At 45.6% G+C, this 130,323-nt stretch overlaps 1 protein-coding gene and 2 non-coding genes across 3 annotated transcripts; 1 reads left to right on the top strand and 2 right to left on the bottom strand.

Moving 5' to 3' along the window:
- Positions 1-39,811: 39,811 nt before the first annotated feature.
- On the bottom strand, positions 39,812-39,883 carry Trnag-ucc. Its single transcript has one exon. It is a non-coding gene; the product is annotated as a tRNA-Gly (tRNA).
- A 6,073-nt stretch (positions 39,884-45,956) lies between these two features.
- Positions 45,957-129,682, top strand: Ppp1r21 (protein phosphatase 1 regulatory subunit 21). Its single transcript, XM_004660149.2, has 22 exons — positions 45,957-46,065; positions 58,067-58,135; positions 59,978-60,124; positions 64,295-64,396; positions 65,385-65,549; positions 65,650-65,708; positions 67,258-67,352; positions 72,192-72,244; positions 73,102-73,251; positions 77,591-77,692; positions 77,784-77,872; positions 83,900-84,036; positions 90,582-90,674; positions 101,954-102,081; positions 103,177-103,329; positions 107,422-107,514; positions 114,034-114,276; positions 122,527-122,559; positions 124,178-124,294; positions 126,498-126,596; positions 127,858-127,986; positions 129,013-129,682. Exons 1-22 carry the CDS (start codon positions 46,009-46,011, stop codon positions 129,040-129,042), a joined length of 2,343 nt encoding a protein of 780 aa, XP_004660206.1. The 5' UTR covers positions 45,957-46,008; the 3' UTR covers positions 129,043-129,682.
- On the bottom strand, positions 98,550-98,652 carry LOC123455935. The gene has a single exon (XR_006634232.1). It is a non-coding gene; the product is annotated as a U6 spliceosomal RNA (small nuclear RNA).
- Positions 129,683-130,323: the final 641 nt, after the last annotated feature.

Genomic DNA, 130,323 nt, shown 5'->3' with positions numbered 1-130,323 from the left:
CGCTGTGACTTTTGTTCTAAACAGACTAATTGCTATTCCAGTAGTATCTTTGAAAAAAAATTTTTTTTTTTTTAACTTCATAGCTAATGCATAGCATTCACTGGGGCCTTTTAACTCTCAAAGTACTTTACAGGCATTATTTTAGCATCTGGCTGTTTTTGTCATGGAGTAAAAATTATCCAGTGAAGGGGTATAGCCACTGTGTGTCGGGGAGGTAACATCTGCTTTGACCTACCTTTACAAAAAGAGGAACTTGCATTTGTTTTCTAAACTGAGAGTCTTGTAAGGAATGGAGAGACCTACTACCGATATCATAAGTGAAGGTAGGTCATTGAAGACATATGTTGTATGATGAATTTGATTTTCAACAATTTAATGAAACTGTAGAAATAAAATACCTTCAGGGACTTAAAAAAGGTATAAAATTAGTTCTTCTAGGAAACTTTTTGAAAAGGCAGTGTAATACCTTCATGTGCCATTAATCCATGCTAAAATATTTTGTATTACTATTCCCAAAGTGCATTGACTAAGGTATTTTAAGTATTTGAACAAAATGGCTTATATGAAATGGTTTTCATATCACTTATATAGTTTGGCTATATTATTCAAAAAGAGCAGGGATACTAATACTATGACCCATTATATATATATTTTTTACAGTGGTGGGATCAACTTTCTTAAAGTTTAATCTTATTTCATGATACACCCTGTGTCCTAGACAATGACCTTATTTTTAATTTTTCTCATAATTTATATATGTATATAAACACATACAAAAGCTCAGGTTAATTTCTTGCTTTCTGCCGTTTTCATCTTGGACTTTTTTAGAAAGACAAATGTTTTTATTTTAACTTGTAAATTTTATTTGGGCAAAGCTGTCAATTGAGAAGAAGGATATCAAAAGCATCTTTTTTAATTGACAAAACTTTGAGCTATAGACAACAGCATTAATAATCTGTCCTGTTTCCATGTTAAATATAATATAATCGAGTCACATTAATAGAATTGGTGCTGCCAAAATATATATTTTTTTCTTTTGATAATGCAGGGTGAGGTATTTAGAATTTTTCCTTATAAATGTCACGTCTCCAATAAATGGCCAAGTGGAGTGAGAGCTGTTTTACTGTGGACGGCAAGCAAAACACCAAGCCAAAACATGCTTTACCCCAGTGTAAGTAGTGAAGAGGTTTCAAAAATCAATGTAGTGACACGTTTTGTTTCTTCAGTTCCTGCACTGTGACCCCCCCCATGGACGCTAGCAAGTGCGTGTCAGTGACCTGCATGTATTGCATTTTGTTCTGCTGAAATTCTGTGCCACAAATGGTTTTCTTGGTTCTACCCCATATAAGTAAAGGAAAATGGTCTGAGATGAGAAATTATTCTCAGATCAAGTAGGGATATTCAGAATTTTTTTGTCTTGATATGTGTAACAACTCTTGATTCCTTGATCTCTCTCTTTAATGCATTCTTTCCACACATTTAATTGCATAAAGCTACATGCATTAGTAAGAACGACAAATCCTTGTGTGCTAAAGGCTAACGAGAAGTTACACAGCATGTGGCCCTTAGTTCTTTTTTTTTGTTGTTGTTGTTGTTTTTTCCAGGTAGGGTCTCACTCTAGCCCAGGCAGACCTGGGATTCACTCTGTAGTCTCAGGGTGTCCTCGAACTCACAGCAATCCTCCTACCTCTGCCTCCCGAGTACTGGGATTAAAGGCGTGCGCCACCACGCCCGGCTGGCACTTAGTTCTTTTATGACACTCAGTGAATCACCTCCATTTGCTGTCATGCCAAGGTGGTGGTTGTCAAGGGGAGGGATGAGTGCTCTGCGTAATTTCAATCCCCTGAACATGCCTTCCTTGAAGGTTACGATCTCACCCCTTAGAGGCATTGACATCAACTCGGCAACTAGCTACCCACTTCAGGAAGGCATCCCAGGTCTTCAGGACTGGAAATAGTTAACAGATTTTGCTATAACAAACAGAACTTGGAAACCCCAAGAGACTGCACACATTTCCATGTGTGTAAAACTGGCTTACGCTGACACGTAGTTGATGGTCCGTCAAAGGAATGGGGATGTTTGCTGCCCTTGATTCCAGTCTTCAGTGGATTGACTCCATTAACTTTATCTCTCATATCTCTAATAGAATCAGTGTTTGTGGAATAAATATCTAAATTTGTTTGTGCAATATATTACTAAATTTTCCTTTCAAATGCAGAGAAAGAAAACATTACCTGTGTCCGAGGGCAAACTAACTAGGGATCGATTACCCCTTTTGTCCCCCGGGGAGCCTTTTCCAGTTCTCATGGCCAGCGTGACTTCTCTTAACTTAGCTTTCTTTGTATACTGTAAAGTTTAGTTTATATGTTACATTTTTTTTTTCTTTCGCTACTTTCTGAGGCATTATATAAAGGGTTCATACTAGATGGTCACTTGAATACCCGTTAGCACAGTTCAGAGCTAGAGGAAGTGTTAAGGGAAAATGTGTCTTGGTAGACCAGGAGGCCTTTCCCAGATGTGAACACTTCACAAAGCCATGAACACTGTTGTCTTAAATACTGTAGTAACTTCACACCCATTTGTGGAGACTACATTTAATTTAAAAAACTTTGAGGCTTTCTGGTTTACAGATACTTTATATAGATTTTTTTCTTAGTTTGAAATGTGTAAACTTTTCTTTAAAGTTTACTTCAATATGTTAATGATGTAAGAATATTTATTGAAAGGCAAAACAGAATATTTTAATGTTATACCTGCCATTTTTTTCTTAGAGTACATTATTCGCATCTAACTGCCAGTGCCATTGTCAAAATATGTTTTGAAATTTTTTTTAATTAAACTAAATGTTTAATTTTAAAGTATTATGTTACCATGGATAGTGTATAAAATGTATAATTGCCAATTCATTGTAACTCTTATTTATTTTTACATGAAAGAATACTTCAAGAAATTTGTTATTAAGCTGTTTCCTCTTTTCTGATGTAGCATAAAAAAATAGTCCTGAGTTTAACTGCCAATAGACGACCAGTCACAAGTGAACCACTTCTCAGTTGCCAGTCTTTGCTCACATTAAAAACAACTTACAAATGTTTAGTTTTTGTATCTAATCTCTGAGTAAAATGTATATAAAATTTATTTTTACCAAAGAGATGCAATTCATTATGCTAAAGTATTAAAAAATAAACATTGTTTTATAAAATCTTTGTACTTTCTCTGTTATTGCTTGGGGACTATGTATGGTAGGTGGCTGGTTTATACTTAAGCATTTTCTATTATATTACAAAGTTGGAATAATATAGATTAAAAACATACTGCTGGCTGGGCATGGCGGTGCACACCTTCAATCCCAGCACTCAGGGGGCAGAGGCAGGAGGATCGCTGTGAGGTCGAGGGCACCCTGAGACTACATAGTGAATTCCAGGTCAGCCTGAGCCAGAGTGAGACCCTACCTCAAAAAACAAACCAAAAAAAAAAAAAAAAAACATTGCTATGTGGGCTGGATGATGCTTGCTACAAAGCCTAACAACCCAGGTTCGATTCCCTAATAGCCACATAAAGCCAGATCTACAAAGTGGCACATTCATCTGAAGTTCATTTGCACTGTCTAGAGGCCCATATTCATCCATTCATATTCTCTTGCTGCAAGAGAATTCAAAGGCTAAAACAGAAAGAGTAATTTAAGAACTATCAAAGTTGCCGGGCATGGTGGCGCATGCCTTTAATCCCAGCACTCGGGAGGCAGAGGTAGGAGGATCGCCGTGAGTTCGAGGCCACCCTGAGGCTACATAGTGAATTCCAGGTCAGCCTGAGCCAGAATGAGACCCTACCTCGAAAAACCAAAAAAAAAAAAAACAGTGTAATCGGTAATTTATACTGGTATCCTCTGGACCACTTTGTTTTCCATACAGCAAGCACCAAGCTAAGCAATGAAACATTATTACATTTCATCCTCATGTAAACTGTATGCATTTAGTGAAGTAAATATTCCAAAGGGAAGAAAATGACCCAAGGAGTTCAAACAATTTACAGATGCTCTGGAGTTGACCCCTCTGTGGAGGGGTGCTTACTTAGCATGGGAGGGGCCCTGGGTTCCATCCTAGCCCCGCAAAGAAAGAAGTCAGATATCAGCTGAGCTCTCGCTTCATATAAATTAAGATTTCACTTAGGCCGGGCATGGTGGCACACACCTTTAATGCCAGCACTCAGAGGCAGTAGGAGGATCGTTGAGTGTTCAAGGTCACCCTGAGACGACAGAGTGAATTCCAGGTCACCCTGGGCTAATGTGAAACCCTACCTCCAAAAAAAAAATTTTTTTTTCTTTTTCATTTAAAATAGCTTAGTGGTCAAAGGAACTTGCTTACAAAGTCTATCGGCCCTAGTTCAATTCCCCAGTACCCACATAAAGCTAGATACACAAAATGATTCATGCATCTGGAGTTTTTTATGGGAGTAAAAGGCCCTGGTATTTTCTCATATTTATTTGTTTGTTTGATTTGTTTTTTCAAGGCCGAGTCTCCCCCTAGTTTAGGCTGACCAGAGTTCACTATGTAGTCTCAGGGTGGCCTCGAGCTCATGGTGATTCTCCTACTTTTGCCTTCCAAGTACTGGGATTAAAGGCATGTGCCAACACATCTGGCTTCAATTAAATTTTTTTAAAGGTTTATTGTTTATTTATTTGAGACTGAGAGAGACTGAGAGAAAATGGGTGCACCAGGGCCTCTAGCCACTGTAAACACTAGATGCATAGATGAGACATGGAGAATCGACCCTGGATCTTTAGACTTCACAGGCAAACGCCTTAACCACTAAGCCATCTCTCGAGCCTTCAGATAAAATTTTTAAAAGATTTCATTTACAGGCTGGAGAGATGGCTTAACAGTTAAGCACTTGCCTGTGAAGCCTAAGGACCCCGGTTCGAGGCTCGGTTCCCCAGGTCCCATGTTAGCCAGATGCACAAGGGGGCGCACGCGTCTGGAGTTCGTTTGCAGAGGCTGGAAGCCCTGGCGCGTCCATTCTCTTTCTCTCCCTCTATCTGTCTTTCTGTGTCTGTCGCTCTCAAATAAATAAAAAATTAAAAAATATATTTAAAAAAAAGATTTCATTTAAGGCTGGGCAGGTAGCTCAGAGGTAGAGCACTTACGTAACTTGTAAGAGACTCCAGATTGAATCTCAGCGCAGAAATGAAAACTTCATTTGAAAGAACCCCCGCCCAACTGCATACCAATTTGATTTATAAAAGTAAAACCATATATGATATTTTCTTCATATATATTTTTTTCCTGAAAGTCCTTGATAATTGATGAGTGTGTTCTTGTAACTTGACTGTAAATAATCTTACTTTTTTTGTTGTTTGCTTGTTTTTCTAGGTAGTGTCTCACTCTAGACCAGGCTAACCTGGAATTCACTCTGTAGTCGCAGGGTGGCCTCTGAACTCACAGTGATCCTCCTGCCTCTGCCTCCTGAATGCTGGGATTAAAGGCGTGCGCCACCACGCCTGGTTGTAAATATTCTTTTTTTTTTTCCTTTTTCTTTTACACGCAGGTTCTCAGGAAATGTATGGCCAGGGTGGTTATTCACATGAGAAGTGACAATGTTGAGCTCCTTGCAGCCAGCTTTGGGAAATGGCAGTGTGTGCTCAGAGATTTCAGCTGACCCGTGCATGTCCTTACATGGCAGGTAAAAGCAGGTCTATATATAATTTATCAGTTCCCTGTCTCTAATTGCTTTCCAGAGGAAGTGAAGACAGGAACTCACTCTCTTCCATGTCCCATGGGAGCCTGCCTTTGTTACAGCTCCAGCTTTACATGGAATTGTAGCTTTCTGAAACCAAGCATTAATTGGACGCAATTATCCAATTACACCAGCTGTGATGATGCACTATGCAGAATATTTAACTGAAAAAAGAAAGCACTTAACAGACGATTTCATAAGCAGCCCAGGCATAGGGAATCTGCAGGAAACACTACATGCATAGGAATGTGTTCAATGCCTGAAATACTCAAGAGCACATGGTGAAGTCAAAAATGGAACTAAGGGGCCAGAGAGGTGGCTTAGTGGTTAAGGTGCTTGTCTGTGAAGCCTAAGGACCCAGGTTCATCTCCCCAGGACCCACGTAAGCCAGATGCACAAGGGTGGCGCGTGCATCTGGAGTTCCTTTGCAGCGGCTGGAGACCCTGATATGCCCATTCTCTCTGTGCCTCTTTCTCATCTCCTTTTCTTTCTCAAATAAAAATACTAAAAAAAAACTGAAGTCAGGCGTGGTGGCGCACGCCTTTAATCCCAGCACTCGGGAGGCAGAGGTAGGAGGATTGCCGAGAGTTCGAGGCCACCTTGAGACTACATAGTGAATTTCAGGTCAGCCTGAGCTAGAGTGAGACAGTACCTTGAAAATTAAAAAAAATAAAAAAAAAAAAAAAGAAAGAAAGGCAGTACTGGGCTGGAGGGATCGAATTAGCAAAGCCAAAGAACCCAGGTTTGATTCCCCATGAGGCACCTTAGCCAGATATACAGGAGCAGCATAATGCGACCAGAGTTCGTTTGTAGCGACTGGAGGCCTTGGTGTGCCCATTCTCTCTCTCTCCCTCTTTCTCCATCAAATAATTTTTAAAAACTGAACTAACAAGGCTCGATTCCCCAGGACCCACGTTAGCCAGATGCACAAGGGGGCGCATGCATCTGGAGTTGGTTTGCAGTGGCTGGAAGCCCTGGCACGCCCATTCTCGTTCTCTCTCTCTCCCTCTTTCTCTGTATGTTGCTCTCAAATAAATAAATAAAAATGAATAAAATATTTTAAAAACTGAACTAAGAAAGATGATTAGACTTGATTTTCAAAGCAGTGCAAACGTGCGCATGCTGGCTGTCAATTTCTAAAGCCATCAGAGAGCTTTTGTGTTTATTATTTAAAATGTGTGCGTTTTCTCCAACTGCTTGATTTTTTTAAAGTAGATAATGCTTTCAACTTTAATCACATTTTCCCTCCTTTTTTTTTTGTTTGTTTGTTTTTGACTCTCTTGATGCCTCTCCTGTGTGCCTGAGTCTTATTCCAAAGCTGTCCTTGAAAGTGATGCTTGGAAACACTCAGTACTTCTCAGATGAGCATGGGAGAAGCGCCCTGCGTGAAATCCAGCTCCGCAGCCTGTCAAGGGCTGCCCAGGGCTTGGCTGCACTGCTGACCTTGATGAAACGGGCTACGAGAAATGTTTGTGTGGCAGAAATCCACCAGCAGCACCTGCGACATTAGCGGGACAGGAAGGTGGGGGGAGAGCCTTCCTTCAATCTGTTGTCTCCACCCGAGAAAAGGAAAACAAAAGAACAAAAACAGGTTGCCATCAATTCCGCTCTCTTGACAAAGGGATGCCATTCCCTCTTATGCTATGATGTCACCTTTGTCCAATCATAACCTTCCTTGGGAGAGCACAGGATGACTCTGGAGACAAGGTGAGTGACAGCAGCTGGGAACACAGGCAGTAGTCACTAGGCAACCAGAGCCGGCTCCCAGCAGCAGAGAATTGAAAAGCATTCGCCCCTTCCGTCTGGCTTCTTGTGGCCGAACCTGCTGGAATCTCTGCAGAAAGGCTATGAACAATGCTGGCTGCTTCTAAGCCTCACTTCTCTCCAGGCGGCATGGGGAAAACTTCCCTCCTAGCCTGAGGCTAAGTCACTTTGAAAAGGTTGGTGATATTACAAGTTTTTTTTTTTTTTAGACTTCTTGTTTGTTTTTAGGCTTTGAGGTAGGGTCTCGCTTTAGCCCAGGCTGGCCTAGAATTCACTATGTAGTCTCAGGCTGGCCTCAAACTCATGGCGATCCTCCTGGGATTAGGTGTGTGCGCCACCACACCCAAGAGAGAGTGGAAGAGAGAGAATGGGTGCAACAGGACCTCTAGCAACTGCAAATGAACTCCAGACGCAGGCACCACTTTGGGCATCTGGCTTTTATGAGGGTACTGGGGAATTGAACTCAGGTCATTAGGCTTTAAGGGTAAGCGCCTTAACTGCTGAGCCATCTCTACAGCCCTTTTTTTTGGAAAACTTTTAACATGTATTTAATGTATTTTGATTATAAACCCTTCCTGTTACCTTCTTTGGGTCCCCTCTCCCATTCCCTTCTATTGAGCCCCTTCTTTCCAACCAGTTCCTCCTCTCTGCTTTTATGTCGTTTTCCCTCTTCCACCATCTCTGACAGAATGTTGATAGATTCAGTATTGCATGGCTTTCATACAGGTGATGACAGTTGCTATGACATCCACAATGCAATAGCAATATGTCTGGAAGACAGCTTCACAGCACTCTTCCCCATCCTCTGGCTCTTACGGTTTTTTGTTTTGTTTTGTTTTGGTTTTATGGGGTAGGGTCTCACTCTAGCCCAGGCTGACCTGGAATTCACTATGGAGTCTCAGGGTGGCCTCAAACTCACGGCGATCCTCCTGCCTCTTCTTACATTCTTTTCATACCTCTTCCATGATGTCCTCTGAGCCTTGGAGGAGGAAACATAGATGTCTCGTTGAACAATGAGAACATGATAGTCATTTATGCTCAGCACTTTGACCAGTATTTTCTTAATCTTTTTTTTTTTTTTTTTTTTTTTGTCGTCGTTTCTTTTTCGAGGTAGGGTCTCACTCTAGCCCAGGCTGACCTGGAATTCACTATGGAGTCTCAGGGTGGCCTCGAACTCATGGCAATCCTCCTGCCTCTGCCTCCCGAGTGCTGGGATTAAAGGCCTGTGCCACCACGCCCGGCCCAGTTTCCAGTGTCCCCAGTCGTCACCACTAATTGCCAAAAGAATCTTCTCTGACCAAGAGTGAGAAGAACAGCATCTCTGGGCACAAACATAAATGTTTAGAGGGCAATTTGATGGGCACAGCGTATCCACTTAGCCCACCAGCAGCAGTAGCTTCCCTTCTAGGGTCTGTGACCTTCCCAGCCACCGGCTTTTGACTGGGTTCTCAGCGCCAGGTATGAATCCCCTCAAATCTAATCAAAGAGCAGCTGGTTACCAGTGGGCACAACCTGCATGTCTGCTCGGTTGTGTCGCTCACAGGGTCCACTTCTGGGTAGGACTGGTGATGAAGCAAAGAAGGAAGGAGAGAAAGAAAGGCTGCAGAGATGGCTCAGCAGTTCAGGCGTTTGCCTGCAAAACAGTTTGATTCCCTAGTACCCACGTAAAGCCAGATGCACAAAGTGGCGCATGTGTTGTTTGGAGTTCATTTTCAACAGCTGGAGGCCCTGGTGTGTGCCTATTCTCTCTCTCCTTCTAAATAAATACATTTAAAAAAAGAAAGAAAGAAAAAAACAGGGGTAGTCATGAGCCCTAGGGGTGTAATGTCTGCTGCTGTTTGGCTAAATGTATATACTCTGCTTATCAAACTGCTCCGTAAGCACTTCTCTTAATGTTCATACCCTTATATTAATGCCAACCTCACTTTTGGTAGAGAACCTTCTCTTCATATGGCAGTGAGCTTGGGATGACTCAGAAGGCATCATGGTGCTGGAAAGAAGTGAACGGAGTGCTCAGTACTGCAATATCTCTATCACACCTTCTATGGCTCAGGGTCTAATGCGGAAGAGGTGGCGGAAAGAATGTAAGAGCCAAAGGAAGGGTAGGACTCTTTACAACATGCTTCTTCCAGACATAAAATGGCCTGGATATCCATGACCTCACAGTGCCTGACACTACCTACACAAGACCATCATAAGAGGAGGAAAAGATCATGACAACAGAATAAAAGAGACCGATTGAAAGGGGCAGGGGATATGATGGAGAATGGAGTTTTAAAGGGGAAAGTCAGGGGAGGGAGGGTATTACCATGGGATATTTTTTATAATCATGGAAATTGTTAATAAAAATTTGAAAAAAATTAAAATAAAAAAAAGAAAGGAGGGAGGGAGAGGAGAAGAAAGAGAGCAAGAAAGAAAGAGAGAGAGATAAAGAAAGAAAGAAAGAAAGAAAGAAAGAAAGAAAGAAAGAAAGAAAGAAAAAGAAAAAGAAAGAGAGGCCTCTCAGAAACATACAGATTATCAAATATAACGCTCATTTTGCAGCTAAGGAAAATGACCCAAATAAGTACCAAATGACCCAAATAAGTACCAATTCATATCTCTGCTTAACTCTATAGCCAGGTCTCCCTATACTTCACCTAGTGTGGACTGTAATCCTAGGGCTGGAGGAATGACTTAGCAGTTAAGGCGTTTGCCTGCAAAGCCAAAGGACCCAGATTCGATTCCCCAGGACCCACATTAGCCAGATGCACAAGGGGGTGCACACATCTGGAGTTAATTTGCAGTGGCTGGAGGCCCTGGTTTGCCCATTGTCTCTCTCTCTCTCTCCCTCTCTCTCTCTCCTTTCCCTCTTTCTCTGTCAAATAAATAAATAAAATCTTTTTAAAAAATTCTAGATTGTAATCCTGTCAAGTACAGATCATTTCCATTAACTTTGCTATATCCATCTCTAGTATCACTAAAGCGGTCTTAATGAGGTTGAAAAACTGAAACATACCAATTCAGAAAACCACAGGCTACGTGATTGGCTCACCACAGCCACATCTGATTTCTTCTGGCACATAAAAGTCTCAAATGGCAGGCTGGGCGTGGTGGCGCACGCCTTTAATCCCAGCACTTGGGAGGCAGAGGTAGGAGGATCGCCATGAGTTCGAGGCCATCCTGAGACTACATAGTGAATTCCAGGTCAGCCTGAGCTAGCATGAGATCCTACCTCAAAAAAATAAAATAAAATAAAATAAAAAATTCTAATGGTTATTTTTTTGCTTGGCAAAGCTTACTATTATTATTATTATATCTATTTTCAGGGGGAGAGAGAGAGGGTCAACGGGCATGCCAGGGCCTCTTGACACTGCAAACGAACTTCAGATGCATGTGCTACTTTGTGCAACTGGCTTTATGTGAGTTCTGCGGAGTTGAACACAGGCCAACAGGCTTCGCAAGCAAGTGCCTTTTATTTATTTATTTTTGGTTTTTCAAGGTAGGGTCTCACTCTGGCCCAGGCTGACCTGGAATTCATTATGTAGTCTCAGGGTGGCCTCGAACTTACGGCGATCCTCCTAACCTCTGCCTCCCGAGTGCTGGGATCAAAGGCGCGCACCGCCACGCCCGGCTTAGCAAGTGCCTTTAACTGCTAAGCGGTCTTTCTAGCACTCATTTTATTTTTCATCTTATTTTTTGAGACGGGGTCTGTCACTGGACCTTCAGCTCACTGATTCAGCTCGAGTAGCCATCAAATCTAGGGGTCCTCCTGTGTGTTACCCCAGCACTGAGATTACAGGAGCATGCCAGTGCACCCAAATATTTTTTTTTTGTTTTGTTTTTGTTTTTTCGAGGTAGTGTCTCACTCTAGCCCAGACTGATTTGTAATTCACTTGGTAGTCTCAGGGTGGCCTTGAACTCACTGGCAATCCTCCTACCTCTGCCTCCTAAGTGCTGAGATTAAAGGTGTATGCCAACACACCTGACCAACTCTTTAAAATTTTATTTATTTATTTACTTATTTTGGTTTTTCGAGGTAGGGTCTCACTCTAGCTCAAGCTGACCTGGAATTCACTATGTAGCCTCAGGGTGGCCTCAAACTCACGGCATTCTTCCTACCTCTGCCTCCCAAGTGCTGGGATTAAAGGCGTGTGCCACAGTGCCTAGCTTAATTTATTTTTTTATTGATAACTTCCATAATTATAGACAATAAACCATGGTAATTCCCCGCCCCCATTTTCCTTTCACAAATCCACCCTCCATCATTTCCTCTCCTCCTCTCAATATGTCTCTCTTTTATTTATTTATTTTCAAATTTTTATTAACAACTTCCATGATTATAAAGAATATCCTATGGGGTGTGCCAGGGCCTCCAGTCACTGTAAACAAACTCCACATGCATTGTGCCACCATGGGCATCTGGCTTATGTGGTTTCAGGGAAATTGAACCTGGGGCCTTAGGCTTTGCAGGCAAGCACCTTAACTGCTAAGCCATCTAGCCAGCCCTGTCTTTTTCTTAATAAAAGAACAAGAGTAGGGCTGGAGGGATGGCTTAATGGTTAAGGCATTTGCCTGCAAAGCCAAAGGACCCAGGTTCGATTCCCCAGGACCCACGTTAGCCAGATGCACAAAGGGGCACATGCATCTGGAGTTTGTTTGCAATGGCTGGAGGCCCTGGCACACCCATTCTGTCTCTCTTTCTCTCTTTCTCCCTCTTTCTCTGTCAAATAAATAAATAAATATTTGTTAAAATTTAAAAAAATATATCCCATGGTAATGCCCTCCTTCCCCCCACTTTCCCCTTTGAAACTCCACTCTCCATCACATCCCCTCCCCCTCTCAATCAGTCTCTCTTTCATTTTGATGTCATGATCTTTTCCTCCTCTTATGATGGTCTTGTGTAGGTAGTGTCAGGCACTGTGAGGTCATGGATATCCAGGCCATTTTGTGTCTGGAGGGAGCACGTTGTAAGGAGTCCTACCCTTCCTTTGGCTCTTACACTCTTTCCGCCACCTCTTCCGCAATAGACCCTGAGCTTTGGAAGTTGTGATCAAGATGTTGCAGTACTGAGCACTCCGGTCACTTCTTCCCAGCACCATGATGCCTTCTGAGTCATCCCAAAGTCACTGCCATCTGAAAAGAGAAGATTCTCTACCAAAAGTGAGAGTGGCATTAATATAAGGGTGTGAACATTAAGAGAAGTGCTTACTGGGTAATTTGATAAGCATAGTATATACATTTATCTCTCTTTTATTTTGATGTCATCATCTGTTCATCCTATTATGATGGTCTTGTGTAGGTAATGTCAGGCACTGCGAGGTCATGGATATCCAGGCCATTTTGTGTCTTGTAGGGTGCATTGTAAGCAGTCCAGTCCTGCCCTTCCTTTGGCTTTTACATTCTTTCTGCCACCTCTCCTGCAACGGACCCTGAGCCTTGAAAGGTGTGATAGAGATGTTTCAATGCTGAGCACTCCTCTGTCACTTCTTAGCACCATGGTGCATTCTGAGTCATCCCAGAGGTCACTGCCATCTGAAAAGAGAAGGTTCTCTAACCAAAAGTTAGAGTAGCATTAATATATTGGTATAAACATTAAGAAAAGTGCTTACGGGCAGTTTGGTGAACATAGTATATACATTTAGCCAGAAGGCAGCAGACGTTATACCCCTAGGGCTCATGACTACCCCTGTTGTAGGTTTTCAGTATCAGGGGTGTATTCCCTCCTGCCGAGTGGGCCTCCTGCCCAATTAGTGAGTGTTTGGTTTCCCCCATAACAGACGTGCCACTGTTGCACCTGTTGGCTTATTTGGCCTGGCTGACCAAACTTAAGGCTTGCAGTATCCATTGTTGATTTTCTCCACTGGTGATCTCTCTCTCTCTCTTTCTCTCTCATGGAGCTACATCAGTGTAGCTTTTTCCAGCTTTCTGTCAGCTTGTCAACACAGAGGAGGTTTTCAGCTCAGCTCCAGCTTGATTGCTCAGTGGCCTTGCAGCCCAAGCATGGGGAGCCTTCAGCAATAGCATCTTACCATTTATTCCTGGTGGGAAACTAAGAGCCTCAGCAGTGGCCTGTAATGTTTTGGAGGCATCAGGGGCCTCCCTGGCCTACACCTCACTGGAAGGTATTCCCTCCCTAGCACTGAAATTTTTCTAGTAACAATCTATGGCTTCTGGGTGTGCCATTGTCCAAAAAAGTAGGTTTCCATATGACTTATTCATAGCCTCTTAGATTTTGATTAACACTCCCCCACCCTTCTTTTACTCAATCTCTTCCCCTAACCTCACCAACTTTTAAAAAAAATATTTCCTTTTTATTTATTTGAGCGAGAGTAAGAGGTAGAGAGAGAATAAGTGTGCCAGGGCCTCTTGCCATTGCAAACGAACTCCAGACGTGTGCAACCCCCTTGTGCATCTGGCTTATGTGGGTCTTGGGGAATCAAACTTGGGTCCTTTGGCTTTGCAGGCAAGTGCGTTAACCGCTAAGTCATGTCTCCAGCCCTGCATCCAACTTTTAAGTGAGTTCTAAATATATAAAATCAGGTCTTCTTGCTTGTGCAGAAACACTTTACCTCTCCAGACCTTTCCTTTAGTCCCTCTTAGGACACAGAATGGAAGAGGAAAAAACTCATTTGATATCCAAGGTTTTTTTTTTTAACATTTTAGTATATACTTTTTATTCATTCATTTATTCGCTAGCAGAGACAGAGAGATAAAATGGGTGTGTCAGAACCTTTAGCTGCTGCAAACAAATGCAGATGCCTACGCCACTTTGTGCATCTAGCTTCACATGGGTACTGGGGAATAGAACCTGGGTCTTCAGGCTTTGCAAGAAAAGCACCTTAATTACTAAGTCAGCTCCTCAACCCCCTTTTTATTTTTATTATTTTTTAAATGGGTATACCAGGGCCTCCAGCCACTGCAAAGGAATTCCAGACACATGCACCACCTTGTGCATCTGGTTTACATGGGTACTGGGGAATTGAACCTGGGTACCTTAGCCTCAAAGGCAAGTGCTATAACCACTAAGCCATCTCTCCAGTCCTCCAGCCCCCTTTTTAATTTTTTTTAATTAGTCACTTATTTGCAAGCACAGAGAGATAGAAGAGAGACAGAGAAGGGGCACACCAGGACCCCCAGACACTGCAAATGAACTCCAGATGCGTGCACCCCTGTGTATCTGGATTTACATGAGTCCTGGGAAATCAAACGCAGGTCATCAGAACTTGCAGACAAGTGTTTTGACCATTGAACCATCTCTCCAACCCTGATGCCCAAGTTTCTGATCCATGGTTGTCAAAATTCGGCTTGAAAGTTCTTTCTGTCTTCTCCAGTTTACCAGTGCTATTTATTATATATTTTATTTTTATTTATTTATCCGAGAGAGAAAGAAGCAGAGGGAGAGGGGCAGTAGAGAATGGGTGTGCCAAGCCCTCCAGCCACTGTGAACAAACTCCAGACGCATGTGCTACCTTGTGCATCTGGCTTATGTGGATCCCAGGGAATCAAACTTAGGTCCTTTGGCTTTGCAGGCAAGTGCCTTAACTGCTAAGCCATCTTTCCAGCCTTTCAGTGATTTTAAATATTTTATTTTTATTTATTTATTTATTTATTTATTTATTTATTTGAGAGAGAGAATGGATGTGCCAGGGCTTCCAGCCACTGCAAATTAACTCCAGATGCATGTGCCGTCTTGTGCATCTGGCTTACGTGGGTCCTGGGGAATTGAGCCTGGGTCCTTTGGCTTGCAGGCAAGTGCCTTAACCACCAGGACACCTTTTCAGCCCTTCCAGTGATTTTAAATCATTAAATATAAGTTATTTTTGCTTAATCTTGTTGGAATGTATTCTATTTCTTACAATAAAATCCTGGAAAATTCAAATTATTAATAACCACAATAAAAATAGTGACTTACACATTTGGTTTGTTTTGCAGGTGTTTTTAAGTTGACATTATCTCTATCAATAGCTGAAACACAGAATTGAATTATTTTGCTTTATTTGGAATTTGCTAAAACTAAAATGTACATTTAGGAGTTGGAATAGAAACATGATTGTTCGGATGCTGAACAATGAGATATGTAGGACATGTGCTCATTGAAATGATAGAAACAGTGGTTCAAAATCACATCCACACTCTGTTCTTTGATCAGGTTTCCCTGGAGACAGCCTCAAGAGCTAGTAATCTAGGGATTCAGAGACTTTGTAAGGGTGTCATGAAACAAGTGTGCCAGGCAAAAAAAATGATGGCTTACCGGTTAAAGTGTTTGCCTACGAAGCCAAAGGACCCAGGTTCAAATCCCCAGGACCCACATAAGCCAGATGCACAAGGGGGCGCATGTGTCTGGAGTTCGTTTGCAGTGGCTGGAGGCCCTGGTGCACCCATTCTCTCTCTCTCTCTTAAATAAATAAATAAATAAAAATAAAATATTTAAAAATCTCTGGAAGGCTGGAGAGGTGGCTTAGCGGTTAAGGCGCTTGCCTGCAAAGCCAAAGGACCCAGGTAAGTCACATACACAAGGCGGCGCACACGTCTGGAGTTTGCAGCGGCTGGAGACCCTGGCGCACCCATGCTTGGATCTTGTGGATGAGCACAGGTGGGCTGTGGGATTAAGTTAGTTTGGGGGAGATCTGGATGGGGTGGGGTCCTTAAATACGGGAGAGGGCAGCAGAAGGGGAAATGGATGTGATACGGCCGCTTCCCAGACGTCTGATGGAGCTGAGGCTATCTCCTGTGATACCCCTACGGAGCCCACGGACCCTCCTACATCTTGGAGCTTGCAAGCTTACCGTAACTAGGCTCGAGGGGAGAAAGCTACGTTCAGCCAGAAGTTAGGATTGGCTTCTGATTACTGAAGTCCAGTGGGCCAAAAAGCAAAAGACCAACAAGCTTTGGAACAGGAAATGGTTCAATCTTTTGAAATTTCTTTTTCTGATTTTTATTTATTTATTTATTAGAGACAGAGAGAGAGAGAGAGAGAGTGAGAATGGGCACGCCAGGGCCTCCAGCCACTACAAACGAACTCCAGACGCATGTGCCACCATGTGCATCTGGCTTACGTGGGACCTGGAGAATCGAACCTGGGTCTGTAGACTTCGCAAGCAAGCGTCTTAATCACTGAGCCATCTCTCCAGCCCAGGGAATGGTTAAATCTTGAGCGTGCATTTGGGAAGAGAAGTGTGCCCACTCATTCTGTACAATATAATGGTAATAAATGTAAAAACATAATATTAAATAAAATACCACTATGTAATGTATCATATGATGTAAAATAAATATATAAAAATATTTTATCAGAGCATTGTGAGTTCTTATTATAAGTGAAGCAATTTGCTGTAGGTAATATTCTTGGCATAATGTTCGACATATAATAAATACTCTAGAAATGTAAGCTATTACTATTATTCCTACTATTGATCTGGGGAGAGAGAGGGAGAGAATGGGCATGCCAGGGCCTCTAGCCTCTGCAAACGAACTCCAGCACATGCACCCCCTTGTGCATCTGGCTGACATAGGTCCTGGGGAATTGAACCTGGGTCCTTTGGCTTTGCAGGCAAATGCCCTGAGACCCTTCTTCCACCACAGCAAGAGCTTTAATAATCATTCTGCGGTTAGGAACTGGAAGGTTCATTTGCTAAGAATGTTGGAGCAGGAAAACAGACATGGACAAACCAGCCGAAGCCTGTCTGCTTCCAGATTTCTTTTGCTTGTGAGACAGACAAACTCAGAGCTGGAGAGATGGCTGAGCAATTGGACCCAGGTTCAACTCCCTAGAAGCCATGTAAATCAGTGCATGCATCTGGAGTCTGTTTGCAGTGGCTGGATGCCCTGGCCTGCCCTTTCTTTTTTTTTTTCTTTTTTTTTTTTTTTGGTTTTCTGAGGTAGGGTCTCACTCTAGCCCAGGCTGACCTGGAATTCACTATGGAGTCTCAGGGTGGCCTCGAACTCACAGCGATCCTCCTACCTCTGCCTCCCAGGTGCTGGTATTAAAGGTGTGCGCCACCATGCCTTTCTTTATTTCTTCCTTCCTTCTTTCTTCCTTTCTGTCTCTCTCTCTTTCAAATAAATATTAAAGAAACAAAAACAAATTCATATATTGTTTAATCTAGTGCTCTCTGAGGGATGGTACTATTTGGATATTTTGGGGGAGGGGATGTTGTATTTTTTTTGTTGTCACAATGAATGTACTACTAATGTTTAGTAGAGAAGAGTCTAGAATGGCCTGTCCCAGATGTTCATGTAGATTTAATACAATAACGATAGTGAAATGTTTCTAATTAACAGTACTCTGAATCTAACTATATGCTTATTTACATATAAACAACATTTTTTTTGACATGGTATTTAACACGTCCCTTTTTCCAGGAATTTACAACAAAGTAATCTTATATTTTGTTTTGTTTTATTTGCTCTGGGACTCTAGCCCAGGCTGGGAATTCATTATATAGTCTCAGGGTGGCCTTGAACTCATGGCAATCCTCCTACCTTGGCCTCTCAAGTGCTGGGATTAAAGGTGTGAGCACGCCAGGGCCTCCAGCCACTGCAAACAAACTCCAGACACATGCGCCACCTAGAGCATCTGGCTCACGTGGGTCCTGGAGAATCGAACCTGGGTCTTTTGGCTTTGCAGGCAAGTGCCTTAACCGCTAAGCAATCTCTCCAGCCCTTACGTTACACATATCAGAGTTGGTCCAAGTATTCCCACATTAAAATATTTTTCACTTTATCATAAATTACCTCCCCTTGGTACATTTCCAGGCAAGGCATTTGACTGATTCTTTTTGTGAGAAGGTGTGTGCAGATAGGTTGTATTGTCTATAAAGTTCATCTCAGTTTCCTTGCAGGGAGGAGAGAGCATTGGTCTTGACAATGCCTGTGGTCCCATTTGATGAAGATAGAAGCTCCACAGGGCCTTGCCTGCCTTTGGCCTTGGTCCCAGGCAGTAAGTACAAAGAGCCAGCAATTGAGAGCTGAGGGTCTGGGGTCTGCACCTCAGGGCAAAACAGACCTGATCTGACACGGTCTGTAGCAAGGCTGGATTGGGTCCCTGACACAGAAGATGTCTCACGGGCACTGTCATCTGGGAGCCGATTCTCTCCGAGGCCCATGGTCTCCCTCCAACCTCTTCTGCAATGTGAGTCCATCTGTGGACACAGACAGCGTTGTGGTCAGTGTGAGTGGACATGTAGTCCTGAAACTGCAAGGGCTCTAAAAGGGAACGATGGGGAGAGGGGACAAGCCACACTGGTCATCTGTAGCAAGACCTACAGCCAGCATTTTCGACCTTGCCTTGAGCCTTGGTCAACCTGCTGGAGCGACCCAACTCCTGGCATCTCGCTCTCCTTAACTGGAGCAGATAATTGGCGAGCTGGCCCTGTGCACAGGAAATGGGCTCAGGGGGACTTGGCAGAGTAGAACAGGAAAACTGGGGACCACCTGATTTCATCTTGTGCCAAGGAAGGCAGCACAAAGCCACAGTGTGTTCCTGAGGAGCCTGGCTTGGGCACAGCAGGAGGCTGGGGAACACTGGAAGGTGCCCCAGCCCCCACCCGTTGCCCTGTTCAGCAACCTCAACATGCACAGTTGGGGACATGACTGGGCAGAAGATGACCAGACGCTCGAGCTGACTGGGCACTTTGGACGCATGATTTCACTTCTCTGTGTCTGTTTCCTTTTTTGTTTTTAAGATTTTATTTTCATTTATTTATTTATTTATTTTTTATTTGAGAGTAACAGACACAAAGAGAAAGACAGATAGAGGGAGAGAGAGAGAATGGGCGCGCCAGGGCTTCCAGCCTCTGCAAACGAACTCCAGACGCATGCGCCCCCTTGTGCATCTGGCTAATGTGGGACCCGGGGAACCGAGCCTCGAACCGGGGTCCTTAGGCTTCACAGGCAAGCGCTTAACCGCTAAGCCATCTCTCCAGCCCTTCATTTATTTATTTATTAGAGACAGAGAGAGGGAGATTGAAAGAGAGAGAGTGAGAATGGGCACACTGGGGCCTGTAGCCGCTGCAAATGACCTCCAGATGCATGCGCCTCCGTGTGCATCTGCTTTACTTGGGACCTGGAGAATCGAACCTGGGTCCTTAGGCTTCACAGGCAAGTGCCTTAACCGCTAAGCCATCTGTCCAGCCCAGTGTCTGTTTCTTCATGTGTAACATAATGGAGAAAACAGGCAAGCAAGCACGTTAAAGTCTTGTCCATCCTTCCATCCCTCCCACAAGCATTGCACACTTGACTCTGGTGTGACAGCCGTGCCAGGGTCTGCGTCCATCCACAGGAGGCTCAGGAAGTGCAGGGCTGAGCAACTCCTCTCCTCTCCCCATATAAGTCCCCACTGCTTTCTCCCCAGGCTGGGACCCGGGGCCAGAGAGGCCAGACTTCCGTTCAACTTCTTTTCAGAGGTGCCTGGGCAGGGACCGTGCAGGAATGACCACGGCTGGGGGAACAGGAACTAAGCGCGAGTGGAGGCGTCACTGTTTCTAAGGGCGCAGTGACTGAAGAGCGCCTGCTGACCAGCCCCGAGACAGAGGTCAGAGGTACTTTTCCAGCTTTTATTCTTGGGAAACCATTTTTGTGATGTGCTTAAGTGCAGAACAGAAGCAACGGCTGATGAGCGATGCTTGAACAAACACACACACACACATGTGCACACACACACACACAGGCATGTACATGCATGCACACACACAGGCACACACACAGGCATGCACACGCATATACACGTGCACACACACATTTTTAAGTTATGTTATTATGTTCAGTATCTTGCTTTTAGCTCAATTCATTTTTCATGATCTAACAGTTATTCAAACGATCATTTTCTTTTAGCAAAGTATTCTGGCTTACAGCGGTCCATCTAGTAATATTACCATTCATTGCAAATGGTTAAGCACAGAAACGCACTTTTATTATTTAGTTATTTACTTATCTATGACACAGAGAGGGAGAGAGAGAGAGAGAGATAAAATGGGTATGCCAGAGCATTTTGCTGTTGCAAATGAACTCCAGATAGATGTGTCAGTCTGTGTAGCTGGCTTTATGTGGGTAATGGGGAGTTGAAACTGGGCCATCACGCTTTGCAAGCAAGTGCCTTTAACTGCAAATCCCCTTATGTTTTTCTTTTTAAGTCTGTTAATCATACCTTCATCTAAATTACAGATACTATAATCTCATAAAAGCCAAATGTAATAAATTGGCAAAAATGTATTTTGCAAGTAAATAAACTGACTTTTTAAAAAAAAAAATCATCAAAGCTGGGCGTGGTGGTGCACGCCTTTAATCCCAGTGCTCAGAAAGCAGAGGTAGGAGGATTGCCTTGAGTTTGAGGCCACCCTAAGAATAGAGTGAATTACAGATCAGCCTGAGCTAAGTGAAACCCTTCCTCCAAAAATAAATAAATAAATAAGCAAATAAGCAAATAAATAAATAAATAAATAAATAAATAAAATTTCTCCAAAGGGGGGAAAAAAGAATCAGAGGGTCACATGTAATTTTTATGCCTACTTATAACTCCTTTATTAATTGGTTATTCCACAACTAAGTTCATTTCTGGGTAATTGAGAGAGACTACAATATGAATATCAACTTCTTGGTGTTCAGTAGAATGTAATAAAGGAGGATTATTATTTTTTTCTTTTTGTTGTTGTTTTATATTTTTTTTCAAATTTTTATTAACAACTTCCATGATTATAAAATATATCCCATGGTAATATCCTCCCTCCCCCCCCCACTTTCTCCTTTGAAACTCCACTCTCCATCATATCCCCTCCCCATCTCAGTCTCAAGAAGGATTATTTTTTAAAAATTTTTTTTTAATTTATTTATTTGAGAGCGACAGACACAGAGAGAAAGACAGATAGAGGGAGAGAGAGAGAGAATGGGCGCGCCAGGGCTTCCAGCCTCTGCAAACGAACTCCAGACGCGTGCGCCCCCTTGTGCATCTGGCTAACGTGGGACCTGGGGAACCGAGCCTCGAACCGGGGTCCTTAGGCTTCACAGGCAAGCGCTTAACCGCTAAGCCATCTCTCCAGCCCTTTTTTTAAAATTTTTTGTTGTTTATTTTTATTTATTTATTTGAGAGCAACAAACAGAGAGAGAAAGAGGCAGAGAGAAAGAGAGAATGGGTGCGCCAGGGCCTCCAGCCTCTGCAAATGAACTCCAGACGCGTGCGCCCCCTTGTGCATCTGGGTAACGTGGGACCTGGGGAATCAAGCCTCGAACCAGGGTCCTTAGGCTTCACAGGCAAGCGCTTAGCCACTAAGCCATCTCTCCAGCCCAAGGAGGATTATTATTAACAAGCAGCAGGCACACTGTGAAAGACACACGCTGACGCGCACACGCTTAGACACACATGACGCCTGTGGGCCTGCTTCAGAGTCTGGCTGTGATGGGCAAGAATGGACACTCACCCCAGAGTCTGTGGTAGTTGCTGGCACAGGACTGAACTCCATGATGCAGGGGAAGGATGGCATGAGAAGAGACTGGGCCTCATCTCCTAGCCACAACAGGTCAAACCGGCACAGAAGAGTGAGCCAAATATTGGCAAGAGGAAGCTGGCTATAACACTTGTAAACCTGTGCCCCAAAACATGCCTTCTCTGGCAAGGCTCCACTTCCCAAATTGCCAACAGCTGGGGACCTAGCATTCAGAACACATGAGTTTGTGGGGGACACCTAAGAGTCTGAATATGGAAGTTGAACATGGACCCTTTGGATTAAAAAAAAAATTGGGGGGCTGGAGAGATGGCTTAGCGGTTAAGCGCTTGCCTGTGAAGCCTAAGGACCCCGGTTCAAGGCTCGGTTCCCCAGGTCCCACGTTAGCCAGATGCACAAGGGGGCGCACGCGTCTGGAGTTTGTTTGCAGAGGCTGGAAGCCCTGGCGTGCCCATTCTCTCTCTCTCCCTCTATCTGTCTTTCTCTCTGTGTCTGTTGCTCTCAAAGAAATAAATAAATAAAATTTAGAAAAAAATTTGGTTGTTTTTGAGGTAGGGTCCATCTCTAGCCCAGGCTGACTTGGAATTCACTATGTAGTCTCAGGGTGGCCTCAAACTCATGGTGGTCCTCCTACCTCTGCCTCCCAAGTGCTAGGATTGAAGGCGTGAGCCAACTTTTAATTTTTTTACAAAGAATTTATTATTTATTTATTGCAAGCAGAGTTATACAGAGGAGAGAGAGAGAGAAAAGAAGGGAGGGAGAGAATGGGTGCACCAGGGCCTTCAGCCACTGCAAAAAAACTTCAGATGCATGCACTACTTTGTGCATTTGGCTTTTATTTTAATAGCAAAAACAAATTTTATGTATCAAAGCAATGTGTCAAGATAGTGTCAAACAATTAAAATATATATTTATAATTCTAGGACCTCTAAGCAATCATCGTAGGCTTTTAAAATTTTTTTTTGCTTGTCTGTTTTTCATGGTAGGGTCTCTCTCTAGTCCAGGCTGACCTGTAATTCACTCTGTGGTCTCAGGGTGGCCTTGAACTCAGGGTGATTCTCCTACCTCTGCCCCCCAAGTGCTGGGGTTAAAGGCGTGTGTCACCATGCCTGGCTTAATTTTTAATTTTATTTGCAAGCAGAGTGAGAGTGAGTGAGCGAGAGACATAGGTGTACCAGGGCTTCTTGCTACTACAAACAAACTCAATATGCGTGTGCCACTCTGCGCACCTGACTAGGGAATTGAACCTGGGCCAGCGAGCTTTTCAAGCAAATGCCTTTGACCCCTGAGCCATTTTTCCACTCCTGCCTCTTAGCTTTTGAGTATGGGTCTTTTCTTTTTTTTTTTTTTTTTAAATATTTTTTGTTCATTTTTTATTTATTTATTTGAGAGCGACAGACACAGGGAGAAAGACAGATAGAGGGAGAGAGAGAGAATGGGCGCGCCAGGGCTTCCAGCCTCTGCAAACGAACTCCAGACGCGTGCGCTCCCTTGTGCATCTGGCTAACGTGGGACCTGGGGAACCGAGCCTCGAACCGGGGTCCTTAGGCTTCACAGGCAAGCGCTTAACCGCTAAGCCATCTCTCCAGCCCGAGTATGGGTCTTTTCAGCACAGTGATGCCCCTGTGGGTCCAGTCTTTGCCAGGTCAGCTCCAAGTTCACAGTGCCAGCCCAACGCACAAACAAATTTAGAAGTGTAACAGCGACTCAGGCCCCATTGTCTTAGACAAGCCTGGGGTTTCATTATTCCTGGGAAGACTCTTCCGCTCTGTGATGTGCTGTGCAGAGAGTCTGTGGAAGGGTCATTTGTCCTCCTGAAGTTGGAGAAAGTATGCGGAAGCCAAAGTGATCTGAAGAGCAACAAATACACCAGCTTCTTACAGGAAAGATGATCCAAGACTTAATGACAGGGTCTTATGGTGCTCAAAAATGACATATTGACTGGGCATGGTGGTGCACGCCTTTAATCCCAGCACTAGGGAGGCAGAGGTAGGAGGATCGCCATGAGTTCGAGGCCACCCTGAGACTACAGAGTGAATTCCAGGTCAGCCTGGGCTACACTGAGACCCTACCTCAAAAAACCAAAAACCAAAAATAAATAAAATAATAGATCTCAATGGGCCTTATTGTACACACAACTGCTATACTTCCATTGTAGCCTAGTGGGTTGCTGACTGCCGCCCCCACTGTGGCTAGGTGTGGCGGTGTGATCCAGGCGTCCCCCATAAGCTTAGGCGCTCTGGATGCTGGGTTCCCAGCTGGTGGAGATTAGGGAATTAATGCCTCCTGGAGGGAGTGTATTGCTGGGGGCGGGCTTATGGGTGTTAAAGTCAGTGTCTTCTTGCCAGTGTTTGGCACACTCTCCCATTGCTGTTGTCCACCTGATGTTGGCCAGGAGTTGATGTCCACCCTCTGCTCATGCCATCATTTTCTCCTGCCATCATGAGGCTTCCCCTCGAGTCTGTAAGCCAGAATAACCCCTTTCCTCCCACAAGCTGCTCTTGGTCTGGTGTTTTCTGCCAGCAATGAGAACCGGACTGCAACACTGTGTGATTATTTTATTGACAATTTTCATATATATATATTTTTTCACAATACCTTCCTATTACCTTCTCTTGTCCCTCTCCACGAACCCTTACTGTCTATAAATTCTTCAAGGGCACCTCTATCACCCACCCAGCCAGAACTCAGTTATCCCAGCGATTCGCTTCCGCACGGGGAAGCCTTCTCTGGAGGCGGAGAGAGATCTGGAGCTCCGTACGGGGAGCAGCAGTGTGGAAGCCAGAGGTGGTGAGGGAAAGAAGGCGGCTGCCTCTGTAGGATGTGTGAGGGACTTCTGGAAAGTTCCTTGTTCTCAAATATTTTCCTCATCCCCGAGCCACTCTCCACATTCTTCTTGGGAAGCCCAAGGTAGATGAGATGGCGATGGTGGTGTGAAGTGTTTTCAGTTTTTCTTTTTTTGTTTTTTTAATTTTTATTAACATTTTCCATGATTATAAAAAAAATCCCATGGTAATTCCCTCCCTCCCCCCCCCCACTTTCCCCTTTTGTTTTCAGCCTTTCAAAAGCCTTTGGGGAAATAAATAGCTTCTGTGTCACTTGGAGTCTAGTGGGGGTGTCAGAAGCAAGGGATGATGGCTTATGGTAAAAATTCTGAGGGATTGCTGGAAAGATGGCTTAGTGGTTAAGGCACTTGCCTACAAAGCCAATGGACCCAGGTTCGATTCCCCAGGACCTATGTAAGCCTGGTGCACAAGATGGCGCATGTGTCTGACATTCATTTGCAGTGGCTGGAGGTCCATATCTCTAACTGCCCCCCCTCTCTCAAATAAATAAAAATAATATATTAGAAAAAAAAACTCTGAAGGAAGGGGCTGGAGAGGTGCTTTGGCAGTTAAAGACACTTGCTTTAAAAAGTCTGTCTGCCTGGGTTCACTTCGCTAGTACTTACGTTAAGCCAGGTGCGCAAAGTGGCACGTATATGTTGGTTTCAGTGGCAAGAAGCCCTGGTGTGCCCCACTCACTCTCTGTCTGCATCTCTCGGTTTCCTTTTTCTCTCTGCTCACAAATAATTAATAAAAACCATATATTAAGCTGGGTGTGGTGGCGCACGCTTTTAATCCCAGCACTCAGGAGGCAGAAGTAGGAGGATCACCATGAGTTCGAGACCACCCTGAGACCACATACTTAATTCCAGGTCAGCTTGGGCCAGAGTGAGACCGTACCTCGAAAAACAAAACAAACAAACGACATATATATGTATGTATACACACACACATAACCCTTTGAAGGAGGTGATCCTGGCCCCAAAAGACTTCATAACAGGAGGCTTTGCGGGAGTGCAGAGGGAGGGGACAGGGAAGGGGGGGGTCCCAGGCAGAGCCAGAGGCTTTTTCCTCCTGAGCACAGGCCAGCCCAGGACTCAGAGGCCACACTGACTGGAGTGCAGGGACAATGATGTGGATGACTTTGTTGGCCAGGACAGGCATTCTGTGCCTCAGCCTAAAGGCATCATGGGATTGAAGGAGCATAAGAAAGCTTTTTTTGTGTGTGGGTTATTTTTAAATTATTTGTTTATTTTATTTGAGAGCGACAGACAGAGAAAGAGGCAGAGAGAGAGAGAGAGAGAGAGAGAGAATTGGCGCACCAGGACTTCCAGCCACTGCAAACCAACTCCAGACGCGTGCGCCACCTTGTGCTTCTGGCTAACGTGGGACCTGGGGAACTGAGCCTCGAACTGGGGTCCTTAGGCTTCACAGGCAAACGCTTAGCCGCTAAGCCATCTCTCCAGCCCAGTTTGTTTTGGTTTTTTTTTTTTTCAAGGTAGTTTCTCACTCTAACCCAAGCTGACCTGGAAATACCAAACTGGCCTCAAACTTATGGCCAATCCTATTTCTGCCTTCCAAGTGCTAGGATTAAAGGCATGAGCTAGCACACCTGGCAAGATAGCTTAATTTTAATTTAATTAATTAATTAATTAATTTTTATTATTTTTATTTTTATTTATTTTTTTATTTTTTTTTGAGGTAGGGTCTCGCTGAAGCTCAGGCTGACCTGGAATTCACTATGTATATAGTCTCAGGGTGGCCTTGAACTCATGGCAATCCTCCTACCTCTGCCTCCCAAGTGCTGGGATTAAAGGCGTGCACCACCATACCCGGCTCTGTATTATTATTTTTTGAGAGAGAGAGAGAAGAGAATGGGCGCACCATGGCCTTCAGCTGCCTCAGCTAATGAACTCCAGATGCATGCACCCCCTTGTGGCGCATCTGCAACATTGCATGCTTGCATCGCTGTGTGTCTGACCAAGTGGGACCTGGAGATTCGAACATGAGTTCTGAGGCTTCGCAGGCAAGCACCTTAACCACTAGCCTATCTCTCCAGCCCGCAAGACAGCTGTTTATAGGCAGTCAGTCAGAGGCAGAGGCCCAAAGAGAGAATGAGAAATGCCACCCCGCCTGCCGTGGCAAAACCAGCACTCAGCATCTGGTCCAGTCTCATCCACAATGGTCACAAGCAATTCCTCAGCAACAGTGCTCCCCACTTCTTCCCCAAGGTAGCACAGCTAGGTGGGTGGACCTCTTCCATATAAGCCCCTGAATCCACAAACCCATCAGGTCTCTCTCGTACACACCTGAGTCTGGTGACGGGGTGCATCCTAATGGAATACCTGGGCCATAAACGGGGTCCGCCACATGTTTGAACTATCTAGGCTCATCTCTCTCCCCGTTGACCTGTGGTCTTTCTCCTGAACACCAGTCTGTGAGTTTCCTCCCTTGGTTTACACAGTACTCTCTCTCTCTATTATGTGTACGTTTTTCCTCTAAACTGGGTGTGTAATACCATGTGTGCAATAACTCTCTTGGGTAATCTACTGATTTCTTGGATGCATTCTTGCTCTGCTACAGGTATGGTCTTTGATCTATGCATCCTTCGCTATTTCTTTTTTTTTTCCTCTCTCTCTTTTTATTTATTTATTTGAGAGAGGGAGGGAGGGAGAGAGAGACAGAGAGAGAGAGAGAGAGAGAGAGAGAGAGAGAGAGAGAGAATGGGTGCACCAAGGCCTCTAGCTATTGCAAACGAACTCCAGACACATATGCCACCTTGTGCATCTGGCTTACGTGGGTCCTGGGGAATCGAACCTGGGTCCCTAGGCTTCAAGGGCTGACACTTTTTGGCTTTGCTCCCTATGTGTTTCTTCTGAATCTTTTGGCCTGGGCTCTACTTTTTGTCTCCCAATGTGTTTATAGATTCCCCTCCCCCCCACACACACCCAAGATTTCTCTCCACCAGCTGGACAACGAGAATTCTCCTCTGGCTTGAGTCTTTCAGCTAGCTTCCTCTCTGGATCATATATCCCCCTAAATAAACCTCATAATTTGTGAGTTCTCCCGAAATACACTTAATAATTCATGATTTTTAAAAATAATAATTCATGGGCTGGAGAGATGGCTTAGCGGTTAAGCGCTTGCCTGTGAAGCCTAAGGACCCCGGTTCGAGGCTCGGTTCCCCAGGTCCCACGTTAGCCAGATGCACAAGGGGCCACACGCGTCTGGAGTTCGTTTGCAGAGGCTGGAAGCCCTGGCGCGCCCATTCTCTCTCTCTTCCTCTATATGTCTTTCTCTCTGTGTCTGTCGCTCTCAAATAAATAAATAAAAAATGAACAACAAAAAAATATTAAAAAAATAATAATAATTCATAATTTACCCTTCTCAGAGTCCGTTTTCTCACTTCTTTGTTAAAATGGGCAAGGTTGGGGTTCACAGGGCCTGGTGGGGACTCCCTTAAACCCCCAGAATCCTGCATTAAGATCTCCCTCTCTGATCAACGGTCTTCAGTTTGGAAGGGGCCACAGCAAACCGTATTGGAGAAGCATGCTGAGTTTTCACTCTCTCCTTCACACACACACACACACACACACACACACACACACACACACACACACACACACCCGCTCCGCCTTGGACACTCAGCATGCATGCCAGATGGAACCAGAAGGGTCCAGGGCTGGCCCTGGGTCTGGGGGTGGGTGCCAATTTCAAGCCTTCCCTTGCCTCTTTGGCATCTACCTGGGTTTCTTAAGGCAAGAAGGCATCTGTCCCAGCAGGCCAGCCCGCCCAGGACAAAGGGGGGAGAGGGGTGCACCCTGCAGACAAGGGTGGGTGTCTGGCCACCTTTCCCAGCCATCACGTGACGAAAGATGTCCACGCCCTAACTCAGCCTCCAGGGAGGGCAGGGATGTCCCAACACGTCCCCGCAAACGGGAGGACTTAGTAATTTTCCAAGTTACTAATTTGCCTTACCTGCTCTGTTAAAATAGGCTAATTGTTTCCTCAAAAAAAAAAAAAAAAAAAAAAAAAAAAAAGCCACTCAGGATTGGTGGGATGAGGTCATCAGAGACGTGCCTGGACAATAATTGCAGCCACTAGTCATGGGCGGGCCCGACCCTGGTAACCAGCGCCTGCCCCTTCCTTCTGAGTTCGCCCACGGGGCCCGCCGAGCAAACGCGGTGCGGGCGCGCCCCCTGGCGGCGTGACGTAGTCACAGCAAGCAGAAATGACCGCGCTGGGGAGCGACCGCAGGTGGGTGTCACACCTCTAAGGGACACATGTTGGTCCTTTGTCAATGCATGTGTGCTTATCTGAAGTATGATGTGGGGGATTGGCATCTGGACGCGGTGGCAGATGCCTGTAATCCCAGCACTTGGGAGGCAGAGGTAGGAGAATCGCCATGAGTTCGAGGCCACCCTGAGAATGCATAGTGATTTCCAGGTCAACTCTCTCTCTCTCACACACACACATACACACATACACACACACACACACACGGGCTGGAGAGAGCTTAGCGATTAAAGCACGTGCCTGCAAAGCCAAAGGACCCAGGTTTGATTCCCCAGGGCCCACGTAAGCCAGGTGCACACAAGGTGGCGCATGGGAATGGAGTTCCTTTGTAGCGGCTGAAGGCCCTGGCATGCCCGTTTTCTCTCCCTCTATCTCTCTCTCTGTCTCTCAAATAAATAAATAAATAAATAAAGTTCCTTAAAATCTTTTTTTAAACAACACACACAGAAACAAACAGGGCCAGAACTTTGGGGAACTAGGTAACAGTTAAACATAAAATATGGTGAACCACTGAAATGACACATTTTTAAAGATTATTTTTGAAACGAACCTTATTTAGTTTATAAGTTTATCTTATTACTTTTTGTCTTATTATTATTTAAATATTTTTTTGTCTTTTGGTCTTTGATTTTTGGTTTTGTTTTTCAAGGTAGGGTCTCACTCTAGCCCAGGCTGACCTGGAATTCACTCTGTAGTCTCAGGGTGGCCTCGAACTCACAGAGATCCTCCTACCTCTGCCTCCCGAGTGCTGGGATTAAAGGTGTGCGCCACCACGCCCCGCTCATTTAAATATTTTAATTTATTTATTTGCAAGCAGAGACAGAGAAAGAAGAGACAGAATGAGCACACCAGGACCTCCAGTCACTGCAAACAAACTCTACATACATGCACCACTTTGTGTATCTGGCTGTACGTGGGTTCTGGGGAACTGAACCTGGGTCATTAGGTTTTGTAGTGCCTTAAACACTGAGCAATCCATCCAGTCCCATTATTACTATTATTATTATTATTATTATTATTATTATTATTATTATTATTTTGGTTTTTCAAGGTAGGGTCTCACTCTAGCCTAGGCTGACCTGCAATTCACTATGTAGTCTCAGGGTGGTCTTGAACTCATGGCAATCCTTCTACCTCTGCCTCCCACGAGCTGGGATTAAAGGTGTGTGCCACCAAACCTGGCACCCTTTACTATTTTTTGTATGGATATGTGTGTGTGTGGCTCAGAAGACAGCTTCTGGGTGTTGGTCCTCTGACCTATTTATTTATTTATTTACTTGAGAGAGAGGAAGGAGAGAGAGAGGGAGAGAATGGGTGTGCCAGGGCCTTCAGCCACTGCAAATGAACTCCAGATACATACACAACCTTGTGCATCTAGCCTATGTGAGTTTTGGGAATTGAACCTGGGTCCTTTGGCTTTGCAGGCAAGTGCCTTAACTGCTAAACCATCTCTCCAGTCTACTCTGACTTTTTTTTTTTTTTTTTTGAGGTAGGGTCTTACTCTAGCCCAGGTTGACCTTGGATTTTCTATATAGGCTCAAGATGGTCTCAAACTCACAGCAATCCACTTACCCCTGCCTCTCAAGTGCTGGGATTAAAGGCGTGCACCACCACGTCCGGCTACTTTGACCTTTTTAAGAGACAGGATCTCTGGGCTTCAGAGATGGCTTGACAGTTAAGGCGCTTGCTTGCAAAGCCTAACGAGCCTGGTTCAATTCCCCAGTGCCCACATCAATCCAGTGCACAAAGTGGCATATTCCTCAGTTTATGGCCTCCTTCCTCCATTTCCAAAGTTATCAGTAAGTCAAGCCCTTTTCATGCCTCTGTTCTCTGCTCAGAGAGCTGAATAGCAGCTCTAATTTCTTCTGTAGTCTGAATTCCCTTTTGCCATGGAGACCTGACGGAGTCACGTGGATATCAGTGGGAGACATTATTCTCCACACTGGGCAGCCTTCTGGGGAAGACAGCAAAGAAAGTATGAGGGAGTGGGCACCCCCAGAGCTGCTGAGGGTGATGAGTTGGTGGAAAGGAGCTCCATGGGGAAAAAAAAAAACAACAGCAACAAAGAATGAGGCAGAGGAAAGAGGCGTCTTAGAGGATGTTCGGGAGAAGTGACTGGGAAATGCAGTTAGGTGGGTTCAGAACTGAATGCCAGCAGGCAGCCATGGCCAGACCCGAGGAAGCCTGGGCCAGGGGCAAGTGCAATCACCGAGGAAAAGCTGGTTGTCATTGGAGTTGAATTCCCTCCAGCCATCCCAAATAAATAGACCTGTGCGGGGGCTGGAGGGATGGCTTAGCACTTAAGGCACTTGCCTGAAAAGCCAAAGGGCCCAGGTTCGATTCCCCAGGACCCACCACGTAAGCCGGTTGCACACATGTCTGACTTAGTTTGCAGTGGCTGGAGGCCCTGGCATGACCATTTTCTCTCCCTCTCTCTCCCCCACCTCCCTCTCTCAAATATATATATATATATATATATATATATATATATATATATATATATATATATATATATATATAGACATGTGCAGTCTACACAAAGTCAGCTTAGATAAGCTTCCCACATAGCTCCTCTTCCTCATGAGTCTCTCCTCTATTGGAACTGTACAGGGCAAACAAATACATGGTTTCTGAGGAGGGCTGTTTGTGAGGATCAACAATGGCAGGGCTGGAGAGATGGCTTAACAGTTAAGGTGCTTGTCTGCAAAGCTTGAGGACCAGGGTTTGATTCCTGGGTACCCAGCCATAAAGCAAGATGCACGAGGTGGCACACGCATCTGGAATTTGTTGGCAATGACTAGAGGTCCTGGTGTACCCATTCTCTCTCTCAGATCAACAAATAAAATTTTACTTTTTTTTTTTTTTGTCTTTTCTTTTTCAAGGTATGGTCTCGCTCTAGCCCAGGCTGACCTGGAATTCAGTATGTAGTCTCAGGGTGGCCTCAAACTCATGGTGATCCTCCTACCTCTGCCCCCCAAGTGCTGGGATTAAAGGTGTGTGCCATCATACCCAGCTTCTCTCTCTCTCTCTCTTGTCTACTTCTTTCTCTCTCTCTCTCTTTCTCAAATAAATACATAAATAAATAAATAAAAAGAATGGGGCTAGAGAGATGGCTTAGCAGTTAAAGAACTTGCCTGAGAAGTCAAAGGACCCAGATTTGATTCCCCAGGACCCACGTAAGCCAGATGCACAATGTGGCATATGCATCTGGAGTTCGTTTGCAGTGGCTGGAGGCCCTGGTGTGCCTATTCTCTCTTTATCTTCTCCTCCTTCTCTCTCAAATAAATAAATACAATATTTGTAAAAACTTAAAAAATTAGCCGGGCATGGTGGCGCACGCCTTTAATCCCAGCACTCGGGAGGCAGAGGTAGGAGGATCGCCGTGAGTTCGAGGCCGCTCTGAGACTACGTAGTGAATTCCAGGTCAGCCTGAGCCAGAGTGAAATCCTACCTCAAAACAACAAAAATAAAAATAAAAATAAATAAAAACAACCATGGAAGCAGGAGTCTCTCTTTAGCACCACCTAAATGCTGGTTATGGTGGTGTGCACCTTTAATGCCAATGGTTATGGTGGTGTGCACCTTTAATGCCAATGGCGGGAGGAACCGCCAGGCTGGCTGGCTACACTCGCTGAAACAGTGAGCTGAGCTCATTGAGACCCTGTCTTGATAAATAAGGCTGAGAGAGACAGAAGGAGACACCTGATGTTTACCTCTGTCCTCCACGTGCGCGCACCCGCAAACACACACATGCATGCCCACCACACATACGTGCAAAAGGAGACATGAAGCTCTGACATACGTTACAGCAAGGCTCAGCCTTAAAGACCTTATTCGAGAGGCTGGGGAGGTGGCTCACGTGGTAAAAATGCCTGCCATGCAAGCATGAAATCCTGAGCTCTGCATCCCCAGAGCCCGAGTGCAAACTGCACACTGGGCTGGAGAGATTGCTTAGTGGTTAAGGCCCCTGCCTGTGAAGCCCCAGGACCCAGGTTCGATTCCCCAGGTCCCACATAAGCCAGATGCACATGGTGGCGCATGTGTCTGCAGTTCGTTTGCAGTGGCTGGAGGCCCTGGCGTGCCCATTCTCACTCTCTCTCCTTCCCACCTCTCTCTGTCTTTAATAAATAAGTAAATAAAAATAAATCTCAAAAAAAAAAATAAAAGGGGCTGGAGAGATGGCTTAGCAGTTAAGCACTTGCCTATGAAGCCTAAGGACCCTGGTTCAAGGCTCGATTCCCCAGGACCCACATTAGCCAGATGCACAAGGGGGCGCACGCGTCTGGAGTTCGTTTGCAGAGGCTGGAAGCCCTGGCGCGCCCATTCTCTCTCTCCTCTCTGTCTCTCTCTCTCCCTCCCTCTTTCTCTCTCTGTCACACTCAAATAAATAAGAATAAACAACAAGAAAAAATAGATTAAAAAAAAAAAAAGAAAAGCCAGGCATGGTGGTGCATGCCTTTAATCCCAGCACTCAGAGGCAGAAGTAGGAAGATCGCCGTAAGTTCAAGGCCACACTGAGACTACAAAGTGAGTTCCAGGTCATCCTGGGCTAGAGAGAGACCCTACCTCGAAAAAAGAAGAAGAAAAAATGGGTGAGGATCAATTGAAGAAGATGTCCAACATCGCCCTCTGGCCTCCACATACCCACACATGTGAACACACGTACACACATATATTCACTGTGTACACATCCACATGCAAAAAGGACACGTTATCGCAAGTGAAATAAGCCCAAACGCAGGAGGACAAACATCATATGATTCCACAGATATGAAGTTCCACAGATAAGTGGTTCGGGACTAGGAGAGGGGCAGTGGGAGCTGGGTTTACGGGCTGTGGAGTTCAGTTTGGGGTGATGAATCAACGTGTGATTGCACAGCAGTGTGAGCACCCCAAATGCTATTGAGCTGTACCCTTAAAATGGTTAAAGTAGTGACTTCATGGTTGTGTGTATTTACCTACAGAAAGGGCAAGCCTATAGGAGTGGGCTTTCAGAAGTATAGAGGGGGCTGGGCTGGAGGGATGGCTTAGTGTCTAACACATTGGCCTGCAAAGCCAAAGGACCCAGGTTCGATTCTCCAGGAGCCACGTTACAGATGCACGGGGGCGGGGGGGGGGCGCACGCGTCTGGGGTTCCTTTGCAGTGTCTGGAGGCCCTGGTGTGCCCATTCTTTCTCTGTACCTCTCTCTCTTTCTCTCCCTTGTTCTCTGTCAAATAAATAATAAAATATTTAATTTTAGGGCTAGAGTGAAGCCCTACCTCGAAAATCCGAAATAATAACAATTAAAAAAAAACATATATATATATATATATATATATATATATATATCAGAATTTAAGGACAAAAGACGAAAGGGAAGACTCCATGCTTAGCAAATGCAACCTTTTTGCTTTGTTTTTTTTTTTTTTTTTTTTTGGTTTTTCGAGGTAGGGTCTCACTCTGGTACAGGCTGACCTGGAATTAACTATGTAGTCTCAGGGTGGCCTCGAACTCTCGGTGATCCTCCTACCTCTGCCTCCCAAGTGCTGGGATTAAAGGCGTGCGCCACCACTCCCGGCTCTGTTTTGTATTGTTTTGAGGTAAGATCTCGCTCTAGCCCAGGCTGACACGGAATTCATTATGTAGTCTCAAGGTGGCTTCAAACTCACGGTGATCCTCCTGCCTGGGCCTCCCAAGTGCTGGGATTAAAGGCGTGCTCCACCACGCCTGGCTTGGGATTTATTTTAAGTTACACTTAGAAATACATAGAAATACAGGTGAATTTACATAATCCTAGGCGTCACATGTAACCATTCCCTACCATTAAGGCGAGAGTCAGAAAAAAAACCGACGCAGGGGTGAGGCATGAGTGTCAGCTGCTCCCAGTGCCTGGGAGCCCACGTGCTTGGAGGTGACAGCCACCCGTGGGTCCCCAGATCAGCCACCACCCATTTCCCTGCAAATGACTCTAGATGCAGGTCAAGTTCAAACGAATGTCAAGGAGGACAGAATGCATGCTCCAGCATATGACTAATCGAGGGTTTGTTCACTGCTGATCTTTAGATTAAATATTTGGGGATTTCCCACTCGGGGCCACGTAACCGGACAGAGAAAATGTAATCCAAAGCAGGACTCGGGGGGCCTGGCTTGTGGTGGATTCTGCTGCTGTCTGCCAGGTGACTTAGGGCAAGGTATGCCAGGCTCTGCATCTTGCTCCTCCTGTGTTTGGTTTTTGCTGGAATTGAGACAGGCTAAGGCACCGGGCAACAACCAGAGGAGTTGCGACAGTCCTAACTACTGAATCCCCAGGGTGAGTGCAAGTCCTTAAAGTTGGGAGGCACCACGTTCAGCTCAGACCTTTGTTTTCTCAACCTGAACTTTGGAGCTAGCTGCTGAAGAGAGAGAGGGGAAAAAAAAAAAAAAAAACAAAAACGCATGAAGAAACGTTCTTTTATACCCTGCCCACCCTCACCCCTTCCTTCTCTCTCTCAAATAAATAAATTTTAAAAAAATAATAACAGCCATGCAGGGTAGTATATCCCTGGAATTTGAGTGCCTGGACAGCTAAGGCAGAAAGATCCCAAGTTCAAGGATAGCCTGGGCTACATGGTGAGAGCCTATCTCAGAAACAAAGGACTCAAAAAGGTGTGTTTTATAATAAAAGGTCCAGCAGTTGCCTCCCTTCATATTTCCCTGCTCTGTTTTAAATGTTCCAAGCTTTAATACCAAATTCACATGCTAATGGTTTCTGGAGGTGAAGCCATTGGAAGGCACTAGGATTTGGTGAAGGCATGAGACAGGGGTCCCAGAATAGCATTAGTGGCTTTATGCCAACAGTAGCAAAGCCTCCAGCTTTGCGCAGCGTGGTGGCGCACGCCTTTAATCCCAGCACTTAGGAGGCAGAGGTAGGAGGATGGCCATGAGTTCGAGGCCACCCTGAGACTACATAGTGAATTCCAGGTCAGCCTGGGCCACAGTGAGACCCTACCTCGAAAAATCGAAAAACCAAACCAAACCCAAACAAGCAAGCAAACAAACAACCAAAATAATAATAATAATAATAATAACCCTCCAGCTTGCATGATTGCGCTGCGATGTCTTTTGTCATGGTCAGGAAAAAGGCTCCCACTAGAGGTAGAACAGATGTCTGTATCCTGCTATCAGGACTTCAGAACTGTAAAATTCAACTTCTGTCCATTATACATTATCCAGTCTGTGACATTCTGTTATAGCAACAGAAAACAGACTAAGACACTCCTCTGTAATCACCTATGTTCAAACATCCTTGTTCTCCCTTCTCTCTGTTCAAATGTGGTGCAGTCCAGAGAACACATTTTAAAAGCATTTTATTACTTTTTTATTTATTTGAGAGAGAGGAGGCAGATAGAGAGAGATTGAGAGAGAGGGCCTCCAGACACTGCAAACAAACTCCAGATGCATGTGCCCCCTTGTGCATCTGGCTTACATGGGTCCTGGGGAATTGAACCTGGGTCCTTTGGCTTTGCAGGCAAGTGCCTTAACCGCTAAGCCATCTCTCCAGCTCCAGAAAGCATCTTTACCTTAATGACCACATCAGGGCTGGTGGAGCTGGCTGGGCTTCCCATGTCATCTAAGAGGTGCTACATATAAGAAAACAAGTAACTCTGAAATAGAATGTGTGATTTAAAGGGCATTAGAGAAGCTTCTCTAACCAAAAGTGAGAGTAGCATTAATATATGGGTTTGAACATTAAGAGAAGTGCTGACTGGGCAGTTTGATGAGCACAGTATATATATTTAGCCAGACAGCAGTAGACGTTACACCCCTAGAGCTCATGACTACCCCTGTTGCAGAGATGGCATCTGGCTTATGTGGGATCTGGAGTGTTGAACATGGGTCTTTAGGCTTCACAGGCAAGGGCCTTAACCACTTAGCCATCCCTCCAGCCTGAGCTATTCAATCTTAACCAAGAGCAAAAAAGAAACCCCAAAATCATGAATCCCAAAAATTAACTTCATTCAGTCATTCATTTTTCTCTTTGCCTCAGGCATCCTCAGACATCATACAAATAGGTTGGTACCTGGATACTATAGAGTTCTCCACTCGCCCATCCACTTGCTCCCTGGCTCAAAAAGATCAAATGTTTGTGGTATGGAACACATTTCATATAAATCAGAGCAGCCTTTCAGGAAGAACATGGAAAGTTCCTACTTCAATCCCCTCCACTGCGCTGGTGACCCTCCTCATTTTCTTAAAAATATTTTTATTTATTTATTAGAGAGGGAGAGAGAGAGAGGAAAAAAATGGGGTAGGCTAGGGCCTTTGGCTGCTGCAAATGAACTCCAGTATTTTCTATTATCTGTAAAACAAAACAGGTCCTCCACCCGAGAGTGAGAACAGTTTGGATTATGGAAGATAAGCATACTTGAGAGACTTTTTGATGTGTGTGCCCACACTTTTTAGCCAAATATGAGTGAAAGGTTCTCTCTCTTGAGTCTATGACTTCCTATCCATGGGATTCTGATTTGGTTCCCAGTACCAGGAATGAGTTCTTTCCCATTGAATGGGTCTCATGTCCAATCCTAGACCAGTTAGTTTGTTTAAATTTTTTGTTTGTTTGGCAAGGTAGCCCAGGCTAACTTGGAATTCACTATGTAGTCTCAGGTGCTTGAACTCACAGTGTGCGCCACCATGCCCAGCTGTTTTTAAAATTTTTTTAAGATATTTTATTTATTTTTAATTTTTATTTATTTATTTGAACGTGGAAGACAGAAAGAGAAAGAGGCGGACACAGAGAGAAAAAGAGAGAGAATGGGCATGCCAGGGCCTCTAGCCACTACAAACTCCAGATGCATGCATCCCCTTCTGCATCTAGCTTACATGGGTCCTGGGGAATCAAGCCTTGAACCGGGGTCCTTAGACTTCATAGGCAAGCACTTAACTGCTAAGCCATCTCTCCAGCTCCAAGATATTTTTGTTTAATTGAGAGAGAGAATGAGACAGAGGAAGACAGAGAAAGTGAATGGGCACACTAGGGAAACAAACTCCAGATGCATATGCCACCTTGTGCGTCTGGCTTACGTGGGTCCTGGGGAATCAAACAGAGGTCCTTTGGCTTTGCAGGCAAGTGCCTTAACCACTAAGCCATCACTCCAGCCCTTGTTTTTAAATTTTTTAAAAAAGATTTTATTTTTATTTATCTATTAGAGACAGAGAGTGAGAATGGGCACTCCAGGGCCTCTAGCCACTGCAAACAAACTCCAGATGCATGCGCCATCATGTGCTCCTGGCTTATGTGGGACCTGAAGAATTGAACCAGGGTCCTTAGTCTTTACAGGCAAGTGCCTTAACCACTAAGCTATTCCTTTAGCCCTTGTGTTTTTTTTTTTAATTTTTTAGTTAACAACTTCCACAAACATAAATAATATGCCATGATCATAACCCCGTCCTGCCATCTTCCTTTCCCCTCCCAAATCCTACCTCCATTGAATCCCTTCTTTTTTAAAAAAAACTTTTTGTTGTTTATTCTTATTTATTTGAGTGAGACAGAGAAAGACAGAGGCAGAGAGAGAGAATGGGCGCGCCAGGGCTTCCAGCCACTGCAAACGAACTCCAGACGCGTGCGCCCCCTTGTGCATCTGGCTAACGTGGGACCTGGGGAACCGAGCCTCGAACCGGGGTCCTTAGGGTTCACAGGCAAGCGCTTAACCGCCAAGCCATCTCTCCAGCCTGAATCCCTTCTTTTCAACTAGTCTCACTTCTATTTTGATGTCATCATTTTTTTCCCCTCCTATTATGCAGGTCTTGTGTAAGTAGAGCCAGCCACTGTGAGGTCATGAATCTTTAGGGCCACTTTGTGTCTGGAAGATAGTATCTTCTGTTTTTGCAAGGTAGGGTCGCACTCTAGCAGAGGCTGACCTGGAATTTATTATGGAGTCTCAGGGTGGCCTCGAACTCATGGTGATCCTCCTACCTCTGCCTCCCCAGTGCTGGGATTAAAGGCGTGCGCCACCACGCCTGGCTGGGAGACAGTACTGTAAGCAGTCCTCCCTTTGTCAACTCTTTGATTCTTTCTGCCACCTCTTCTGCAATGGTCCCTGAGCTCAGCGGGTGTGATAGAGATATATTATTTAGTGTTGAACACTCAGCTATCACGTCTCAGCACTCTGGCAAGTTTTGAGCCTCAACAGTGGTCACTGCCATCTGAAAAAGAGAAGCTTTTTCCAACCCAAAAGTGAGAGTAGCGTCAATATACGGGCATAAACATAACTACTTACAATCGGTTTGGTGGGCATAATAGATCCTTATTTATTCATTGTTTTTGATAGGGTCAGATACAGCCCAGGCTAGCCAGGAGCTTTCTATGTAACCAAGGCTGGCCTTGAACTCCCAAGTGCTGGGATTACAGGTGTGTGCCACCCCACCCAGCCCAGTCTTTTTAGGTAGTCCTTTATGTGGATATGCAGTGGTATCTTACTGGGGTTTTAATTTTACTTCCAGTCAGTGGAATTGAAGACCTTTGGCATGTTTATTGGCTAATTGTATGTCTTCCTTGCACAATGCCTGTTGAAGTCCCTTGGCCATTTTTCTATTTGGTTGCTTTTTTTTTTTTCCTTTTTATTTTTATTTTATTTTTAAAATTTTTATTAACATTTTCCATGATTATAAAATATATCCCATGGTAATTCCCTCCCTCCCCACCCCCACACTTTCCCATTTGAAATTCCATTCTCCATCATATTACCTCCCCATTACAATCATTGTAATTACATATATACAATATCAACCTATTAAGTATCCTCCCCCAAATAAACTGTATTGCGTTGGCCGGGAATCGAACCCGGGTCAACTGCTTGGAAGGCAGCTATGCTAACCACTATACCACCAACGCCTTTTGTTTTTTTTTTTTTTTAATTATTATTGATTTATAAGAGCTCTTCATGTGTTTGGACAAGAAATCTACAATCATCTTCTATGTGGCTTATATTTTTAAAACCTCAGTGATGTCTTTTGAGGAAGAAATTATTTTTTCATTTTTAAATATTTTATTTTTTATTTATTTATTTGACAGAGAAAGGGAGAGAGAGGGAGGGAGAGAGAGAGAGAGAGACATGCCAGAGTCTCCAGCACCCCCTTTGTGCATCTGGCTAATGTGGGTTCTGGGGAATTGAACCTGGGTCCTTTGGCTTTGCAGGCAAACGCCTTAACCACTAAGCCATCTCCCCAGACCTATTTTTACTTTTATTTTTTAAAAGTATTTATTTATTTGAAAGAGAGAGAGAGAATGGGCATGTCAGGACCTCCAGCCACTGCAAACAAACTTTAGATGCATGTGCCACCTCATGCATCTGGCTTATGTGGGTCCTGGGGAATTGAACTTGGGTTCTTAGGCTTCACAGCGAAGCACACCAACCACTAAGCCATCTCTTTAGTCCAATTTATTCATATTTATCAGCTGGAATTTTAAAGCATTGCATCCAGCTGAACAGATTAGTCAGTGGAAAATAAAATTCTAAATTCAGTAAAATAAATTTACACATGTGTACTCTTGCTTTGAAATGGTATTTCTGGATCATTTTTAAAAATTAAAAAAAAAAGAGCTGGAGAGATGGCTTAGCAGTTAAGGTGTATGCCTGCAAAGTCAAAGGATGCCTGTTCGATTCCCCAGGACCCGCGTGAGCCAGATGCACGAGGGGGCGAATGTGTCTGGAGTTCGTTTGAGGAGGCTGGAGACCCTGGCATGCCCATTCTCTCTCTTTCCCCCTCTTTCTCTCTCTCAAATAAATAAATACCTAAAATTTAAAATAATTAAAAATTCCATTCTTTTGCAAACCACACACTATACTCACAGTATTTAATTCTGCCACTTGGTGGTGCCACCAAAAACTAGTAGTAATTATATATAAATTATCCCTGTGAAAGTTTGGACAGTGTTTTTTGGACAAGCTGAAAAAAAGAAGTGGCTTTTAGTTTGTAACTCTTACAGAGTCCAATGACTGAAAATGGATACAGGCTCTGCTCTTCACTATACAATTTCTGTCTGACTCATAGATAAACTGGAAACTAGGCTAGCACTTTTGTCTGTGTTTATCATGAAAGACTAACTATTCTGGTACAAAAGATTAGCTGGGCATGGTGGCATACACCTTTAATTCCAGCATTTGGGAGGCAGAGGCAGGAGGACCACTGTGAGTTCGAAGCCAGCGTAGGACTAAAGAGTGAATTCCGGGCTGGAGACATGGCTTAGCGGTTAAGCGCTCGCCTGTGAAGCCTAAGGACCCCGGTTTGAGGCTCGGTTCCCCAGGTCCCACGTTAGCCAGATGCACAAGGGGGCGCACGTGTCTGGAGTTCGTTTGCAGAGGCTGGAAGCCCTGGCGCGCCCATTCTCTCTCTCTCTCCCTCTATCTGTCTTTCTCTCTGTCTCTGTCACTCTCAAATAAATAAATAAAATATTTAAAAAAAAAAAAAAAAGAGTGAATTCCAGGTCAGCTAGCATGAGACCCTATCTCAAAATAACAAAACAAGAGCTGGAGAGATGGCTCAGTGCACTTGCCTGCAAAGCCTAAAGACCCAGCTTTGATTCCCAGATGCACTCGGTGGCACGTGTCTGGAATTCATTTTCAGTGGTTAGAAGCATGCATGCACTTTCCCTCTCTCTGCCATTTTCTGTACCTCTCTCAAATAAATAAGTAAAAAATATTATAACATCTCTTTGCTAATTACTTGGATAACACGTATCAATTCTGTCACGTTTACTTTGAAAACTAAAGAAGTGGGCTGGAGAAATGGCTTAGTGGTTAAGTGCTTGCCTGTGTAGCGTAAGGACCCCGGTTCGAGGCTTGATTCCCCAGGACCCACATTAGCCAGATGCACAAGGGGGCGCACACGTCTGGAGTTCATTTGCAGTGGCTGGAGGCCCTGGCACGCCCATTCTCTCTCTCTCTCTGCCTCTTTCTCTCTGTTGTTCTCAAATAAATAAATAAAAATAAAATTAAAAAACTAAAGAAGTCTGTATTCAGTTTGTCTTTTCATTTTTTAAAATATTGTTTTTATTTTTATTTATTTATTTGAGAGCAACAGAGAGAGAAAGTTTGTCTTTTCTTTTTTTTTAAATATTGTTTTTCGTTTATTTTTATTTATTTATTTGGGGAATCAAGCTTAAACCTGGGTCCTTAGGCTTCACAGGCAAGCACTTAACCGCTAAGCCATTTCTCCAACCTGTTTCATTCCTTTCTTTTCACACAGGAGGTGATTTGGCCTGGAGCTATATGCATTCCCTCCAGGGTCTTGTTTCTCTATCAAGCGTGTACTTGCTGGTCTCCCTGCCACCTTGTTTATGGGGCAGGGTCTCCCTAGAACTCAGGGGTTTGCTGATTCAGTTAGTGTAGCCAGCCAGCTTGCCTGGGATCCGTGTAGCCTTTACAGTGTTGGACGAGAGGCCACTGTATGCACCCGGGATGCTAAGGAGTCAAACTCCAGTCTCAAGCGCTTCATCTGGAGTCATTTCTCCATGTCCTTGTTTTGGCATGTTACTACAGTTTCGTGTGCTGAGGAACAATACAATGTCGCTTCTGTGAACTGAAGTTCACCCAACAGAACGGCATCTGCTGCCTTTACTTCCAACAAGGCAGATTGGACTGATAAAACTCCTGTGATCACACAGATGGAATGTTGCGAAGTCAGAGCCAAATTTCCTTGGGCTACCTTTAGCCCTTAATAGCCTTTTATTGCCCACCTCCGTGTTTGAACTAACTTCCTGGTGACTATCAGTTGATCAAGTGTGTCCTTTTTGGAACGTATTAACAGGCTACCAGCTTCTGCCAACCCAAGAGCTAAGAATGTCATCAGATAGCATCTGAAGTCTATGGTGGACAGCCTATGCTGTAACCCACCTACCTGATAGTCAATGTTTTTGAAAAGTGCCTTGATTTATAAACTTTCTTTTTAGAAATTTAATTTTTAATTTTTCTTTTTTTTTTTTTTTTTTTCTAGGTAGGGTCTCACTCTAGCCCAGGCTGACCTGGAACTCACTCACTCTGCAGTCTCAGGGTGGCTTCAAACTCAAAGCGAACCTTCTACTTCTGCCTCCTCAGTGCTGGGATTAAAAACATGTGCCCCCACGCCAGGCTTAATATTTTATTTTTATTTATTTGTTGAGAGAGAGAGAGAGAGAATATGCATGCCAGGGCCTCTAGTCAATGCAAATGAACTCCCAGAATGAGCCACCATATGCATCTGGTTTACTTGGGAACTGGGAAATGGAACCTGGGTCCTTAGGCTTCATAGGCAAGTGCCTTAACTGCTAAGTCATCTCTCCAGTACTTTTCAAATACATCTCTCCAACTTTCTTTATTCTCGAGCCATAAAACCTTCATGAAGTTAACATGTTGGAACATGAAATTGGGATAATCTATTCTGTGTTTCTGGGCCATGGTCACTCATATTTGGCTCCAGAATAAACTCTCTCTTATCCACTTTGAGGTGAGAGCTGAGTCTTTTGAGTATGTATTTAAAATTTTTTTTTCTTTTATTTACTTGGTTTAGCTTTTCAAATTTTATTTATTTGCAGAGAGAGAGAGCCCAAGCTGCCTTCAAAGTCATGGCAATCCTCCTGACTCAGCCTCCCAAATGCTAGGATTGTAGGCATGCACAATCATGTCTGGCTAACTTCATATGTTTAAAATGTTTATTATTGTATCCCGTAATTTACTTTATGTTTAACATGGTGTGTCACCATGTTTTGGAGCAAACACTCTCTATTTTTTTATTTTTATTTTCTAATTTTTATTTGAGAGTGACGGGGGGGGGGGGTAAGCAAATGGGCATGCCAGGGCTTCCAGCCACTGCAAACGAACTCCAGATGCGTGTGGCCCCTTCTGCACCTGGCTAACGTGGGTCCTTAGGCTTCACAGGCAAGCGCTTAACCGCTAAGCCATCACTCCAGCCCATATATATTTAAAATATTGACTTATAAGCAGAAGGGAGGGAGAATGGGTGCACCAGGGCCTCTAGCTACTGCAAACTCCAGATGCATGAGCTACTTTGTGTACCTGGCTTACATGAGTACTGGGGAATTGAATATAGGTCACTAGGCTTTGCAGGCAAGTGCCTTAACCCCTGAGCAATCTCTCAAGCCCTGGAAACTGCCTTTAAACACACACACACACACACACAAAATTTAATATTTTATTTATTTATTTGTGAGAGAAAATGAGGAAGGGGGGATGGGCTGCCACCGCAAAATGAACTCCAGACGCATATGCCACCTTGTGCATCTTGAAAGAGTTAGCATGTCAGGAATTCAACATACTAGTGGGGGAAACCATGAAGTCTGCCAGGAGTCAGTCCCCCCTACCCTGAAGACCCCAGAGGAGTCAGATAGCTGGCTGGCGATCTGGGGGAAGAAAGACATTCAAAGAAGTCTTCCTTCCCTCCCCCCCAATCCTTGCACATAAAACCTTCCAGGCTGCATTTGCCGAGTCTTGTGCTGCTGAGATGTGAAGCGTCCCTCTACCATCAAGAGGCCCCCCCCTCAACTAGTGTTAAATTTGTCTCTTTTTCTAACATAGTTGGCTTACATGGGTACTGGGAGAAACTGAACCCAGGTTGTTAGGCTTTGCAGGCAAGCATCTTAACTGCTAAGCCCTCTCTCCAACCCCTGGAGACTTTTATTATTATTATTTTTAATTTCATTAATTTATTTATTTGAGAGAGGAAAAACGGGCACACCCAGGGCCTTCAGCCTCTGCAAATGGAATTCCAGACTAAGGCGCCACCTAGTGCATCTGGCTTACGTGGGTCCCGGGGAATCAAACCTGGGACCTTCGCTTTTGCAAGCGAACACCTTAACCGCTAAGCCATCTCCCCAGCCACCGGAGGCTTGTTTTTAAACTCAGGCAACGGACTCGTCTTTGTTGAACGGTTAACGATGTGACCACATCTGTATGCCCGTATTTCATCGTGGGATATTTCCCAGCGGCCCTTTCCTTCAAGGCGCACAGGAAGGATCTGGTGTGTGCATGACGGTGGGCTACGGCGGGCACGTGGGTGCAGACCGGATGCAAGGGAATTTCAATGTCAAAATACACCGGGGGGGCTGGAGAGGCGGCTTAGGGGTTGAGACACTTACCTGCAACGTCAAAGGACCCAGGTTTGATTCCCTAGCACCGACGTGAGCCAGATGCACAAGGGGGCGCATGCACTTGGGAGTTGCTGTTGGCTGGATGCCCTGGCACACCCATTCTCCCTCCTTCTTTCTTTCTCTCTCAAATAAGTTGAAAAAGCAAAAAGCAAGCAAACAAAAAATTCCCCGGACTGTGACGGCTGTGGAACCCGGGCAGGGTCAGCGTCCGGCGTCGTAACCCGGTGGGCGGAGTGTGACTTGACAGCGCCGGCGGTTCACACACGCCATATTATACCTGCGGATAACGCGACAGCCGCATCCGGGTCTCCGCGCTCCCCACCTACGCCGCGACGCCCTGCCGTTGCCATGGGAACCACGGGGCACGTCGGCCAAAATCCCCGGATACACTCTCTCTCTCTCTTTCTCTCTTTTTCTCTCTCAGGACTATTTCTTCTTCCGGTTCCATGCTCCCTCACTGTCTTCCCTCCGTCTTCCGTCCGTTCTGTTCTGTAAGACCCTTTCCCTTTTCCCTTCCCCACACTACTTCCCCAGCTCGCCGCGCAGCCATCTTGACGCACGGAGCCAAGATGGCGCGCGGGCCTGAGCGGTTTAAAAAAAATAAAATAAACTAAAGAGTACGGCTGCGCATGCGCGAGCGGGCGCGGGCGGGCGGGGGAGAGCGCGTGACGTCAAGACGTATCCCCGCCCACCTGGCCCGCTCACCACGCCCCCTTCCTCCCTCCCCGCGGGAACCCGGAAGTGGAGGAGGAGAAGGAGGAGGAGGCGCGGCGGCGGCGGCGGCGACGGATCCGGGAGCCGCGAGCCCGGGTCCAGGGTCGGGGGCGGGGCCGAGCGGCCGGGGTCAGCCTGGCGTGGACGGGGCGTGGGAGGCCATGGCCTCGGCGGAGTTGCAGGGGAAGTATCAGAAGCTGGCTCAGGAGTACTCGAAGGTACCCCATCGCGGGTGGGCGAGCCAGGGGAGGGCGGTCTCCCCCCAGGCTCTGTGGCCTTGGCAATGGCTCGGGACTGTGGATGGGGGTGCAATGGACACCTGCTGTCCCCGTCCACCATGGCCGGGGCTCCACCTGCAGCTCGGGAGAGATGGGGCCGGGCGGTGTCTGGAGGGAGGGAGGGAGGAGGCTCCGCGTGCATTTCTGCAGAAAGGGAGCCTGGAGTTCGATGCTGGCTGGAGCTGGCAGGCTTGGCACTGGGGCGTCTCATCCAGGCTTCCCTGCTTGTGATGCTGGCCAGAGGGGCAGGGAAAGATGGGGTGCCACCCCTCCGCTTTCTGCTTCCCTAGTTTCCCAACCCTTCCCCCCTCCCCTGTACTGGAGAACATCAACCCCCCCTTTTCTCCCTTCTGGTGGTGGATCCGGATGATGGGGATGAAAGCGTCTTGTCTGCCCCACATCAGTTTGGAAAGGGTGATAATGTCATTCGTGGAAACTGCATCACTTTGGGGGGGGGGGTTAATGGATGGTTAAGAAGAATGAAGATGTCTGGAAATGATCTTGACAGCTTGAGTTGCCAGAGCGGTGTCCTTTTCTATCTGGTCGCCCTCACTCCACCTGGAATGGGGCACAGCGCCCAGCAGGTGCTCCAGACGTGTTGAAGTGTACAAAATAGTGGACCTGGCCCCCTTGTTTATGGCATTTTTGTGGCATCTTGTAAATGGTGGAACCCCCTTTCCTTGCACAAGGGGAAGGTGCAAGCTCTGGGTAGGGTGTTTCTGTCTCAAGAATATTCCAATGTCTTGTCTTGAAAAGTGATTAAACAGTAATGTTTAATTGTCAGTGATCTTGGCATTCTTGGAGTCAGCGGGCAGACTTGGACCCCGTTTTACAATTTGGAGAACCTGAAATTCACTTTTTTCTTAAGATTTCATTCAACATATATTGAGCAAATTGAAAAAAACATTTTTTTAACCCTACCTCAGGCTGACCTGGAGTTAACTACATAGTCCCAGGGTGGCCTTGAACTCACCGTGATCCTCCTACTTCTGCCTCCTGAGTGTTGGGATTAAAGGTGTGTGCCACCGTGTCTGGCTTTTTTTTTTTTTTAATTTAAATTAAAAAGTCCATCAAAGCACGTATGTTTGTCTTTTGTGACACTACACTCAATTCCAGGGGTGCTTCCACTGGCTAAACTTTGTTCCATTTCCACCTGAAATCAACTTAAGAGCATGTGGCACAGCGTCGTCTCTTGATAGCAAGATATCATGGTCTTGGGGAGGATTTCCTTATTTGAGAGAGCCAGAAGCAGTCCATGTGATGAAGGAGGTGGGTGGGCAGAGGATGGCAAGGCTCAAATTTGCCATTACTATTTTGGGTTGAAAATGTTTCATGCATGTAAAATAAAGGGACTGATTTTTAATCTTTGGGGGGGGGGGAGATAAACAGGCTTAGAAGCAATTCCAAATGGCAAACAAGGAGTTCCAAAAATGCTCTGAGCAGTGACCACATTGCCGAAATAATTGTCTAGCCTCCCAAAGTAATAATAATAATAATGAACCTTGAAATATTTTATATTATATATATATTTATATTATATATTCTTTTAGGTATTTAATGTAGATATTGTTTGACAGAGACTATGTGCCCCCTGTGAACAGTCTGCCAGGGTCTGTTGAGTGAGGCTGAGTTTTGGCTGCAGGAATTGCCTTTAATAGTCTTCAAACACAATTCATAATTATGATACCGTGTGGCCAGTGCCAGTTCCTCAAGAGCACAGAGGAGAGGGAAGGGTGGAAGTTAGTTAGACTTGGGGGTGGGGGGAGAAGAGGGAAGGAGAAAGTGACAGCTTTCTAGACAGCATGGTCGGCTTGCTGACATGAAAGTCCCTCAAGATACACGGAAGAAAGTGGTAGAAGGAGATTGGAACAGATGAGGGACGGTTATGGGTTTCAAATAAGATGTGTGAACTTTCTCTTTTGAGCAATGAAGAATGTCGCAGGTCTTTTATTATTAATTTTCTAGTAGGGGAGTGACATTACCTTTGGAAGGAAACTGCAAACTATATGGCGGATGAAGATTGGCAAAAAGAAGGCCCAGACAGTAGGCTTTGGAAGAGTCTTGGGGGAAAATGATGTAGGATAAAACAAAGTTAGTGACAGTAGTGTGCAGTGTGGAGAAGAGAGGCTAGATTCAGGAGTCAGGGTTAAAACTACTGGGCTGGAGAGATGGCTTAGCGGTTAAGCGCTTGCCTGTGAAGCCTAAGGACCCCGGTTCGAGGCTCGATTCCCCAGGTCCCACGTTAGCCAGATGCACAAGGGGGCGCATGCGTCTGGAGTTCGTTTGCAGTGGCTGGAGGCCCTGGCGCGCCCATTCTCTCTCTGCCTCTTTCTCTGTCTGTCACTCTCAAATAAATAAATAAATAATGAATAAAAAAAATTTTTAAAAAGTACTTTTAGCTTACCTCTCTTTGAGTGCTTGCTTTGTGCATAGCATTAAACTTAGGAAAGACACAGTGAGTGTTTAGGTGCTTGTCCCTGAGGCCAGACTCATGGCCAGGACTTGGTGAGGGAAGACACGGGGCTGACTCTGAGGTGAAGGATCATGATTGTCACCGACAGCATGAAGCCAGTGGCAGTAAAGGGTATGTTCAAGCTTAGGCATAGATTTTAGGGTTGGAGGGCATGTTGAAGTTACGTGAGTCACCTGTTCATGGGAGGCGATGTTGTGGACAGTTGCTGAGAATTTCTGATGGAGATGAACTAGTTAAAAATGAGGGCAAGAGCTGGAGAGATGGCTTAGCGGTTAAGCGCTTGCCTGTGAAGCCTAAGGACCCCGGTTCGAGGCTCGGTTCCCCAGGTCCCACGTTAGCCAGATGCACAAGGGGGCTCACGCGTCTGGAGTTCGTTTGCAGAGGCTGGAAGCCCTGGCGCGCCCATTCTCCCTCTCTCCCTCTATCTGTCTGTCTTTCTCTCTGTCTGTCACTCTCAAATAAATAAATAAAAAATGAACAAAAAATATTTTAAAAATGAGGGCAAAGGCTAGCACTTTGAAGTAATTCCCACAAAGATGAACGTGGAGAGTTAATTAGTGGAGGCATGTGAGGAACACTTGTGGGAAGGATGTGCCAGGAGGAAGAGCTAAGGAGACTTGTAAGGAGGTCTGCCAAACTCAGGGCATCTCTCCTGTGAGGCCAGTCTGTTCCTCTCTTTCCCCTCTTGTTGTATTTTAAAATATTTATTTATTTATGTGCATGTCCATGTGTGTGCCAGGGCCTCTTGCTGCTACAAATGAACTCCACATGGATGCACCATTTTTTTTTTTTTTTGCACCTGGCTTTTGAGCACTGGAAAATCAAACCCAGGCTGTCAAGGTTTGTAAGCAAGCCACTGTACCCACTGAGCCCTTACCCCAACCCTTTATTCTTTTGCACTTTTTAAAAAGTATATTTATTTATTTATTTATTTGAGAGAGGGAGAGAATGGGCATGCCAGGGCCTCCAGCCACTGCAAACAAACTCCAGATGCATGTGCCCCCTTGTGCATCTGGCTTATGTGGGTCCTGGAGAATCAAACCAGGGTCCTTTGGCTTTGCAGGCAGGTACCTTGACAGCTAAGCCGTCTCTCTGGCCCTATTCTTTTGTATTTTGAGACAGAGTCTCATGCTGTCCTGAACTCACTATGCAGATCAGGTTGGGCTCCTGGTCTACTGCCAGGATTATAGGCAGGAGCCGCCATGCCTGCGTCCATCTCTCATACCTCTCATTGCACAGTGATGGATATTTCAGAACATCCGGGACAGAGCTGGGTGTGGCGTACATACATGCTGGTCATCGCAGTACTCGGGAGGATGAAGTAGGATTGCTGTTAGTTCGAGGCCCACCTGGGTGGTGTCTTGAGTTAGAAGCCAGCCTTGGCTATACAGTGAGATCCTGCCTCAAAAAAACAAAAACAGGGCTGGAGACAGGGCTCAGCAATTAAAGGTGCTTGTTTGCAAAACCTGACGATCTGGGTTTGATTCACCAGCACCCACATACAGCCAGATGCACAAAGTGGTGCATGCATCTGGAGTTTATTTGCAGTGGGAAGAGGTCCTGATGCACCCATACTCTTTGACTGTCTGCCTCTTTACCGGTCTCTTTAAAAAAAAAAAAAAAAGACACGGATTGTTCAAAAGATTTTCTCCCCCCCCCCTTTTTTTTAGGCAGGATCTCGCTCTAGCCCAAGCTGACCTGGAATTCACTCTGCAGTCTCAGGGTGGCCTTGAACTCATGGCAATCCTCCTACCTCTGCCTCCCAAGTGCTGGGATTAAATTTCCTTGTCACATCTAGTGCCAGGCACTTTCTAGATGAGGTCTATGTCCTCTTCAAACTGTGCTGTGGCAGGGGCATTCTCCTTTTTAAAAAAAAAAATTATTTTTTATTGACAACTTCTATAATTACAGACAATAAACCATGGTAATTCCCTCCCCCCCCCCTTGCTTTTCCCTTTGCAACACCACTTTCCATTCTACTCTTTTATTACCTTTCCTGGCATACAGATTATGGGAACTGGCGGATCCTCCCACCCACCCTTCAGAGCAGATCTCAGCCAGTACTGCAGGAAAGGACCTTTGCATGCTAGAGAATGTAGTCACCGTCTTTCCCCCTGAGAAGTTAGCAACAAAGTAATCTGGGCCAGGTGGCGCACACCTTTAATCCCAGTATTTGGGAGGCAGAGGTAGGAGATCGTCATGAATTTGCCATGAGTTCGAGGCAACCCTGAAACTACTTAGTGAATTTCCTTACACATGAGAATGCAGTTAGATAAAAGATGAACCGTGGAGATCAGAGCAGATGAGAATTAGAAGAAGGCCAACAGGTTGCTGAGACAAAGGGTTAGAGAAGATCAGTAAAAATGGAGATTAAGACCGTAGTGGTTTGGGCACGAGGTTATTAGAGACTTGAAAAATTATTTTTTGACCAGAAGCCACTGTCTTCATCTTCTGTCTTGTCTTTCCTCTCCTTCCTCTTCCTCCTTTTTTTCTCCTCCCTCTTTCCTTCTCTCTTCACTTTCTTTCTCCTCTCCTTCCTCCCCCTCCTCCTTTTTAATTTGCTTGGGCTTTTGTGTTCATGTTGAGTGTGGCTGTGTTCTTGGCACAATGGGCCCGAGGCAGTTGGAGGGCGACTTTCAGGTCAGTGCTTACCTTCCACCCGCTCTCCCTTTCTCACTATTACTGTTGACTCCTGTGCCCGTTTCTGCGGCGTCTGGGATCGAACATGAGCACTCAGGCCCGAGTGGTAAGCACTTTATCCACTGCGCCTTCTCTCAGGCCCCCGCTAGAGACATGGAACATTTCAGCTTCAGGAGCGCTTGGAGGTGGGGGCCGCGGGGGAAAGGTGTGGAGAGGCTGGTTTCCCAGTGCAAGCTTCCTCCTCGGGATGTGAGGGAGAGCTCCTGAAGCCTCGGTTAGCACACGATGGATTACAGATGAAAGACCTGCCGTTTCTTCCACAACTTGCTCTGCCTCTGATGCTGATGTTACGAAGAAAAGAGGTGGAAAGTACTGAGCTGGAGTTCATGTCGGTTCATCCTGCTTTCTATGAAGGACCGTGCTTGCCTGGCATCATGGAGAGAGGGACGTGCGCGTGTGTGTGTGTGTGTGTGTGTGTGTGTGTGTGTGTGCAAGCTTGAAGATCTTGGTCGTATGTGTATTCTCGTGGGTCAGTGGTTTTCAGAATGTGGGCTCTGGATCCCCATCGCCCACACCATCTGGAAGTGGGTTAGAATGCAGGCTCCCAAGTCCACCCTGGGCCTACTGGATTGGAAATTTGCAGTGGAACCTGGCAGTCTGTATTGTAACAAACCTCTGGGATTTGGATGCACACCGTTTTGGTAGCTTTGTGTGGCTGCAGAAAATTCCCGAAGGCACAAAGGTTTTTATTTTATTTTGTTCACCAGTTTGGAGTTCAGAGTCCAGCCAGTGTCGTAGTGGAGGCTCAGGGCAGTGTCTCCTGACTGTTCATAGCTTGTGGTGGGTGGTTATGGCCAGACCAAGGGGGATGCAAACTCGTGATGACATCTCAGGCCAGGAGAAAAGAGACGGGAGGAAGAGACTCAAGGTCCACATTCATTGCCTTAAGGGGGCACCTCCAGTGCCCCCACAACCTCCCCCAAGTCCTCACCATGGCATCTTCCACTGCTGCCTACCCTGGAGTTAAAGGCATGCGCCACCACACCCGGCTCACTCCCAGCACTCCGGAGGCAGAGGTAGGAGGACCACCAAGAGTTCGAGGCCACCCTGAGACTACATAGTGAACTCCAGGTCAGCCTGGGTAAGAACGAGACCCTACCTCGAAAAACAGCACAACACAACATAAAACAAAACAAACAACAACAACAACAAACCCCCACAGATATCTAACACAGAAGAAGGTAGGTCGGAGTTCACATGAGAGGGTGCATGTCATGCATCTCTAACCTTGGGACAGTGAGCCTCTCTGAGGTTGTCAAGTAACACGGGGGAGATTGCAGTTGGGATTCCGAGGTCCTGTTCCTCCACGGAACGGAGTAGGAAAGGTCGGTGTGCCTGGTCTCGGGGGGTGTGCTGTCTGAAGGAGACGCGAGGGCAGTCACAGCCCCACCACCTGCACGTCATCTTCTGGAGACAGGAGGGCCATCGGTGACCGCGTAACTGCATCGGGAGCTGAAGCCCTGTGCCTCCGCCTGGTGCGGGCTGGCAGGAGGACGTGGGTTCTCCCGGGGCGTGCTGAGCGCAGCTGGGCGCCACCCACGAGCTGCTGCTGGTCCACAGGGCACAAAGAGCGGGCCAGGAGCAGGGCCAGCAGCACGCAGGCTGGCAGCTGTGGTAGGAGGGTGTGCCAGCCCATCACCGTTGTCCTTTCCTGCCAGATACCTAAAAGGGCTTTTAGATAAATACTACTAAGAACAACGTTCTGTTAAGGGTGTCTTGAGTTGTCAGTTTGCAAAACAATGTTTCCTGAAGGAAAATCCCCATTTTTAAATTATTTTATTTTATTTTATTGTTTGTGGTAGGGTCTCGCTGTAACCCAGGCTGACCTGTGACATCACTATGTAATGTCATAATGACCTTGAACTCACGGCTGTCTTCCTAGCTCTGCCTCCCAAGTGCTGGGATTAAAGGCATGCATGACCATGCCTGGCCCAAATCATTTTTTTAATATTTTTATTTATTTGAGGGATAAATAGAGAACGAGAATGGGCATGCCAGGGCCTCTATCTACTGCAAACGAATTCCAGACGCATGCACCACCATGTACATCTGACTTATGTGGATACTGGGGAATTGAAACTGGGTCCTTAGGCTTCACAGGCAAGCTCTTTAACCACTAAGCCATCTCTCCAGTCCCCTCGAATCATTTTTAAGTATTTATAAATACAGACAGCATACCTTAATCATAATCCCCTTTCATCACTTTTGTTTTTCTCCTCCCAGATCTACCCTTCCACTGAATCCCCTCTTCTTTCTTAAAATATATTAAAAAAAATAAATATTTTTATTTATTTATTTGCATGCAGAGAAGAGAGACTGGTGGGGGGAGGGAATGGGTATGCTAGGGCCTCTAGCCTCTGCAAATGAACTCTAGATGCATCTGCCACTTTATCAAACTTGAGTCATGTTGTTAGGCTTTGTAGACAAGCGCCTTAACGGCTGAGCCATCTCTCCAGCCCAGCTTTGGCCAGTTTTGAGTTACTCCAGTGGTCACTGCCAAATCAATTAAAATAAACAAAAAACCAGAACTGTCTTTTAATGCTGCTGTTGATATCATCCAGGAAACTCACTCACAGGAGCTTCTCAGTACCACAGAGAGAAGACATGACAGATCTCCCATAGAACTGAGTGAAATCACACCTAAAGACAAGTGGGAAGCAGGGTGTGTTAGCGATGGGGGGGGGGAATCAGGAGTAAGGTCTTTCTCAGCTGTGTAGAGAGTTTGAGGCCAGCCTGGGCTAGGGAGACCTTATCTCAAAGGCAAAACAAGACTGAGATGGTTTTTCTGTCTTCTCGCTACATGGATTCGAACCCTCAGTCTTCCAGGTGGATGACTCATTGTTCATAGGGCTGCTGGCACTGTTTACAATGTGAATCGGCTACATGACAGAAGTCAGGCCCTCTCCCTTCCGAACTTCTCCAGCACAGGTTGCCACACTTTCTGTAAAGAGCCAAACTTTAAATATTTTAGGCTTGAGGCTGTGTGATTCCTGTTGGAACTGCTCATCTCCTCCATTGCTTAGGGTATATAAATAAAGGAGCGTGGCTGTGTTCCAGAAGATCTCAATTTGGGCAGCAGTTTTGCCATCAGACCAGAGTTTGCCAATCCCCCTTTTAGACAGCTTCATATCTGTGCTTTTTTTTTTAAGAGCAGGAAACACAATAGTGCCAATTATCTTTTTAAATTTTTTATTTATTTATTTATTTGAAAGTGACAGAGAAAGAGGCAGAGAGAGAGAGAGAGAGAGAGAGAGAGAGAGAGAGGGAGAGGGAGGGAGGGAGGGAGGGAAAGAGACAGAGAGAGGGAGGGAGGGAGGGAGAGAATGGGCACGTCAGGGCCTCCATCTGCTGCAAATGAACTCCAGACGTGTGTGCCCCTTGTGCATCTGGCTAACGTGGGTCCTGGGGAATCACCTCGAACTGGGGTCCTTACGCTTCAAAGGCAACTGTTTAACCGCTGAGCCATCTCTCCAGCCTCTAATTACCTTTTAAATGCTTTGTCTTCCCCTTCTGAGACTTTTTATTGACAGCCTCCATATATCTACACAATGTACCTTGATTGTAATCCCCCCATAGTCCTCCTTACCCCTCCACTGAACCCCTCTTCTTTCAAACAAGTCCCTCTTCTATTTTATTTATTTATATTTTTATTTTTATTTATTTTTGAGGTAAGGTTTCACTGTAGCTCAGGCTGACATAGAATTCACTGTGTAGTCTCAGGGTGGCCTTGAACTCATGGTGATCCTCCCACCTCTGCCTTCCGAGTGCTGGGATTAAAGGTGTGCTGAAACCCCAAAGGCTGAGCGAAGGTTCCAGGTTCATGTCTTCTGGTAAGTGGTGGGGCGTGTAGAGATCTCCTTTCTGTTGGAGCATTGAGCTGTGAACTTGAACTTTCTAACGAGAAGATTCTCATGTCTATTTTTCTTACAATCTTGAATTGCCTGGTGAATTCTAAATATTTACGGTTTAGAATTCAGATATTTGCATTCTCTTGGCACAGAAAAGAGCCACTTCTGGCCAGGCGTGGTGGCACATGCCTTTGATTCCGACAGAGGTAGGAGGATCACTGGGAGTTTGAGGCCACCCTGAGACCACATAGTGAATTCCAGGTCAGCTTGAGCTAGAGCGAGACCCTACCTCCAAAAACCAAAATAAATAAATAAGAGTCGCTTCTGTTCTCATGAAACAGATCTGGGTTACACATAATTTTTAAAATTTATCTAAATTTTAATTTTCAAAAATATTTAATTAATTATTTGATGGAGAGAGAGAGAAGCAGAGGTGATAAAGAGAGAGAATGGGCACGCCAGGGCCTCCAGCCACTGCAAACGAACTCCAGACACTTGTGCCACCTGTGCATCTGTGCATCTGGCTTACGTGGGTACTTGGGAATCGAACCTGGGTCCTTTGGCTTTGCAGGCAAGCACTTTAACTGCTAAGCCATCTCTATAGTCCCTGTTTAGTTTAGTTTATGAGATAGGGTCTTCCTGTGCAGTCCAGGGTAGTCTCAAATTTGCTGTGTAGCCCAAGTTGCCCTTCAACTTACAACCCTCCTGCCTTGACCTCCTGACTTCTGTGATGTCAGGCACAGGACACCATACCTAGTGAAATAGATTAGGTTTTGTTTTCTCTGTTTTTATTAATATTTTCCATGGTTATAAAAACTATCCCTCCCTCCCCCCACTTCCCCTTTGAAATTCCATTCTCTATCATATCCCCTCCCCATCTCAGTCAGTCTCTCTTTTATTTTGATGTCATGATCTTTTCCTCCTCTTATGATGGTCTTGTGTAGGTAGTCTCAGGCACTGTGAGGTCATGGATATCCAGGCCATTTTATGTCTGGAGGGAGCACGTTGTAAGGAGTACTACCCTTCCTTTGGCTCTTACATTCTTTCCGCCACCTCTTCCGCATTAGACCCTGAGCCTTGGAAGGTGTGATCGAGATGTTACTCAGTACTCCAGTCACTTCTTTCCAGGACTGTGATACTTTCTGAGTTGTCCCAAGGTCACTGCCATCTGAAAAGAGAAGATTCTCTACCCAAAGTGAGAGTAGCATTAATATATGAATATAAATATTAAGAGAAGTGCTTACTGGGCCATTTGATGAGCATAGTATATACATTATTCCAGACATCAGCAGATGTTACAACCCTAGGGCTTATGACTACCCCTGTTTTAAGTTTTCAGTGTCAGGGATGTGTTCCCCCCCCCCATGGAGCGGGCCTCTAGTCCAATTGGAGGGCAGTTGGTTTCCACCTTGACAGAGGTGCCACTATTGCACCCGTTGGCTCATTTGGCCTGACTGGCCAATTATAGGGCTTGCAGTGTCCACTGTTGAGTATCTTCACTGGTGGTATCTCTTTCTCCCATTGACCTGCATATAGAATGGCTTCTTCTAGCTTTCTGTCAGCTGGTCTACATGGAGGAGGTTATCAGCTCAGTTCCAGCAGGCTTTCTCAGTGGCCTTGCAGCCCAAGTATGTGGAGTCTTCAGCAGTAGATTAGTTTTTGTTTTTTTGTTTTTAACTCATAATGAAAAATCACCCCATTCTTTTGGCTTCTCAGAGAAGAATGTAGTTAGTGATGGTCTCTATATTGAGCTTTGAAAGTATTAATCTATAGATCTTTTGCTTTAGCTACACTGGTTTGTGCATTTATTCTTTTTTAAAATTGTTATTTATTTATTTATGAGAGAGAGAAAATGGGCACACTAGGGCCTCTAGCCCATGCAAACGAGCTCCAGACACTTGCGTCCCCTTGTGCATCTGGCTTATGTGGGTCCTGGGGAATCAAACCTGGGTCCTTTGGCTTCACAGGCAAATGCCTTAACTGCTAAGCCATCTCTCCAGCCCTATATCTTTATTTATGGGGGGGGGGTGTGGAATGAGAATGGGTGCCTCAGGGCCTCTTGCCGCTGCAAACCCAGACACATGCGTCCCTTTGTGCACCTGGCTTCTTGTGGGTACTGGGGAATTGAATCTAGGCTGCAGGGTTTGCAAGCAGCTGTGTCTCCAGCCCAGGATTCTGTTGCTTTCAAACGAACCTGTTGTTTCTTAGTCGCTTTGGATAGTGCCTGAGCAGGTGGCTGATGGCAGTTGCATATTCTTGAGGCCACGTCTGTGGTTACAGCATATACTTCTCTCACATTAGGACAGTGTCTCTACTGGGTATATTGATGCCCTGCAGTTTAATCGTTTGTTCAGTTCTTATTCTAGAATTTGTCAAAGTATATTTTACAAATGAGCAGTATTCCAGAATTTTGGGGAAAACGACATATTCTGCTACTTACTGTCTCGTTTTTACTTAGGAGCATGACAGTTTCACCTAAAGAATGATGAACTCGGAATGGGAAGACGGATGTTATCTTTATTTCTTTGTGGCGCTGGGGGCCAAATCGGGGTCCCGCTCACTCTGGGCAGGCGCTGTGCCGCTGAGGTACAGCCCCAGCCCAGGAGACGCGGGTTTCAGGCCTAGCTTTGCCAGTGATTAGGTTTATGGCACTGGGGAACTCAGCCTGCGTACTTTCCTTTATAAAATGGCACGTGGGTTTTCCTTTTGGGAGCAAATGTTCATATATATGTGTGTGTGTATATATACGTATATATGCACACACACACATATACACACACGTGTGTGTGCATGTATGTATGTATGTGTGATAAGATACTTAGTTATTCAGTGCAATGATTCTTACAAAGTAATGGTGCTGTCCTTACCGTCTCCCGCTGGCTGCTTTGTATTAAAACTGATTATTGCTTTGTGTTTTCAGCTTCGGGCTCAGAATCAAGTCCTAAAGAAAGGTGTTGTGGATGAGCAAGCAAATTCTGCTGCTTTAAAGGTATGCACCAGGAAATTAGAGTTGCACAGGTTGTTAGTGTTTGGTAATCTTAAAGTAGGGAACTGAGCTGTTTTTCAGGGATAAAGTCCTAACTCTGATACTGATTTACTAAGAATAGGAAATGGTAAGGTGTGTGTGAGAGAGAGAGAGAGACAGAGAGAGAGAGAGACTTTCTTTCTTGCTTAGTATATTTTATATATATATATATATATATTTTGATTTCCTTAGCTAAAATATTACAGGGGAAAATATTGGCTTTAATGCATTTCTTCTATACCTCAAGTCCTTTATACTGCTAAACCCACCTGGATGAATCAGACTTCTCCTTTTTTGTGGTTTCATCTCACTCTAGCTCAGGCTGCCCTGGAATTCACTATGTAGTCTCAGGGTAGCCTTGAACTCATGGCGATTAAAGGCGTGGGCTAGAGCGAGACTCTATCTTGAAAAACCAACCAGCCAACCAAACAAACAAACAAAAAAATTCAGAGCTTATTGAACAAAGAAAAGGGGAAAAAAAGTTTTTCCATTCAGTAGGAACACACAGATAGCTTCATCTCTGTCTCTCTAGTTGCTTTCAACATGCAGGTGATTCCAAGAGGTAAGAGACACCAACTGGTGGTTTGTAGACTGCTGATTGTTTAAAAAATATTTTCATTTATCTGAGACACAGAGAACCTAGGCATGCCAGGGCTGCAAACAAACTCAAGACGCATGCACCATTTTGTGCATCTGGCTTTACATGGCTACTGGGGAATCAAACCCAGGCCATCAGCCTTTGCAAACAAGTGCTTTAACCTCTGAGCCATCTCCTCATCCCTAGACTGCTGGGTTTTTTGTTTTGTTTTTTTGTGGGTGAGGGTGTTTGTTTTTCGAGGTAGGGTCTTACACTGGCCCAGGCTGACCTGGAATCCACTATGTAGTCTCAGGGCAGCCTCGAACTCACGGTGATCCTCCTACGTCTACCTCCTGAGAGCTGGGGTTAAATGGAGTGCTGGGATTAAAGGACGCGCTACCATGCCCAGTACTAGACTGCTGTTTTAATGTGGTTACATCATCTGTTTGTTAAAATTTGACCTTTTGAGGAGATGGCTCAGTGGTTAAAGGCACTTTCATGTACAGTTTGACTTCTTTAGTCTTATAATTATTTGTTCCAGTGACCACCATAAAAGTAGCTGCTAGCTATACAACCCTGAATATCTATAGTCTGGGCAGTCCACGGCAGTATTTTAGATTTTCTTTCTGTTTTTGTAGTTTTAAGGTGAGTTGATAGGGAGTAGCAGCTGAAAATATTTTTGTGTTGTGTAATGCTGGTTAAAAAAAATGGGTCACAGATCAAAATAGTTAAGGTAAAAAATTAGTGTGTTGAAAAGTCTTAGGTTAGGTTCTAACCCTAGCACTGAACGGAGGGGAGAGGAGAAATGAGGGAGAAATAATTTAAGTTCAGCATGGATTTATGGAAAAAAAGAATCACACATTTCTTACCATCCTTGCTCCCTGAAGGGTATCATTAGGAAGCCTGAGGGTCTCTTACAGTTCAGGTTTAAAAATGTGTACTCCATGGCGTATGTCTGCTCACTGTCGTAGACTTCCACGGTGGTGGCCATTTGACTTTCAGTCACTGTCAGTTATGTCAGTTTAATTTTCATTTTATTTTAAAATATACTCGGTTTGGCTAAATGACAGTTTTGTCACAAAACAGCTAAAAATGTAAGAACTAAAAAATGATAAGCATACAACTTGGATTCCTTAAGGCAAGAGATTTCAATTTTATTTAGTGAAAAAAAAATTTCTTTTTTTTCCTCTAAACTGTGTGTGAGGAAGTCTGAATTTACTTTGATGTAGGAACAGCTGAAAATGAAGGATCAGTCACTGAGGAAACTGCAACAGGAAATGGACAGTTTGACATTTCGAAATCTGCAGCTTGCCAAGAGGGTAGAACTGCTTCAGGATGAGCTTGCGCTAAGTGAACCTCGAGGCAAGAAAAACAAGGTCAGTTCAGTAAACTCAGCCAAGTGTGCGGCGGCCACGTGCTGCCCGCTCTGATCTCCGCCGAAGACCGCGTCTCCAGGTGCCCTAATGCCCCGTTGTCTGTGGATGCCAGATCCAGAAAGCACGTGGTTGCTGTTGATGTGTACTAAATTTCAGGAGTGCCTCTTTTCATTCGTTTTTCTTTTTTACAGACAGGACCTCACTATATAGCTCAGGCTGGCCTCAAACTTTTTTTTTTTTAATTTTTATTTATTTATTTGACAGAGGGAAAGAGGGAGAGAGAGAGAGAGAGGGAGGGAGGGAGGGAGGGAGGGAGGGAGGGAGGGAGGGAGAATGGGCACACCAGGGTCTGTAGCCACTGCAAACGAACTCCAGATGCATGCGCCACCTTGTGCATCTGGCTTACGTGGGTCCTGGGGAATTGAACTGAGGTCCTTTGGTTTTACAGGCAAGAGTCTTAACTGCTAAGCCATCCCTCCAGCCCTTTTTCTTTTTCTTTTTCTTTTTTTTTTTTTTTAATGCAAGAGAGAGAATTGGCGTGCCAGGGACTCCAGCCACCGTAATGAAACTGCAGACATGTACGCCACCTAGTGTGCATTTGTGACCTTGGGCAGTTGTATCACTTTGCATCTGGTTTACATGGAACCTGGAGAGTTGAACATGGGTCCTTAGGCTTCACAAGCAAGCACCTTAACCGCTAAGCCATCTCTCTAGCCCTCAAACTCTTTATAAAAAATAAATTTAGTTGCAAGCAGAGAAAGAGAGAGAGAGATTGATTGATTGGTTTAGAGAAAAGGGACCAGGGCCTTTTGCTGCTGCAAACATACTTCAGATGTATGTACCATGTTATGCATCTGGCTTTATGTAGGTACTGGGGAATTGAACCTGGGCTATCAGGCTTTGTAAGCAAACACTTCATCTGCTGAACTATATCTCCAGCCCTGGCCTCGAACTCTTGATCATCCTGATTTAGCTTCTCCAGTGCTGGGATTAGAGGCATGTGCCACCACACCTAGTTAAGGTACATTTTCATACAAAAATCAGTTTTAGAGAATTTATTAAAAGCAAACATACCCATAGTTGATTTAGTTGTGGAGAAAAATCAATGGAATATCTTTTTTAAAAAATATATATTTTATTATTTATGTATTTGAGAGAGAGAAAGAGGCAGAGAGGGAGAGAGAATGGGTGCACCAGGGCCTCCAGCCACTGTAAATGAACTCCAGACACATGTGCCCCCTTGTGCATCTGGCTTATGTGGGTCCTGGAGAATCAAACTGGGATCTTTTGGCTTTGCAGGCAAACGCCTTAACTGCTAACCCATCTCTCCAGCCCTCCCCCACTTTTTTTTTTTCCTTTTTGTTTTTTCAAGATAGGGTCTTGCTCGAGCCCAGGTTGACCTGGAATTCATTATGTAGTCTCAGGGTGGCCTCAAACTCATGGCGATTCTCCCACCTCTGCCTCCCAAATTCTGGGATTAAAGGCGTGCACCACCACGCCCGGTTCAATGGGATATTTTATTTGTCAAATTGTTGTATGTTTTAGTTATCAAGTTACCATTAACTTAAGACAGGGCAGATAGAACCCAAGGTAGTAGCAGAGTGTTACTACCATGAAAATAACGGCTGAAACACAGGGATAGATTTAAGTTTGGAAGTATACTACAGATGTATTTCATGGTGTTTATTCTATGAGGCCAATTTAATATCCTTCAGATTTTAAGAAAATGCTTTCTCTTATTTTATTTCTTACTGCTCTAAGATGGATGATTTTGTACTTTTGAACCTTCTGTGATTAAGAAGTTGCTTTTGTGGGGTTGGGAGTTGGCGGGGGGTTAGTGAACTGGAATTTAGTGTGTATTCTCAGGGTGGCCTAGAACTCACAGCGATCCTCCTACCTCTGCCTCCCAAGTGCTGGGATTAAAGGCGTGCGCCACCACGCCCACTGACCCTCAGTCTTTTGTATGTGGAACCATATCCTGCAAGCAAGCACCTTTAACCACTGAGCCATCTCTCCAGCTCTTAGACCCATGTTCTGACTGGGCATGGTGTCTCATACCTGTAGTTCTAGCACTTGGGAATTGAGGTAGGAGAGTCACCAAGAGTTGAAGGCCAGCCTGGGGCTCCACAGGGAGTTCCCAGTTAGCCTAGGCTGGGGTGAGTCCCTATCTCAACACGACACAACGCAACACGTACCACATCCCATCAGTGTGTTCCTGGGGCAGGGTACGAGACTGGGTGCAAGAGAAGCAGCGGCGGGGCAGGTTCCTTGCCTGCCATTTACAAATCTGTGCTTCTGGCCACGTGACCTGTTTCTCCATCTTCGAAGTGGGCATGAGCTTCTCAGGCTGGTGAGGATTAAATGGGATCATGTGCAGGGTCCGAGGCTGTGTTACCATGTGATATGTTAATACCTTTTCAGACACATTGCGCTACGTGGAAGGATACGCTAACGTGCTAGTATTTACGTAAAATACACATGCTCTGGGGATTTGTATAGACCCATCAGGGGCAAATCGCCATCCATACATCAGATGAGCCTATTGCAATTTTTTTTTCTTTCTTTCTTTTCTTTTTGGTTTTTCGAGGTAGGGTCTTGAAGGTAGGGTCTTGAACTATCCCAGGCTGACCTGGAATTCACTGAGAAACAGGGTCACTCCACGGCCCAGGCTGCCCTGGAACTCCCCATGTAGTCCAGGTTGACTTCACACTTGTAGTAATCTTACCTCAGCCTCTTGAATGCTGCAAGTAAGTATAGGTTAGAGCTACTAAGCCTGGTTAATATACCTTCCTATGCCTGTTTAGCAGAGGTGTGTATAAGACTTATGAATTAGTTTATTTATTTATTTGAGAGCGAGAGAGGCAGAGGGAGACAGAGAAATGGGTGTGCCAAGGCCTTCAATCACTGCAAACGAATTCCAGACGCATGTGCCACCTAGTGCATCTGGTTTACGTGGGTCCTGGGGAATCGAACATGGGTCCTATGGCTTTGCAGGCATGTACCATGTACATTAACTGCTAAGCCATCTCTCCATGAATTAGTTTCTTTTCTTTCTTTTTTTTTTTTTTGTAAAAGGTGAAAGAAAGATTTACTAGGTCTGAAGAGAAGCCAGAGTATCCATGAATTAGTTTTAATTAAAAATTTTCATGTTGGGAGTACTGAGGACCCCACATGCAGTCCTTACACATTGCTTTTGTTCCAGACATGGTGGATATTTTTCTGTTTTTAGTCCAGCCGCTCTGCTTTCAAAGGGCTTTAACATCACTGATTCATAGGATCAGCAGATGATGGACGTCACTTTTAACTGGAGAGTGAGGACACGGAAAAGCAGAGGGTGGTGACTGATGTCCAAACACAGTTTCATTGTTCCATCGTCCCTAGGATTGGCTCAGTTCTATGTATTACATGAAAACAAGTGTCCATTCTTCTCATCAAAAAGTTAATATTAGCTACAAGGAATGTTATTAATCTGAGTTTTTTCTTGTATTTATTTATATAGTAGCTTTATTTTATATGGTTATGTTTTATGTGGATTTTCATGTAAACACTGTTGTGATTGATCTTGCATAATTTATTACAATTTTTAAAGGAATTTAACCACTCAGACTCTAAAATCTCTCTCCCAGGGCTGGAGAGATGGCTTAGTGGTTAAGGTGCTTGTCCGCGAAGCCTAAGGACCCAGGTTCAATTCCCCAGGACCCACGTCAGCCAGATGCACAAGGTGGCACATGCATCTGGAGTTCGTGTGCATTGGTTAGAGGCCCTGGCGTGTCCATTTTCTCTCTGTGTCTCTAAAATAAATAAATAAAAATAAAAGTTCTCTCCCAAACCAAAGGGTGAAATTGAAATATTTATTGTTAGCATTCTAGGTCTTTTCTGACTTCCAACAGAAAAACTCCTGGATTTGTTTGCAAAAACTAATAACCTCATCTGTTGTTCCCCCCCCCAACCCCATCTCTCTTTTAAACCTTCCCGCTCTTTGCAATCAATTCAGTTTCAATCTGCGTCTGATAGAGAAAATTAAATGATGGACTGTACGCCTCTTACAGGGCTGTTTGAATGGTGAGGATGGGGAAGGGAGAAGTCCCTAAGGTGCTAGAGAGCCATGTGCCTTAGGGTGCTTCTCTAGAGAAGGGAAGTTATGTGGACATCACTTGTTCTTTCCATCAGAAAAGTGGAGAATGTTCTTCTCAGCTGAGCCAAGAGCAGAAGAGCGTCTTTGATGAAGACCTGCAAAAGAAGATAGAGGAGAATGAACGGTTGCATATACAGGTGAAAAAAACTAGCTTTCCTTGTGAGCTCAAACTAGTCCTTGTACTGAGAGAAGTGGGGAGACTAACGCACATAGATGCGTCTTTGTGTCTGTCTGGGTCTCTGTGTGTCTGTAAGTATACATGTCAGTGTTGTTTGTCCCTCCCTCCCTCCCTGTCTCTCTCTCTCTTTCTTTCCTTCCTTCCTTCCTTCCTTCCTTCCTTCCTTCCTTCCTTCCTTCCTTCCTTCCTTCCTTTCTTTCTTTCTTTCTTGTTTTTCTGAGGAAGGGTCTCACTCTAGCCCAGGCTGACCTGGAATTCACTATGTATTCTCAGGGTGGCCTCGAACTCACAGAGATCCTCCTACCTCTGGCTCCCAAGTGCTGGGATTAAAGGCGTGCACGCCTGGCTGTTTGTCCTTTTTTTTAAAAACAATTTTATTTATTTACTTGAGAGCGTCAGACAGAGAGAGAAAGAGGGAGACAGGGAGAGAGACTAGGCACGCCAGGGCCTCCAGCCACTGCAAACGAACTCCAGACGCGTGCGCCCCCTTGTGCAACTGGCTAACGTGGGTCCTGGGGAATCGAGCCTCGAACCGGGATCCTTAAGTTTCACAGGCAAGTGCTTAACCGCTAAGCCATCTACCCAGCCCTGTTTGTCCATTTCTTAATCTCACATGTCTTGATGTGAATGCTTGCTTTGAAGCACATGCGTTTGTGCAGAACCTGCCAGAATAGCTCTATCATTTAATAACGAAGTAACGTACCAGCTGCTGTTCATCATAGGGCGCTTTCATGTTTCACTCGCCACATCTGTGCAGGAGGGTCAGGACATGGACTCCCTCTGATCCACTGTAGTCATTAAAGATGACACCGAGCAGCGTACGGAAGTTCCTCGGTGAAGGGTCATTGCTGTCGTTTTTTTTTTTTTTTTTTTTTTTTTTTCTCCTTTATGTATATTGGGATCTTTTGAGCAGAGGAACCTTTTTTGTTGTTGGTTCTTTCTTTCAGTTCTTTGAAGCGGACGAGCACCATAAACATGTGGAAGCAGAGCTGAGGAGCCGGCTGTCCACGCTGGAGACTGAAGCATCCCAGCACCACGCCGTGCTGGACGGTCTGACCCGCAAGTACATGGAGACCATCGAGAGGCTGCAGAACGACAAGGCTAAGCTGGAGGTCAGCCGGGCGCGAGGGGCCGGCGCGGGCGCAGCCCCAGCCCGGCCGTCTCCTGGCCACGGCTCAGCTGTCCGCTCTTCTCCTCCCTCCCACCATCCAGGTGAAATCGCAGACTCTGGAGAGGGAGGCCAGGGAGTGTCGACTCCGCACAGAAGAATGGTACGTGGAAGCGTGCGTCCTGAGGGGCCCCGAGCACGACTTGGAGGGCCCGAGCTGTGGCCCAGCTGCTGCCTGGGAGCTGCTCACCTCCAGGGTCCTGCTCCCTTCCTGCTAGGGTGGCCCTGGGGTTCCCATAGCAAGAGCGGGGTGCCGCCTGCTCCAGACTCCCCTAAAGACGGCGAGAAAGCTGACTAATAAAAATCACCACGCCGACCTCTTAACGATCCATCGTGAATAAAATAGAGGTTATGTGATCTCATTGAGACACGTCTGACCATGCTCGCAATAGTGTGACGTTTTTGTGGTGTATAACATACTGTAGACTTCATGCCGTGTATTACACCCGCATAGGAGCAACCACATGAATCTCCTGCTTCAATGCAGATGCACTGGGAAGATTACATGATGATGTAGATGTGTGCCTGGTCTCCTAACTAAACCAAAACAGAGAAGTGGTCAGCTTTTGAGCTCAAGGGAAAAAGTCTCTCATAAATATTTTAAAAACTTTACAGTGGTCCTTGAATCAACACTCATGTTATGAAGAGAAAGTATATGACTTTGCTTAGAAAAGTAAACAGGCTTCTGTGAGACGTCGGACTAGAATAAATTCTGCACAAGACTCAAGGGTTTTGGAATGGAGCCATAGTGCTTCTCTTGTCTCCTCTCCTCTTCCCACCCTTCCCCTCCCATCCTCTGCTCTTCTCTCCTCTCATACCCTCCCCTCCCCTCCCCTCCTCCCCTCCCCTCCTCTCCTCTCCTCTCCCCTCCTCTCCTCTTTCCTCTCCTCTCCTCTCCTTTCCCCTCCCCTCCTCTCCTCTTTCCTCTTCTCCTCTCCTCTCCCCTCCTCTCCTCTTTCCTCTCCTCTCCTCTCCTCTCCCCTCCCCTCCTCTCCTCTTTCCTCTTCTCCTCTCCTCTCCCCTCCTCTCCTCTTTCCTCTCCTCTCCTCTCCTCTCCTCTCCCCTCCTCTCCTCTTTCCTCTCCTCTCCTCTCCTCTCCCCTTCCCTCCTCTCCTCTTTCCTCTTCTCCTCTCCTCTCCTCTCCTCTTTCCTCTTCTCCTCTCCTCTCCTCTCCTCTCCCCTCCTCTCCTCTTTCCTCTTCTCCTCTCCTCTCCCCTCCTCTCCTCTTTCCTCTTCTCCTCTCCTCTCCTCTCCCCTCCTCTCCTCTTTCCTCTCCTCTCCTCTCCTCTCCCCTCCCCTCCTCTCCTCTTTCCTCTTCTCCTCTCCTCTCCACTCCTCTCCTCTTTCCTCTTCTCTTCTCCTCTCCTCTCCTCTCCTCTCCTCTCCTCTCCTCTCCTCTCCTCTCCTCTCCTCTTTCCTCTTCTCCTCTCCTCTTTCCTCTTCTCCTCTCCTCTCCTCTCCTCTTTCCTCTTCTCCCCTCCCCTCCTCTCCTCTCCTCTCCTCTCCTCTCCCCTCCTCTCCTCTTACTATGATTTTTTGGCTTTGTCCCAGATGCCGGGCTTAGTTCTCTGAAGCATGATGTCAGCTGTTGAGGTAACAAGCAGCTGATGATTCACTGATTGATGATAATGTGGTTTTGTATTTTCTTTCAGTCAGTTACAGTTAAAGAATCTCCATGAAGACCTGTCAGGTAGATTAGAGGAATCCTTATCAATCATCAACGAAAAAGTACCTTTTAATGATACAAGTAGGTATTATGTAAAGTTTTCCATTATTTCTCACTTTGAACCGCTTCATGGTAGCCAGTTAATTAAAGTCCTTTCGAATCTCTTTAGCAAAAAGCTAAATCGGCCTGACTGAGGGTTGCTTTGTTGTGTTGCTTGGATTAGTTGTGGCTCTCCCAGTTCATTCATGTGACTCCACCAAGCCAGTCTTCCTGGAAGAGGTCAGATGCATTGTAAAGTTGTGATTATTTACTTACTTATGAGAGAGAAAGAGAATGAATGTGAGAATGGGCACATTAGGGCCTCTTGCTGCTAAAAATGAACTCTGGATGCATGTACCACCTTATGTATCTGGCTATGTGGATGGATACTGGGGAATGGAACCTGGGCTGGCAAGCTTTGCAAACAAGTACCTTTTTTTAAAAAAAAAATTATTTATTTACTTGAGGGGGGAAGGCAAATAGAATGGGCACACCCGGGCCACCAGCCACTGCAAATTAACTCCAGATGCATGTGCCACCTTGTGCATCTGGCTTATGTGTGCACGTGGGTCCTCAGGCTTCACAGGCAAGTGCCTTAACCACTAAGCCATCTCTCCAGCGCCCGTAAGCAAGTATCTTTATCCACTCTCCCCAGCCCCAAAATGAATTTTTTTGTGCATGCACTAATACTATATCCCAAAGTAAAAACCAACCTGCACATAAAGAAGCCAAGCACTTGTATAAGCAAAATTGTTCATGGGCTGGAGGGATGACTTAGCGGTTAAGGCACTTGCTGCGAAGCCCAAGGACCCAGGTTCAATTCCCCAGGACCCACATAATCCAGATGCACAAAGTGGCACATGCATCTGGAATTCATTTGCAGCAGCTGAAGGCCCTGGTATGCCCAATTTTTTCTCTCTCTCAAATAAATAAATGATCAAATATTTAAAGAAATTGGTCATCGGGGTGGGCGATGGGTTGCATAGTGTTACGGCCTTTTCGGCCTGCTGTCTCCTGCCCTGCGTCAGTCCTTGGTGATTGTTAGGAAGCTGTTGGATTAAGTCCAGGTTTCTTTTTATCCTAGTAACTGTCTGGTAACTTAGACACCCAAGAGTAATAAAGGAACTTGAAAACATATATTTGTTAGAAAGACAGCACATGAATGAGCAAGCCTCTTGCCACCGCAATCAAACTCAACATGCATGTGCCCACCTTCTTGTGTATCTGGTTTTATGTGGGTACTGGGCAATCAAACTTGGGCCAGCAGGCTTTGCAAGCCAGTGCTTTTAACCTTGAGCCATCTCCTCAGCCTCAGAAAGGAACCTTTTTTTTTTTTTTTTGGGTTTTTTGAGGTAGGGTCTCATTTTGGCCCAGACTGACCTGGACTTCACTATGGAGTCTCAGGGTGGCCTTGAACTCACGGTGATCCTCCTACCTCTGCCTCCCGAGTGCTGGGATTAAAGGCGTGCGCTACTACGACTGGCTCTTTTTTTTTTTTTTTTTAAAAGAAAAACAAAACTTTTTTTCAAGGTAGGATCTCACTCTAGCCCAGGATGATCTGGAATTTACTATGTTGTCCCAGGCTTGCCTTGAACTCACAGTGATCCTTCTGCTTCTGTTTCCTCAGTGCTGGGATTAAAGGTGTGCACCACCACACATGGCTGGGAAGGAACTTTTTTTTTTTTTTTTTGGTTTTCAAGGTAGGGTCTCACTCTAGCCCAGTTTGAACTAGAATTCACTATGTAGTCTCAGGGTAGCCTCGAACTCATGGCGATCCTCCTACCTCTGCCTCCTGAGTGCTAGGATTAAAGGTGTGTACCACCACACCCGGCTTGGAAAGAAACTTTTGAATACAACAGTTTATATGGACAATGCAATTTTTTTTTTTTTTTTTGAGGTAGGGTCTCACTGTAACTCAGGCTGACCTGGAATTCACTATGGAGTCTCAGGGTGGCCTCGAACTCACGGTGATCCTCCTACCTCTGCCTCCCGAGTGCTGGGATTAAAGGCATGCGCCACCACGCCCACACCTGGCTGACAATGCATTTTTTAAACCTTTAGATAAGCAGTAAGTCAAGGGTTGGAGAGATGGCTCAGTGGTTAACAAGGCACTTGCTTGCAAAGCCTACCAGTGTGGTTTAGTTCCCTAATACCCATATGAAGCCAGATGCATAGGGAGCGCGTGTGTCTGGGATTCCTTTGCAGTAGCAGGAGGCCCTAGAGCACCTGTACTCATAACCCTGTCTCTCTTTCAAATAAATAAAAAAATTAAAAATAAAAAAAAGGTCAAAATTGTTAGAGTAGGGTTGGGGAGAAGGTTCAGTGGTTAAAGGCACTTGCTTGCAAGTCTGCCGGCCCAGGTTCAATTCCCCAGCCACCCACGTAAAGCAGTCTCGCTTTCATTGGCAGCCTCACTGTGTTCCCACCAGTGTTCACACCTGCGTGCACATGCACGCACACATCCATGAATGAAGAATAAATAAACCATTTTAAGAACATTGAAAGCAAAGAAAATGCTTGTTTGGGTTTTGAGCTTATAATGGAACACACGTGTGCTTTTTCCACAGGCATAGGATTGAAATTAGTATTTTGCTACCCCTGAAGTTTTTTTGGAAAAGCATGAGAAAGGTGTGTGTCGGGGGAGATAGCAGTGTAACCTGACACTAAAGTCAGCATAGGTCACTATCAAATCAAGAAGCTAAATTCCCCCTCGAAACAATGCCTGTTTCCAACATCTGCATTAACGAGAACAGCACCAGTGAGCCCTGGTTGTGCCTTTAATAACTTTCCAGTGTCTTCTTCATGCACGCCCCTCCTCTTCCAGCTCTAGTTACCACCCTGTTTTAGATTCTTGTTGCAGACTGCATTTAGTCCCTCAATACTTGGAGATGATACTTCGGTTTAGTAGACTGAGATAGATGTAGAAATATCTGCTTTGAAAATACAAAGGGAGCCAGGCATGGTGGCGCACGCCTTTAATCCCAGCACTCGGGAGGCAGAAGTACGAAGAGCACCATGAGTGCGAGGCCACCTTGAGACTACATAGTGAATCCAGGTCAGCCTGGGCTATAGCGTGACCCAACCTTGAAAAATCAAAAAGAAAAAAAGAAATATAAACGAGACTGTACTATATATAGAACCACCACTTGGAGTTACAGGGGAAGGCAGCCTAAGCAAAGGGCAGTTTCTGGGCTAAGAACTTAGGCCTTCATTCATGAGGTCTTTGGGTTGGTGGGTAGGTGTTTGAGTCAGGGACCGTCCTGTTGTGATTTGTGTGCTTTCAAAGCACTGGCCACCAAATACAGGCCTCCTTAGCCTGGGCGTGGGAGAAGGGAGGCTGAGGCTTGGTGATGATGGTCCTGGCACGCTGACAGGGGAGGCTCGAGCCTGGGTCGCCAGGGCGGTGGAAAGAGAAAGAATGGCCTTGTTGCTGCTGAGAGGCAAGGGAGAGAAAGGAGGCAGGCAGCGGGGAAGATGGCAGTTCAGCTGACAGAAATGAAAGGGTGTATATGTGTTTAGTTACTTTTTCTTGTTGCTGTGACAAAACACCGGGCAGGGAACAACTTAAGGGGTTCAGAAGACTCAATGTACAGTTTGAGGGTGGAATCCATCCTGCGAGGGAAGGCGAGGTAGCGGGAGTGTGAAGCAGCTGGTTGCTTTCAGTTCACACTCGCGAAGAACAGGGCAGTGATTGCTGGTGCCCAGCTTATGCTGTCCTGCTCATTCAGTGTGGGATCACAGCCCGTGGAGTGGTGCCCCCATGGGTACAGAGAGTCTAGTCACCTCAATTAACCTCATCTAGGATACCCCTCGCAAGTGGTCCATGAGTTGTCCCCTAGGTGATTGTAGATCCTGTCAAGGTGACAAACCAGTATTAGCCACCACGCATGTATTAGTCAGACTTCCGTTGCTATGACAAAATACCCGGGGTTCTCAGCATAAAAGAGGAGAGGCTGACTTTGGCTCCACTGCTCCCTGGCTAGCTGTTTTGGGCCTGTGATGAGGCAGAATCTTGTGGTGCAAGCGCTTGGGACAAGCAGAGAGAAGGGGCTGGGCTCTGTCATATTCCTTTGGAGAGCACCCCCCCCATGACCTTCCTTCACAAGGTCTCCTGAAGGTCTCCTCTCCTCCCAACAACACTGACCACCAAGTCTTTGACACACGGGCCTTTAGGGGACGAGAAGTAGTTGTTGAAGTTGTGGGCCAGGCTCGGGAGCCAAGAAGCAAGGCTCCAAGAAGGCTGGTAGAAGGCAGGTGTCGGGGTTCAGAAGCGAGCTGGGAGCTCACCGCCAGGCAGGAGCAGCCGCGGCCCAGGCTGAATGTGCGGCCAGAACTGGGGCCGCAGGCAGTTGCGTGGGGACGGAGGCCACCAAAATGACAGGCAGGAGATGCTCTGGGAAGCCTGCCCGGAGCCTGGCAAGAAGGCCTTCGGGAAAGCCAGAAAAGCGCTCGGGAAAGGTGGGGTGACACTGGGATCAGCAGTAGCAGGCGGGGACAGCTTTCCGAGCGTTACCGTGGCACGAAAACGGTCGCGGTCAGCGTGGCAGCCCGGGCAGAGGAGGAGCGCAGCGAGAAAGCATATCGGGAGCTTTTCTAAGTCATCTTGACCGGTCCCAGGAAAAATCTGAAATGCTTTCTTGGACCCTGGGAATGTAGAAGTTGTTCAGTTTTCTTGATTCATCCTGAAGCGACCCAGCTCGAAGTCTTCCTTCTCTGAGAACCCACCGACCGGCTCCATGTGAACCCCACTGTCCCCTGATTACGGCCGATCATTCTGAACCTCACGAAGCTGAGTTTGCTGCAGCGCGTCTGTATTTGCGGCGGTGGGCTTTTCTGTTCATTCAGGTGGGAGGCCTAACGCGCACCATTTCTGTTTTGCAGAGTATGATAAATATAACGCTCTCAACGTTCCCCCGCACAATAGGAGACATCAGGTAAAGGAGGGGTGCGTGTTCTTATCCTCAGCCGTGTGTACGTGACACTTTGTAGAGGTGTTAATTGTACAACGTGCTAAATCACTGCTTTACTCTCTCATTATTCCTTTAAATTCTGTAGCTTGCTGCTGATGATTGAATTCATAAGTATGACTGCCTTTTAATATATTGTAGCTATTATTTGAGTGAGAGAGAGAGAGAGAGAGAGAGAGAATGAATATGGGTGCACCAGGGCATCCAGCCACTGCAAATGAACTCCAGCTCCATACACCCCTTGTCCATCTGGCTTACGTGGGACCTGGGGAATCAAACCTGGGTCCTTAGGCTTTTGCAGGCTAACGCCTTAACTACTAAGCCATCTCTCCAGCCTGTGCCTTTTTGATTTTTGTCTTGCCAGATACCATTAAAGTTGACCTAGGGGATACCTTAAATTTATTTTTCTTTTTGTTTTTGAGGTAGGGTCTCACTCTAGCCCAGGCTGACCTAGAATTTACTCTGTAGTCTGAGGGTGGCCTTGAACTCATGGCATTCCTCCTGCCTTTGCCTCCCATGCTGGGATTAAGGGCGTGTGTCACCACGCCTGGTGGTTAACCTTAATTTTTGAAGCTATACTTTTGTTTTCTCTTGGTGTACCATGTACTTCAGTGGCCTTAGGTAAGTAGAGCACATGAGTTTGCCAAAAGCAGTGGCTTTATACTTGTCTTAGACAGGACAATCAAAACCTTAAGTGGAAGTGCATGAATTTAAGTTACACAGTAATCATACGTGGATTCAAATGCTTTCTCTGGAAGCAGTCATGATAGGTCGTCACGGAAGCATGATGTGAGAGCTGACTACACACGCTTTTTATCTTAAAGCTGAAGATGCGAGACGTTGCTGGGCAGGCCCTGGCTTTTGTTCAGGACCTCGTGACGGCCCTTCTGAACTTCCACACTTACACGGAGCAGAGGGTTCAGATCTTTCCTGTCGACTCGGCCATAGACACAATATCGCCGCTGAACCAGAAGGTAAGCTGAACTCCACGTACCTCCTCTCGCCTGGACAAACAGGAAGTGTCTCTTCTTAGAGCACGTTGGTGCCTTAGCCAAGCACTTTGAGGACATGGGAAAAGAAATTCCTGTAAGGTGGAGTGTGGCAAAAACAGAAAATGTGGGAAGACTTCTGTGTGAGCAAGTGAGCTAGCAAGTAATATGCCAGTAGGTGCTATGAGACCAACCGAGAGCGAAGACCACCCTTGGTGGTATCAACCATGTAGAAGATAAAGAAACCATTTTTATTTATTTGCTAAAGAGAGAATGGGTGCTCCAGAGCTTCCAGCCACTGACAATGAACTCCAGACGCACGCGCCGCCTCGTGCATCTGGCTTACGTGGGTCCTGGGAAATCACACCTTGGTCCTTGGGCTTTGTCGGCAAATGCCTTAACCGCTAAGCTGTCTCTCCAGCTTCTTTGATTCTCCAGATTCTTTGAGGACTTGAATGGACCTTCAATAGGAGGAAAGAGGGATAGCCTGGACCCCCCCTGGAGGGAAAGACCTTAGCAGGATCTTGAAGCAGGAAAGCCAGGTGGGATGGGGATGGGAATGGGCTCAAGTGTCTTGGCTGGTGTGTGAAGCCCCTGGAGGGGAGGAAGGTTGAGGTGAGAAATAACGGCTCCAGGGTCTCCTGGAAGGCCTTTGAGGGTGGGCGAAGCCAGAGGCCCTTCATTTTGCTTAAAATGTATTTATGTTTTGATGCGCTACTTATGTATTCATTATTTATCTATTTGAGAGAGAGAGAGTAAGAAAGCATGGGCACTTCAGGGCCTCTTCCCAGTGCACACTAATTCCAGATGTGTGCACCATTTTGTGTTTCTGCCTTCGCACGTGTACAGGGGAAATGGGACCAGGTTGGCGGGCTTTTGCACGCAATCGCCTTCAGCTGCTGAGTCAGTCATCTGCCCAGCCCTCTTTCCAGTCATTTGGCCAGGGGTCAGCAGGACGAAAAGCGCCTTTGATAGTCGGCATTTTCTTTCTGTTCATAGTCACTGTGTAGCTTTCGTTGTTGGTCATGTTGAGGCAGAGAGTCCTGTGTGGCAAAGCTGGTCTTGCTCCTTCCTGCTGCGTGTGGACTGGGAGACAAAGAGCATCAGTTGAGTTTGGAGGGCATTTTTGGAGTTTGTGAGTTGAAACAAGGAACAAGGAGAACATTAAATGTTACTTTCCCGTGCTTTTCTTTGGCCAGCAGAGTTCACTCCTTTCTTTTTTCTCCTCTCTGCTAATTCTTTAAAGGATTTAAGGTAGTCCACTTTTTTTTTTTAATTATGATTGTTTTGAAGCAAGGTCTCACTTTAGCTCAGATCGAGTTTGAGCTCACTTTGTAGCCTGATCTTGAACTCACAGTGATACTCCTACCTCAGCCTCCCAAGTTCTGGGATTAAAAGTGTATAACACACACATACACACACACGTGTGTGCACCACCATGAAAAATGTTGGTTTTATCTAACTGTGTGATAACTACCCCCAGACTCAGTAGTTTAAAACACTAGCCATTCATTGCATTACTGTTTTTGTGATTCAGAATTCAGGGCCTGTTTGGCCAGGGGCGTTGTGGCTTGCAACTTCAAAGGTCTCACTCACGATGTCATTGTTTTATTCATCTATAGACTTCAGCATGGCTGGGGCATTTGCTTCCGAGAAGGTTCGCTCACACATTGATGTTACTACTGGCTTCTGGTTGCAAGGCTATCTCCTATCTCCATAGTGTGGTCTTAAGTGCCACGGCAGCTAATGTTTCTCCAAAGGGACAGTGAAGGCCACCAACTTTGATGACACTGCCTGGGCAGTCATAGACATCACTTCTGCCATATTACCGGTCTCACAGACTGACCTCGAGGAGTAGTATTGTAGTATTCAAAACCCATCTTGGAGACCAGCTTCCACACAGGAGCCTGAGGGTCTGTGAGGGCCGGATGAGCCAGGCCTTCCTACTTTGATTCTTTCCAGTTCTGCGTGTGTGTGTGCGTGAATGCGTGCACATCTGTGTATTTCTAGGGGCTGGATAGCGTTTATGTCTGTGGTACCCCAGAATACCTATCACTTAGCAAAGACTTGGCTTCTCAAGTCAGTTGTTGCTGTTGTTGTTTTTGTTTTTCAAGGTAGGGTCTCACTGTAGCCCAGGCTGACCAGGAATTCACTATGTAGTCTCAGGGTGGCCTCGAACTCATGGCGATCCTCCTACCTCTGCCTCCCGAGTGCTGGGATTAAAGGCGTGCGCCACCACGCCCAGCTTTTTCAAGTCAGCTTTCTTTGGTTCCTGGTCCAGTTCCACCATGTTCTGACTGGGTCCCCTTGGGAGGTTTATTTATTCTCGGCTTCCGTTTTCTCAGTTTAGAGGGGGAGGTAGAGAACCTGCCGCACAGATGGATGTGTGTATTTGAGGATGAACCGAGCTAATCCCTGTGAGGCACCGAGGGTGGTGAGCGCTCAGCCAAGGCTGGCTTGCTCCTCACGGTGCATTGCTCACAGGAGGCCCTCATCACGCTGGCTTCTCCTCAGTTTGGCTCTGGCTCCACAGTATGTTGAAGGTCATAAAAATTAATCTTTGGACCTTTGTAATGCTCTCATATGGTTGTGGGTAATGCTTTCCAAAGATCTGAGCAGGAAAATCTGCTTTGCTACATTTTAATGTAGTTGTCCTTTCTGTGACACTGAAACACGTTTTTTTACTTAACATGGCCTGTTGCTGGAATTTTATTTGGCCTGGCACTATATCATGATGATGGGATGAAAAGAGTAAATGCTTGGGCTGGAGAGATGGCTTAGCGGTTAAGCGCTTGCCTGTGAAGCCTAAGGATCCCGGTTCGAGGCTCGGTTCCCCAGGTCCCACGTTAGCCAGACGCACAAGAGGGCGCACGCGTCTGGAGTTTGTTTGCAGAAGCTGGAGGCCCTGGCACGCCCATTCTCTCTCTCCCTCTATCTGTCTTTCTCCCTGTCTGTCACTCTCAAAAAAAAAAAAGAGTAAATGCTTTAATATTCATTTGTCTGAAGCACTTCATTATTTTTGAAGAGTCCAGTGACGTCACACAATGGCCCCATACGATTTTTCTGTCTATAAATACTGAAGGAGGTGTGGAAGCTGTTTGCTAAAAGATGACCCGAATGTGTCAGGTTGTTCCTGGAATCATAAAGCAGCATAGTGTTCTCGCTTTGTATCTGAACATTGAAGTCCTGAGCGGTCAGGCCGGTGTGACGTGTGGTTTGCAGTAGGGTCAGCTGAACCTTGTTTCTCCAGGGTGAGATGGTACATTTCTATACTGAGAGATTGCAACCGGAGCCACTGCAGGATACTTAGACAACTGAGATGTTCATAAATGAAAATCACTCCTTTTGCTTCGAAATTGTCTAAATACCAACCAGAGGATATGTGTGTGTGTGTGCGTGTGTGTGTAGGATTTAACCAAGAGACTCATGCAGGCTAAGTACATACCAATTGAGCTGTATAAACGCTCCCTGAATCTGTTTTTTTTTTTTCTTTCCTTCATAGTTATTTATTTGTGTGTTTGAGAGAGAGAAAAAAAAAAGAGAGAATATGGGCATGTATGGATCTCTTATCACTGCAAACAAACTACAGTGTACTGGGTGCTTACTGGGGACTCAAACCCAGGCTGTCAGGCTTTGCAAGCAAGCACCTTTAACCGCTGAGCCCCCTGAACCTGTTCTTCATTCTGACTTAATCCATTTTGATATTGTATCAGTGACAATAATAATAATTTTAGTACATTTTTTTTGTTTGGTTTTTGAGGAAGGGTCTCACTGTAGCTCAGGCTAACCTGGAATTCACTATGTAGCCTCAGGGTGGTCTTGAGCTCATGGCAATCCTCCTACCACTGCTTCCCAAGTGCTGGGATTAAAGGCGTGCGCCACCACGCCCGGCCAATTTTAATATAATTTTATCCTAGGGTTTGTTAATCCTGAATATATTGCATAAAGAAAATTTCCTCAGTAGGCTTGTTTTTTAAAAAAAAAAAAAAAAACTGAGGCACATAACACAAGGTTAGTCCGACACTATTATTTCCAGACTTACTTTCTTGTCTGTCTGGGGTCCCTGTGGAGAAGCAGGTGTTCCGGGAGCTGGCTGTGGTGCAGGGTGTACTTCAGCACCCCGTATTTCCTCACGTGCCTGGCTGGTCGCTGTCACCCTGCATCTGCTTCCTTGATTCGGGCTGGGGGATTATCTGGAGCTGTTAAAGGGAAGCATCTGGGTAGAAGGCAAATTTCCTAGAGAAGTTTCCAGAAGAATTCAGATCTGTGGGTCAGTAGGTCCATTTACAAAGGTGCTGACATTTCTTCTTTTCCTTCTCTTCAGTTCTCCCAACACCTTCACGAAAACGCATCCTATGTCCGCCCCCTTGAGGAAGGAATGCTTCATTTATTTGGCGGCATCACTGAGGATACTGTGACCGTCCTGGTAACTTCATTCCTTCTCACTTGTAGAGGCAAGCAGGGTCTGTGCTTTGTCCTGTAGCAGTTTTAACTGTGGGGTTGTTTTTCTCGTCCAGGAGACAACTGTGAAATTGAAAACGTTTTCAGATCATCTAACTTCCTACATATGTTTCCTTAGGAAGATTCTTCCGTATCAGTTAAAAAGGTACTCATTCACTCATTCATTCATTCCCCTGGAGGCAGGGTAGCTTGGGGAGAAAGCCCTTGCTTGACTTGCTCCGGGGTTCATACAGTTGGAACAGCAGCCTTTGGTGATATGCCTGGCTCCTTCCTCGGCACCACAACTGATTTGGACTTTTGTAAAAGAGGAAAAGTAGGCTGGAGAGATGGTTCAACAGTTTAAGGCACTTGCTTGCAAAGCCAAAGGACCCAGGTTCAATTCCCCAGTACCATGTAAGCCAGATGCACAAGGTGATGCATGCATCTGGAGTTCGTTTGCAGCAGCTAGAGGCCCTGACACACTCATTCTCTCTCCATCTTCCTCTTTCTCAAAATAAAAATAATAATAGCAAAGGAGAAGCATGGCTGAGTCACGTGAACTTGTATGTAAGAATGTCGAAACGTCACACGCTGTGGCTATTTTTATAACCATACAATATTATAGATCAGTATAATCTTTGTGTGTGTGTGGTGTGTGTGTGTGTGTGTGTGTGTGTGTGTGTGTGATTTAGAGTATGGTGTGGTGTGTGATGTGTGTCTGTGTATGGACACATGTGTAGGTATGTGTGCCCCAAGGCCAAAGGACATTGGGGTGGGAGCCTCCTCTGTCACTTGTCTGTGTTTCCAGAAGACATTGGGGTGGGTTCCTCCTCTGTCACTTGTCTGTGTATTTCCTTGATGGAGTGTCTCCCTCAACCCAGACTTGTGGTTTGGTTCTTTCAGTCAGTGAGCCCCCACAGTTCTCCAATCTCTGTCCCCACAGGAGTGGCTTTACAGACGTGCAAGACCATGCCCAGCTTTATGTGGGTGCTGGGAAATTGAACTTGGGAGGTCTCAGGCCTGCTCAGGCTGTTAGATTTGCATGGCAAAGGCTCTTAACCATTAACTTAGCACTTGAATCAGTGTTATTCATTAATTGTGAAGGGCATACTTATTGGAAGAAATTCTTCAGTTTTTGGTTTTATTTCTTTCCTGTCAAGATGTAGATGGAGGTCTACCAGGCACGGTGGTGCATGCCTTTCATCCCAGCACTCGGGAGGCAGAGGTAGGAGGATTGCTGTGAGTTCGAGGCCACCCAGAGACTCCATAGTGAATTCCAGGTCAGCCTGGGCTAGAGTGAGACCTACTTTGAAAAACCAAAAAAAAAAAAAAAAAAGATGTAGATGGGGGTTGTAGTATTTGAAAAGATACAGTTTTATTTGTATTATTGATGATTTACTTAAATTATACAGTAAAATCTTTATCTACTGTAACCCTCATAGACTGTGTCATTCAGTAATTGCCCACCCATTTTTTGTTCTTTTTTTGAAGTAGGGTCTCACTCTAGTCCAGACTGACGTGGAATTCACTATGGAATCTCAGGGTGGCCTTGAACTCATGATTCTAACCTCTTCCTCCTAATTCTGCCTCCCGAGTGCTGGGATTAAAGGTGTGTACCACCATGCCCAGCTCAGTAATCTTTAATATTCCACTTTAAATAGTTTTAGAAAGGCAGAAAAAAATGTGAAACTGGAAATTTAATTAAACTGCTTATAAGATTTGATAGTAGATCTAAAAAGAAGTGTTGTTTCATCAAGATCTTTTTTTAAAAAATTAAGGAATATGGGCTGGAGAGATGGCTCAGTGGTTAGGCGTTTTGCTTGCCTGTGAAGCCTAAGGACCCCGGTTCGAGGCTCGGTTCCCCAGGTCCCACGTTAGCCAGATGCACAACGGGGTGCACGTGTCTGGAGTTTGTTTGCAGGGGCTGGAAGCCCTGGCGCGCCCATTCTCTCCCTCTTCCTCTGTCTTTCTCTCTGTGTCTGTCGCTCTCAAATAAATAAATAAAAAATGAACAAAAAAATAAAAGATTCTGTTTAAGAAGCATTGCAAGCGTGGCATGGTGATGTACACCCGTAATTCCAGTACTCCTGAGATTGGAGGCAGGAGGATTCCAAGTTGGAGACTCGAGTGGGCTACAAGACAAAAGAACAAACCAAAAACATCAAAACATGTTTGTTACTGGATTCAGCTATATGTTTTTATTTTAGCTTACTTCATGTTTTCATGATTACATTTTGAAAACCATTTGATAAGTTCTTTTTTGATCTGTGTTTTTCACCTATCTTGTTTTTATTTATTTATTTTATTTTGAGGTTGTTCCAGGGTAGTCCAGGCTGATCTAGAATTTACTATGTAGTCTCAGGGTGGCCTCAAATCACAGTGAGCCTTCCACCTCTGCCTCCCAATTGCTGGGATTAAAGGCATGCACTAGCATGCTTGGCTTATTATTTTTTTTAATGTTTTATTGGGGGTGTAGAGATGGTTTAGTAGTTAGGGTGCTTGCCTCCAGAGCCAAAGGATCACTGTTTGATTTTCCATGGCCCATGTACACCAGACGCACAAGGTAGCACATGCGTCTGGAATTCGTTTGCAGCCAGTGGAGGCCCTGGTGTGCCTATTCTCTCATTTTTTTTTCTCTCTCACTCATTCTCAAAGAAATAAAAATAAAATATTTTTAAAATTTTAATATTTATTTGAGAGCGAGAGAGACAGAAATAGAGGGAGAATGGGCACATCAGGGCCTCTAACCACTGCAAATGAACTCCAGGCGCATGTGCCACTTTGTGTATCTGGGTACTGGGGAATCAAACCTGAAACTTTTGGCTTTGCCAGTAAGCACCTTAACGTCTAAGCCATCTCTCCAGCCTCTCACCTATCTTTTAGTCCTCCTGCCTGAAGAATTCATGCTTTTAGGTTATTTAGGAAACTATGCTTTCTTTTCTTTTATTTTTAAATTTTTTGTTTTTTATTTTTATTTATTTGAGAATGACAGACAGAAGTAGAGATAGAGAGAGGTAGAGAGAGAGAGAAAATGGGCGCGCCAGGGCTTCCAGCCATTGCAAACAAACTCCAGGTGCGTGCACCCCCTTGTGCATCTGGCTAATGTGGGTCCTGGGGAATTGAGCCTAGAACCGGGGTCCTTAAGCTTCATAGCCAAGCCCCCAACCACTAAGCCATCTCTCCAGCCCATAGGAGACTATGTTTTCTTTTTTTTTTTTAATTTTTATTTATTTATTTGAGAATGACAGATAAAGAGAAAGAAGCAGATAGAGAGAGGGGGAGGGAGAATGGGTGCGCCAGGGCCTCTAGCCATTGCAAATTAACTCCAGACGCGTGCGCCCCCTCGTACATCTGGCTAACGTGGGTCCTGGGGAATCGAGCCTTGAACCGGGGTCCTTAGGCTTCACAGCCAAGCGTTTACCCACTAAGCCATCTCTCCAACCCGGAGACTATGTTTCGATAGCCACTTTACTCAGCAAGCTGACCCATTCTTTAGTAGTCAGTGGGCTCTGAACTCAAGAAAGCTGTCCTTTGCTAGTACAGGAGACGTGGTAAGGAAGAGAGGAAGAAACTGAGGTGGTGATGGTCCCGATGCTAACTTTTGTAGGCTTTTGGCATGTACATGTGTATGTGTGTGTGTGTATGGCATGTTCCTGCCTTGTGGCGTATGTGGAGATGAGAGGACAGCCTCTCAGTGTCAGTCCTGCCTTCCACCATGTCTTGAGAGACCAGCTGGCCCTGGAGCATTGAGATTCTCCTGACTCAGCCTCTCATTGCTGTAAGCACATTGGGATGACAGACGTGTGCATTGCTTGTGTCTGGCTCTATTCTACGTGTGTTGGGGATGGGAATTCCAGTCCTCAGGTTGCTGTAGCAAGTGCCTTTAACATTGAGCCTCCTAGGTTTTGGGGGAGGATGGAAGGGGTGATCTGTGTGTGTTTGGCTGTTTGGAGAAACAGAGTCTTACTGTGTAGCCTTGAGCTTGTAGCTCTGTTCCCTCGGCCTCATGAATAGTGACAATGTAGCCATACACACCATGCCCAGCACTTTTCTAGTTTTGTATAAAGAAAAAAAAGTTTTTTGGGCTGGAGAGATGGCTTAGCAATTATGCGCTTGCCTGTGAAGCATAAGGACCTCCGTTCAAGGCTCGATTCCCCAGGACCTACATTAGCCAGATGCACAGCGGGGTGCACACATCTGGAGTTCGTTTGCAGTGGATGGAGGCCCTGGCACGCCCATTCTCTCTCTCTGTCGCTCTCAAATAAATAAATAAAAATTTTTTTTTAAGTTTTTAGTTTTATGGGCTAGAGAGATGGCCTAGCGGTTAAGCGCTTGCCTGTGAAGCCTAAGGACCCCGGTTCGAGGCTCGATTCACCAGGACCCACTTTAGCCAGATGCACAAGGGGGCGCACGCGTCTGGAGTTCGTTTGTAGTGGCTGGAGGCCCTGGCGCGCCCATTCTCTCTCTCTCCCTCTCTCTCTCTCTCTCTCTCTCTGTCACTTTCAAACAAATAAATAAAAATAAACCAAAATTTACAAAGTTTTTAGTTTCAAAGGGGAAAGTGGGGGAGGGAGGGACTTAACATGGAAGTTGTCAATAATTTTTTTTTTTAAAGACATTAGAAGAGTTAGAAAATGTTCATTCTTCCATTCTGAGGTGTTCACAGTATACAAAGATCTTACATAAAATGCTTTCTGGAAAAGTTAAAAAAATGTTTTTACTTGATTACACATTGATAAACTTTATTAGGAGTCCACATTTTTAAACATTGTAATTAACTTTTCCCTAGTAACTATTAACTTGAAAATAGTATTATATGAAAATAGTAAATACTTATTTTTACAGGCAAGCTCCTTAACTGCTAAGCCATTTCTCCAGCCCTTTTTAATTAAAAAAATATTTACTTATATGAGAGAGAGACAGAGAGAGAGAGACAGACTTAGTGCGCCAGGGCCCAGAGCCATTGCAAACGAACTCCAGACATACGTGCCACCTTGTGTATCTGGCTTACGTGGGTCCTGGGGAATTAAACCAGGGTCTTTTGGCTTTGCAAGCAAATACCTTAACTGTTAAGCCCCCTTCTCTTCAGCCCCCCAGCCTCTTTTTAAAGTACTTATTCTTTTACAGTAAAAGGCTAAAGATTTATATGATCTGAAGAGAAACCAGAGTATTAAGTATTTCTTTTAAAGATATATTTATTTATTTGTTAGAGACAGAGAAGGAGAGACAGAGAGTGAGAATGAGCATGCCAGGGCTTCTAGCTACTGCAAACAAACTCCAGATGCATGTGCCAAAATGTGCATGTGGCTTACGTGGGACCTGGAGAATTAAACCTGGGTCCTTAGGCTTTGCAGGCATGCACCTTAACTACTGAGCCATCTCTCCAGCCCAAATATTTAGTTTTAAATGTAAGCTGTTGATGAAAATAATACCAGTATTTTAAAAAATATTTTTATTTATTTATTTCAAGGATAGAGAGAATGGGCACATCAGGGCCTCCAGCTACTGCAGACAAACTTTAGACACAGTGTGCGTCTGGCTTATATGGGTCCTGGGGAATCCAACGTGGATCCTTTGGCCTTGCCGGCAGGTACCTTAACTGCTAAGCCATCTCTCCAGTCCAATACCAGCTTTTTAAAAAAATATTTTATTTGTTTATTTATTTGGCAGAGAAAGAATGAGAGAGGGAGAGAGAGAGAAAGAGAATGGGTGTGCCAGTGCCTCCAGCCACTGTAAATGAACTCCAGATGTGTGTGTCTCCTTGTACATCTGGCTAATGTGGGTCCTGGGCAATCGAACCTGGGTCCTTTGGCTTTGCAGGCAAATGCCTTAACTGCTGAGCCATCCCCTCCAGCCCCCCAATACCAGTTTTCATTTAGTCAATTCTCTTTAGGAACTCAGCTGATGAAATAAGTCCTATAAATACTTCAAGGGTTTCATATCTAAAGCTATTTTACTGTCTCTGCTTTCGGGTGGGGCCCGTGTCTGTTGTTCCTTCCTCTTAGCCCCAGGCCTCGCTGGCACTTGCAGCTGTGTGTATCGTCAGGTGGGAAGAATGGGACCCTATCAATGACACCAAATCGCGTTTCATTGGGGGCTGCCTTGGGTGTGGAGGTCCGAGAGCTGACACGGCTTGTAGTGGTTACCTGGAAACCGTGCAGGATGCTCACATATGTCACGTGCCCCTTCCCAGCCTAGAGGAAGAATGCGAGTCTTCCCTGTGCACGGCGGCGTTAAGAGCCAGGAACATGGAGCTCTCCCAGGACCTGAGGAGGCTGACGGCTGTGTTTGAGAAGCTGCAGACCTACGTCGCCCTTCTCGCTTTGCCAAGTGAGTGTGTGCGCTGCTCGGGGCGCGAAGATTTGAGTACACGAAGCTTAGCTGGGTGGGGGGGGGGGGATGCAGGATCTATAGTCAGAACAACCTGAATTCAGATACCCGCCCCTTGGACAGAACATTTCACCTCCCAATGGGTTTGTGTTTCCTTTTATGGAATGGAATTAACCGTCTTGTGATTAAGCTGGGAAGGTAAACTATTCAGCAAACCATGCAGTAAATATTAACTCCCCTTTCTTCTTTTTTAAGGTGGAGAAAGGCACATCATAACAATCTGTAGTAGCTCTCCATGTGCCTTGTGGAAACTTTAGAGAAAGATGCTGTTTATTCTTTAGCCTAATTTGAGAAAAGTATTTTATGGTAAATTAAATGGACCTCAGTTTTAAAGAATTCCATGGTGGTGCACATCTATAATCCCATTATTCAGGAGGCTGAGGCAGAAGGGTCATAAATTCAAGGCTTGCTTGGGCTACAAAGCAAGACTAAGCAGGGGGCTGGAAAGATGGCTCAATGGTTAAGGTGCTTGCCTGCAAAACCTAAGGACTGGGGTTTGATGCCCCAATACCCACGTAAAGTCAGATGCACAATGTGGCACTTTTTTTTTTTTTTTTTTTTTTCGAGGTAAAGTCTCACTCTAGCTCTAGCTCAGGCCAACCTGGAATTTACTACGTAGTCTCAGGATGGCCTCAAACTCACAGCGATCCTCCTATCTCTGCCTCCCAAGTGCTGGGATTAAAGGCGTGCACCACCATGCCTGGCTTCAATGTGTCACATTTAACTGGAGTTTGTCTGCAGTGGCTAGAGGCCCTAGTGAACCCATTCTCTTTCTCTTTATCTGCCTCATTCTCTCTCTCAAATAAATAATTTTTTAAAAAGACTAAGTAAATAAAGGCAAGGTTTTCTACTATATAACTGATAGTGTAAGGAAAATGTTCTGGTTTTATTTTTTAATTAAAATTATTTGTAAGCAGAGAGAGAGATTGGTCATGCCAGAGCCCTTTGCCTCTGCAAGCAAATGCCAGGTTCATGCACCACTTTGTGTATCTGGCTTTAACATGGGTACTGGGGAATCAAACCTGGACTAGCAGGCTTTGCAAGCAAGTGCCTTTAGCTACTGAGCCATCTCCTCAGCCCTTTGCTTTTTGTTTCATCTTGAAAATATTTTTATTTACTTGAAAACAGAGAGAGAGAGGAGAGAGAAAGAGAAGATGAATGGCCAGGTCCTCTTGCTGCTGCAGAAGAACCTCAGACCCTTATACACTTTGTACGTCTGGCTTTTAGTGGGTCGTAGGGCATCAAACCTGGGCCAGCAGGCTTTGCAAGCAAGTGCCTTAACTGTTGGGCCACTTCCCCACCTTCCCCCAAAGCATCTTTGTTAATGCTATCATTTACATGTTATAGATCGTACTCATTTAATGTACAAATTAGTAGGTTGTAATATATTTACAAACGTGTGCCATCAATACAGTCATTTTAGGCAGTTTTCATAATCTTAAGGAACCTCTATTCTCCATCATGTAGTTATTGCCCTCCTGTTCTCCATTCCTGTTGTACCTAGCCCTAAGCAACAATTTACATACTTTCTGTCTACAGATTTGCCTGTTCTAGACACTTAATGCAAATAGAATCATAATGTGTGGTCTTTGGTGGCTTCCTCACATAGCATAAAGTTCACAAGATTCACTCAAATTATAGTATGCATCTGTACTTCATTCCTTTTTATTGCAGAATAATATTTCATTGTATGGGTGTGCCACATTTTATTACCCATTCATCAGAAAATGGACATTTGGGTTGTTTTAACTATTAAGAATAATGATGCCTTAGCCAGGCGCGGTGGAGCACGCCTTTAATCCCAGCACTCAGTAGGCAGAGGTAGGAGGATCGCCTTGAGTTCAAAGCCACCCTGAGATTACATAGTGAGTTCCAGGTCAGCCTGAGCTAGAGTGATCCCCTACCTTGAATCCCCCCCCACCACCAAAAAAAAGGGAGTAATGATGCTCTAGACTTCTGTACAAACTTGGTGTGGACACATCTTTTCATTTCTGTGTGCCTAGGAGCAGCAACTGTGTTTAACTATCTGAGGACCTGCCAGCAGGCTATGAGAGTTCCAGTTTTCCAGTTCTCACTAACGTTTCTTTTTTTATTTTTATTTGTTCACTTTTATTTGAGAGTGACAGAGAGAGAGAGAATGGGTGCACCAGGGCCTCCAGCCACTGCAAACGAACTCCAGGCGCGTGTGCCCCCTTGTGCATCTGGCTAACGTGGGTCCTGGGGAATTGAGCCTCGAACCGGGGTCCTTAGTCTTCACAGGCAAGCGCTTAACCACTAAGCCATCTCTCCAGCCCTCACTAACAGCCCTCACCTGGCCTCGTGACTGTGACGTGGCATCTCCTTGCATGTGGTTTACCTTCCCTGCTGTCCTCTAAGGCCGCGTGTCTTTTCATGTGCTTATTGGCCGTTTGTAGACCTCCTCTGGTGAAATCCTTTCTCCGCTTTTCTTTGGGTTATCTTTGTCTTACTAAGTCTTGGGCTCCTTACATCTTCTGGAGTCAGGCTCCTCAGTGCACACGGGATTGACTGTGTTATCACACGTGCAGTCTTTCACTGTCCTGACCATGCTCTTTGAAGCTCACAGGGTCTGACTTTTGTTGAAGCCCAGTAATCATCTGTGTGTCTCTTTTCCTTCATTGCTCATACTTTTTCTGTCATGTGTAAGAATCCATGATCAGTGCAAGCTTATGAGGACGTCTATGTTTTCTTCTAAGAGTTTTCAAGTTTTTGTGTTATATTTAGGATTCTGATTGGTTTGGAGTTAATTTTTGTATATTGCAACGTGAGTTTCTGACTTCATCTTTAATTTTTTTTAATTTATTTGAGAGAGAGAATGGTCACACCAGGGCCTCCAGCAAACAAACTCCAGACACATGTGCCTTCTTGTGCATCTGGCTTACGTGGGTCCTGGGGAATCGCACCTGGGTCCTTTGGCATTGAAGGCAAATGCCTTAACTGCTAAGCCATTTCCCCAGCCAAGTTTTGTTTTGTTTTTGTAGGTAGGGTTTCACTCTGGCCCAGGCTGACCTGGAATTAACTATGTAGTCTCAGGGTGGCCTCGAACTCACGGTGATCCTCCTACCTCTGCCTCCCGAGTGCTGGGATTAATGGCGTGCGCCACCACACCCGGCTAATCTTTTATATATGGCTATCCAGTTGTGTCAGTCCATTTGTGAGAAGACAAGTTCCCCCCCACTTTTGAAAGTGAGTTAACATAGATGTGTGAATTTACTCGTGGACTCCCAGCGCTGTTTAATGAAGCTGTGTCTCCTCTCCCAACAACACGCTGTTTTGACGGTAGCTGTTGTGTAGTAAGCTTCGAGATCAGGAAGTTTGCATGGATACTCAGTCCTCATGCTTGCTTTGCTTTTCTGTTTGCAAGATTGGTTTTCTCTTTTTTTGGGGGGGGGGTGTTTGGTTTTTTGAGGTAGGGTCTCACTCTATCCCAGGCTGACTTGGAATTCACCACGTAGTCTTGAACTCATGGCGATCTTCCTACCTCTGCCTCCCAAGTCCTGGGATTAAAGGCGTGCGCCCCCACGCCCGGCTCTCAAGATTGTTTGAAGCAGTCAGTTTTTACAGTGAAGTCGGCTCGGGTTCTGACAGCGATTGCAGCCAACCTGTGGGTCACTCTGTGGAATCAGTTGGGTTGTGTCCCCTCCTCTCCAAAATGCATGCTTTAATCTTATACCTCTGTACATGGCCTTGTTTGGAAATACCGTCTCTGCAGATGTAATGGAGTGACGTGAAATGATGTTGGGTTAGGAAGAGCCAGTGAAGACATAATCACTAGCATCCTTGTAAGAAGTGGTATTTGGAGAGAGACACAAGGGAGGAGGCTATATAAGGACAGGGGAGGTACTGGGCCTGTCCTGCTGCCAGACGTAGAACTTGGGGCCAAAAGTATTGGAAGAGACCAGGAAGAATTCCCCCCGGAGTGTTTGAGGGTGCCACGGTCCTGCCAAAACTGTAATTTTGGGTTTCTGGCATGAAGAGCCGTGAGAGAAAAAACAAACATAATTAAATTAAAAATTAAAAAAAAAAGAACCGTGAGAGAATGAGTGTCTTATTTTAAGTCCTTTGTGGTGCTTTGTGGCAGCAGCTGCAGGAAGCGTGCAGGCAGCATTGCAGGTTAACAGGTCTTCTGCTCCGTGGACGTCGTATGTGCTTCCATTGGCGCAGGCCTTTCGTTTCTGTGAACACTGGCACCTAGTTTTCAGATCATAAGGTTGACACTCTCGTGCTGTTTCTTGGGTGCCAGCTTTGGGCATGTGGTAGTCACCTGGGGTGACAGTGGTTTCCAGAGCTCTTCTTCACGGTCCTCTTCCCTAATTGCACCCTAGTTCAAGCTCTTTTAATTGTGGCGGGATTGCTTGGGGTTTTCAAAAGGGCTTGGGGGCATACGTTTCCTATGTGCTGCTCCCATTAAACATAGGCCCCTTTAGGATTCTAACATAACTTGCAGGTTAAGAATTTTATAAAATTATGTATTTTGCAAGACGGAAAGGACAGAGAGGGAGGACGAGAATGGTTCTTGCTGCTGCAAATGAACTCTCTGCGCATGTGCCGGTTTGTGCATCTGGCTTTATATGGGTGCTAGGTCAGAAGACTTTGCAAGCAAGTGCTTTTAAGCACTCAGCCATCCCCCCCAGCACTCAGGCAAAGAAAGAAAGAAAGAAAGAAAGAAAGAAAGAAAGAAAGAAGGAAGGAAGGAAGGAAGGAAGGAAGGAAAGAAGGAAGGAAGGAAGGAAGGAAGGAAAAGAAACTGAGGTTAGTGTTTGTGATTTAGGACCCTAGTGGGGCTCTTCTTATTTATTTCCTTATAGTAAGCCTGTGGCTTATGGCTCTCCAGTGAACCCTCTTTCAGCACAGACCCCCACAACCAGAGCCTTAGGCTTGAATTTCTCCGTATGTGATTGCCACTGAAGTCCCTTCCCCCGAGAAAAGACTCAGAACTGGGCTGTGGTGGAGCACGCCTTTAACCCCAGCACTCGGGAGGCAGAGGTAGGAGGATCACCGTGAGTTCGAGGTCAGCCTGGGCGAGAGTGAGACCCTACCTCACAAAACACAACAAAAGACTTAGAACGATTGTTGTAAGCCTTCTCCTTGAGCTAATTCTCTGAGCCCGTGGCTCTGGTGTGATGACAGTTGCTGCCTGTCTCTCTGGGTGCCACCCTGCTGAGTATGGTGCGTGGGGGAAGGGCAGGGCAGTGTCCTCGGGTTCCTTTGGCCTGCCTCTTGCAGTGTGATAAGTTGGTAAGCTGAGGCACAAGGGCCCAGTCTTCTCAGCAGCACTTGTTCAAGGGAGAGGCCTCGTCTTGGGTGGGGTGTGGGCGAACCCTGTGCCACACTTGCTCAGAGCCTAGCCTCCACCACATGAAGCTAGGGGCCAAGTGAGAAGTGTAGTCTGGGGCTGGGAGATGGAAGAGGGGTTCCCGTGTGCTGGGCCAGACCTGTGACTGTCACAGCGACGCAGGAGAGGGCAAGTCCCGGCTCACATACCCCAGACACTGCTTCTTTTTTATTTATTTATTTATTTATTTGAGAGCGACAGACACAGAGAGAAAGACAGACAGAGGGAGAGAGAGAGAATGGGCACGCCAGGGCTTCTAGCCTCTGCAAATGAACTCCAGACGCGTGCGCCCCCTTGTGCATCTGGCTAACGTGGGACCTGGGGAACCGAGCCTCGAACCGGGGTCCTTAGGCTTCACAGGCAAGTGCTTAACCGCTAAGCCATCTCTCCAGCCCAGACACTGCTTCTTGCTGACTAGTCAACGGTTTTCTCAAACAAACGTTTCTTCATTGTTATATGCGCTCACACCCATTTCCAGAAACTTTAAATGATGGTCTTTTAGTACTTGTCGCCAGTTTTGTTGGGGAGCAGATGTGCAGAGCTCCTCATTCTTCATGTTGGCCAATAGTAGTTAGTGTTTTAGTGATGTTGAGTTTAAAAATAAATGTAGAGAATGGAGGTGGGGAGGTGTTAGATAGTAATAAGAAAAATTCACAAAGACTGTCATTTCAAAAAGAATTGCTAGGGCTGGAGGGATGGTTTAGTGGAGTGCCTGCAAAGCCAAAGGACCCCGGTTCGATGCCCCAGGGCCCACGTAAGCCAGATGCACAAGGTGGCACACGCATCTGGAGTTCATTTGCAGTGGCTGGAGGCCCTGGCGTGCCCATTCTCGCTGTCTCTCTGTTAAATAAGTAAAATCAAGATAAAAGGAATTGTTAAAGCCTTCCTACATAGCGAGTTAATTTGCCTTACCATTTACTTAACTATTAAGAATGTACATAGGAGAGATGCCTTCCAGTTATATATTCCTGCATTTATTACCATTCTATGTGACTGTATCTACAGAGATTTTAAAAGCCATTATTCCAACCTGCTGCAAAGAATCTCCATTCTCTTTCTTTCTCAACACGGCGGGATGGTGGGGCGTTGACTTCGCAGGTCAATGCTCAGGTGTGTGACGTTGGTTTCGTAGGTACCGAGCCAGATGGCCTCCTGCAGACAAACTACAGCTCCGTCCTGACAAGTGTCGGCGCCGCCCTGCGCGGGTTTCACGACGTCATGAAAGGTGAGCCGGGAAGAGCAGTGAGCTGCGAGCCTCCGCTTCTCAGCTCGGCCTGACCAGAGTGCCCACAACTGCTGCCAAGGGTTGCCCGCCCGGATGCAGGCCGAGCCGCGCTTGGCTGCCGCGGAAGTACCGAGCCCCAGCCATCTCCATTTCTGCAGGCAGGCAGGGCGCTGAGAGAAATCCCTGTGCACACTGCGTAAGCCAGAAAGGCACTGCACTGGTTCAGTGCAGGCGTGCAGGTCTTAACCACACCAGACATGCTGCTTAAAGGCACTGGGCAAAAAAGCTTCATGCTTGTTAGAACCCAAGCCTGGAGGAATCGAGGAAACCAGGGCCGAGGCTCTGACAGAGGATGCCAGCCTCCCCTTCCCATCCTTGTGTGTGTGTCTTCATATCGTTTCCTTCTTGATCCGTTTATTTTCTGAGCCACAATCTCTGCTGCACTGCCTGTTCTAGAACTTGCTATGTGAACTACAGTGACCTCAGACCTGTAGCCACCTCCTGAGTGTTGGGGGTGCAGGCCCGTACTACTGTGGCCAGCATTAGTCACCCAGCTGCTTTAACCTTTTATTTATTTATTATCTTTTTTTTTACAGGTCACCCCTTGAGGTAGTTTGAATGTATGGCCCCAAGACTTAGGCTTTTTTTTTTAAGTTTTAAAGTTTTTTCAAGGTAGGGTCTCACTCTATCCCAGGCTGACCTGGCATTCACTATGTGGCCTTGAACTCATGGCGATCCTCCCACGTCTGCCTCCCGAGTGCGCCACCACACCCAGCCAACATTTTATTTTTTCACAGCTGGAGAGAGATTGAACCTACCTAGGACCTCATGCATGGTAGGCAAGTGTGCTATTACTGAGCTACATATCCAGCCTGCATTTTGATATTTAAAGTGCCTGTTTTAAATCTGGTCTTGTTCAGCATAGCCTTAGAAAAGTCAGTTTTTAAACTGTGGGCAGCTTTCAGTTGACTCTGTGCTCCTAGGATTCTAGTCAGGCAAAGGGAATCTTTTTTAAAACTTTTCTTTGTTTATTTTTATTTATTTATTTGAGAGCAACAGACAGAGAGAGAAAGAGGCAGAGAGAGAGAGAGAATGGGTGCTCCAGGGCCTCCAGCCACTGCAAACGAACTCCAGACGCGTGCGCCCCCTTGTGCATCTGGCTAACGTGGGTCCTGGGGAATCGAGCCTCGAACCAGGGTCCTTAGGCTTCACAAGCAAGCGCTTAACCGCTAAGCCATCTCTCCAGCCCCAAAGGGAATCTTTTAAGACTGACAGTTCTGTGTTTCTTAGCCCACAATCCTGAGTCCTCGCTGGTCTGCAGCTCTGTCACTTCTAGACTCTTCTCTTTTTCTGTTAGAGACTGTTGGCTTAGGGAGAAAGCAGACCGGACCGTTGGCAGTAGCTGAGGCACCCACGTGATCCATTGCTAACCATCAGTGACTCATTTACAGGAGATAATTTTTGTACCTTCAAGCTGTCCTGTGTAACGTGTAGGAGGTCACGTTGGGTGCCCTCCTGTAGACTTGCACACGTCCATGACACTCCTTTGAGCGGCATTCCTAAGCACCGCGTTGTCCTCCAGTCTGGACGCTAGGCCTTCCTTGCCTTGCCTTTAGTGGTAAGCAACTTGAAGCGCTCTGGTACTGGTGGCCCGGGCCCTGGTCCGGGGAGAAGCAGCTTAGCTAGTGCTCTGGGCGGCACTTGACGGTACTGTAGTCACCTGCCACCCCGCGGGTCTCAGTGTGGCGTGTAGACAATACAAGGGAGGCTCTTCCTCCCCTTCTTTCCTCCTGCTGCCAGAGACAGGCTCCTCCTCTCCCGCTTCTTTCTTTTCCTTACAGCGTCTGCTGGGCGGCTGTGATGTAGCTGCAATCCTCCATCCCAAAACTTGCCTTCATCCAGAACCAAGCCTTTCAAACCACAACCTCCTCTGTGGCTATAGCGTTTGGTTTTCGGTTGTCAGTTCTTTAAGGGGATATCATCGTTTATTCCTTTTAGTAATTTCTCAAGAACTTAGATCAGTGGAGAGTAGCCGTCCACGTGAAGGGGTCTGAAATAGCACCAAAAAAATCCTGATTTTATCAATATTTTAATTCATCAGTTATATGCTTAATACTTTGAAAACTGCTAGCATGCTTTTGTTGTGTGTTGCTCCAAATCAGTACGATGCTGGGTGGTCCAAGCTAACGTCTTTACAACTGTTGCTTGTCAGGAGCTGATAGAGGCTTGGGGCGGGGGAGGTAGATGCTTCCTTAGGCCCTCTGCCTCCACTTGTTTATGTCCTTTTTATTCGTGTATTTATTTTCAAGTGAGTATACCAAATAATGGGTGTAATTATAACATCTTTTTCAAACTCATTTCTCTTCTTGAAAATGAATATAGCCGGGCGTGGTGGCACACGCCTTTAATCCCAGCACTCGGGAGGCAGAGGAAGGAGGATCACCATGAATTCACCCTGACACTACCTAATGAATTCCAGGTCAGCCTGGGCTAGAGTGAGACCCTACCTCAAAAAGGAAAAAAAAAAAAGTTTTAAATGAATATAGTAAAAGAGAAATATTGGGAACCATGAGGGGTTTGGCCAGCTGAATATGGGACCCTGTTGCTAAATGTGCAGTTTGAATCTGTCTTCTTACCTATTTAGAAAAGTTCTATAGCTCTCATGAAAGTTCAGAGTGGGTATTCACTCACATCAGCAGAAGAATCTTTGTAGGGTTTCTGTTTATTTTATTTATTTTGATTTTTGATACTTACAGTACATTTTTATCCCACTCTCCCTAATGACCTTCTCTCTTCCCCTCCTACTAAAACCTTCCTTCTCATTAGATACCCATCCTACTTTAATGCAGAGATATGTTTTTTTGTTTTAGTTTTTTTTTTTTTGAGGCAAGCTCAAGAGACTGCTGCCTTTTTTAATGAGAGGGAGCAAGACAGAGAGTGAGGGAGAGAGAAGGAGAGAATTGGCACACCAGCGCCTCCAGCCGACAGAATCGAAGTCCACACGTGTGCGCCACCTTGTGCATAGTGTGATCTTGTGTGCTTTGTCACCTTGTGTGTCTGGCTTCCATGGGACCTGGAGAGTTGCATGTAGGTCCTCGGGCTTTTCAGGCAAGCACCTTTGCTGCTAAGCCATGTCTCTAGCCATTAATTTTAATTTTTGTGTTTGTATATGCTGTGATATGTGTGGGGGGGTATGGGGTATGGTTCAACACCCCATATGTTTACCTGAAGCAGGGAGGGAGGTGCTTGCTTACAGTGGCTGGAGTAGAACATTGGGTGTCCCACAGGATTGTTGATCTAACTTGATAAGAGGAGGAAAGGTAGGTAGGTAGGTTAGGCAGCTGGTTGATCGTAGTGTAAAGAGACAAAGAGACTGAGTTGTAAGAAACATATATTCTGTGTGGAATTCAAATGAGAATGAATAGGTCTTTTTTTTTTTTTTTTTGGTTTTTTGAGGTAGGGTCTCACTCTGGCTCAGGCTGACCTGGAATTCACTATGTAGTAGTCTCAGGGTGGCCTCGAACTCATGGCGATCCTTCTACCTCTGCCTCCTGAGTGCTGGGATTAAAGGCGTGCACCACCACGCCCGGCTCTTTTTGGTTTTTTGAGGTAGGGTTTTGCTCTAGCCCAGGCTGACCTGGAATTCACTATGTAGTCTCAGGGTAGCCTTGAACTCACGGCAATCCTCCTACCTGTGTCTTCCGAGTACTGGGATTAAAGGCGTGCTCCACCAAGCTCGGGAAGAATGAATAGGTCTTTTAACAAGTAACATTCTCTATGAGAATAATTTGATCTTCAGTCTTAGAGGTCTAAAACAAGTAGATTTATAGGAAGCATACAAGGAAAATCTGTGGTTTAGATCATGTGATTCTTTTGTATTTTTAGGAGTTAAAATTTAGTGGCAAAATCCAATTTAAATAATTAAAGTACTTGAGCAAATAAACAATCGAATTGGGAGAATTATAGCCAACTATAATAGCATTATTCTTAGTATATACATCTTTCATGAGTATCTGTTATTTACCAACAAAGATAGCCTACCAACTCAGTTGTATTATAACATTTTCTACTTCTAATAAACTATTGAATGGAATATTTTCCTGATGTATCACAAGAAGAATGAGTGATTAAGGGATGGCAAGTATAATATCACATTCTAGCTGAATTTTAAAAAATACTTTATTGTTTGGGATGGAGAGATGGCTTAGCAGTTAAAGTGCTTGCCTGTGAAGCCTGAGGAACCAGGTTCAATTCCTCAGGACCCATGTAAGCCAGATGCACAAGGGGGCACATGCATCTGGAGATCATTTGCAGTGGCTGAAGGCCCTGGCATGACCATTCTCTTTCTCTTGCCTCTCTTCTCTCTCTCTTTCACTCTCAATAAACGTAAATAAAATTTAAAAATATTTAATTAATATGACAAAGAGGCATGTGTGTATGTGTATATGTGTGTGTGTGTGTGTGTGTGTGTGTGTGTGTGTGTGTGTATATACACATACATACATACATATATTCAAACATATACACAGACACACACATATATGTAGAGAGAGAGAAAGAGATACAGACAGACAGAATATGAATATGAATGGACATACCAGGGCCTCTAGCCACTGCAAATGAACTCCAGATGCAAGTGCCGCTTTTTTTTTTTTTTGCAGTAGGATTTCACTCTAGCTCAGGCTGACCTAGAATTCACTATGGAGTCTCAGGGTGGCCTCAAACTCAACGGCAATCCTCCTACCTCTGCCTCCCAAGTTCTGGGATTAAAGGCGTGCACCACCACGCCTGGCTTGCATGCGCCACTTTATGCATCTGGCTTTATATGGGGCCTGAGGAATTGAACCTGAGTCGTTATGCTTTGCAGGCAGGTGCCTTAACTGCTGAGCCATTTCTCCAGTCCCCAACTGTAAGACGTTAACAAGAAGGAAAACTGGTGAAGGTGTGTAAGAAAGTCTGTAACTTTTCTCCAAATCTAAATCTATATTAAAAGTTATATACAGATGCATAAAATGTGCAGATGTTTTGGTTTGAGCAGGCTCGTGTGTGTATGTGTGCACATGTTTCTGTGTATGTTGGAGTGCACATGCATGTGAGTGCATGAGTGAGTATATATGTATGTGTGCATGTGTGTGGAGGCCATAAGGCACCATGAGGTGCCTCTCTTTATCACTTCACTTTCTTTCTTTTTTTTTTTTCAAACAATTATTTATTTGAGAGAAAGATGCAGAAAGAGAGAGTGAGTGAGAGAGAAGGGGTATACCAGGGCCTCCAGCTACTGCAAATGAACTCCAGACACACGTGCCATCTTGTGCATCTGGCTTATGTGGGTCCTGGGGAATCGAACCTAGGTCTTTTGGCTTTGCAGGCAAGCCCCTTAACTGCTAAGACATCTCCCCAGCCCTCTTCACCTTGTATATCAAGACATGATAGTTTCCCACTGAACTCTGAGCTCACTGATTTGGCTAGTCTAGCTGGCCAGCTTGCCCGATCCTGGGACTATAGGTCCACACCACCACATACCTTCTGTTCTGGGGATCTGAATTTAGACCCTTAGCTTGCATAGCATACGTTTTACCAATGGAACCATCTCCCCAGCCCATAATTAAGGTTTCAATGAAAATAATATCTTGGGCTGGAGAGATGGCTTAGCGGTTAAGCGCTTGCCTGTGAAGCCTAAGGACCCCGGTTCGAGGCTCGGTTCCCCAGGTCCCACATTAGCCAGATGCACAAGCGGGCGCACGCATCTGGAGTTCGTTTGCAGAGGCTGGAAGCCCTGGCGCGCCCATTCTCTCTCTCCCCTCTATCTGTCTTTCTCTCTGTGTCTGTTGCTCTCAAATAAATAAATAAATAAATAAAAATGCTTTAAAAAAAAAGAAAATAATATCTTGTATATCTTATATATCTTAATATTTTATATATCTTATATAAATAATAATATCTTATATAATATCTTATATATCCTAACAATATCTTATATAAAACATGGTAACTTGATACTAAATGTGAACGTATTAGGTCAATACCATTTCTTTCCAAACAGTATTATTTTCCTTTCAATTACATATTATTTAAAATGAACTAAATTTCTTAGTTCTGAGTACCTGAAAATTCTTTTTTTTAAATATTTAATGTTTTTATTAATTAGTTTTGTATTCAGCAAATACAGTCAGTTTGGTACCATTATTAGGCTCATCCGTGACCTACCCCCTCCCCTTGGCCCCTCTTTGTTGAGGTGTATGGGTCATGCATTGTGGAGTTAGCCCACAGTTATGGGTAGGATAAATGTCTCTGTATATCATGACCCAACATGTGGCTCTGACATTCTTTCTGCCCCCTCACCCACAAAATTTCCCTGAGCCATGTTGGGTTCAGTTTTGGTCTGCTTCAGTGATGAGGTGTTGGGGGCCTCTGGCTCTCTGGCTCTCTGATTTGGTAGGAATTGATTTTTCTCTGTGTTGATCTCCTTCACCCTTGTGCTGTTACCTGGTTCACCAGGAAAACAGTACCCTGGCTTGTTTTGCCAATTCGTTTTAGCTGGGGCCCTTTTGAGGTATGATGGGGTGGCTCTCGCCTTAGGATCTACATCTTTCTGAAAAAGAGAAGCAGATTCTCCAATGGAGAGTAAGTTAGCACCAGGACAGATGAGATAACTCTTACTTTTTTTTATAGAGAATTTAATAGGTGTGGGCCCTCTTGTAGCCCAGAATTGATGGTAGCTTGATAATGGACAGTGGGCTTATGTTTGGATATATGGTTCTGACTTGTTTCCCAGCTCCAGCTATGGGTCCCATACCACTGCGGGTATCAGTTAGCCAAATCAAGAGCAGTTGGTTCCCCACCATGGCTGTGCGCCACTATTGCACTTGTGTGGGCATCACAACAGGTTATTTGCTGCTAAGTAGGTTAGACCTTGAGTTGCTTGGACTGATATTGGTCATTGTCCCCCAGTCACCCATGTAGCACCTTCTGGCACTAGACACGCTGACTGTCTGGGGACTGACTCTCTTCCAGCTTCCAGCCATGCCATTCCATTTTACGTGTCGACCACATAAGGTGTCTTCAGCAGTAGGGTCTTACCACTAACCTTTGGTGGATCATCAAGTACTCGGACAGAAATCTGTCTTTCTTTTAGGAAACTTTGCAGGTCTGTCTGATCAAAAACTCATTGTGGATGATAGCCACATGCTGGTACTGGGAGTTACAAGTCAGTGCCCACTAAGAAAAGGAAGAAAAAGATAACTAATATACAAGAGTTAGAGAGAAGAGAGAGAGAGAGAGAGGGAGGGAGGGAAGCTATAGAAAATTAAGGTCAGTCTTCATCATACCCTCTCCAGTGTCTTATGGTGCAGGTGTTCCCTCTAAGGGCCTGGTGAAGGTTCAGCCATTTGGTCTGCCTTTTAGGAAGTAGAATTTTATGGTACCATTGCCATTTGGGTCTAGATTTGTATTTCCCACCCCCTCTGTTGCCCTCACCTCCCTCCCCACCCGTCCTATTATCTAGTCCACAAGATGCTTGCTGGGTATGTAAGGCATCTTGGGTAGATTCAGGTTAGGTGCTGTAGATGAGTGAGACTATGTGGCGATTGTTTTTCTGTGATTGGGTAAGTTCACTGAGAATGATCTGTTGCAGGTTCAACCATTTTTCCTCAGATTTCATTGTGTCATTTTTTTTTCTTACTGCTGTATAGAATTCCATTGTGTAGATATAACATCTTAGTTATCCATTCTTCTAGTGATGGACATCTGGGTTGATTCCACCTCTTAGCTATTACTAATTGAGCCGCTACAAACATGGTTGAGCAAATCTCTCTGGCCTGTGGTTTGAAGGTTTTAGGGTAGATGCCCAGTAAGGGAATAACTGGGTCTGTTGGTAAAAATGTGGAACGCTTCACGAATTTGCATGCCATCCTTGTGCAGGGGCCATGCTAATCTTCTCTGTCTCGTTCCACTGTTAGTATATTTGCTGCCGAAGCAAGCACCTGAACATTCTTTCTATGCGCAATTTCTGCAAAGGGTAATTTCCATGTTGTTTTTTTTTTTAAATCTCTTTGTAGCTTCATTGTAGTGATAGGTAGACTCTTTCATTGAAATACTCTAAAACCTTCACTGTGAGCTGAAGTTGTAAATGTTTTATTAGCTACTTTGCTTCTGTGGTCCAATACGTGGCAGGAAGCAGCCTATGGAAGGGCGGGTGGGAGGCCCCAGTGCTCCCCGCTTTCTGCCTCGTCCTCAGCCAGGGCCCCAGCCCGCGGAGCGTCGTTCTTCCTTCTGGAAGCAGCCTCATAAACACGCTGAGGTGTGTCTTTGTGGGGATTCTAAATCCACTGGGCTTGAACATCTCATTAGTCTTCACTGAATACGTTATCATGGCAGTTCTCTCGCAGCCCTTGTGTCTAGGATACAAGCATTCTATGTCTCGGAGACCCAGAAAACCCCGAAGCTCAGCTCCTTGGCCAGTCTCACTCACTGTAACTTCTCTCTCTTCTAAAATATATTTTTGGGCTGGAGAGATGGCTTAGCCATTAAGGCGCTCGCCTGCAAAGCCTAAGGACCCAGGTTCGACTCCCCAGGACCCACATAAGCCAGATGCACAAGGGGACGCACGCATCTGGAATTCGTTTGCTGTGGCTGGGGCCCCTGGCGTGACCATTCTCTCTCTCTTTCTCTCTCAACCTGTCTATTTCTGTATCTCTCTCCTCTTAAATAAATAAATAAAAATAAAATATTAAAAATAAAATATATTTTTGGGCTGGAGTGATGGCTTAGTGGTTAAGCGCTTGCCTGTGAAGCCTAAGGATCCCAGTTTGAGGCTCGATTCCCCAGGACCCACGTTAGCCAGATGCACAAGGGGGCACACGTGTCTGGAGTTCATTTGCAGCGGCTGGAGGCCCTGGCGCACCCATTCTCTATCTACCTATCTATCTGCCTTTCTCTCTGTGTCCATCACTCTCAAATAAATAAATAAATAATGAAAAAATTTTAAATATATTTTTATTTCATGCCAAGGCAGTGAGCCCAAACGGACCTTTTACAGCAACTCTGCGAAGTGGTCCAGCAGTTAGTTAGAGCTGCCCAGCAGACAGGGCTAGCAATTTTTTTCCAAGGTGGGGTCTCAGTGTCATCCAGGCTGACCTGGAGTTCACTCTGCAGACCTGGGCTGGCATCCAGCTCATGGTCAACCCGCGCCCTTTGCCTCCCACATGCTGGGCTTAGGGGCATGTGCCACCATGCCCTGCTGCCTCTGGACATCCATGGAGAGCAGCAGTGTGGTGCTGAGGCTGGTGGATAGCAACAGAATAAAAGAAAGGTAAACTGACCAAGTTCTGAGTCTTTTATGACAGGGAAACATACTTGTAGCATTTTCAAGAGCTCTTTGATGTATAACTTCCTGATAATGTGATGGTGGAATCCAATAACTTATTTTTACAGTGAAAGAAAAATATTTATTTATTTATTTGTGAGGGGAGAGAGAGGATGAGAATGGGCGTACCAGAAAGACGAACTCCGGACGCATATGCCGTTTCGTGCATCTGGCTTTACACGGGTCCTGGGGAATCCAATCCGGCCAGTCAGCCTTTGCAAGCAAGTGCCTTTAACCGCTGAGCCATCTCTCCAGTCCCTTCTCTCGGGGGCTAAAGCGCATGCCTACGAAATCTAAGGATCTAGGTTTGACTCCCCAGAACCCATGTAAGCTAGCTGCACATGGTGGCACATGCATCTGAGTTCATTTGCAGTGGCTGGAGGCCCTAGCGTGCTCTTTCTCTCTCAAGTAAAATAAATAAATAAAATATTTGTATTCAATTGACAGAAAAGAGCAAGCATGGGCATACCAGGACTCTTGCCATTGTAGACAAACTCAGAAGCATGCACCACTTTGTACTTCTGGCTTTGTGTGGGTATTGGGGAATTGAACTAGGACCAGCAGGCTTTGCAAGCAGGCACCTTTATAAAACCACTGAGCCGTCTCCCCAGCTGTTACTTCTTGTAGCCCCTTCATATTTAAGCCTTTCTTCTGTACTTTTCTAAGCTTTTCTCAATCCTTTGTTCTCATATTATTCAACTGGGAGCAAAAGCCCAGGAAGCCAGACCCAAGGGAGTGTCTGGCCCTTAGGTGGTGATGCAGCCTGCTCTCGTTGCTAGTTAGGGCGTAGCCAGCTGGCATCACTCCTGTGTTGGCTTTTCTGTCTAGCCTCACAGGCTGCTTGTCTGGTGCCAGCCTAGATGATCAGAATGCTCTGGATGGGGAGATATGTCTCTTCCTTCCTTCCCTCTGATCCCAGCCATAGCAACAGTCTGGGATTTTTTTGTTCCTGAATGGGAAGAATATATGCCAGGGCACAGGTAACCAAACAAAGAATCGTGTATTTTTTTAGCCAGTAAGAGAGCCAAGCTGGCAAGAGACTGCCTGCTCCAAGTGGCGAGCAGACCAAGCCAAGGGGGCGGCAGCAGAGGGCTGTCTCGGATGTTTGGGCTTGGAATCCTAGTTTGCCATTTCTCGTCTCCTTTTCTGCCCTTCTAGTCTAGGAAGAGGCAGGGACTTTCTTGGCAGTCCGTTTGCACCCCCAGTCCAGCCTGTTACAATTAGATGCATTAGCGTGGGAATCCGTATCGGCCAACCTGTGAAGCCGAGGCTCGAGTACATGGTCCTCAGGCAGGGTGGCGGGTGGGGGACACAGTTAGGGGCTGAGTTGAGCTTCCGAGGCCGGCTTCGCTCTGTTGCCCGCAGCTCTGTCCTCTTCACTTGTCAGGGTGTGGCTGTCCCGGCTGCAAGCCTCCTTGCTGGCCTTACCCACTGCTCCTGACCTTGCCACTTTAACCCCAGCATCTGTTTCAACCTCTAACATAAACAGTGCTTTCTGAGGGAACAGATAATGGTCAGAGTCATTTGCCTGAAGGTAGAATAAGGGCTGATCGTGAGTTGAAGACTCACACCCAGGCTGCTGGCTGGGTTGAAGGCAGAGAGATTCTTTCTGCCCCGATTCATGGGTCCGTGGGTATTCAGCACAGCCCAGACAGTTGGATCATTCTTTTTTGGTTCTTTATGTGGCCCACTGACCTGAAATTTACCCTGGAGCCCAGGCTGCCCTCAAATTCACCAAGATCCTCCTTCCTCAGCCTCCCAACTGCTGGGATTAAAGGTGTGTGCCACCACGCCTAGCGAGGGTCATCTTTTAGCGAATGTTAAAGATTCATAAGACTGGATATGAGAAATGAGCAGACTGGTGAGGTGTATGCAACTCCGAAGTATAACAGGTTTCCACTGCCTTGTTTTATAGATATTTCCAAACATTATAGCCAGAAAGCTACAATTGAGCATGAACTTCCTACAGCCACCCAGAAGCTGGTGACCACGAATGACTGCATCCTGTCCTCAGTAGTGGCTCTAACTAACGGAGCAGGAAAGGTGACTCTCGGCTTATGTTGACCTAAGTTCAATTATTGTTTTTTTATTATGAAGTAGAAACTTTGTATGGATACATCGAATGTTGGTCTAAGTTTAAATATTTTTTTTCCTAAGTTTACTTCTTAAATATGTTCCTTTTTAAAAAAAATGACATAGGAAAATTGATCTATAACAGGATTGTGAACTATAAAGCTGATTTCTTTTTTTATTTTTGTTTTGTTTAACAGAGAAAGAGGGAGTGAGGGAGAGAGAGAAAATGGACAGGCCAGGGCCTCCAGCCACTGCAAACAAACTCCAGCTGCGTGTACCCCCTTGCGCACTTGGCTAATGTGGGTCCTGGGGAATGGAACCTGGGTCCTTTGGCTTTACAGGCAAATGCCTTAACTGCTAAGCCATCCCTCCAGCCCCTGATTTCTTTATAATTTTCCTGGAGTTGGCACTCAGGGCATTATTTTCTGTTTATATTTATAATTCACACATTAAGATCTACAGAAATAAATTTAGTTGGAGATTCCATATTTAATGTGCTTATGTTTTATATATATATATATATATATATATAATTTTTTTTTTTTTTTTTCTTTTTGAGGTAGCGTGTCATTCTGGCCCAGGCTGACCTGGAATTCACTACGTAGTCACAGGGTGTCCTTGAACTCACGGTGATCCTCCTACCTCTGCCTCCCGAGTGCTGGGATTAAAGGCATGCGCCACCATGCCCAGCATGTTATATCTTTTGTTGGAATATGAAATATTCCAAATTAAGACAAAAAGCCTAAACCTATTTTGAGGTCAGTGCAGAAGTCAATGAGATAGATAGCTTATGAAAATCACCTACAGAACAAGTCCAAACTAGTCTTGGGTTCTCGAGAGGAATAGAAACTGTCCAGAGTAATACTTGTCAAGTTTTTTCTTGGTCTTTATATAGGTGTTGCCTATGTTACATACTCTGAAGGCATTCTCAGAATAAATAACTGCGGGCCTTTGGGCAGGTGTTGAAATCTCAGTTCCCTTCCGCACTGCTCTGAAAGCTGTTGCCTGTATACTATAGATTCCTGTTGGAAAGCAGAGTCTCTCTCCTTGTCCTGCCGTGTTTAGATCGCATCTTTCTTCAGCAACCACGTGGACTACTTCATGGCCTCGCTGAGCTACGGCCCCAGGGCAGCGGGCGGCTTCGTGAGCCCGCCGTCGGCCGAGTGCATGCTGCGGTACAAGAGGAAGGCAGCCGCCTACATGCAGGCGCTCCGCAAGGTTGGTGAGCCGCGCTTTGCAGTGCAGACCCCCGCGCCCGCCGCAGACCACCGAGGGGAGCCACGAGGGGTTCAGTGGTCCCCCTTGTTTGGATCTCATACCGTTGACTCCAGGTGCCCGGGGGCTCTCAGGGAAGGTCTTCGGAGGAGAGGGGACAGAGACCCAAACCTTAGCAGATGAACAGATGTGCTTATATTTCTCAGCCACGGTGCACTCATGTCCTGTGGTCCCACCGCCTTATAGAATGCCCACGGTGCAGTAGCCCAACAGGCAGTAAGGAACGCTGCAGAAATTATAAACTTGTACAGATAAAGAAAGAGAAATATAGTTGGGGGTTTTCCTAAGTATAGTATATTATGTGAATATTTGAAAAAAAATCAGAAGGCCGGGTGTGGTGGTGCACGCCACCCTGAGACTACATAGTGAGTTCCAGGTCAGCCTGAGCCCGAGTGAGAGCCTACCTTGGAAAACCAAAGAAAAAACTAGAAAAAGGCGGGAAGGATGGCTTTAGTGGTTAAGGCACTTGACTGCCAAGACAAAGGACCCAGGTTTGATTCCGCAGGACCCACGTAAGCCAGATGCACAAGGAGGTGCATGCAGCTGGAGTTGGTTTGTAGTGGCTGGAGGCCCTGGTGCACCCATTCTCTCCTTCTCTGCCTCTTTCTCTCTCTCAAATAAATAAAATAAGTTTTTTTTTTAAAAAAATCAGAAAATATAGGATGGAGAGATGGCTTAGCGATTAAGGCGTTTGCCTGTGAAACCTAAGGACCCAAGTTAGCTCCCCAGAAGAACCTGTAAGCCAGATGCATAAGGTGGCACATGCTTTTGGATTTTATTTGCAGTGGCTGGAGGCCCTGGCATGCCCATTTTCTCTCTCTCTCTCTCTCTCTCTCTCATAAATAAATAAAATAAAAATAAAATTTCAAAATCAGAAAATGTAGTGATGCATTAAGAAAATATGATCACCTCAAAACCTGCCACCCCCAAATGTGACTTTGACATTTTTAGGATATAGTGATGGGTTAAATAAAAGCATGCGTGTGTGTGCACACACACACACACACACACACACACACACACACACACACACACACACGGGCTGTAAAAAGCAAAAGGCAGGACTGGGGAGATGGCTCAGTGGATAAAGTGCCTGTTGTTCAAGTCAGAGTCCCCGAGTTCAATCCCCAGACTCTAGTAAAAAGCCAGAAGCCGTGGCAGGCTTCTTTCATCCCAGCACACTGACGGTGAAGCTGACAGCGAGATGGGGGAGACAGGAGACTTTCCCAGTGGCTCGCACTGAGGGCAGCAAAGAAGAGCAGCAGAACAGACCCGGCGGGGAAAGCGCTGCCTCCAGTGAGGTGGGATGGGGAAGACGGACCTCAAAGACATCTGTGCTCACCCACACGCACACACAAATAGGAAACAAAATTTTGTTTGTCTTGATAATTTATGAATAATTTCTTTATAATTTTTATTTATTTATTTATTTGAGAGACGGGGAGAGGATAGGCACACCAGGGCCTCGAGTGCTGCAAACAAATTCCAGATGCCTGCGCCACCTCATGCACCTCGTCTGTGTGGGACCTGGGGAATTGAACCTGGGCCCTTTGACTTTGCAGGCAAGCGCCTTAACTGCTAAGCCATCTCTCCAGCCCTAAATAAAATTTTTACAAAGCAAAATGCATCTCTACTTTAAACACACTGTTTTGGAATATTTTTCCCAGCCAGGCATGGTGGCACATGCCTTTAATCCCAGCACTCAGGAGACAGAGGTAGGAGGATCACTGTGAGTTCGAGGCCACCCTGAGACTTCAGAGTGAATTCCAAGTCAACCTGGGCTAGAGCGAGACCCTACCTTGAATGCCCCCTACAAAAAAAAAAAAAAAAAAAACCCAAGCAGAATATTTTTCTTTTAATGCACTGTTTTTAAGTGTAAAACTTGTATAATATAAATTACTATTATTATTATTTGTTTTATTTATTTATTTGAGAGCAACAGACAGAGAGAGAAAGCAGCAGATAGAGAGAGAATGGGTGCGCCAGGGCCTCCAGCTATTACAAACAAACTCCAGATGCGTGCACCCCCTTGGGCATCTGGCTAACGTGGGTCCTGGGGAATCGAGCCTCGAACCGGGGCTTCACAGGCAAGCACTTAACCACTAAGCCATCTCTGCAGCCCCCTACATTACTGTCATTAATGATTACAGGCATGTGCTACCATGACCAACTGACTGTCATAATAACCTTCATGCCACTAATGTATTTCATTCTGTAACTGCCATAATCTAACTGTTTTGTTGCTAGTAGATATGTGGTCTGTTGCTACACTTTTAACTTTGCATTTTGACTTTTCTCTTTTTTTTTTTTTTTTTTTGAGGTAGGGTCTCACTTTTGGACTGCAAAGCCAAAAGACCCAGGTTCAATTCCCCAGGACCCACATAAGCCATATGTACAAGGTGGCACATGTGTCTGTAATTCATTTACAGCAGTTGAAGGCCTTGACGCACCCATTCTTTCTCAAATATCTAAAATAAATTATTTTTAAAAAGCCAGGAGTGGTGGTGCAGACTGGACTAGACGACCTCAATAAACAAAACAAAACAGCTGGGTGTGATGGTGCACGCCTTTAATCCCAGCAGTTAGGAGGCAGAGGTAGGAAGATTGCTGAGAGTTCAAGGCCCGCCTGGGACTACAGAATGAGTTCCAGGTCAGTCTGGGATAGGTTGAGACCCTGTTTAAAATAAAATAAATAAATAAATAAAATAAAATAAAAATAAATAAATAAGTAGTCCTAACTAGAATTTAAAGAGCTCCCCATATATTATGAATGTTAATCATGGGGCTGGAAGGATGGTCTAGCGGTTAAAGTGCTTGCCCACAAAGCCAAAGGACACATGTTTGATTCCCCAGAACCCACGTAAGCCAGATGCACATGGTGGTAACACATGCATCTTATTCACAGTGACTGAAGACCTGTTTTCTCTCTCTGTGTCTAAATAAATAAATAATATGCTGGCTCAGCAGTTAAGGAACTTGCCTGCAAAGCCTAATGACATGGGTTCATTTCCCCAGTATCCACATAAAGCCAGATGCACAAAGTGGCACGTACATCTGGAATTCATTTGCAGTAGTTGGAGGCCCTGACATGTCCATGCTTTGTCTCTCTTCGGTGCCTGCAAATAAATACAAATAATTTAAAATAAAAAGTTAGTCATATGTTTATACTTGTAGAAAATATGTTTCTCCCCATGTGGTGTGGGATACTTTCAAAATAGAAACTTGGCTATTTACAGCATCCAGCAGTTGTCTCTCTTTCTGGTGGTCATTCTCAGCCAAGGTACTTTGCAAGATTGTTGAAACATGAATCTATATTTTCAAGTCTTTTTTGCCTTCTACATTTTTAGATTTAAATCTTATATCCAGAATTTATTCTGCTGTAATGACTGATTTTCTAGTTCCCTTTCTAGATAATGAGATGGTTTTCTTTGCACCATTTATCCAGTCCATCCTTTCTTCACAGAAGTAAAATGGTATATTTGTCACACTACACATTTTTGTATATGATATTGTCTGTTTCTGGATTTTCTTTTTTGGTCCTTCATCTGTAGTTTGGTGCTAGTCTATATAGCTTTCGTTAGTGTGGACTTAAATTGGTATGACAAGTGTTCTGTTATTTTCCTTTGTCAAACAAAAATATTTAAAAATATTTAATTTATTCATTGGAGAGAAAGACACAGAGGGAGAAAGAGAATAGGCACGCCAAGGCCTCTAGCGACTGCAAATGAACTCCAGACACATGTGCCATCTTGTGCATCTGGCTTGACGTGGGTCCTGAGTAATTGGACCTGTGTCCTGACGCTCCCAGGAAGCACCTTAATCACTAAGCCATCACTTCAGCCCCTCAAACAAAAAATTTTCTTTTCACATAGTGTAGTGCAGAACATTAACAGTCTGTGTTGGCGTCCATCTGAATTATCATCACACTCCGTCCATCTGAATTATCATCACACTCGGCTCGGCATTGGTATTTGTGTCGGTGGGATCGGGTGACGGAGTGCCTTCCCTTTAATTCTCATGGTGCTTTATCCGCAGCCCCTTGTTGAGTCTGTGCCTTACGAAGAAGCGCTGGCGAACCGCCGGGTCCTCCTCAGCGCCACGGAAAGTCGGGAAGGCCTTACGCAGCAGGTATGGCACTGGGAAGTCACGGAAGCCGTTGCAAGGCGGCAGCGGTCAATCCACTGTGGAAGGTTTTTTTCTTTTTGGTTTTTCGAGGTAGGGTCTCACTCTGGCTCAGGCTGACCTGGAATTCACTATGTAGTCTCAGGGTGGCCTCGAACTCTCGGCGATCCTCCTACCTCTGCCTCCCGAGTGCTGGGATTAAAGGCGTGCGCCACCACGCCCGGCTAACTGTGGAAGGTTTTAAAGGGCCCTAAGTGACAGAGTGAGAAGTGTGCAAATGTGACTTACCCAGAAGACGGCCGAGCTAAGTAAAACACGTGATACGTACAATTTGTTCCGCTTACAGGTAAAGACCATAGGTGTACTTTGTGATTTAATTGGCATATAGTTGATGTGGAATAATAATAATTAATAATAACATAGTTTGGGGGCTGGAGAGGTGGTTTAGTGGTTAAGCACTTGCCTGGGAAGCCTAAGAACCCTGTTCGAGGCTCGATTACCCCAGGACCCATGTAAGCCAGATGCACAAGGGGGCACATGCATCTGGAGTTCGTTTCCAGTGGCTGAAGGCCCTGGCATGCTCATTCTCTGTCTGCCTGTTTCTCTCTCTGTCTGTCACTCTCAAATAAAATACATAAAAATAAGCAGAAAAGGATTGGAGATATGGCTTAGCGGTTAAGCGCTTGCCTGTGAAGCCTAAGGACCCCGGTTCGAGGCTCGATTCCCCAGGTCCCACATTAGCCAGATGCACAAGGGGGCGCATGTGTCTGGAAGCCCTGGCGCTCCCATTCTCTCTGTCTCTCTATCTGCTTCTTTCTCTCTGTCTCTCTCTGTCACTCTCAAATAAATAAATTTTTTTAAAAAGCAGAAAAAATTAAAAAATAGTAATAACATAGTCTGGCCCTGTGGATCCGTGCTTTGGCAGTGGATTTAACTGCTAGAAGACTAAGCATTCAAGTGGAGAGGGAGCACAGCTTCATCAGCTTATTTCATTGCTATAAGGAGAGAAGTGGGGAATTTAAATGTGGGGTTCACCATGTAGCACAGTGTCTTTCCAAAGTTGGCATTAACTAAGCTGGACATGTTGGTGCACACCTTTAGTCCTCCTTAATACCAGCATGTGGGAGGCAGGAGGGTGATACGTGCAAGTTAGAAATGGCTCCGTGAAACCCATTAATTTGAATAATTGGTAGAGCTGGTAATCATAGTAAGATGTTCTGGCTGTGACATTAGCAAAGTGGCTTTATTTTCTTCCTACATGAATCAGATTGGTCATTGTTTTCCCCTGAATCCAATTTTAATTTCTTTTTTTTGTTTTAGTTTTTCCAGGTAGGGTTTCACTCTAGCTCAGGCTGACCTGGAAGTCACTCTGTAGCTTCAGGGTGGCCTTGAACTTACCGTGATCCTCCTACCTGTGCCTCTCGAGTGCTGGGATTAAAGGCGTGCGCCACCATGGCTGGCCCTCTTAAAACATTGTAAAAATATTTTTTATTTATTCCTTTTTTTTTTTTTTTTTCGAGGTAGGGTATCACTATGGTCCAGGCAGACCTGGAATTAACTCTGTAGTCTCAGGGTGGCCTTGAACTCACGGCGATCCTCCTACCTCTGCCTCCCGAGTGCTGGGATTAAAGGCGTGCGCCACCACGCCCGGTTTATTCATTTGTTTTTTTTTTTTGAAAAAAGGGGGAAAGAGAGGTAGACAGAGGGAGAGAGAAAGAATATGAATGGGCATGCCAGGGCCTCTAGCCATTGCAAACAAACTCCAGACACATGTGCTACCCTGTGCATCTGGTTTACGTGGGACCTGGAGAATCAAACCTGGATCCTTTGGCTTTGCAGACAAACACCTTAACCACTAAGCTCTCCGTCCAGCTCTTCAGTTATAATTTCAAATAAAGGCTAATGAGGGTCACTAGAATTGTAACAAACCATAGCTGGAAAAAAAAAAAAAATTAATCAGACCTCTAATTTACACTGTCATCCTGCCTCAGCCTCCTTGAGGCTCCTGAATGCTGGTATTAGAGGCATAAGGCAAGATACCTGTTGTTTTTGTTTTTGTTTTTTAACATAAGGAGAGTAAAGCTCAAATTAGTAAATTTTATGATATCTAGAGAAGCAGGAGGACCGCTTGACCTCAGAGCTGATGTGTCGAGCATTGACCAGTTGTGAGTAAGTAGGACCTGCATTCTTGCCTGTCTAGAGGCCTGCCTTTCCAGCCTCGCAAGGGTGCCCTGAGCCAGCAGGGGGCAGTATAGGATAGCCCCAAGAGGCCAGCTGCTGAGGCCGGGCGGAAAGGCTCCCAAATGCCGGCTTTCTGTTTTCTAGCCTAGCATCTGGTCTAGCTAGTGGGAGCCTTTGTTCTTTGAGCAAGGAGAATTGTAGGCGTGTTAGGCATTTTCACTGAGATCACAGGAGGAAAGTACCACAAACTGCCTTTTGCATGGTATTTACTCCTCTAGGATAGCTGGCTAGACATTTGAACTCACTATAAAGTCACTGTTATTCCTGTGTAACTCTCAAGCTTTTATTTGTGCCGAAAAATTTGTTTTTAAAAACTTTTAAAGTATAACATACTTACAAAAAAGTATGCGAGTCACTAATGTATGTCACAGTGAATTTTCATAGATGAACACATTAATGTAACCATGACCTGAATTTTTAAACGGTGTATGTGTGTGGGGGGGGTAATTAATTATATAAGGTGTACCTTAGAAGCTGGGTGTGGTGGTGCATGTCTTTAATCCCAGCACTCAGGAGGCAGAGGGAGGAGGATTGTCATGAGTTCAAGGCCACCCTGAGACTACATAGTGAATTCCAGGTCAGCCCGGGCTAGAGCAAGACCCTACCTTGAAAAACTGCATGCAAAAAAAGGTGCGCCTTAAAAATAATACCCAGGGGGCTAGAGAGATGGTTTGGTGGTTAAAGGCACTTGCTTGCAAAGCCTGATGGCCTGGGTTCAATTCCCTAATACCCACATGAAACCAGATGCCCAAAAGTGGCACCTGTCTCAGTGGTTCGTTTGCCAGTAGTAGGAGGCCCTGGTGTGCCCATTCTCTCTTTCTGTCTCTCTCTGCCTCTTTTTCTCTGAAATAAATGAATGAATAAAGTATTTTCACTCAGGAGGCAGAGGTAGGAGGATTACTATGAGTTCGAGGCCACCCTGAGACTACATAGTGAATTCCAGGTCAGCCTGGGCTAGAGTGAGACCCTACCTTGAAAAACCAAAAAAAAAGAAAAAAAAGAAAAAAATGAATAAAGTATTTAAAAAACAAAACAGAAAAGGCCAAGTGGGGCATGGTGGTACGTGCCTTCAAGCCCAGCTCTTGGGAAGCAGAGGTAGGTGGGTCCCTGAGTTCAAGACCAGCCTGGGACCACAGAGTGAGTTCCAGGTCAGCCTGGACTAGAGTGAGACCCTACCTCAAAAAAATAAAACAGAACAAAACAAAAAAAAATAATTCCCACGGTTTCAGAAGTTTACCTCATGCCCCCTTTCTAGTTCCTGTCCCCCCAAAGATGGCTTTATTCTGCACTCTGAGTCCATAGATGGGGTTTGCTGCCAAATATGGAACTTTAATTAAACGAAATTACGCTGAACATGCTCTTCAGGTCTGACTTCTCTCATTCATCACTATGTAACGAAAGCTCATATAGTTCCATTAAACATGCCGCCTTTGGTTTTTGTTGTGTGTGGTGTGAATCTTAGTAAAGCAGCTGGTTTAAATTGTTTCTTTAATAATTAGTGACATTGAACACCTTTTTATGTTTACAGTCTTCCAGTGCCTGTTCACTCCTTTTACCGTTGGTGTTATGTCTGCCTGTTTCTCTACTTTGTAGTCTTTTTCTTACTGAATTACAAGCTTCTGTTTGGAGTGGTTACACAATATAATCTTTATAACATTTCCTTCCATATATGTATACAGTCTATTTTGATCAGATTCACCCCCATCACCATATCTCCCTCCCCACGCTTGCTTACTTCTTTTCAACCAGTCAGCCTTCTACTTTGAAAACTGTTCTTCATTTTCTCTTTTGATTTCTCTTAGTGACTGTGTCAGGCTTCTATAGAGGAACAGGGCTAATAAATTGAATACGTGTTATGAAGAGGATTGGCTAGATTGGCTTATGCAATGCAGGCTGCGCAGTCCAACAATGGCTGTCTGCGGGCTAGAGAGAGAGAGAAAACCTGGTAGCTAGCCGCTCAGTCCCTGAGCCTGGGCGCTGCAGCAGACCCAGTCTGGCTCCGAAGACCTGCAGCGTTCCTGGAGAGGCAGTGGTCTTCAGTCCACCGTGGAAAGCTGCAGAAGCTGGGTTCTCATGTCAAAGAAGGAGATACCCACAGAGTAGATGCACTCACCAGCAAGAAGAAAGGGCAGCCAGGCCAGACACTGGACCCTCCGGATATATTGCTGCTTCCAAGAGGGCTGCCTGCCCCGCCTGGAAAAGGTTTTCTTCCCTCTCTTCATCCTTCCTGTAAAAGCCTCACAGACCTGCCTAAGAGGCTTGTTTCTTACTTGATTCCAATTCTGGCTAAGTTGATAATAGAACTATCGTGGTCTGGAGAGATGGCTCAGTGGCTGAGGCACTTGCGTGCACAGCCTAACAACCCGAGTTCAATTCCCCAGTACCCATGTAAGCCAGATGCACAAAGTGGCGCATGCATCTGGAGTTCATTTGCAGCAACTAGAGGCCCCAGTATACTCATTATTTCTTTCTCTGCACTGGGTATAATGGCACAGCTTTAATCCCAGCACTCGGGAGGCTGAGGTAGGAGGATCACTGTGAGTTCAAGGCCATTCTGAGACCACATAGTGAATTCCAGGTCAGTCTGGGCTAGAGTGAGACCCTACTTCCAAATAAATAAATAAATAACCATTGCAGTGGCCCAGTAAGTTCAGTTAGGCTTGCTTACAAGTGCCTGAGCGACTTTGATCAGAGATGCTCATAGGTCCTTAGGGGAGGGTGTCCCTAGCAACTGTCAACTCCCTAGGTCTTCAGGGAGGGGGTAGGACCTCCGTCTTCCCTCCCAGCTCCATGACAGAATGCCAAGGGTCCTCCTGCTGCGCAGGTCCTGTGTGCTGAGAGTTCGCGCGTGCAGGAGCCATGGCGTGCCTGGAAGATAGCAAGCACCGCACCCCTCTCCTTCCCCACCTCCCCGCACTCACCTTCTTCCTCAGAGTTCTCTGGGCCGCTGCAGAGGTGATGAGGTGTCACATGGGGCGGGCAGTGTCCAGTCACTTATTCTCAGCTGCCTGCAGTCGCCGTCGCCCCCCCCCCCCCCGCAGCAGGAAGCAGCTGTGGCCCAGGCTGTCAATGCCGACGGAGCGTGAGCATCAGTATTTAGAGGACAAGGGGACACGCACATCATTCTCATTTGGCAAAATGAAACCTGTCGCCTCCCAACTAGGGCCTCTGACCACCCCAGCCATGGACTTCTGGTCAGTTTTGCAGTGCCAGCTGAGAAGTCTGAAATTGCTGACCTTTATTGCCAAAACAGGATGCCACTATTGCACCTGTGGGCACATCTTGCCCGGCTGATGGGTTAGCGTACCATGCAAGGCCCACGGCCGGGTACTGGTGGTGATGGCAGTTCCCTGGCTGCCTGCATAGCACCTCTGGGCGCCGTGAAAGCCTGCCAGTAGAAAGGAAGCCTTGAGTGCCGTTCATCTTGATTTCTCCGTGTCCTGCAGCCAGAGCATGTAGGGTCTGGTTCTGAGGGGCAGCAGCAGTGGCCGCTAGCCTGTAATGTTGGGGGGCCTCGAAAGCTCCCCCTCTGAGAGTTCTTTTATGTGTTCTCGCCATTACAGAAAACACGTTCAGTGATAAGAATTCTTCACATGTTCTAGGTATTACATCTCTGTTGGATGCCTTTCAGATTCCTTTTCTACTCTAGCTTTACTTCCTACCCTCTTCATGAAGTCCCTTTTAAAAATATTCTATTTATTTGAGGGCTGGAGGGATGGCTTAGCAGTTGAGGCATTTGCCTGCAAAGCCAAAGGACCCAGGTTCGATTCCCCAGGACCCACGTTAGCCAGATGCACAAGCTAATGCATGCATCTGGAGTTCATTTGCAGTAGCTGGAGGTCCTGGTGTGCCCATTCTCTCTCTGTCTTTCTCTTTCTCTCCCCCCCTTTCTCTTTGTCAAATAAATAAATAAAAATAAATATTTATTTGAGAGAGAGAGTGAACTCCAGATGCATATGCCACCTTGTGCATCTGGCTTAAATGGGTACTAGGGAATTGAACTTGGGTTCTTTGGCTTTGCAGGCAAGTGTCTTAACCACTAAGACCTCTCTCCAGCCCTCATGATGTCTTCATGAATAGAGATTTAAAAATTTTACTTTAGCTTGGTTTCTGAACTTTCAGTCATGCTTTTACTATCCAGTGTAGTACCCTCGATTCTTGGGTTAGGTTTGTCTGTTTTTATCTTTTTGAGGTAGTTTTGATTTGCATTCTGTAAAGCATCTCTCCCTACTAAGTTTGTCTCCACCATTCTCTAAGGTACAAAATTCTTTGTTACTTTTTAAGGTTCAGCAGAGTTTGGAAAAGATCTCTAAGCTGGAGCAGGAAAAAGAACACTGGATGCTGGAAGCCCAACTGGCCAGAATCAAGCTGGAGAAAGAAAACCAGAGGCTGGCCGAGAGGCTGAAAGGGACAGGCAGCGGACAGTCTGCTGGGCCGGCCCAGGAAAACGCTGTGGTGCCCGCCACTCCCGTCCAAGAAGAAGGGGCAGCGAAGGCCCTGTCAGAGCCACTTCCGGGCACCAGTCCTGTGAGTGTCCCTGTGGTTGATGTACCTGCAGGTTTCTTTCATTTATTTATTTATTCACTGGTTTTTCGAGGTAGGGTCTCACCCAGGCTGACCTGGAATTCACTATGGAGTCTCAGGGTGGCCTCGAACTCACGGCGATCCTCCTACCTCTGCCTCCCGAGTGCTGGGATTAAAGGCGTGCGCCACCACGCCCAGCAGTTCTCATATTCTAATGCCAGTCGGGAGGATCTAACCTAGGGTTCTTGGTCCATTCCTGCTCCTACAGCAAAAGATCTCATAAATAATAGGAATTGATTCCTCACGGGTCCAGTGGCTGGGAAATCCGAGATCAAAGGGTGTGGTGAGGTTGCTGCTTGGTTCATGGATGTGTGTCTGTCCTTACCCTGTGTCTGTCACACAGGAGCGAATGGGTTCACTTGTACTAGTCCAGCAGGGCACCTCCCAAGGGGCCCTTCCTCTTAGTGCCATCACCTGGGGTTTACGATTTGAACAGGTTCATTGTGGGGAGACACAAACATTTAGACCATCGCAACCCCATATATATTACAAGTCATTTAGAATAAGATCCATGTGCTGTAATAAAAGTAGGATATCTTTGTCAAAAAGTTAACTTTGGGCTGGAGAGGTGGCTTAGCGGTTAAGGCACTTGCCTGCAAAGTCTAAGGACCCATGTTCAACTCTCCAGATCCCACATAAGCCAAATGTGCAAGGTGATGCAAGTGTGTAAGGTTACACATGTATACAGGGTAGCGCATATGTCTGGAGTTAAATTGCAATGACTAGAAGCCCTGGCATGCCAATTCACTCTCTCTTGCTCTCACTTTCTCCCTCTCGCATAAAAAATAAGTTACCTTTATGCACCTGGGGAGATGGCTTGATAGTTAAAGGCACTTGTTAGTATAGTCTGCCAGCCCAGGTTCCGTTCCCTAACCACTCACATAAAGCCAGATACAGTCATTCATTTGCAGCGGCAAGAGACCTGGCGTGTGCACAAACACACATGTGCAAGTTATTTTATTTTATTTTTTTGCTGGGTGTGGTGGTGTAGTAGACAGCTTCAGGTTCACTGAGATGAACTTCCAGGCCAGGCACAGTTATGGAAGAAGGGATTTATTGAAGCTTACAGATCCAGGGGAAGTTCCTTAATGGCAGAAGAAGCTGGCCTGCCTTCACAGCTCCAAGGAGAGAGAGAAAAAGCCACACCACACAGTACACTTCAGGAATTCCAGCTAGGCACATATCTTTTGATTCCCCAGGACCCATGTAAGCCAGATGCACAAGGGGGCACATGCATCTGGAGTTCATTTGCAGGGGCTGGAAGCCCTGGCATACCCATTCTCTCTCTATATATCTGCCTCTTTCTCTCACTGTCACTCTTAAATAAATAAATAAATTTAAAAATTTAAACAAGTAACTTCATTGCACAGGGTTCAGTGAAAAGGAGGTAGAGGAAGTCATGAGGTAGATTATGCTCAAAATACATATGTGTATGTATGAAATACATAGTATAAATGTATACTTATGAAAGATTTTACATGTATGTATAAAAATTATTATTATTATTAAATTATAAATCAATAAATTTTAAAAAATAGTGACTTCAGCCAGGCCTGGCAGCTCACACTCACAATCGCAGCACTCAGGAAGGCTGAGCTAGGTCGGTGGATTATCATGAGGTGAGTTGGAGGCCAGCCTGGGCTATAGTGAGACCCTGCCTCAAAAGCAGACGAACAAACAAACAAACGTACTTCATTAAATTATCTGGGATTTTATGTCATTTCTGCATTTTATGTGATTTCAGCTCTGTTCCTAGAAAAGAGGCAAAAAGTGAAATTCAAGATAATTCTGTTTCTCCATAAACACTCCCATAGAGCCATAGTCATGCTCTATGGGATTGTGGGGGCTGGGAGATTATAGGCACTGTCCTGTCTATTTTTCTTTGTGGTTTTTTAAAAAAAAATATATAACTATTCTACTTGCAGTCTTCATGCATGTGCATATGGATCTTGATCATAATCTCCTCCCCTTCCCTTCTTTTGTCCCCACTTCCCTTGTTCTCCTTCCATTTACTCCCTTCTTTTCACTTAGTCCCTTTCTAATTTGATGGCTTTTTTTTTTTTTTTTAGTTATTTTTATTTTTTCTGTCCTCCTCCATTATCCACGACACATTACCGAGGGGCCCGGTATTACGCCAGTCTTGTGCAGTTAACCACAGCCTCGGTGAGGTCAGGAATGCACTGTCTACGTCCTGTGTGGAAGACCGCGTTCCACAGCACTCCTCCCCATCCTCTGCCTTGGACTTTCCTTCCGCCTCCTCTTCAGCGTTCTCTGAGCCTTGAAAGGTGTGTTCAAGACGTCTCCTTTAGTGCTGAGCACTCATCGCTTCTTCTTAGCACTTTGATGACTTGTGAGCCTCCCCAATAGTCACCACCAAAAAGAAGCTTCCCCCAGGCTGAAGAGATGGCTTAGCAGTTAAGGTGTGTGCCTGCCAAGCCTAAGTACCCAGGTTCGATTCTCCAGGCCCCACTTAAGCCAGATGCAGAAGGTGGTGCATGTGTCTGGAGTTTGCTTGCAGTGGCTAGAGACCTTAGCACACCCGTTCTCTTTCTCTCCATTCTCTCTCTCTGTCTGTCTCAAATAAAAATAAAGAAAACATAAAAAAAGAAAAAGAAAAAAATAAAAGCTTCTCTGACCAAAGGTGAAAGTAGCGCTAATCTATGGCTATAAACATATTTAGAGGGAAACAACAGACACAACTTACCCAGTTAGCCAAACAGTCATAATAGTTTCCCCACTAAGGCCAGTGACATTCCCAGCCATACACTTTGATTGGGTTTTTAATTCCAGGCATGAATTTTTTCCCATGGAATGGGCCTCAGATCTAATAAGAGAGAGCAGTTGGTTACCTTCATAACAGGCTTGTCATTATTGCAGCAGAGGACACTTCTTGCCTGACTGGTCAGTTCCATTTTATTGTTGAGTGAGCTGAAGGGTAAGGAGAAGCACTTCCAGCCAGGCATGGCGGCCCACACCTTCAATCCCAGCACTCGGGAGGCAAAGGTAGGAGGACCACCATACCTTTGAGGCTGCCCTGAGACTATATAGGGAATTCCAGGTCAGCTAGTGTGAGACCCTACCTCAAAAAACAAAAAAAAAACCAAACCCAAAGAGCTGGGCATGTTGGTGCATGCCTTGAATCCCAGCACTCGGGAGGCAGAGGTAGGTGGATTGTCATGAATTCAAGGCCACCCTGGAACTACGTAGTGAATTCTAGGTCAGCCTGGGCTAGAGTGAGACTCTACCTTGAAAAACAAAAACAAAAGAGAGAAACACCTCACCTGAGATCACACCCTTGGTAAGTGATGGGAGCGCAGCGTCAGAAAACACAACACTCACATTTATTTGTGTGCTGCTTGCCCTCCTAGGGCTTAGGAATTGGAAGCTGATATATTTGAGTCAGTAATGTCAGCTGTTGAAAGTTGAAGTCTCTCTCTTTCTTAAATCCTTGGAATGGCTAAGTACTCTTTTTTTTAAAAAAAAAAAAATTATTTATTTATTTGAGAGCGACAGACACAGAAAGAAAGAAAGATAGAGGGAGAGAGAGAGAGAATGGGTGCGCCAGGGCTTCCAGCCTCTGCAAACGAACTCCAGACGCGTGCGCCCCCTTGTGCATCTGGCTAACATGGGACCTGGGGAACCGAGCCTCGAACCGGGGTCCTTAGGCTTCACAGGCAAGCGCTTAACCACTACGCCATCTCTCTAGCCCCTAAGTACTCTTTATACCTGTGAGAAAAATTTCCAGGAACATGAGAAACCTCTAGGACCGAACACTCTTGGCCACAGGCAGTGACTTTATATGGTGCAGTTGGAAGTTGCTGTGGACCAGGCTGTGCAGGTAGTCTGTGTGAATGCCGCTTTCTTTGCCTTCTGCTTCACCTCTGTCCCCTGTCTCTTAAGGGTCTCTTTCCTCAACTCACCTTGCCCAGTGCCATCAGTGCGCTTTTCCTGAGTCTAATAGGATTAGGGCACCCTCTTGCTTCCCGAATTTTGAAGGTTTCCTGTTACCTGTAGAATATCATCCACTCATGTTGCATCCAAGATTCTTGGCTATCTAGTTCAAAACGGTCTTTTTAGCCATATCTTGATTTCCTTTGTACAAATTCAGAGTGAATTCTCTGCTAATGTTCTTTTCATTTTTGCCTCCCTGTCTCCGTTCATGCTATTCTTTTGTCTGGGTGTCTGTTTAGTCATAATTCCTATCTCCTCTATCCTTGGTCTTCTTTCATGTGACTCCCTGTCCCTTATTTAAAGTGCAGTTGACGGGGCTGGAGAGATGGCTTAGCGGTTGAGGCGTTTGTCTGCAAAGCCAAAGGACCCCGGTTCAGTTTTCCAGGACCCACATAAGCCAAGTGCACGAGGTGGTGCATACATCTGGAGTTCATTTGCAGTGGCTGGAGGCCCTGGCACGCCCATTCTGTCTGTCTGTCTGCCTCTCTCTCTCTGAAAAACAAAATATTTTTTAAAAAGTAAAAGTGCAGTTGAGAAGTAGCTTTTCCCACGAGCTGCCGTTTCAGGCGTTGCTGATGGTCCGAGTCAGAGAACAGGCCTGGGGCCTGTTCTTGTTTGTCACACGCTAGTGCAGGGGGCTGAGATGGTGTCCTGTCCGGAGAATGAGCTTTGCTGCCTGTCCGCGTAGAGTGCTGTGGGACCGCAAAGAAGTCCTGCTGGGACAGCGGAGGACGCCATGGAAGAGGTGACACGAATGGGATTCACAGTCAATGTGGAGTCCAGGGCTGGACAAGAGCACTTCAGACTGAGCAGTCTCCGTGTCAACCTTCCCTCCTGCCCATGGTGGGGTCCTCCCAAAAGGGCTGCCCCGCCCTGCACGCAGGAGATGACGGGAACAGCGGGGGCGTTCTGCGCCCTCTTTATCTTCCCCCACCCCTAAGTGAGCTAAGTGTGTGATAGTGTGTGTTTGCACGTGTATGAGCTTTCTGTGTCTTGAGTGATGGGAGTAAATCCTGTCCAAAGTTAATTGAAAACTCATCCTTTAAACCACCAGGAGGTTCCTTTGGCTTAAGCGCTTTAAGGCTGATAACAGAATAGCAGACAGGAGCTTGTCATTCAAACCCTACAGCATTTCAAGGGCCAAATGTTAATTGTTTTCATTAAAATACCTAGTACTGTAATTTGAACATGCAGCCAGAGGCTTTTTTATTATTAAAAAAAAAAATGACAGCAGTAATCTCAAGAAAGAAAAAAAACAGAATTATACAAATATGCATGTTTGGTTGGAATTAATGACACTTCGTAGATTAATAGAACTTTTAAATACATACATTAGATATAAAAATAATACCTGTACAGCTCAGATAGCTAACAATTACCGAAGAGTTAAAGGGTGAAAAAATATGACAGTATCCCAAATAACTAGTCCCTGCTGTTAACATTTTTCCTACAAAATCTCATATCAGGGGCTGGAGAGATGGCTTAGCAGTTAAGTGCTCGCCTGTGAAGCCTAAGGACCCCGGTTCGAGGCTCAGTTCCCCAGGTCCCACGTTAGCCAGATGCACAAGGAGGCGCACGCGTCTGGAGTTCGTTTGCAGAGGCTTGAAGCCCTGGCTCGCCCATTCTCCCTCTCTCCCTCTATCTGTCTTTCTCTCTGTGTCTGTCGCTCTCAAATAAATAAATAAAAAATGAACAAAAAAAAAATTTTTTTAAATCTCATGTCAGGTTGACATTATACCATATAAAATTTTAAGTCTTTAAGCATAAAATTAATATGTTATCAGAAACTGCATAAACTTCATTATTGAGTCTGTCGTATTCCACGTGCAGCACACCTTCACTTACCTCTGAGTGGACACTGACTGTGCTCTTACTGTGTGGAGTAGCATCTCGTGTTTATGTACGACCCCTTCTGCATATGAGATGATTTCCTTGGGAGATAGTCTTAGCTTAGGGTTAGAGTTAACTGGGTCCGAAGGCTCAAATATTTCCAGTTCCTTGCCCGCATTGCCAAATCATGTTCTGAAAGAGCTCTCTGTTGGTTTATACTCTTAATAACGGGATATGAGAAAATGTTGAAAAAAATGTATGTTAAAACATCTTCCATTTATCTAATACCACTCCTTTGAAGGACTTCTTTGTGCTATACCAAACTTTCAAGCCATAACCCAGAGGTAAGGCGTGAGAGTAGAAAGGAGGGATAGATGCATTTTTGCATTTTACTTCGTGAAATGCAGTCATGCTTGAGCATATAAATTAAATGGTTGGTGCTTATTATATTATTAAGCAGTTAACTAAAAGAGAGCCCAAGATTGCTATTCTTAACTCCATTCAGTAGCAACTTGTGGCTTTTCCATAAAAGTCTTACAAGAGACTCTTTCAGGTAGGTGGACATACCTTTGGCTCTTACACACAGAGCACCCCACCCTAGTCCAAATAACAATACCTTTGAAAGCTGGGTGGAGACCAGAAGGCAGAATTGCCAGGGCTGTGTAGCGAGTTCAAGGCCACCCTGGGCTTCAGAATGAGACCCTGTCTCCAAGAACCAAACATGCGGAAGAGAGATTCTCTTGAGGGTGTTTCTCAGAACATGTGAAAACTGTCTTTTGGGTGTTGCCTCTGAGGCGCAGAATCCATTGACAGGGTGTTTCTAGCAGTTTTCTTCGGCCGTTATGCTGGCCCGTCTGCCTGGCAGCTTGACAGAGAGCTCAGTTCAGTCATTGATTTGTTTTTGAAATCTTTTTATTTATTTTTTCTTTTTCTTACCAGACGATGGTAGCAGTGGGGATTGAACTTACAGATTTGTGCATGCCGGGCAAGCTCGAACCTCGCCCTTCGCCTTGGAAATCCATAAAAGCAAGCTTTAAAAAAATCTAGTTTTAGCCGGCTGTGCTGGCGCACGTCTTTAACCCCAGCACTGGGGAGGCAGAGGTAGGAGGATCTCCGTGAGTTCGAGGCCACCCTGAGACTCCATAGTGAATTCCAGGTCAGCCTGGGCTAGAGTGAAACCCTACCTCGAAAAACCAAAAAAAAAAAAATCTAGTTTATTTTTATTTTTATTTATTTATTTGAGAGCTACAGACACAGAGAGAAAGACACATAGAGGGAGAGAGAGAGAATGGGCGCGCCAGGGCTTCCAGCCACTGCAAATGAACTCCAGACGCGTGCGCCCCCTTGTGCATCTGGCTAACGTGGGACCTAGGGAACCGAGCCTTGAACCGGGGTCCTTAAGGTTCACAGGCAAGTGCTTAACCGCTAAGCCATCTCTCCAGCCCAAAAATCTAGTTTTAACTCATCACTGAAGTAGACTTAAAACACACCCACCATGGCTCAGGGAGTGCTGCGGAAGAACGGGCAGATTGTTAGAGCCACAAGTTGCGACACTATGCACAGTGGCATTCCCTCTCCCCCACAAATGACTGCTGCCCCCACAATGCATGGCCCACAATCCCCATGGGGATGGCCTGCATCCCCAGTGAGGAGGGCCCTTCAGAAAAGAGGCAGGGAGGGGGGAAAGGATCGTACCAACATGTGTTGTTTACACAGTAAGTATGTTTATAACTAATAAAAATGAATTAAATAAAAGGATGAACACACATTAAAAAAGAAAAAAAATCTAGTTTTACTATAATTTGTTAAAAATTATTATATTATTTGTTCATTTAGATCTGAAATTAATGTTTATTAATGTATTAACATACTGAAGTATCCTTTCTCCTTTTGAGGTTGTTTTTGTTTTGTGTTTTTAGTTTATCGAGGTAGGGTCTCACTCTAGCCCAGGCTGACCTGGCATTCACTACGTAGCCTCAGGGTGGCCTCGAACTCACGGCGATCCTTTTACCTCTGCCTCCCGAGTGCTGGGATTAAAGGCGTGCGCTACCACGCCTGGCTTCGTTGGGTTTTATTGGCACGGAGGATCGCTTTGAGTTCAAGGCCACCCTGATAATACAGAGTGAATGCCAGGTCAGCCTGGGCTAAAGCGAGACCCTATCTCAAAAAACAAAAACAAAATAAAGAAAAAGAAGATAGGACATCAGCATTGTGAGTCTTTGGTGGTGGTCGTCAGTTTCTTCCTCGTGGCAGAGATTGTGCCAGGGCAGTCCAGGAGCCGTCCTACGGACCTGCATTTCCAACGCTCTGCGAAGCGCGCAGCCCAAGCACAGAGAGCACGTCAGGAGTCTAACGACTTGCGTTTGGAGTGTAGCCATTGTGTTCTAAAGACGCTTTTTCCTTCTGTTCCAGATTGGGATTTTAACCAGGACATCTGACAGTGAGGTAATGTGCACCGGTGTCATGCTATCTGTCAGCAAATATTTGTCTGTCTACAAAGTTCAGCAGAAGCGCCCTGTCCAACTGTGTTTTCTGATGATTCTTGCAAATGCGGAGGAAGGATTCTTCCCCTTCTCTCAGTGGATCTATGACGCTTTCCTTCTCATTCTTCTTAAACCGTCATTGACAGAGTAGAGCTTGGTAACTGCCTTGTTTCAGGGGCCCGCTTTTGCAGTTGCACAGGGTGTGGCCCCTGGCTGGCCACTGGTGTGAGGCTGAGGGCCACATCCAGCCTCCAGCGGGCAGCCCAGGAAGCAGTGTGCTCCAGTGAGCGAACCCGCATCTGATTTGGCTTGCACATTTGAATTTTGAAATACCCTAGGACATCCCTTTATAAGTCACCCCTAAAAAAAACCAAAGTAAATCAGCTTATCACTCAGTGTAACAACCTGGTAACAGTTCTAGTCAGTTAGTAAATTCTTTGATTTCCTCATTTATGTGACAGGTAATCTTTATTTTTATTTTATTATGTATAAGAGCATTACAGTTGTCTGAAGATAATTTAGGGGACCAAAAAAAGGTTCAAAATTTAGGGATTGTGAAGGATTGCAAATAACAAAGCCACATGTTTATTGCAGTACTCGTGACGGTGGCCAAGTTAGGGATAGCCCAGGCGTCTGTCAGCAGAGGAATGGATGAGGAAATGGTGGTGTGTAGACATTAAGTAGAATGAAATTTTGTTGTTTGCAGGAAAATGTATGCAATTAGAAATTACCACATTAAGTCAATTAGCATAGGGTCAGAAAGACAAATACTGGATGTTTTCACTCATTTGTGGATCCTAAATTCTATATAGATTTGTAACACGTATTTGTATATGACATGAAAGTAGAAAGTACTGAGGGGAATGAAAGACATTAGCGGGAGGGGGAGGAGAGGGGAGAGAGGGGACGTGGGGCAGGCATGTGATCGAGCTGAATTGTACATACTTGTACCAAAACAATGTCTCTGTTTAGTCCAGTGTTATGTACAATAACTATATGCCAACCAAAACAACTGGGATTCCAAGAAATATCCACATTTTCTCTGCCTTCTTCCAGTCAAAGGCGGACATAGTAGTCCAACAGATGGGGATTTTGAGTCGGGTTTGGGGCTGATAACCAGCTAAGCAGAGCTGGGGATGGCATCATCTAAGCACTTGGGAGGTTCAGGCAGAAGGATTTTGAGTTTGAAGCCAGCTCCAGCTACACAGCAGAAACAAAAACAGAAACAAAAAAAAAATTTAGAGGCCAGATGGAGGGAGCGCGGCCCAGCTCTTCAGAGACGTTCCGAAGACGCAGCCTCTTTTTGCCATCCCAGTACTGCCCAGGCCCAACCCCGCTTAGCTTCCAAGATCAGGCGCAGTGCGCACGTTTAGGGTGGCCTGGCTGGAGGTGACATAGCTTTCTGAGAAGGGCACACGTAATAAAAGAAGCCCGTGATTTCCATTTCCCCGCCACGAAGGGTTGCAAACGGTCATCCCCCATCACAGTCCAAGTGAAGATGTATCAAATGCCATTGTGCTGCTGCTGTTGTCTAGAACGGCATCATCTCACTGGCATTTGTTTACGTGTGCTCTGTCCAGGCTCCAGATGTGGAATCTCGTGAAGACTTAATTAAAAGCCACTACATGGCAAGGATCGTGGAGCTCACGTCTCAGCTGCAGCTGGCTGACAGTAAGTCGGTGCATTTCTATGCCGAGGTGAGTGGGGAGTCGGCTGGGCTGCTGCTTTTCCCTGTCACCGCAGTCAGGTCACTTCCGTTCTGCTGTCCTCTAGAGGAGAGTCGTCTGCATGTGTGTGCCTTGTGTCTCCTTGGTTGTAGTCCGGAGTGACTAGTTGCGCGTCACCCAGAAATCTTCATGGCAATGAACAGAAGACTGATTTATCATTTCACAGTTACCGCAGGACAGCTAGAGGCGTGGAGGCAGCCTTTCCCGTGTTGCGGAGCAGTACCAGTAGAGACTGTGTGGTTTAGAGGTAGATACATTCACAGAGGAAGGAATTTTCTCCCAGGCAAAGCACACCTGATCTTTTTAAACCTGTCCCAATTTCTACAGGATAAGTTAGAGAACGGAAATCACGTAAATAAATGATAGAACGAAAAGTGTCGGGCCAAGTGTAGTGACGCACGCCTTTAAGAATCCCAGCACTCAGGAGGCAGAGGTAGGAGGATCACTGAGTTCAAGGCCAGCCTGAGTGAATTCCAGGCCAGCCTGGGTTTCTAAAGCGAGACCCTACCTTGAAAGACTGAAAAATGTCACCTATTTTGATTTGTAAGATATAAAAAAAATCTTAGCCAGGTATGGTAGTGCACACCTTTAATCCCAGTATTTGGGAGGCAGAGGTAAGAGGATCACCGTGAGTTCAAGGCCACCCTGAGACTCCAGAGTGAATTCCAGGTCAGCCAAGGCTAGAGCGAGACCCTACCTCGGAAAACCGAAACAAACAAATTTAAAAAAACTTAACTTTTTTCACATTTTTTTCTTCTGGCATCCAATAATTCATTTCCATCCTATAATTAAAACTCCACAATGCAGAGTGAGTAGATTAGGCAAGAGTAGAGAGGAGTGAAGGAAGGAAGCGTGGCCCCGAAGGGTAAGAGACCAGTGGTTAGAATGGCTCCACGAAGGCTCGTATCAAAGGTCAGCCGTACATGGCAGCCAGAGGATTTTGCAGCTCAGCTGTCGAAGAGCCCGGCCAGGAAAAGCGAGCTCCCTTCATCGGGACCTGATGTCCCGTGGGGTTCTCTGCAGCCCTACAGCCGTGGAGACGGGGAGGCAGGCAGCCAGTTGCTACAAGAAGGGCTTTGTGTCCTTCCTACTGAAATCACTGGTGTGTCTGGCTCAGTGTGCAAGCAGCCTGTTGCGTGTGTCGCTGCACGGCTTGTGGCCATGTGACAAGAGGGGAGGCTGTACTAGGCCTCTGAGCCTGCAGCAGCAGATAGAAGTGTGCCTTGATCGTTGGGGTCCCCATCTGCTCTCTGGGTTGGGGTCCCAGACTCCATTCTCATCTCCACGGACCTGCGGCTCGTATCTATCTGCCTCCCTCTCGGTGAAGTTCAAGGCCGAGCACAGGATGGTTAACAGGAAATGGTTGATTCGATTGCACAAGGTCTCTTGAGAAATACAATGAGTAACCAGGGAATTCTTAAGGCCGTCTGATTTTTCAAGAGATTTGCCTGTTCTAGTAAATGTCTTCCTTCCGCACAATTTGACTCAAGAATGTTGAGACCGTCCTCCTCTGTAAACAGGAAACGGTGATCCTCCGCCCTGACCCGGGCGGTGCTGGAGTGGGCAGTCTGGGTACCTCCTTGCCAGTCTCGGTGGCTTCTCAGTACTCCAGTGCTCTGTGTAGAACAAGAGTATGAAGTGGCCTTTGTCTTTCTTTCTGTTTCATCAGCTCTGTCTCTGGAGAGAGTGGAACTCTTGAGAGAAAGCAGCCTTGGGTTCAATGTTTTCCCATGTAGAGAGCATAACCTGTGGGGTGGATCATGAAAGTTTCATTATTCCTGTCATGGGGTTTCTAACGAGGGATTTAACACACAAGGATACTGTCTTACGATCTGTGCTTAGAAATAACCACTTTTCTTTCATTCATCACAACTCTAGGTGCATCTTGGGTAGTAACATGTAGAAACATGTAGAAAGTTCTCGTGTTTGGGTAACCACTGGTCACTGGGTTAGAGCTAGGAGAACACGGGCGATCTTGGGCCCTTGGGCTTCACCGTGCTGCCGCGAGCCCCATGCTTCGTGGTGTGGGGCCGGCGGGTGCTCAGCAGTTTTGGAGTCACTGAGTGGATGGGTGGATGGCCTCTGGATTTGGTGATTCTCTTCCACGTGTCCCAGAGTAAATGCTGGCCTGGAAAAGGCTCTGTTTAGCAGTGGAATGTGTTCTGATTTACAGTGCCGAGCGCTCTCTAAACGACTGGCCCTGGCTGAGAAGTCGAAGGAGACGCTGACCGAGGAAGTGAAAGCGGCCAGTCAAAACGTCAGCAGACTGCAGGTGAGCTGAAGCCGGGGGAGCCGCCCGGCGGCCACATCTTCTCTAACCGTGGCGATTTCGATCTCATTCTGCAGCAAGAAGTGGCTGGTCTAGTTTGTTTCTCTGACTTGAACTTAAATTTCAGATTCTTCTCTAGGCAGGTTTTGCTTCAGTCTTGTTCAGCCATGATTCCCTCTTCCCCCGCTTCCCACGGCTGCCTGGGTGCCTGCCCTGCACACGATAGATACTCTGCTCTTTTTCCCGGTTGACAAGACTGGTCTAGACTTAAAGGGGGGGGGGCTGTGAAACACTCCTATTTTGACGTCATCTTTACCTCCGGTTACGAGGGTCTTGTGCAGGTACGCCTAGGCACTGCGAGGTCATGGGCATCCCGCCCATTTTGAGTCTGGAAGAGTACATAGTAAGCAGTCCTACCCTTCCTTTGGCTTGTTTTTGTTTTTCTAGGTAGGGTCTTGCTGTATCCTAAGCTGACCTAAAATTCACTGTGGAGTGTCAGGCCAGGCTTGAACTCACAGCAATCCTCCTTCCTCTGCCTCCCACTGCTGGTATTAAACGTGTGTGCCACCATGCCTGGTACCTTTACCTTTTTTGTTTTTATTTTTCTTTTTTATTTATTTTTTTTTTTTTGAGGTAAGATCTTGCTGTAGCCCAAACTGACCTGGAATTAGTCTCAGGCTGGCCTCTAGAACTCACAGTGATCCTTCTGCCTCAGCCTCCCAAGTGCTGGGATTAAAGGCACGTACCAGCATGTGTGACCACACCCTTACATTTTTATAAGGAAATTGTAAACACATTTTGAATGCTGAAGCACCTTTCCCATTCCTTTTTTTTTTTTAATAAAATTGGCCAGGCCTGGTGGCACACGCCTTTATTTATTTATTTATTTACTTATTTATTTATTTATTTATTTATTTATTTTTATTTGAGAGCGACAGAAAGAGAGCAAGAGAGAGAATGGGCATGCCGGGACTTCCAGCCACTGCAAACGAACTTCAGATGCGTGCGCCCCCTTGTGCATCTGGCTAACGTGGGTCCTGGGGAATTGAGCCTCGAACCGGGGTCCTTAGGCTTCACAGACAAGCGCTTAACCGCTACGCCATCTCTCCAGCCCTCCCATTCCTTTTAACTTTGTCCTGAATCTTTGTGTGCATTAATCAACGAGGCTCTCTTGACACATCGTTTTTGCAGACTTTTGGTCGTAACTGAAGTGAAATGATGTGATTTTCTTCTTTTCTCCCCCCACCCCCCCCCCCCTCTCCAGGACGAGCTGGCCACCACCAAGAGGAGTTACGAGGACCAGCTGAGTATGATGAGCGACCACCTGTGCAGCATGAACGAGACGCTGTCCAAGCAGAGAGAGGAGATTGACACGCTCAAGATGTCCAGCAAGGTAGGTGAGGTGAGGTGCTCGCTCCACAATGCAGTGGCGGCTGCAGTACGTGTCTCACACATTGATGTTACCCATTTCTCGAGCTTTTAAAGGTTATGAGATTTAAAGTACTTAGACACCCTTTCCTTAGTTTCATTGGTCGTGTCCAAAAAGCTGGGTTAGAGACCGTGTCTGCTTCCTATTCTCTCCGCTGCTGTCGTTTAGGAGGGAGGGAGTTGCTATTTGTTAACAAAGATTCCAAGTGACATCAGGGCAACCTTCAGCAAATTTAGTCCCATGACTATCCATCCATATAACCCCCTCACAGGAGTTCCTCTGATTTTGTTTCTCTGCTCGCCGGGGCCAGCGTCAGTAGCTGCTGGCTGGTCTTCCAGCCTCTGGCTCCGGCTCTGAAAGTTGCTCATTTGGAACGACGACAAGCCTACATACACTGATCTTATTTGTAGCTTCAAGAAGTCTTATATTTGTTTGTCTTTAAAGCACAATGAAGGTTTGAGATTCTGAACATCAGATCCTATCTCAAAAAAAGAAAAAAAGGGCTGGAGAGATGGCTTAGTGGTTAAGCACTTGCCTGTAAAGCCTAAGGACCCCAGTTCGAGGCTTGATTCCCCAGGACCCACGTTAGCCAGATGCACAAGGGGGCGCACGTGTCTGGAGTTCGTTTGCAGTGGCTGGAGGCCCTGGCACACCCATTCTCTCTCTCTCTGCCTGTTTCTCTGTCTATCACTCTCAAATAAATAAAAATAAACAAAAAAAAATTTTTTTAATTAAAAAAAAAAGTAGATGGTAGCTTGCTTTTCTTTCTTTATCAACGTCCCTTTGTCCCCAGAGGGAGGGGGTCCGTGGAAGTCAGGAGCAGGGAGAGTCAAAAGTAACGGACAGCTTTGCGATTTTGCTCTCCCTCCGGGAGGCCGGGGTGAGATACATCCAAAGTGAGACATGGCCCGCGACAGCTGGTGTCATGAAACACGCGGACTGTTTTTGTGGAAGCTTGTCTCTCCATCGTGTGTATTTTCCTTTGCGCAGGGAAATTCTAAGAAAAACAAGAATCGATAGTTGACACATAGCCGGTTGGTGACTGACTGTTCCTGCCAGGGCTGCTGCCACCGCCCAGGGCCGCAGGGCTGGTGCCCCACCGCCAGGGCCTGCGGCCGGCCGTCGGGAAGCCGAGGCGGTGTTGGAGACGGGTCTAGCGTTGCAAATGACCTGACGACATTCGAAGTATCTCTTTGTAAACAGTAAGGCGAACACAGAACTTTGATGTTGGCAGTAAATGGAAAACAGTAGACATACCGTGGGTATCGTAGGTTTCCTTATGCTGTTTTTACTGTGCACTTTTTAAAAATTAGGTTTTAATTTCAGTATGTAAGAACAAATATTTTGTATATTTTCCAACTCAATTATATGGTAATCGATTTGGTATCAATGGAATAGATATATGTTTCTGGATAAAATGCTTAAATTGTCAAACTGTCATTACTTCCTGTAACTGTCATTTCTTCCCTGTAATTGGAAGCAGTGTCCAGATTTTTTTTAAACAAGATTCTCCTTCCTTCCCTGCCCCTCTGGAGGGAGCGAGCCTGGCAGACCTTAGCTCGTGTGAGTTTGCTGTCGTGTCTTAAGCTCTACAGTGCCCCTTCTGCGTTAGAATAATAGCTGAAGGAAATTCATGTCAATAAATTCATACCTACGTCAACGTTCAGTCTCTCTATGAAAATGCGGAAAGGAAACCGAAACCTATTCAAGAAGGGCTTTTAGCCGGGAGGATGGCCTTGAACTTGCTGCACCACATGAGCACCTGGGCTGAGATCCACAGACCCCATGTGAAATGCCAGGTGTGGTGAAACGTGCCTGTGGTCCCGGTGCTGGGGAGTTGGAGACAGGAGGATCCCCAGGCTTGCTCACACAACTGAATCAGTGAGTTCCGGGTTCCATGACACACCTTGTCTCACCAGATAATGTGGAGGGCTGGAGATGGCGCAGTGATTAAGGTGCTTGCCTGCAGAGCCCAAGGACCCGGGTTTGATTCCCCAGTACCCACGTCAAGCCGGATGCACAAAGTGGCGCATGCACCTGGAGTTTCTTTGTAGCAGCTGGAGACCCTGGCATGCCCATTCTCCCTCTGCTTGCAAATAAACAAATAATTTAAAAAAGAAGGTGGAGAGCCGGGCGTGGTGGTGCATACCTTTGATCCCAGCACTCGGGAGGCAGAGATAGGAGGAAGATGGCTGTGAGTTCGAGGCTACCCTGAGACCACATAGTGAATTCCAGGTCAGCCTGGGCTAGAGTGAGACCCTACCTCGAAAAACCAAAAGTAAATAAATAAATAAGGTGGAG

Source organism: Jaculus jaculus, chromosome 18 (genome assembly GCF_020740685.1).
Source record: "Jaculus jaculus isolate mJacJac1 chromosome 18, mJacJac1.mat.Y.cur, whole genome shotgun sequence".
Lineage (NCBI taxonomy): Eukaryota > Metazoa > Chordata > Mammalia > Rodentia > Dipodidae > Jaculus > Jaculus jaculus.
The sequence above is the reverse complement of the archived record's forward strand: the minus strand, read 5'-3'. Positions and strand labels throughout refer to the sequence as shown.

Bases quoted from the DNA above. Each gene is read 5' to 3' on its own strand.
- Ppp1r21 (XM_004660149.2), top strand. From the start codon at position 46,009: ATGGCCTCGGCGGAGTTGCAGGGGAAGTATCAGAAGCTGGCTCAGGAG. The intron at 77,693-77,783 runs GTAACTTCATTC...TTTCTCGTCCAG, and splicing joins AGGATACTGTGACCGTCCTG to GAGACAACTGTGAAATTGAA. The intron at 90,675-101,953 runs GTGAGCCGGGAA...CTTGTTTTATAG, and splicing joins GTTTCACGACGTCATGAAAG to ATATTTCCAAACATTATAGC.